At 33.0% G+C, this 117382-nt stretch overlaps 5 protein-coding genes and 2 long non-coding RNA genes across 10 annotated transcripts; 4 read left to right on the plus strand and 3 right to left on the minus strand.

Annotated features, from left to right (window-relative positions):
• The first annotated feature begins 9142 nt into the window (after positions 1 to 9142).
• On the plus strand, positions 9143 to 35296 carry LOC148275789 (neuropeptide Y receptor type 1). Its single transcript, XM_088235202.1, has 7 exons — positions 9143 to 9468; positions 11858 to 12170; positions 16303 to 16481; positions 27646 to 27789; positions 29009 to 29185; positions 31118 to 31279; positions 34517 to 35296. The coding sequence occupies exons 1-7, from the start codon at positions 9244 to 9246 to the stop codon at positions 34724 to 34726; spliced, it is 1410 nt and encodes a 469-aa protein (XP_088091328.1). The 5' UTR covers positions 9143 to 9243; the 3' UTR covers positions 34727 to 35296.
• A 145-nt stretch (positions 35297 to 35441) lies between these two features.
• Positions 35442 to 36774, plus strand: LOC148275790 (uncharacterized). The gene is made up of 2 exons (XR_015823936.1): positions 35442 to 36045; positions 36143 to 36774. It is a non-coding gene; the product is annotated as an uncharacterized LOC148275790 (long non-coding RNA).
• A 183-nt stretch (positions 36775 to 36957) lies between these two features.
• Positions 36958 to 41739, minus strand: LOC148275791 (SET domain-containing protein SmydA-8-like). The gene is made up of 3 exons (XM_088235187.1): positions 40419 to 41739; positions 38535 to 38719; positions 36958 to 37535 (listed from the first exon to the last, which is right to left on the minus strand). Exons 1-3 carry the CDS (start codon positions 41737 to 41739, stop codon positions 37401 to 37403), a joined length of 1641 nt encoding a protein of 546 aa, XP_088091313.1. The 3' UTR covers positions 36958 to 37400.
• A 468-nt stretch (positions 41740 to 42207) lies between these two features.
• LOC148275792 (SET domain-containing protein SmydA-8-like) lies at positions 42208 to 57926 on the plus strand. 3 transcript variants are annotated; one of them, XM_088235184.1, is made up of 6 exons: positions 42208 to 42472; positions 42578 to 42747; positions 47737 to 47921; positions 50442 to 50567; positions 55869 to 55991; positions 56074 to 57926. In XM_088235184.1, exons 2-6 carry the CDS (start codon positions 42580 to 42582, stop codon positions 57176 to 57178), a joined length of 1707 nt encoding a protein of 568 aa, XP_088091310.1. In that variant the 5' UTR covers positions 42208 to 42472; positions 42578 to 42579; the 3' UTR covers positions 57179 to 57926. The 3 variants fall into 3 exon arrangements, with proteins under 3 accessions (XP_088091310.1, XP_088091311.1, XP_088091312.1); XM_088235185.1 differs by lacking the exon at positions 42578 to 42747 and having other exon boundaries at positions 42349 to 42472; XM_088235186.1 differs by lacking the exons at positions 42208 to 42472; positions 42578 to 42747; positions 47737 to 47921; positions 50442 to 50567 and adding an exon at positions 53769 to 54717.
• Positions 56705 to 64757, minus strand: LOC148275793 (testisin-like). Its single transcript, XM_088235188.1, has 4 exons — positions 64598 to 64757; positions 63040 to 63323; positions 59689 to 59840; positions 56705 to 58254 (listed from the first exon to the last, which is right to left on the minus strand). Exons 1-4 carry the CDS (start codon positions 64687 to 64689, stop codon positions 58087 to 58089), a joined length of 696 nt encoding a protein of 231 aa, XP_088091314.1. The 5' UTR covers positions 64690 to 64757; the 3' UTR covers positions 56705 to 58086.
• Positions 64758 to 74549: 9792 nt separating this feature from the next.
• Positions 74550 to 100600, plus strand: LOC148275794 (uncharacterized). Of its 2 annotated transcripts, XR_015823937.1 has the most exons (4): positions 74550 to 74683; positions 75451 to 75502; positions 92430 to 92908; positions 97470 to 97514. It is a non-coding gene; the product is annotated as an uncharacterized LOC148275794 (long non-coding RNA). The 2 variants fall into 2 exon arrangements; XR_015823938.1 differs by lacking the exons at positions 74550 to 74683; positions 75451 to 75502; positions 92430 to 92908 and adding exons at positions 92914 to 92973; positions 100388 to 100600 and having other exon boundaries at positions 97470 to 97565.
• On the minus strand, positions 85377 to 101779 carry nord (neuron derived neurotrophic factor nord). The gene is made up of 7 exons (XM_088235189.1): positions 101348 to 101779; positions 97455 to 97549; positions 95521 to 95691; positions 92626 to 92853; positions 90140 to 90276; positions 88938 to 89078; positions 85377 to 87078 (listed from the first exon to the last, which is right to left on the minus strand). The coding sequence occupies exons 1-7, from the start codon at positions 101349 to 101351 to the stop codon at positions 86937 to 86939; spliced, it is 918 nt and encodes a 305-aa protein (XP_088091315.1). The 5' UTR covers positions 101352 to 101779; the 3' UTR covers positions 85377 to 86936.
• Positions 101780 to 117382: the final 15603 nt, after the last annotated feature.

Here is a 117382-nt window from a genome sequence, read left to right on the forward strand (position 1 = left end):
TAACTTCGGTTAAAATAGATTTAAGCATATTAGCTTTAATCTGCTCGCTTAAAATAAATAAAATAATAGTAATAATTATAGTGGATGAAATTATTCAGTAGAATCTTAGCTCTTTTATTTCACAAAACCAACGATGAAAGCAATCCCTTCACGCATTTGGAAACCGTTTTAAAGATGAAGGGTCATCTTATGGTTTCGCTTATACACAAAAAACAATCAGTTTTCATAAACCACGATTTCAATTGAATTTAAATACTGCTTTCACTTCCTCACGACCAAATTGCATTACACAGAAAGTAGCGCTAACAGTTTAATTCCTTGTCAAATCTAGTTACAAAAAAGCTTCAAATAAAAAAAATTAAAAAAATTTCATGAGCGTTTTTTAATAATATCAAATTTCATTAGTATTTTGCGCATTTGCACAGTACTGATTTATAATATACGAGAAACTGCATCCAAATTCAGTGCCTTAAGCTTTGTTGATTTGGAATTAGTAAAATTAAAACAATATACTTTTGTTTAATAAGCCAATAGGCCTTTGATTTTTTTCTATGTAACACATTCTGGAAAAAAATGACAGTTCAGACAACTGAATCAAAACCCTTTATTCTTCATACAGTTAATTTGTTTATTTCCTATACCCATTATCTCCAAATCGTCACTTACATGTTTCAACATAAAAGTTAAATTATATTTTTGTATCCTAGATTTTGAGATGTTTCATAAAAATCATGCTATGGCGCGTATTTTGAACAGAAATAATAAAAAAAAAACACGTTCTTTGAGATATGCAGTGTTGTAATGTAAGGGATATGCAATGATTTGAGATTTAGAATTTTCACATAAAAAAGGTTTTTTAAAGATTGCACTCGCAATGACAAAATTAGGACATAATATTTTTCATACAGATTTAGGGATAAAAAAAACCGTAAAGGAACTTTATTTTCTGTTAGTGGAGATAGCGGATATTGGAAAAAGACAACTTGGTTATTCAACAAAATTTTAAGTCCTAATGTCCTAATGTTTGTAGACAATTGGATTTAGTCGACTGGATTTTATCTTTTAGGAAGTTATCATGATTGATATATATTACAGCAAAGTTGGAGAACATTTTGATAAGAGAATATGGAGTTTAGGCATTCACAGGGCTTATGACCCGTCAAAAAAAACTTGCACACTGCGTAACAGTTTATCGAAGAATTGAAAAAATATGAAGAAAGAAGGATGTTAAAACATAGGCAGAGTGGTAAATGTTACCTAGTGTGTAAAGTGATGGCTTAAACCAGCTAATGACAGCTCATTAGCCATGTTGATTCCTAGACTTGCATGTCCTCTCAAAATGTTGTAATATAAGCCTTAGTTATTATCTAGGTAAGGTGTCTTTTCTATTTATTTTTTTCTAAAATCTTCAATTTAATTGTTTTGTTTATTCCACTTTTTGAAAGAAGACATTGTCTTATCTATACTTAAAAATATTTTGTTCATAGAACTATATAACACTTGTTTAGTTAAATCTGCCTTATATGACTTTATTTTGTTTATACATAATGTAATATAATATGCAGTATATAATATTATGTTAAAAGGATTATCAGAAAACCTTTTTTCATTGTTTAGGATTTTTTCCCGTTTTAATTAGATAAACTTTTAATAAATCTGTAAATAATTATCAATAAAAAAACATCCAAAGATTAAAAGACTTTTATTTTATCTTTGTTTATTATAACATAAAATATACTTTCATATTTTTTTCATCTGCATTTGGTAATGGTTTGAATTTTGTAACTTACAATCCCTTGTTCAGTCCAGGATGAAGTGATTTTAATATGTATCCTAACGGTTGTCTTGGTAGAACATATTCTTAATAGGTGATACTGGATTTTGTTAAACCAAAGATGCCAGTTGTCTCTTTAACAATACTCAAATTAATAATGGAACGCAAGGAATAAATAAAATAAGTTTTTTTTTGTAATGCAAAACATCTCTAAAATGTACAAAAAAATAAAATAAAAATTGCCTACAAAGTCTCTGGATTTAGCTTTATGTAAGAATAATGATGTAATAGAAATATACCACAGCAGTGCCATATGCACCATTAGGTGTAGAAAGTAAATAAGGGTGACGAATTCTTTAATCATTAATTAATTCACAGAAAATAAAAATCTGGAAAGACCTAGGCTTGAGTAACAGTATCAAGATAGAGTTCGTCAAGAGTTTGCTCCATTTTCTTAAACGGTGCAGAAACATGGACCGTCAAAGTAGCTGAAAGACGAAGAATTGACGCTTTTGAAATGTGGTGATGGAGACGCATACTCCGAATCTCGAGGACAGCTAGACGTACCATACGTCTATCCGTCTGAAGTTGAACCTTGGCGATTTAAATCTGGTTAATGTTTGCATAACACGCATTCTCTAATTTTTTGGACACGTCGCGCGCGGCAATGAGGATAGTCTGGAGTGACTGGTTGTGGTCGGTGGCGCAGAAAAAAAAGAGTAAGAAATGAATCCTCTACACCAGTGATTCTTAATCGGGGCGTCAGCGTCCCTTTGTGGGCGTTTTAAAGTTCTGGCGGGGCGTTTTTAAATTTTTAGCATTTATGGGGCGCTGCAGAAGATCGAGTGGGCAGTGTGTCAATATGGGAAATAAGTTCAATATCACGTTCTTCATATAAAATATAGGCCCATTCAAAAGAATTAAAAATATTACCCACGAGTGAAAGTTTTGTACCGTCCGAGACTGGTAATCCATTTTTATCAGACGTAGAAAGTGTCAGTTCAAATTTACAAGAGCAGTTTATTGACTTACAAAATGACTGCGAAGCCAAAATAGTATTCAATCAATGTGATTATAATGCTTTTTGGGTTTGTTTTCGCCATCAATACCCTCTTCTGTGGAAAGAAGTAAAATTACCCATCATGGCATTTCCATCTTCCTAAATAGGAATAAATAGTAGAGGAGAGTTTTAGTGCAGTAATGCACATATCGAAAAAATCACGAAATCGATTACAAATAAGTCAAAGAGGAGATTTGATTATGTTTGATCAAACTTGAACTTAATATTACGAAATTTGCGCAATTACACGAGGCTCAAGGATCTCATAAACTTTTTTTTTGTTTTTAATATCGAATTTTTACTTATTAAAAAAAATATTTTATGTATGTGATATTAATATGACATAAAAGGGAATACATACATAATGTTTATAAAAATAAAATTGTGTTTTCTTTGTACTACTCATCATTTTTTATTTGTAGCAGGAAATATATTGGATTCAATACATACATAGAGAAATGAGTAAATGTTTAATTTCGATTTGCGGCAAGAACTCAGTTGGAGCGCTGCATGCGACGCAGTCAAGGGAGAGGACCCCTTGGGGCCACGATTAAGTCACCTCAGTCGTGAGGACAGCGATAAAGAAGAAGAAATTCACAGTCATGAACGTCCATTTCTTGGCGACGAAAAACGGAAAAAGTTGTTTTGGTTTAATTATATTTGTACAGCAACAAAATAAACGAAATGTCTTTATAAATTAACGATTTTTAAACAAATGTTTTACGATCCTTGGACTGAAGTGTTAAACCGATCACCTTGCCCTTAAGCAATAAATGATCCCGGATCGCTGCAATAGGAGTACCAATGCAGTGCCCTATGTACCACTGGGTGCGAATAAGGAAATAGGGATGTTGTTGATGAAATAAATGTTTTATTTATTTATTTACGGAATATACAGGAACGAAATGAGTAACGAAAAAATACATTACATTTTTTATAAATAAGTATGATTAAAAGAAAACACATCTAAAAAAACCTCTAAAGCTAGAAAAAAAAGACATCTAGATGAGATCAGCAGTACGGTTCTAAACGCTTTCTAGGGGGCAGAGAAAGCATTCATAGTCGTACTGCTGCACTGGGCTGGTATTCTGAACGCTATCGCGTTAGTAGAGAATACGTTGCTAGCACGTCATTAACATACATTGCGTGCTGGCAACGCTTTCTCTACCTCCTCAAGAGCGTTCCAAATAGCACTACTAGTCTATTTTAGTGATTGTTTAAATCTAGAAAGACATGTACCAATAAATCCAGATTCCGTTTCGAGTTTACAATACTTCAGAACGGAAATAACTCGTATTTGAGTGATCTAATCAATCCAATAATGATTGTGAAATTAGATTTACAGAATAATATGTTATTTGGGTAAAAATTCATATCAGCCAAGGAATTAAATATGGGAAGTAAATTGTTTTTTGAAGCAAGGTGTTTTTTAAAGTTCTCATGTAGGTATTTTAATTAATTTAATTTATCAATCATTCTCACATTTCTAGATTTGATTCCTGTGGGCGATAAGATATTTTTTCAATCTTAACTGCTTTACTTCTTATAAGCTGTTTTATTTCATAAATTTATTTTCGAATGAGTTATTTACCTACATACTTATTTTTTTGAATGTAAGTATGTATATGTATGGATACCAGTATATTGTGTATTTCTCAATAAAAACCTGCATTTCTGTTCGTGGAATATGGAATATTATAATACTTACCTATGTATTATTTGCAAATGCGATAGTGTAGCGTACCGTGTAAAGTACCCACTTTGAGTTTGTTCAGATAGTAAACAAATATTATTTCGCTGTGAAAACTCCAGAATATGATGGAATTATTTTACTGTGATGAGTCAGTTTCAAAAAATATTTATTTGAAAGAAAAGGAATGATGAATGAAAAACAAATTAACATATTACAACAGAGATGAAGAACATTTAAGAGAAGGTAATATAGAAGCCTGGGCATCTACAGGGCTTATGACCTGTCAATGGCTGGTTTAAGTGGCCACTTTACACACTGTAAAACATTCACAATTCTGCCTATATTTGAACATCTATATTCCTTCAATTCTTTCATTACTTCACAAACATCAACAGATGAAAGAATTTAAGGAATATAGATGTTCAAATATAGGCAGAATTGCGAATGTTACACAGTGTGTAAAGTGGCCACTTAAACCAGCCATTGACAGGTCATAAGCCCTGTAGATGCCTAGGATTCTATATTGCCTTCTCTTAAATGTTCTTCATCTCTGTTGTAATATGTTAATGTAAACAGCTCCCCAGGGAGTCGAATCCAGCCCCTGTCTACAAAAAAATTGACAAACTCAAAATATGTTTTGAAAAATAAATGTTATCAATATTAGTTTATTATGTTTCGACGGAAAAAATTCACGCCTTCTTCAGAAATTATGTCTGTTACCGACTGCTATTAATTAGCGTTTTATTATATTCTGGTTGCCTAGCTTAGTTGAATTTTGTATAAGTCGACCGTAATTATATAATATTTTTCCCTTGAAAAAAAACTAAAGCTTCCGTTGTTATTTTTTTTCTTAAGACCCCGACAAATGAATACAGTAGAAATAGTTTACTCAAAAGTAACAAATTTCGAAAATAAATATCCATAATATGTATGAAATAAAAAAAATATATATAGTGGTGCGCAAAGGTTGTTAAATCATTATGAAATATTTTGAAACTGAAAAATAACGCCTTTACGGTAGATTTTTTGACCACAAAGTTCTGGTATTCAAAACAAGTTAATTATCCATTTTATAGAGTATATATTTTTATCTACTGATAGTCCGGAGAGCTTTGTAAACAAAGTCATATTAGCTTTTAAATGGGATACCATACGGACTGATAAAATTCAGTTACGTACTCGACAGACTAACCGGGCTTGATAATTACATAATATGCAACGAATAAAAATATCGGGTTGTGGTCCCGTGGCTAGTGTTGCGGACTCACGGATCAGACGTTCGAGTTTCGAATCCCAATCTACCCCAACTTAATAGTGAGTTATTTATAACTCGTTGAAAATGGTCACCAAAAATTGAAATATTTGGGTAAATTATAAGAAAGCTGATATTTCTTTTTATAAAAATAATAAAAATATATATAACTCGTTATAACGCCTTCTTTATTGGTACTAAAGTACTCCCGTTTCTCATATTATAAGGCGTGAATGATTAGATAAACTATGCGAATGCACTGCAAAACAGTTAATAAAATAAATATATATTAGGGTAGTTGCTGAAAGTTACCCTGTTTTACGGGGTTCAAATCTATAGAAAATGGGAATCGTGAAAATAATTAAAATTTAAATTGAAGTTGGTACTAATGTAGTATGTTGTATTTAATACGAATACCGTATTAAATACAAAATACTCGAATCGTGAAAATAATTAAAATGTAAATTGAAGTTGATACTAATGTAGTATGTTGTATTTAATACGAATACCTATTCAACGGTAAAAAAATAAATGTAATCTATTCGCGGACATTTCTTCGCAGAGACAATTCACCGCCGAGCGAGTTGTTCAACACAACACTTTTTCGCCGAACATTTATTCGCCGTGACATTTATATGTTAAACATTTAATCGCATATCAATCAACAGTTTATTTTTAACCAAAGACGAAATATTCAAGTTTAGCTTAAATATTTCGTACAAAACACATCTTTTTATTTCATTAACAAATTTACGGACCATGTCCAATTTAAACAATTCATATTAACCAAAAAAATCAACAACAATAATAGAGTAACAAATAATAGAAGCAATACAACAAAGAAAAGCAAAGACAAGTTGATACATTAGGCAGACATTATGGAATCCAGTTTATTTTTTATAGGTTACCGACGAAGATGCTTGTGTGCCACAAGGGGGGTATTTTCTCTTCTTTTATTTTCCCTTTTTATCAATCCAATAACAAAAAAACCTCCCCTGTTCGTACCATTTACATGCCGATAATTTAACATTGTATATTCATTTCGAACCCGTTGACATTGTTGTAACACATAAAGTAATGTCACTTGCACACTCTTCATGGATAAAAAAACATGGACTTCTCATAAATCCAACAAAAACCCAAATAGCACTTGTTGGTAGTAAACAAATGTATTCAAAAGTGAATTTTTCCACACTTCCTCTTTTCAAAATAGATGGTACAGATATTCCATTCATGACTTCAGTCAAAAACTTAGGTATTATCATTTACAAGCATTTAGGGTAGGGTTGCCATCCGTCCCGATATATCGGGACTGTCACCGTTATTGAGCCCTCTGTCCCGACGTCCCGATGAAACCTTATGTCCCGATTTAGACTTACACAGTACAACGCTGTTAATCAACACAAATCTTCTACGGCCGTTCTGACTATGAATGTGTAAATATAGTTGCAAATGCTTCCAGCAATTGATGTATCTCTTTAGACAAATAAATAAATAATTTCTTTAAATTCATTGAAACTCATCTTGCCTCGATACATTGGAAGTTAATGGGCTCCGTGAAAGCATTTTTTTTTCAATTTTTGAAATTCTAACAAAAAAACAGTCCTACTCATAAAACCACATTGAAAAAAGTAATATAATTGATGTTGGCCCAGTAAAAATGTCGTCTGCTGCCAGGGACTGTAGAATCAATATTGCAGTATTACGTCAATATCAATCTAGAAAAAATATATAAATATAAATACAAATTGAAGCACCACATAAAATCTAAGAAACACATATGTATATATCAATTTTTTTTGAAAAACCATTAAAAATGTATTTTTTTGTTGCTACATATCCCCATTCCAGAACGTTCCGACGAGACTCTAGCGAAATGTGGCAACCCTAATTTAGGGTGGCACGATGCTTAACGAAGTTAGTCGTAAACTTTATAGCAGTTTGCACTCACGTAAAAGATTACATAATTTCTTGCCAATTAATGTTAAGCAAACATTGGCCAAGAACTTACTTCTTCCACTACTTCACCATGCGGATGGCGGATGTATGTTATCCAGATGCTAACTCTGAATACTTGATAAATTGGAACGATTGCAGAATGTTTGTATACGTTATATCTTTGATCTTCATAAATTCGACCACTTAACCGAATATCGCACGCAATTACACTGGCTCAGTATCAGGCATAGAAGAAACATTCACATTCTATCACTTCTTCACAATATTTTAAATAATCCCACATCGCCTGTTTATCTGAGAGAGCTCTTCCAACCTCTTTCACAACACGGTCTATCTCTTCGTTCTAGTAACGTGAGAACCCTTTTAATACCATTTCATCGCTCTAATTTTCTTGCCTCATCTTTCACAGTAGTAGCGGCTCAATTGTAGAATAATCGACCCACTAATGTTAGAGATTCTTTTTTTACATTTAAGTTTAGATTGAAATGTCACTATCTAAATATTTAAGTTGTTCCTTTATCCTTCTTCTTCCCTTCCCACCCCCTCTCCACTCTTCATAGTATAGAGTTAATTTTTGTATAAATATTTATTTTTAATCTTTGTTTTTAATTTTGTAAAAAATTGTAAGATTCAATATGTCCATGTACTTGTAATTTACTCAAACTTAACGGTTTGGGTAGGCCTTAAGGCAATATGCCCGCCCTTGTATGTATATAAATTGTATATGTATATAAAGTGTTAAAAAAATGCTTTGAATTTTCACACAAATAAACACATTTTCGTACATAAATATCGATGTTAGTTTATACCGTCTCGATATGTACCGATGAAGATAGCGTTCATAATCGCGGCGCAGGAGGCTTATTCTGTCATAATTAGGCTTCGCAAGTTCATTCATTCGTCATATATCTCACTCTAACCTGGAGATATTTCTTGGATACCATAATATGCTTCACCCAGGGATCGAGTATGGGTGAAGTCATTGTAAATTACAAAATATCTCATTTGTAAAAATGCATTTCCTTATATGTCTACAAAAAAGGCTAATTCCATCGGATACATTAACTAAATAAGCTCAGGCATATACGCAAATATTTTGAATACAGTAATTTACAATATTACATGATGTATAAAATAATCTATCTACTTTTTGGCTTTCTTTTATCAGTTACCTACAGTTTTCAATCAAAACGAGGGACTCGTGATTTATGGTGGAAATAATGCTATTATCACGCTTAATAAATATCTCAACTCTTTACTACCGCGTATCAGAAGGTAATACACAATATTATAATACATGATACGAGTATTATTTATTATCTTACACAATCTATGTACCCAAGCTAAATCGGTTAGGCTTTGTAAACACGGTAACCTAATGTCAGTACCCGGAGTCCCGGAGAATATATTATTTAGTAGTATATCGAACCTACACCCCGCAGCATACGAATTACATTATCGATTTTTATTAAAAACTAATTTTAAAATCTGATTCTATTTCCGGTATGTGCGTGAGTTTATTTTCGCCAGTAAACCAAACAGAATGCGTGGCTTTCAACCATTCGAAACATCTCTATTTCAACTCTTTGAAGGAAGCCTTCAAAGCTTGGAGCAAGGTTGAAAGTAACTGCAGCAACGATTCTTCTATAACTTCCGTCATCATCAAGGAACTTGATGCTGGAAACACCCTTCACCAAATACAGTTGAATGTGAGCAGGAGCAGCAACGAAGTAAGCTCGAGTTCAAAAAAAGATTTTATCGCTAATACGAAAAAAATATAAAAAATATTCATTATTTTGAAAAAGCGATAAACTGAAAATAGGATTTATTATTTACTTCAATAGTTTCATAATTAATTTATGATCTTTACAAACGTTATTTTGAGTAAAAAGAAAATAATTATAATGTTACAATTTGAATATTATCTTCTTGTGAGTAATTAATTATCAAAATCCACCCAATACCACGAATGTTTAAATGATAAATACGTTTTTCGGTATTTGCAATATTTATATAGCATTGCTAAAATGCGGAATAATTGAATTTAAAACTTGTTTAGTTATTATAACATTAATTTTCTATACTAACCTATTTGTGCCACATTTTTGTATAGTTATCTATTTGTGCCTAAATCATCTTTGTCGACTGTAATACAGTCGTAATACCATGTGTATTGAGAGTTTCTGAGGATCATGTAGAATTAAGAAATCTCCATAGTTGAAACAAAAAAAGAAGTACTTATCTAACAAGTTTTGGCACGACAGCTCGGCATCTCTAGCCCACTTTTGGTAGAAAGGGCGGAACTTTTCCAAGGTACATATCTTCAAGTGCCTGCATTAAATCACGCGTTAAGGGCCTAAAATAGTCGCATGTGTCGTTGGAATAATAATTATATGTATTTTAGTTTACATGCATTTCAAATCATTTTTACATAATAAAAATTCTATTAACCGCACCCAAAGTTAAGGGCACCGCCCTGGTAAGTACATCAAGTGCTGCGCATATTAATGATTTGTTGGTAAGATGATCAATCTTACGCTCTAGTGATTGTGGAAGATTGCACTGTACAGTCACATTTAAAGTGGATATGCGGAGAAAAGCGGTTTAATGAACGGGTATTTGAATATAGTTTTTTTTCATTCATCTCGCAGATGCCTCCTCGAATACTGTGCGAAAAAGACAGCCACACGTCAAACTGAAAATGCCTAACTAATGTCGATTAAATTGAGGTCTCGTATTCCGTTTTCCGCACCCCAAAACTGAACAGGTTTAGATTTTTTTTTAAAAGTACCGAAAACATATTTTCTGTGTGTTTCGTTTTTATCAAAAATATTTGTCATATTTTTATACCATACGTCCGAAGACGGTAGATAAAACTGGTCGCTTTTAAGTGTTTTTCGATGGTCCTAACTCATATAAAAGAAAATGTATATATACAACGATAGGGGCACGCCAATGGTAGATTTTTAAATTTATTTTTAAAAATATACATTATTAAGTAATTCCTAGTAGGAGAAGACCCGTGCTAAGGCAGACTAACATATATGTTTATTTATATATCTCCATATACATATACATAAACGTGTGCACCCTTAAAACATTCATACACATACATACATGCATACACGCACATACACACATATACATGCATATATGCATACATATATGTATTTATTTATTTGACACTTTATATACATATACAATAAATATAAATATAAGGGCGGGCATATTGCCTTAAGGCAATTTCTTCCCACCTACCCAAACCGTTCAGTTTGAGAAAATTATAAATACATGGACATATTGAATCTTACAATTTTATACAAAAATTAAAAGCAAAGATTAACAAAAATAAATATATATATAAAAAAAATTAACACCATACTATGAAGAGAGGAGAGGGGATGGGAAGGGAAGAAGAAGGATAAAGGAAAAATTTAAATATTTAGATAGTGACATTTCAATCTTGACTTAAATGTAAATAAAGAAGGGGGGCGTCTCTAACATTATTATTGGGTAGATTATATACATATACACATACATATACAAATACCTACAAAAATATTCATACATATATACACATACATATACATACACACCCTTACATATATATATATACGTAAATTATATCCTTCTCGTCATTGTATTGTATAGTGTTTAAATTGTCGTAGATAATATTAATATTTATATAATTTACCTTGCAATGTATTTTAATAAGTTTTCAGTTTCTTTTCTTCGTAACTTAATAAGCCACTGGGTATATAGTGTGTAAAAAATCATCGCTCTAGTGCCATAATCCAGGGAGAAAATATGCGAATACGTTTATATGAAGAAAAATCAGATCGCGCATCATCTTAATGTGGTGGATTGGGTTCTCGATTACCGTTTTCAAGATGCATGGAAAGAATAACTATTCCCACATTTTTTCCGTCTACCTCGCGATAAGATTCATAATTGCACCCCTGGGCTGGTATTATGAACTCCACAGCGCGTGTAGAGGACGCTTTTTTAGCATGTATTTAGTATGCGCATACGCGCTAAAAAACCGTTTTCTACGCTTGCTATAGCTTAACACTATAGCGTTTAGAATACCAGCCTTGCTAGTTGAAGTTATTCCGACAGAACGGTTCGCTGGACCTGAGTCAGTACGACTTCCTGGCCGAAATCTGGCTCGTGCTGCCCGCGTGGGAGGTGGCGCTGAAGAGCACGTGCGTGGCGCCGGTGGTGGCCGCCGGTGCGCTGGCCAATCTCGCGCTGCTCGTGCTGCTGGCGCGCGCGAGCACGCGGCGCGCGCCCACCGGCGTGCTCGTGGCCAGCATGGCGCTGGCGGACCTGAGCACGCTGCTGCTCAGCCCGTGGATGCTGCTCGTGCATCACTTCTACCAGAACTACATGCTGGGGCCCGTGGGCTGCAAGATGGAGGGGTTCATCTCGGGTAAGGCGACGAGCAAAGATAGAAGGAGGGTAGTGCAGGACTAGATAAACTGGAACCTCATTTCACACGGTTTCGAAATAACACAATCCAAAAATATGTTTATTTATTTACATACATAAGTTTATTGTACATTATTTCAGACAATAAGTCCCAACTCCATGGGAATAAAAGTCCTGTGTTGAGATGGGACGAGCAATTATATGACACAGACACATGAGTATATCACCACTAATATAGGATTTTTTTTTTATACGCCTCCACTCGTTTGCGAGTGATTTTGGATATAGGATTAGAAACATAAAAAATAATTATAACAAATATCAAAAAAACATCTTATATGAGTATATGGCTCATTAATATGGTAAACAGTATACTCCAGCATTCTCATTAATTCATACTCGTAGTATGTATTTTTTTGCGTATTAGTAACATAATTTCTTTTTTTTCACTTTTTTTTTCTTCTCTTCCTCTTTTTTAAAACTGCTATTTTCTGTAATTTACCTTTCTTTTGTATAAGTAAATATTTATATTTGTTACAGATGTAATATTTATTTTTTTATATTTAAATACATTTAACCATTGTTTACTTTTCTCGATGTATTTGTTCTTTTTTAATATTATGCTATTTTTTGTTGTATTTTTTTCACTGGTTTTATTGTAATTATTTAAAAGGTTCATGGAACCGTAAATAAATAAATAAATAATAAAATACTAATCGTTATTGGGATGTCCTAAATTGCTCTTTTACTTGCTAGGCGGTATGATAGTGAATAATAATAATAAATTATTTATATAAATATATTACTTCAATAATGACTATTCATTCATAATATATTACTTCGAAATAATTAATATTTCTATCTTCTCAAGGTTTTTATCTGATTCGTCTTTATTCAATATTATTTTACACGAGCTGCGATATTCTCATATTATTTTAATTATAATTATGTTACTTTTATAACATAATTTTATGTTTATTTTTTTCACCCAGTAATTATTGTTATTTAAAATGTTTAGTGAGCTTCAATTTCTTCTTACAATCTTTTCATTATCTGTATTTTTGAGTACCATTATTTTTAACATGCTTCGTCCGAACCTCCAATATCTTTAATTATTACGTCTGTATATTTTGAATACTAATTCTGTGAGCTTAAATATTTCTATATTATTTCCGTGTTCCTCAAATCCTTGAATATTATTATTAATTATATAAATTGTAATTTGCTTATTTAATTCGATATCTCTGCTCGTTTAATTTGTAACCCAATTGTTTTAATTACATATTATTGAATTATTTTAGTCATCGCCTTATATTTTGTTTTATTTATTTTTGCACCACAACAGGCCAGGAGGCCCAATTATAGTGGTGAATTACACCACAAAACACCCAGGTTTGAGAAAAATCTCATTTTATTTTTGTGTTCTCACCGGGAATCGAACCCGGAACCTTCCGTGCGTGAGTCAAGCGTCTTGACCACTACCACGGAGGCCGCCAATGGTTGAATTTATGAGAATACATCTAATAGGATGGCAGGGCTTATTCTGAATTTTTATTTTTTAGTATTGATACCTGTACATCTCGCTGCTTAAAAACAAAAGTGCCACAAATCAAAAATTCCGAAATTTCGCTTTTTTGCAAAAATGAGATTTTAATCGGTCATATTTTTCTATATGAAAAAGACTCCCTTGGATTTTGCACTATAAATGACCTAAATCCCGCAACAGAACTTTTGATCTTAGTGTTCTGGTGGCTAACTTCAGAGCCAAACCGCCATCACCGCCGCTCTTTGGGTGATAGTTAACACAAAACTCCATAATTCGATAGATACAGCTTTTAAGAACGCATTTAATGATATTTAAAACACAAAAAAAAAACAATAGTCATTCATGTTAAAAACTTTGAACTGAAAAAAGACAAATTTTGATTTGTGGCCCTTTTGAATGCAGTGATCTGTTTGTATTCCTAATAAAATAAAATATAAAAAAAAAACGTTTGTTACGAGTATTCTTATATAATGTTCTATTTAAGGAAAAATTATAAGGTACAATTCAAACTTCATGGCCAAATTGACTGCCCAGGCCTACTCTCCTCGATTCATTTCTATATCCCACCTAGCCGGACCAGACACACGAAACTTTTTCATACATCGAAATACGAACGCAGCAACAAATTCTCCCATTAATCGTGCCCTTACCTTGTACAATCAAATTGATACTTTTGACATCGACATTTTACTAGACTCTGCAACATCGTTTAAAAATAAAATTCTGAAAAAAAAAAAAATTAAACTGTAATTATCCTCACTCACTCGCACACACACACACATATACACCCTTTCACCCACCCTCTTCCACTCACACACACACACACACACACCTTGTTTTGACATACCTAGTAAAAAAAAATAGTCTCTAATTGGAATACAACTAAAATGACATTTTATACCTAAGCATTATTCTCCCTACTTGTTGTTTTGATATATTTATTGTGGTGTATTCTATTGCCTTCATAAAATATATAAAATAAAATAAAAATAAATAAATAGTAAACAATTACATTAAGGAAAAATCCTCAATATATAAGAAAATCTATCTAGCGTTGTTCTTTTTTTTTGTACACTTTTTTACACGGAACTTTGTGGAACGTATTCCTCGTGTAAAAAGAGGTTCCAGTGTATTTTTTTTCTACACTACATGCGTAGAAGAATAGTCCAGAAACGGCATACGCGCATCAAATGGAAGGCGACTAAACTACTCGCCAATCCAGGTTAATTCTACAATTATACAGTCAATTTATTGAGATAATTTTTTCAGTTAATTTGTAAAAAAACTCAATTCACAATCAAAATAATTAGGATCTTGATTTTCATTTACAAATCTTATCATTCTGGGTAGAGGCGCATGGAAACTATAATTATTTGTCTTGTGATGACCGAGGAACAGAATTTCAATATTTCTGAGTCTATGTGAAGGAACATTAATAGATATTTGTTGGAGATCAGTCGGGACATCAAATAAACTATTAAGTATTTTAAACATGCACTTTAAAAAAAAAAATAGTTGATGTTGTGAGAGAGAGACTGGATATATTAAGGAAAAGTTCCATGTCGGTATAGTTATAGTTATCTCTTGTGATTTCTAGTTTGTACGCAATTTTTCTTATAAATTTATGCTGAACTGATTCGATGCGATTTAAATGAATAACATATGAAGCAGACCATATTACGGAGGCGTATTCGAAAATGGGACTAACCAATGAGCTGTAAAGTGTTTTTAGAGTAAATATGTTTTCAAAATCGGATGTAGCTCTGTTAACAAATCCAAAGAATTTTACAGATTTGTCAATGATATAGTCAATCATGAAAATTGAGTTTGTTGTCTAAAATCACCCCGAGATTTCTTATTGAAGTAACAAGGGAAAGTATTTGGTCATTAAGTTTATAATCAAAGGTAATTTTTTTTTGGATCTACGGTAAGAAATTATTTTGCATTTGGTGATGTTTAATTCAAGGTTATTTATTTTGCACCAGTCATGAAAAAAGTCACTAACATTTTTAATTACTTTAAGAATCTTATTATCGTCAGCAAAAGCCGAAATTTTGTGGTAGAGAACGCATTGACAACATCATTAAAAAATAAATTAAAAGAAAGGGGGTTAAATGAGCACCTTGCGGCACACCTGAAGTAACCATAAAACTATTTAACGTGTAATTATTAATCATGACACTTTGTTTTCTTTGGGAGATATAGGATTTTAGAAACGACAGGAACGGGTCTCTAATGCCAAGAGCATAAATTTTAGAGTATGGAATTTTATAATTATCTTACATTTGTGTTATGATTATATTTTTCGCGATCTGGCAACATTACGCGGCGACTTCACGCATGCGCGCTGCGAAAGGGGGGGTTTTTTGGACACGTCCGATGTATTCAAATATGATTCTACGCTTCTTCTGGACTATTCTTAATTCTATAACTACATTTTATGTTATAAGTGTTGTGTAACGGAAGCTCTTCAGGTCTAAGGAAAGGTAGTGACATTTCAGACGTTTCTTGAAAGCACAAATATGATTTTTTGAATATTATAAATGAACAAATAACCCAAAAGATATTATTTGTTTTTTTTTTGAAGGCTCATTACTGATCACAAGCGTGATGAACTTGTGCGTGATCTCGTATGACCGGCTGACAGCCATCGTCCTGCCCCAAGAGGCGCGCCTTTCCACGTCCATGGCCATCCGCCTCGCTGCCGCCTCGTGGATAATAGGAATCGTCTTCGCTACTCCACTTTGTGTTTGGAGACACTACAAGGTAACCGAAACGAATTCTTTATAATCCTTTCGGACAACTTTGCGATTAAAATTCGAAGGTGTTTTATTGAGGTTGAAATTTTATGATTTTGAAAATTAAATAATAATAATCAACATTATGCATATTTTCAGGTACTTTTTGTGAACCCAGTAAAATTCATTGTTTGTTATTTTAAGGAAATTGTCAATAACTGATTTTCAAAGTTTTTGAAAACCGACTTTATTAGCACTGTATAATATCCCCTCTTAAGCAAAGCGATACAAAATAGAAAATGAGTAAAATATGAAGTAATGTTTTACAAGAAATTTCAAACCATTACAAAAGCTAAAAGCAGTCAAAAAAATCCTTACTTAAACTAACGTTGACTGATTCTAAATTTTGTTGAAAATGTCAAAATATATTTTTTTAAATGTTTAGTCGTGTTGTTACCACCTTTATGTAGGCACCTAGTTGGTGGCCTAATTTTGTGATGTACAAAGTTATGTGGGTGCACAGAATGAGAGCAAGTAAAACAGGGTACTTACGTTTTACACAAAGATTTATTCACGAAACTAAACTACTGAAGCTAACACATTGAAAGAAGGATTCTAATAACTATATTAGGCAAAATAAAATGAAGTTGGTAAATCTAAATTGGCGGTAATTTTGTGCCTCGAAGACGCGTGCGGTGAGGTCGGAATCCGGTAGTTTTCTCGAAGCCGGTTTGGCCCGTTCGTACGCTCTACGTCGGCGTTCGGCAATGTTCGGCTCGTGCCGTCGTTGTCGACCCGCCACACAGCCCCCTTCCAAGTTTTGAAATCTGTTTTTCAAAACTGACGCTGTATCACCCTCCTGCCGCTACGCGTTGTGTATGCCGGTTGTTCTGTTGGTGTTTCCGTTTCTGCTGGACTGGCTCGTTCTTCCGCTGTCTGGAACGCCGGCTTGCACCTGTCCAGCGAAACCTTTTTATGTTCGCCATCCACGTCCAGTGTTACCGTCTTTTCCGCCCTGGTGATGACCTTGTAGGGCCCCTTGTAGTTCGGCATCAGGGGTTTGTACACTCTGTCGTCCCTCAGAAACAAGTGTGTGGCTCTCTTTAGTTCCGGGTGGATGAAAACGTTACCTTTATTGTGGTGCTCGACTGGCCTTGGTTTGACGTTTTGCATGAAATTTACCAGTTGCCTAGTGTAGGAGTCCGGGTCAATGTAGTCGTTCGTCTGCTCCAGGATGTCTGCTGGTAACTTTAGTTTGCACCCATACAGCCTCTCTGCTACTGAGTGCTCTGCATTCGTGCGCAGTGTGGCCCTCAGTCCGAGTAGTATGGTGCTGATCGATTTTGTCCACGGAACAGGGTGGTGAGCTTTAATGGCCGTCTTCAGCGTTCTATGAAATCGCTCGATCATGCCATTACTTTGTGGATGGTAAGGCGTCGTGTTGGAGTGTGCTATGCCTGATCTGGAACAAAACAAGTTAAAGTCCGTAGACATGAATTGCCTACCCTGATCAGTTATAATTTTCTCCGGTACGCCGTATCTCGCAATCCAGTTGTCCCAGATGGCTCTGATGATTGTGTGGGTCTGGATATCTGCGATAGGGATTACTTCCGCCCATCGAGTGTATCGGTCGATACATGTGAGGCAGTACCTCAGTCCCTCTGATGGTGGAAAAGGTCCGATGAGGTCGACATGGACCACGCAGAATTTCTGTCTCGGCATGTCGATCTTGATGATCGGTGTCCTCGTGTGTTTGTTGACTTTGCTCTTCTGACAGGGTATGCAGGCCTTCGTCCAAGCTGCGCAGTCTGCTTTCATATTTTTCCAGACGCCTCTTTGACTGATGGTCTTGGTCGTGGCGTCGGCTCCTGCATGGTTGAGGTTATGCACTTGGTTGAAGAAAGATCTCTGTAGCGTTTTTGGGATGTACGGTCGCATGTTGCCTTTGTTGAGATCGAAGACGATTTCTTGTCCCTGCATGTTGGTTTTGATCAGGTTCAGAGCAGTGTTCTTGTCGTCCAAGAGTGCGAGTAGTTCGTTGTCCTGCCTTTGTTCTTTATGGATCTTTTCGAACGATATGTTTGCCTCTTGTTCGATCATGTCGATTCTTGATAAGGTATCGGCGACGACGTTGTCTTCTCCTTTTATGTATTTGATGTCCGTGCTGAACTGTGAGATGTAGTCTAGATATCTGAGTTGTCTGGGGCTTTCTTTGTCGTGACTTTTCCTTCTAAACACGAATTGTAGTGGTTTATGGTCCGTGTATATACAGAATTCTCTGCCCTCCAGATAATGTTGAAAGTACCTTACAGTCTCAAAAATGGCTAGTAGTTCCCTGTCGTACGTACTATATGAACACTGAGCCTTGTTCAACTTTTTTGAGAAGAAACTTATCGGTTTGTAGTTGATGCCGTCTGTGGTTTGTTGTAGCACGCCTCCGATTGCGTAATCTGAGGCGTCTGTCCACACTGACATCTTGCTGCTTTCCTCTGGGTAGCTAAGCTTAGTGGCGTTGATCAGCGAGTTCTTGACCTCTTCGAAATCGTGTGTAGTGACTTCGTTCCACTCTACTTTTCTGTTGTCATTCTTTTTTGCTCCCTTGAGGTAATCGTGTAGTCGTATCAATTTGTGTGCTGCTCGTGGTATGAATCTTCGGTAGAAGTTTCCCATGGCCAAGAATCTTCTCAACTGCTTAATGGTTTCTGGCTTGTTGAGGTTCGTGATGGCTTCCACTTTTGTTGGCGAGGGTCCGATGCCTTCAGCCGAAATTTCATAACCAAGAAATAACAGTGTTTTCTTGGCAAACTCGCATTTAGATGGGTTTACCACCATTCCATGATCTTGAAGTCGCTGGAACAAAGCTTTTAAGTGTTCCACATGTGTTTCTTCGTCTGGTGAAGCGATCAATATATCGTCGATATATGCGTGTACTCCTTCTAGACCTCTTGTGACTTCGTTGATGTGACGTTGGAATGTTTGTGCAGCGCATGATAGTCCGAATGGCATTCTTACAAATTCAAATAACCCGAATGGTGTGGTTATAGCTGTCTTTTTAATGTCAGTTTCATTAATTGGAATTTGGTGATATGCTCGTTGTAAGTCAATTTTGGAAAAAATTTTACAGTTAAATAAGTCATTGCATATATCGTGGATATGTGGCAAGGAATAACGATCAGGTACCGTCTGTGCGTTTAAGCTACGGTAATCGCCACAAGGGCGATAAGTACCATCGCTCTTCTTCACCATATGCAATGGAGAGGCCCACTCACTCTTGGAGGGTCTACAAATACCTTGAGCCACCATGTGATCGAACTCTTGCTTCGCCTGCCTCAGTAGTTCTGGGGACAGCCGACGAGTCTTACACATAACGGGTTTGCCACGGGTATCTATATGGTGGATTGTGTTGTGTTTATCCAGCCCTGCGTATGGTTTATTGATATCTACTAGTTGTGGATACTTCAATATGAGTGAGTGGTAAATGTTGGTTTTGTCTGTTAATGATATGGAACATGTTATGTTGTTGTTTGTGGAGATGTCAAATGCTCTGACTATCTTGCCGTTTGTATTGTCTACTAACCGTTTGTTCCTAACATCTACTAACAGGTGGAAGTTGTGGAGAAAATCTGCTCCTATAATAGGGCGTGTCGTATCCGCTATTATAAACTTCCATGTAAACATTTGTTTACATCCCAGATTCAGTGTTACCGTGGTAACTCCGAAATTCTGGATCGTAGTCCCGTTCGCTGCATAGAGAATTAGCTTAGACTTTTCTCCATGGCGTTTGTGTAAAGATCTAGGAATTAATGATATTTCCGATCCGGAGTCAACGAGGTATGACACACCGGTATCACGATCTTTAACAAAGAGACGTGTTGTGTTGGTTGAATCAGCCGCCTCCGCTATGATTCGACCATCTAGTTTTTTGAAGCTAGATGCGGTTTAAATTCACATGGTGTGACGCATTTCTTAGCTTGATCGCCAAATTTTGTGTGGAAGTAACAAAGAATAGTTTTCTTGTTATTTCCGTTGGCCCTATAGCTTGTTTTGTTGAAATTGTTGTTGTATTTGTTGTTATTGAAATTGTTACTGCTGTTACTTGTTGTGTGTTTGAATCTATTGTTATTGTTGTTGTGACTATGCTGTTTGTTGATTGTGTGAAATAAACTCTCTACCTTATGGGTTAGAGCTTGTACGGACTGTTCTAAACTACAAATGTTATTTTTATTGTTGGTACCTACTACCGCTACATTATCCTGTGTGTACACCTGTATTAGGCGATCTGCTATCGTCGCTTGCCTATCCCAGTCATCTTCGCTTATGGCTAAATGCGCTTGGATCGTCTTGGGCAGTTGTTGTATCCACAAGTATTGCAACGTCGTTTCGTCTATTTGTAAACCTATTGCTAGCGTCCGCATCTCTCTAAGTAGGCTGGATGGGTTTCGATCCCCAAGCTGTAAGGAAGAAAACAGTTTTTCTCTCCTTCTGTCCTGTGGACAGCCCATGCGTTGGATTATAGCTTCCTTCAGCCTCGTATATTTTGCTCGGTTCGGTTCCATGAGTAAAATATCTGAAACTTGTTCTATGTGCGTTTGTTCAAGTTTTGACACTAAGTGACTATAACGTGCGTCTTCTGAAACTATGTTTGCCAACTCGAATTGTGCTTCTATCTGTTTAAACCAAAGTTCGATGTTGTTCACCCATAGCTGTGGTAGTTTAACGCTAATCCTATCCGTGTGGAACATGTTGTTTGCTGTGTTGATATTTGTCAAGTCAGTGTTGTCCTTGTTAGCCATTGTTTACAGTTTAAAAATATTCGTTTTTAAAAAAAAAATTCAGAAAAATGTATGTAATAATGATTACAGTATAAGTTAACATATTGAAATAAAAGTATTCAATAATGAGTGTAGTTGTATTAAAAAGTTAAGTTTAAATTATTAGATTTAAATTTAAATTTAAATTTAAATTTCAAACAAAAATATTTATTTTTTAAATGTCAGAGTCACTATTTGTTATGTATGTACTGTGCAAGTTATAGAAAAGAAAATTAAAAACAGAAAATTTAAATAATTATTTTACCATACGGCGGAACACATTTTCCAACTATTAGGTATTTGTATTCTCCAAGCCTGAGTGGTCCCCTCAATATTAATATTCCTTTTGATTGTCCGTTGTACAATATATCAAGTTTAAAAATGTTTATGGTAAAACTTCAAATCTGTAACACATAATAACATGCATAGCCTAGGTTAAAAATATAAACATATATAGTACAGTCACACGATATAATGTATATAGAAAAAAAGTATGGATACTAATGTCCACGTACTAAGTTAAACATTCGTCGGCTTAGCCGCCCGAATATCTGTTTGTTTGATAGTTTCAAGTTGTTTACAAAAATAAAATTTTACAAATTGCAAGTATTGTGCACGACTGCGCCAGCTGAAAAATATTTCCGATAGATTTCGCTGGTAAAAAAAAAAACTTACTCCCGCAGTGCGTTCACAAGGAGAAAACTTTCGGATGCCTACGTCACGCTTGTCTCGCCATATAATATTTGTCAAAAATAATTATGTTCCGGTACCCTGTAAGTACCTCTACTCAATCTGGCACCCTATGTAAATGTTCGTGTGAATTGTTTGTGTGTTCGACTCAAGAAAAATAAAAAAAAATAAAATTTATATGTGTTGTAGGAATGTATTACTCGGCGTGCGATTTTTGGTGAGCGAGTCGCTCGAACGTATTATATTATGTTTGTTTATAATAATTTTAGTTAAATTATGAATCACCTGTTTGAATTAATCCCGGCCGAGTAATATTGTTAAGAAATTAATCACAGTTTAATCAATTCACTAGTTACATTAATTACATTTACATTAGTTACATTTACATTGAAGATTGTTACCGACAGAAAAATTCACTCGATTCGCTCGGTCTTTGAAAAATCTAATTCTATTATATATTATAATTATTATAATATAATTCTATTATACTAAATTAATTAACCTTACAATAAGTTAACCTTGAAATAGATTAACCTTGATTAATTACAAATAAATTAAAAGTGCAATCAAATTAAAAATGAAATTTTAAATTTTTCATGTACCGACCGAAAAAAAGTAATTGTTGTACAATTTTGTCAAGCGAAGATATTTCTGTCTGAAATTTTGCGCAATTTTTATGGAATTTGAATGGGGTCACCGTGATTGATTGTTTAATGTTGTGTTTTCGTGTTCAAACGTCGGGGTATACCACTTTTAGTCGTGTTGTTACCACCTTTATGTAGGCACCTAGTTGGTGGCCTAATTTTGTGATGTACAAAGTTATGTGGGTGCACAGAATGAGAGCAAGTAAAACAGGGTACTTACGTTTTACACAAAGATTTATTCACGAAACTAAACTACTGAAGCTAACACATTGAAAGAAGGATTCTAATAACTATATTAGGCAAAATAAAATGAAGTTGGTAAATCTAAATTGGCGGTAATTTTGTGCCTCGAAGACGCGTGCGGTGAGGTCGGAATCCGGTAGTTTTCTCGAAGCCGGTTTGGCCCGTTCGTACGCTCTACGTCGGCGTTCGGCAATGTTCGGCTCGTGCCGTCGTTGTCGACCCGCCACAAATGTAATAATATGTAGGTTCTCGCTTTTTTTATTCCAAAATGATTGCTGATTGACAAAATGCGACATTTATATTTCAATGATGTTCTTCTAAAATAGAGGAACATCCAAACTGTATTCAGAAATGTAAAATTATAAACAAAAGTGAAGTGTTTTTATATTTCAATTTTAAGGTCCGTTTTTGACGAGAACTCATTATTAAAAAATGAGACCCAGGTTGTGGTAGAGCGTGGTTCAAAACACGGACCTTAGATCACTGGACCACAGCCCGGTTCAATTTATTAATAAACCTTTACTCAAAGCGGATATAACCAAACAGCTATTGTTGTATTTATTTTGTTACTAACATTTTCTTAGAGTATAGTTGTGCCAAGTTATGTTATAATTGAAATTAAAAAATCTGTTTTAGTATCTCGAGTGTCAAATAACATTTTCACTGTTAATTTATGAGACGGCTGTCATGCAAGACACAATGCAGAAGTTGGCAGCTGACGGAGTAGAATGTGTTAATGGCTACCGATAATCTTATTTTTAACTGATGCGGAAAATACTAGTTAGATTGAGATTCAAAGTTCGTCGCTATGTTTTTAACGCTTCTTTTTCTACATTCGCTACTCACCTCCTATCACGTCAATACCGCGTCTCGGTTTTTTTAATTTTTTAAAATTATTTTAAAAATACATTTGGACCCCTGTATTTAGTAGTAGCCTTACATGTCATGTACAAGGCTAAGGTACTCCTCGAAAAAAATCGTTTTTGTTTGTCTTGGAAATGGGATGTTTAATCACTGATATAGGTTTATTACCTTTATGAGTCCAATCACCATTGTTGCAAAGTCCAAGAACAATGGGGCGTTATAACTACTTTTAACGACAGTGTAAATATCTGTTAAGGATATTCCATCTTTCCTGCCCTCTGCTTCAAGATTATGGCTTTGTAACCTGAAAAATAGGCACTGAAATAACGTAAGTTCGATACTCTGTGAAGAAATATCATCTCATTGACAATAGCCATCATTCCTTAATTTAAACCTATATAGGTAACTTCTCATAGCTCCGTGTCCGGTAAAAATTTGGGTCGTTCGAAAGTACTTTGGTGATGACGGTGGAAGTATGCTGCATCAGCCAGCGTTGGGAAAAACATTTCAGTGATTTTACCAGTAAAAGAAGCGCGGTAATGATCCTCCCAACGCAGCTGCGTATTTTGTTTTATACAGCGTTTAGCAAAGCTAAAGGGAAATTTTGAGAAGAAAAGTGCCGTTCTTTTACAAGTAGCGGCTCTTGCTCGTTTATCTGCTCTCTCATTTCCTACGATACCAGCATGTCCTCTTATCCAGCATATTTGAATAATCATCCCTCTGATTTTTAGATACTTAATTTTACTCTTAATATCTACAATGAATGGATTTACCGACCGAGAATCAGTTTTGCAATAACCCACCTCTCTGGTGGGTTTTTTAATAACCATTCAAGAGCTTCTCGTATTGCGAGTAGTTCAGCTTGAAAAACTGAGCTGAAATTTAAATGTTCTGCCTGGTATTTTTTTATCACCCTCAAAAGGAACGAATGCCATTCCCACTTTGCCGTCGAGCAGGCTACCATCCGTAAAGATTCTTATTTCATTGGGAGCATAATAAGGTAAATCTTTGTCGAGTAAAATAACACTTTCGGGAATTCTTTCACAAGAGTGAGATAAATCGAAATAGTTTGCAGTTCCTTGATAATTACAATCATTTGGAATGGAATACAACTTACCAAATTTCTTGACATTATAAATGTCTTTTATATTTTTAATCTTAAGGTCTAACGGTGTAAACCCTACCTCCCTTGGTTCCACCGAATAATGACGAAAGATCGTCGTGAGACCATAATTGTGAAGAAGATGCAACTTTGGTTAGGGCTCTCCTGAGGCATTTGCAGCTCTCGCCTAAGCCAAGTCTACCACCGCACACTCAAAACGCTAGTCGTGGGAGGCTGCTGCGTCCGTTCCCGGACTTCAATGTTAGTTATGAAATTGAACTATCTTATGCCCAGTATAATTCACCTCAAGCTCATACTCTCAAAACTCTAAGTTTGGAGTTTTGAGTGTTAGTAAGGTGCCAGGATTCGCACCCATATAGGTGTACTGGAATTATACAAGAGTTCAATCATTGGCATTTCGTTTTGATCGAATATAGACTAAAGTTCCAGAGAATACGCATCTTGCTTAAAGTTGCTTCAGCAATTTCTAGGCGAGTTGTGAGTTCGTTGTGTATGTCAAAATCAGTCATGTGAATTCCCAAGTATTTAAAGTAGTCAACTTTCTTGATCCTCTGTCCATCATTATAGACAGGCTGACCAAGGCCAGGACAGGATTTATTGCGCATAACCATATTTTAAAGCAGCCAATAGATGACGAATACTTTTCGTGAGAGCTGGTGCCTCTTATGTTCATAGCTATAGTATAAATATGTACATATTAATACCTGTTTTTATTTTTATTTTATTCAGAAAACATACAGTCATACAAAATAAGTACTAAAAACAACAATTTTTAAACATAAAAAGGCCAATTAAGTTTTCATAAATTAAAAAGATATAAACATTAAATGTGACAAAAAATAAAAAATGAATAAGAATTTTAAGTGAGAAAAGAATAATTGTTGACATTTGCGTTTTCCATGGAGGTAATAAATTAAAATAAATAAAAATACCGAATGTACACTCCGAGCCATCCACGCACACACATGAACGCACATATAAAACATACACAAACATATACATTACATGCGGCACATATACAAAGCATAAACCACTCAAGATGCACATTCAGCAACTATCCCAAATAATCGACCCCATGAAGAAATTTTCTGTACAAATGCAACGTGCAGTTAAAAATACATCAATACTGAGTCCGTTATAATTTCTACAGGTACGTCTAATGAATGAATTCGAGGTATAATTGTTTTTACAAGTTGGTACATAAAAATGGGAATTTAATCTAGTATAGCGAAGAGGACAACGGAAACCAATATTTTGTTCTGTTCTTAAACTCTTGGATTATAATCTATAATATTAATACTCTAAAATTTATTGATTGCGTCTGCCCCTTATTGGATTTTGTGCCTTATTATCGTGGTATCAACAGGGTAATTTTCGTATGTTACAATTTAATATCCGGACGGAATAATAATCTATCAATATTTATAATAATATTAACTTTAATTTATTTTTCAAAATAAACTACGTAATTATAATTTTTTTTACTATTACTCGCTTACTAACCAATATTCTTACCTAGATATTAAATATAATATTTGTGTGATTTTTTAAGCATTATTGTGAGCGAGAGATTATTATTTATTACATTTAGATTACTCCAAACAACAATAAAAAAGAAAGGCCCAAAGGGACGATACTTCTAAGTAGCCGAGATCCTAATTAACCGAGGCGTGGAGAGCCAATAATTGAGGCCCGTAGGGCCTATAAAACGAGGTCATGAGGCCCGAAGGGACGAATTTTCTAGCACGTAACACAGATAGCCGACTGTTGCCTGCTAGTAAAAATATTTATTTATCAATTGTACTTAAATATTCTTTCTACTTTGGTAGTGTTATGATACCTAACATTTCCCGGGATAAATTATGCCCTGGACTAAAAAATACACATTTCATAAAATACACAGCAATGCAATCATATGAAATATTTGGCGACATCTCAATATTAATTGTGATTTTTGGTGCTTTATAAATCAGCCACTTTATGTATTGTTATAATGAAAACCAGAGCATTAAAATATGATTCTCCAAAATTTTAAAATTATATTTAATACGTGTTGAATATTTTTAATTATTATCGCTTCCTTACCAGACGAGTGAAGATTTTAACTTTCGTATTTAGGTAGAATTTACTGTTTTTACAAGTTTGGTTTCTATGTTTTGTTATTTTCTGTATGCAATGTATGTAAAAACTGTTGTTTTTTCCCAAATAAATCAAATAAAATAAAACTAAAAATGAGCGTATCGATTCATTAGTCAGTCACGTTTGAAAAAGTGAAAATTTAAGTGAGCAGTTACATTTTCCACGATATTTTGCATTAAACTACTCAGATAATTCCAAAATGCGTGCCGAAAAATTCTAGTGCTGAGAATCTCCTACTAAATTAATATTGATATTACTATTAACTAATCAGGCATTTGCTCAGTAGGCACTTGTTGATGAAGTATTAAATTCGTCAACAAAATCAAAAGTATTGCATTACACATGGTGATCATTAGAATATTTATTTATTCACTATTTTTAATTTTGTAATGTACTGAACTTAGTAGATATCAGGGGCAAATCGTCCAAATAAGCGATTATGCACAGCTTTCGATAATAATGTTTTATAGTACTATGTTTATGGGAAAATAAATGAAATAATTATTATTTGTTATAATTTAAAAAAAGACCAGTTATAATTATATTGCTTATGTAGTATCAACTTAAATGTAGGTACAAATAAATGAACATTTTTTGTAGATTACCTATAAAATAAATCACTGCTTGCCACTGGTATAACTGCACACGTATAATGTTGAATGTATTTGCTAACAACAGGAAAGGCAATGGAAGAATTTTCTGGAAACTTTTTGCTGGGAAAATATTGACATACTTCCCATGTACTGGCATGTTCTTCTTTTTATACTTGTCTGGCTTCCACTTACCATCATGGCGATCTGCTACTCCGCTATATTCTGGAAGGTAAGTTGATTTAATGTTTCAAAAACTGTAAAATTGTGTAAGTGCATTTAACAGATGCACCAACAATTTATTCCTAAACGAAGAAAATCTACCCTTGTCTATAGTCGATAGTTTAGAAGTATTCTTATTCTGTTTTATTTTAAATTGTCAAAGCCCGAGGGCCTTTAAATACATTTTACAGTGATCAAATAGAGGTACACAAATAATATAAATTAAAAGAAACATAGTTAGAAGATAGTAAGCACGAATTAAGTCATACCCAAAACCCGTACGACTTTTACTCAGAGACATCTCTCCTTTATCAAACCGAGTGTTTAATATTTTGGAAGAGCGTATTAATACGCTTATACTCGTATATATTTATTAAGCTTAAGCTCTCAAGGACAAAAAACTATTTTCAAGAGAGGAGTTAAGGACTGAATTTTTCTTAGTCAGAGGGATTTGACAGGGAAACTCCTTGATGATTTTCCAAATAAATGACCTCTCCCCTTTTTTTTTCTCTATTTTTTTATTAAATGTAAAACAAATGTTTGAGTATGCTGTTTACCTAATTGATGTGCCATATATTTATTTTTTTAAATAATTGTTATGTTTCTGATCCTACATAATGTTTGTGGCCATAACTCGTTTGTCTGTGTTAACTAATTACAGGTCCCCACTCAACGCAGGACTTTTGGTTCCATGGAATTAGGACTTATCTCTCAAAAAATGTGTAATAAACTGTTTATAAGTAAATAAATCAATAAATACAAACTAGTACGTAGGTACAAATAAATAAAAGAATGTAAATTTGAAAAGAAAGTTTAATAAGGTACCAATGAATAATACATGAAAAATATGTAATAATACAAATATAAAAAAAAATACCGTAGGTATATAAACTTAAAACGGTACCAAATATCCTTATAAATTACTTTGAAAAAGTGAAAAATAGAAAAATGGGAGAGAAAAATGTTAAGTAAATGCGAAAAATACAAGGTAACGTAAGCCGAGGACCAAAAATGACGTGGCACGATCAGATTTACCAAAATATTAAGTCTTATCAAAAGTAGACATAATCGGAGGGCATATACGTAAAGATGTACGAATGTGAATGATGTTAGGTATGTACGAGTATGTAAAGATAGACAGATGTTGTATCATATCTTCTCTTCCTATCCATACGGAGAAATTTCGCAAAAGTAGAAGTAACAGACGTCTTTTTTTTAAAAACTTTTAGTTGGAACGATACGAACAGCAGATTTTACGTCGAGAACATCCAGTGTCGGTCAGCTACAAGACAAGAGTTGCCAGAACTATCTTCATCATCCTCATTAGCTTCATTGTCTGTCGTCTCCCGTTTACTGTCATGGTTTTTATAAGGAACTACCACCTAAAGTCGTCTAATGTTGATTGGGTAAGTGCAGCTTTCTCGCCACATACCGCACACCGCATTTGAGGTCATAAGTCTCCTTTGAGGTGCCCACCTACGCGAAAAATTGCTCTTTACGAACAAGAAAAGCTGCTTAAATATGTTCTCAGTAATTTGATTGCCTTAGCATCTTTGTGTAGGTGCAGATAAAATTTTCCTCCACTTACCCGTATCCATTCTTAAGCCACTTTGAAAATCCGCTCTTTTAAAAGGCAAGGAAGGCAATACCCCTTGTATTTAAATGCCATTTATTACGCACGTGTAACGTGTCTTTTTAATTACACTATAACACATACTTTTTTGTATTGCTAATTATAAATATGAAAACAGTTCTATGTGTAAAATAGAACTAGAGTTCTGGGCGGGTGTTTTTGACTCGGTAATTGGGGCCCTGCGCGCAGGACTGGAAGTTTTATCTTCATGTATACTGCAATTGATCGCTTATTCCCAGAAAAAGATAAATATCACATACTACGAGTATCGATAAAAATATATTAAATGGATTTAGAATAATAAATTGTATTTCCAAAATCAATATGGATATTGTGGAGAAATGTTTTCATATATAAATTTAAAAAATATATTTTTTTTAAAATACGTCAGAAGAAAAACGCGAAATGTTTGGCCTTGATAGTTGTGACGTCAGGATTCGTGACAATGTTCTAAACAAATTTGAATGGTCAGGAACAAATAAGCACGAATCGTGACGTATTAGAGGCGTGGCAAATGGAATGACCGTTTTTGCGGGAATTCGAAATTACTGATTTAAAAATATTTTTTATGCTACTAGTAAATAACATTTTTTTTTTACTGGACAGTATTTCATAAAACCTTATTACTTAAAAATTATAAAAAAAATGATGTTTACCTATTGAAATTAGATGCGAATAAGAATACCTATGAATATATGATGATGAACTCCCACTTTTCTATCAAAATGCTTTGCACCGCTTTTCTATAAGAGGTTGATGGGTGGTGTTATGCAAAAATATGTCAAACCACCAAATCGAAAAAAAATTGCTAGTGTCAGAATCATGATCCAAAAGCGATATTCTTACACTGAAGAAATATTTGAGTGAATTTAAACTTGGAAATTCTCTGTAATACCTTGATGTGTTCACCAAAAACCATGCAAGTGGACTGCGGATTAAGATCAATATATTGTCATGATAACAATATTGCAAATATGTGTTATTTCCGCAGACAACGCTTTGCTTGCCAGAATTGCCGACAAATTGTGTTTCTTAAGAACGGTAGCTTACTGTTTATAATTTGGGGATTCATATTGGAAGTAAATCCCAAGGTATTTTTAACGTCTGGTTTAGAACATATAGCTTTTATTTCAATTTTATTTATTTTGACCTCAAAATTTTCTACTACAATAAAAAAAAATACTATTGATAATTTTATACTAAAAAAATTAAATGCATAGAGATTTTTTACATTTTTTTTTTCGGGAAGTAACATTATCTAAAACATGTTTGCGTTATTGTGATAACAAAGGTAAGGTGTTTTGTAAAAATGTAAAAATGTGTTAACCCATTTTTTCAAATAATATAAAATATAAAAATGTAATCAATCTATTTTGTTCTATTGAGTACTCTTTATATATTAAGCTTAACATCCAAGCTTAATAAATTAATCAGATTTGAATAAATATATATCCTAATGTTGAGCATTAATAATCTCAGTTTGAGGTTAACTTAACTCATTTTTTCATAACACCATCCAAATAATATATTATTGAGAATTATGGATAATTTTAGGTTAGCTATGATTTATTTTGATATAGTGTTACATTCGTAAGTAAATTAATGTCATATTGTAAATTTACAAATTGAATAATTAAAAATAGATCGAAAACTCAATCGAATTACATTCGAAAATACTTTACGGAAAAATACAATTTTTTTGCAGGTTGATTCTAGTTTCCAAACATTGTGGTTTATATCACATTTTTTGATATATCTGAACTGCGCCATTAACCCAATAATATATGGATTAACAAATGAAAACTATAGAAAGGCTTTGGGTTTGAATCCGTTGTACAAATGGCTGAGCAAAAGTAGCAAACACACGGTGAGTTAAGTTAAGAAACTCTTGACTTCTGAAAATATGTTTTTTACTTTAATATTCATGTCCCGAATTGCTAGATTTTCTTTGTAATCTAGCACAGGTTCAAAGGGTTCTAGACGTAGAATTAAAACATTTGATGACTGTTGAAAATGCATTTATGTACACTGTGTAAATATATGAGAACTATTTCGGAAGATGAGTTTTACTGATCTTTTCCAGATCATTTATTTAAACTGTTTAAATTTCAATAGAAAAAATACGCTTTTTAGTTTCGACTGCATTCAAAGTGGTAACAAAATAAAGTGATCTATTAATTATCATCTGATTGAATGGTGATTAATTATATTTCCGCACCTAATGGTGCATAGGGCACTGCATAGGTACACTAATCAAAGCATATCTTGATCATTTTTGTTACATGAAGGAAATATGATCAGATTATGCTTTGGGTACCAGTCCAGGAACCATTAAATTATCGGAATCTACTCTACCCCCTAGGGAGTGGTTAACTTGGGGATTTATATTTTTTTAATGCGACGAAACTTTGCTTCACATAATGGCCACACTGATGATTAAACGTCAAATGATGTATAAAACTGGTAAAAAAACGGACAAAAAAACTAATGCGGTTCGGTCAATTCAGCCTTATGAATTATTTTAGGTAATGCTTCGAGTCGCAATAATGTTTAAAATAAAAATCATAACGTTTAATTTCACGAGTTCATATTCATTTGACTTTTTATCATTAGTGTGGCCAGATATGAAGCAAAGTGTAAATGCATGCAAAAAAATTAAATACATATAAATCACTCTCAAGGGGGTATATAAGATTCAGAATACCACACCTGGTGTGAAAACACCCTTTTAAATAAATATTTTATGTCAACCATGTCGAGAATCGAACCCGAGACCTCTTGCGTGGTAGGCAGACGTGCTGACCATTACACCACGAGGCCGACATTATACATAATACTATATTATACATAAAGCAATTTCTCTCATTTTATTACGTATTACTTGCCAGTTAAGTGTCTTCAACATTTCATCGTAATCAGCACATGTGTTAATATACATTTTATTTTGTATTTACACTACCATCGTAATCATAATAATTGAACGTAGTTATGCAGAAAGCAGCCAGTCCACAATTTTGGAAAAAAATGATATTTATGTTATCGGGTGCAATAAGGTCAATTCTATGTTCTGCTAAAAATAGCCAGACCGTTTTCTGCATTAAACACTATCCAAAAATGGTATCGATCACAAAAATGCAATTTCTTAATTTGCAGAAAACACCCACAGCACTAGAAAATCTTACGGTCCTTTGAAAATAATTAAAACTGGTCAAATACATAATTAGATTCTTAATGTTTCTTTTTTGGGTAATACCATGTGTATTGGATTTGTTCCGACGTTTTAGCTACCATTGCAGAAGCTATCTTCAGGGTAAACTGAGTGTTTTGTAGAAAAAAATGTATGTAAACTTGGGCATCCTGACAAATCTGCAATAGCGGAACACTTTATGGACACCGGACATTTTTTCGCATTTAAACCGAAAATTTTGCATACACATAGTAATTACAGTGCACGAATAATAGAGTATAGCACGAGGCAATTGAAATACACAGACACCCAAATAACATAAACAAAGACGATGGGCTGAAATTAAACTCAACATGGTTCCCAGCACTACATACTACACAAATGAATAGAAATGTGCCTACTGCCAACTGCGACATGGTACAAATTACTAGTACTTAAACACACATTTTTTTCTACAAAACACTCAGTTTACCCTGATGGTAGCTCCTGCAATGGTAGCCGAAACGTCGGAACAAATCCAACACACGGTATCACCCAAAAAAGAAACATATTGATAACAGTGACCGTGAAAACCTTCGCACCTATTTAATTAGATTCTTGTTTGTAATATAAATAAAAAAAACTAATGCATTCATTGTTAAGCATTAATTTGTTAAAGTCGAAAACATTCCAACTGTTGTTTAGATTTGATTATTCGGTCTTTTTACAAAAGTGCTATTATCTTAGTTTCACTTTTCTATAGATGGCTGTTTTCTGTATAACAACATTCAATTATTCCTCTTTCACCATCTAGTGGTGCACACGTTACTACATTTGTACACTAATTTTAGGGTGCCAGTCCAGGGACTACCGTACATTCACGGAGACTGGACCGCTGGCGCTGTGCACGAGCAAACCACGAGCCCGCTGCGTGATATCACACGATTGGCCCATTTTACATCACGGCAAAAATCTACGCGGCATGATAAAATACAATACGGTGGATCGATATTCATTGTTTTGCAATTATTTATTTATTTAATGCCTGGCTAACGCAATAACCAGTACAGCATGAGACCGACTAATCTCCAGTCGATTTCCTTTTGCAGGATTTTTACCTGAATATACTCGCTAAATTTAAATGATGATTCTGAAAAAAATATCATTAAAATATTTTTTGTTAAGTTTAACTATATTATTTTAATCGGGCTGTGGTCCTACGGTTAGTGTTGCGGACTCACGGATCAGAGGTCCAAGGTTCGTACCGCACTCTACCCAACTTGATTTCCATTTTCTAATAGTGAGTTATTTACAACTCATTGAAATTAAATTGAAATATTTGGGTAAATTATAAGAACGCTAATAAAAAAATATGTATAAAAACCCATGCGTTTTCATTAATGTTTTTACTAAAATTATTAGCTATGGAGGTTTATAAATAAAAAATTCGAATATGATCAATTTTAAATAGGGACAAACGAATCTACTAAATGTCGATCCACTATAATTTTACCGTGCCGTTTAGATTTAGATGATATGTGTGAAATAGGCTATTCTCTGACGGATATCACGCGGCTGATTTGTTTATTTGGAAATTCTTGTAATAATGAACAGACTTTAGTGTTAAAACACCTCGGTTAAATTGATATTTCATGTCAACCATGTCGAGAATCGAATCTGAAACCTCGTGCATGGTAGGCAAACGTGCTTAATTTTAAATATCGCAATATAATAATATTGTGGGGACCAGAGGCAGAGAAGGGTCCATTGAGCACTGCGGTCATAGGCAACAACACATTCTCGTCTCTCAATCTCTGGTCCCCAAAATATGACTATATTTATATGAAATAACTGCATTTTAAAGGTATTCTGTTACAGTAAATTTTTAATTGGTCAGTGAGGTTTTTAACATTTTTTTGAAATTACGTTTTCTTGCAGAAGGAAGGACCAGCAAGAAAAAAATCGCAAATTGAAATAACAAAATCTGGAAAAAAGAAAGAAACTTGGTATCGCTTCTGGATCAGCGGGAAGATATCGATTTCCAATGATGACAAAGATTATATTAAATCTTCACGCGACCAGAGACACGGATCGCCTATTATTGGATCCAGTAAAATAACTCCCCTACCTCCAGATAACCATATGTAATCTGGTTGTAAATATATTACGTTTTAGTAAGTAGGCAGGCTTACTCTGTAGGACAAGATACTTATTTTTCTTTTTCTCCTTTCTTCTCTTTGTACAATGAGGAAGTTCAGTGGTTTTTTGTTCAATTTTTATATATCGTATTATTATGTGTGTATTTCTGAAATAACTCCGAGTGTGACGTCAGAGGTTCTCTTTCTTTTATTTTCATTCAGTTTTTCCCATTGGTCCATCCATGGCAAGCAAACCGGAAATCTTCCATAGCTCTCATATCATAGTTTGATTCATACGAACCAATGACGTCACTCAAAGTAGTCCGTTTTTATTTAAATGTTTTTTTTTTCGTAAATTTCCAGGAAACTTTTTTGTACAATTTAATGCTCCAATTTTTACCGCGCGCAAGAAAACATTTTTTGTATCTAATTTCCCGTAGGGCTGAAGTTTCTAATTGTATTGTGGGGATATTTTTTTCAAGTTTAATAAAATATTTTAAACGGTGTTTCTATATAGCATATTAATTGAATTAATAATGACAATATAATAAAAACTAAATAAACTAAAATCAACACGAAATGAATTTTATTTAAATAATCCATCGGTATGTTTTTCGTAACTTTTGCATTTTGTAGATATTATCAGTTTATAAATCCATAATCAATATAATAATTATAATTACAAAATTTTAAACAATTTAAAATAATTTATTTTTTTAAATAATTACAAAATTTTAAACGACATGCCAATGACATAGTTTTGCATTTTTACGCCAAAAGAATAACAAACTCATTAATTTGGCTGTTTAATTAGAATTCGTGTGAATTTTTGGTCAGTTTTGGTCTTGATTAACTTTACAAAATCAGCTTAAAAAAACACAATAATGAAAAGTTGATCATTAAAATCATTTAAATGTAATCGTTAGCAGTAATGAAATATGTAACGTTATTTTATCAACCTGCTTGCGACAGGTCCCTCATATTTCACACAAACGATAAATTATGAAATCAAATTTTAACTTCGCAGGAACATACTTTTTTCTAACTTGACAACATTTTTTCGCGTACCTGGAACACTGGTGGTAGTTTTTGAAATTATTCTGACATCAGTGTTCAAGTTTTATAGCGGATTGTGACAGCTCCTGATATATTTTCTAGAATAGCATGAAAAAAGTATGTTTGAAGTTTGATTATTTATTTATAAATGCATTATGTATGTACATAATAATTTGTTTGCGTACTTTATTCGTGCATTCACAACTGCAAACTGACATTGTGGTGTCCCCTAGAAGAGACATTGTGTATCACTTAAATAAAAATATTGATAAGGTATTATTATATTTTTACATTATAGTTATTTAGTCTGAAATCTATTCAAAAATACTTATTTTCAGTTTATCAGTTCTTGAAATTTTGAACCTTCTAGAAATGGATGCCAATGAAACAGACGATGTACTCGTGGCACTATTTCCACCAACTGATGACAATGTCACTGAAGAAGAGAGAGGAGATGAGGGAAATTATGACGTGAACCATTTACCAAACAGGTTGATGCGAGCTGAAGTCTAAGTTGGATTAGTTCAGCGTGTTTCTGATTTAGATTCTAAAATGACAGAATGTGATATTTCTGAACCCAATCCATCAAAAAACAAACAAATAATTACTAGGAAATAGTAAGTAGTAGAATAGTATTTACAGCCTGTTCAGGCAGAGGCGATGTCGACGAATATGTCAAAGTATCTAAGTAATAGTAATGGACCTAAATATTCACAGACAAAATATTTCTAACAGTTTTTCAGAAGTTATCCAATTCTTAATTGAAATGTCCAATAATTACACATTACAACGGAACGATTTTCTCAACTTAACTCCCAATGAAATGAAAACACATCTGGCTATTTTATTATTGACTAGTTATTTTCGGGTTAGATGCTGCGCGCCACTTTGCTTGGATATTAGCGAGGGTTATTGAATAATAACACTGCACTTACTGTGAATTCCGACGAAGCATTGTTATCTTACTGTGATAAATATGGGGTAGGTACAAAATTGAAGAAATCCTTCAAGCGGACCTGCATCTGATAGAAGTTCGCCTTGATGCAGATGTGGATGGATATATTAGAGAAAACAAAACAATACAAAATGTCACCATCGCATCGCACACGAATCCTGTGTAAAATTCGTTGACACGTACATTGCTAGTTCGAGTTTCATACTGAAAAATGGAAATAAAATATTGGATTGATTTAGAAATAAATTTATTGGTTTTATAATTTAGGTTGTATTTTATTTGTTTTATATATATATAATATACCTATGACGTAAAGTCCATGGAATTAAAGTGGCATTTTCTGTAAAATATTTTATTTTTAAACCAATAGTACTGATAGTACCCAATGTTTCCTGTAGGTGACACGGTGACACCATAATTTTCCGGAAACTGGTGTTCCGTTTTTTTTTAAATACACCTCTCTCCATACTCTTAAATGATATATCTCTCTCAATACTCTTAAATGAGCACAAACAAGTAGATAATTTTTAATAGAAAAACGCGTTAGCTTAGCTATGGGAATTGACGGGTTAACTAAAGTTACAATCATCGAATGTTTCAAAACTAAAAATACCATGAAACGGTTTATTATTTTAGAGGAATTCGTTGCGTATTTAGTTCTTACAAAAACATTTTATTGGCATTCTCCTTCGTTGAGTTCCACAACTAAACTCTCTAATCGCTTTTGTAAAGTTTCTTTCATGTCCGGTTCAGATTTCAGAATTTCTGTCGCATTTTGCAGCATCTGCATACATTCTCCCATCATTTCCTGTAACAAAAAAAACAGACGCTCTTAATATATTATTTTGTGACGTAGTTGATGTATCTGTATTTTTTATTTTACCAGAGTAAATAATAAACAGTTCTGACAACTGCTTCATACAATATAACAGTTAGCTAAAAGAGCATCCAGAAGGAATATTGCAGTAGCATAATATATTATGTCTGCAAAAAGCGTGGCTTTCCTTCAAATGTTTCTGTAGTTCCTCGACAATGGAGCAAATTCTGAGAAATTTCTTGTTAACCCAACAACCGATTATTTCGCCAGATTCTTACACAACCCAGAAGGGTCGAATGGATTATCACAATAAACCTGCTTGCCCTAATTTGAGGTGTGCAATTCGGGCTTTATAATATATTATCTACGTAATTTATAATTGAGAAAATACTAGAATTTAACTAATATATTATAAAACAACCTGTTGCAGTTTTAATGCTTTCAAATAACAAAATCCGCTTATCTTTGTCATTCTTGTATGGTGAAGTATCATAGACTACGAAGGACAGAGAAAGGCAGAAGATAGGTGCTTTCGGACTATGGTGCTGGAGACGTACGCTTCAAATCTCTTGTACCCCAAGGACAATTTTTTCCATCTTAAAAGTGCCGAACGTATGTAGGTAGATTACGTACTATCCTCCTCCGGTTTAAAGCGTGCCCTTCAGTTTTTTGGACGCATTGCCATGATAGACGAGAACAGCCTTGAAAAACTAATAGTAGTTGGAGGGGTCAAATGAAGTAGAAGGAGAGGAAGATTCCCTACTAGATGGACTGACCAAATCAAGGCTACCACAGGAACATCAGTGGTTGGAGTGATGCTGGCGGGGGTGTATCGGTAGAGATAGAGGACAACAACCCATAATGTGCTGAAGACAAAGAGGGAAGATGGTTACGACCCTCAGCAGTAAAAAAAACGATGCAGATGTTGATGATAAATAGTAAAAAAGATAAATAACGACAATCTAAATTAAGTAGATATATGATGCTGACCTGTGCTGCTTCTTTGGTGATTCTGTCTGACGCCAGATCTCTCTTGGTCTGGATAACTCTGGCTGCCTGCAGCTCCAGAAGAAGTTCACCCCTCACCCTCACAATACCCTCCAGCACAGCGTCAATCATTTCCAAAAGCTCCTCACACAGAGCGATCTTCCTGGCCAGGGCCGCGTTGTTCAGCTCTAAAAAGATTTAAAAAATAAAACATAATTTAATTTCTTTTTTTCTTTTCTAGATCGTCGAATGAACTTTTTTCATTATTTCCTTTCCGCTCCTAATGATACATAGGGTACTGCATTGGTACACCAACCATAGCTAATCATGATCATGAGCAAACATGTGTAAATTTATGCAGCTTACATTGTTAGTAGTGCACGAGTTTACAGGAATTAATTTAGAATTTTAAAGAAGACTACAAAATCGATTTCTTTACAAATTTATATACTACTAATTATATTGTTAAGATTTTTACAATAAGAGTTAATGTATCTTATATAAATTAAATATAGATGAAATAATTCACATATTTTATTGCACTATTCAAACTGCTTTTATAAGAAATATAACACGGCTTTCTGACATTTAGTAATGCATTGTGATCAAATTTCAATAGCTGCTCAGAAAAAAGTTTGTATCGGTTATAAAAATATCTACTTATATTTACTAACATTATTTAATGTAAACAATACATTTTTTTGCCTGTCAAAAATCATATACCGTATTAGTCCGAATATAACGCGATGTTTTTAACTCAAAATATTTTCCTTATAAACAAGTCATTCGCGTTTAACGGATTTTTTTCAATTACTACTGCACCAAATACATACGTAAATATACAAATGCCGCGTTATATTCGGGTTTATACGGTACTTGTGACCAAATTTGACAATTAAACTTTGTTTTAATTAAATGTAATAATTTCTCATGAAATATATTATGAATTATTTCTCTTTGTATTTGCTTAAATAATACTTTTAATGCAAAGAAAATAAAATTTTTCGACGATTTTTTTATGTCCGAGTTTCAAACAAGGAGAGAGATTAAATGAAGTCTAAAGTGCCAAATTTTCTAGCATAGATATTATTTCATATGGACAGTTAGTATGCCTACGAAGACATTATGTTGGATGCTGAAAGTGTTTATTAATACACGATTATTGGCAGTCCGTCTTCTATCGACACATTATCTAATTATTACGATGATCTTACCTATGACACAAATTGAGAAATGTTTTGTAATTACAATTTTTATTTAGGTCATAATGGACAAGTAGTGCAAAACGAACTACATCAAAATAATGTACAATAAATACGAACACTGATTTGATTGGCGCAATTGACTGTAATTTAAATGAATTTAATTGTATTTTTTTTTGTGAATCACACAATCCGATATTATTAATTATGAAACGATAACATAATTTGCTAATATAGCAATGAATCAGAACCTCTTACATGAAATGAGATTCCATCGGGTCATCGTCTTCCACGAAGACCGCCTAAAAGATGGATGTAAGTTTGTTACATCTAGAATAGCAATCGCTACCAGAACAGATCAACAGATCTAGATGAAGAGGAATAATAAAAAGAAGAAGATAAAATTGCACCTGCGAGGTGTGTCGGTGACACTGACGCTTGTATTATTAATTTATTATTTTGGAAACAGTTAATGGTTACCGATTTTGTTTTTAAATGTGATATACCTACAAATGTTCCCGTGAAATAAATTTGAAGCCATAATTTTGTGATTGTCGATGTTAAATTTTTTGAATTTATGCACACTGTATTTCAAATGTATTTTTGTAATTTTATAAAAAATATAAACGTACGTAAATTACTAAATAAATAAACAGTTTTGTCTGGAATATTTTTCAAAACATACCATTGTAAGTAAATCCAGGAAGGTGTCCATACATTTGAATGAGGGAGTATTTGATTTCAATCATGTGAAAGTTTTTAGGGTGAAGAACTTGTTTGTATTTTTCGAGAAATTCTTCAAATTTTTTTGGGTTCGATCGATCAAGTAAGCGGATTTCATTGCTGAGGGCATCATTTCCCCAAGTCATCTGTTTGGCGGCGACCCGATGGTCGCATCGCTGACACTTCCACTCCGCGGCGTTGTTCAGCGGATCTGTGGACAACATCTTCGGGAGACCCCCCAGGTCCGGGCTGTCCTTCAGCGGATTGCATTTAGTGCAGTTAATGGAGCCCAAGTACGTACCGAGCTCCGTAGGATCTTTACACCGGTCACAGGCGCAATAGAAGCACTTGGCAGACTGTAGGTGGATCCGCCTGTTCAGGGTTCCCCAGAGCGGCTGGGTATAGCAGGTGGTTATAATACTTCCCTTTGGAATAGGAACCGTAGCAATAACGGCCATGCAATATGTGTCATCCACATATACGTGTTTCGTGTTGGCGTTGCAGTCATGCGCCAACATAGAAGCCGTGAAGTATACCGCCCTCGCTTTTATTTGAAATTCTTTTTTTCTTATATCGAACGCATTGGTATCTAATATTCCGGCTATTCCTAGGATGGTTTCTTCGTCAACATTTGAAATTCCTAGTACTTGTTGAATAAATGTCACTATATTAGCTTTGAGGATTCTATACAATGGCGTATTAATTCTTTCCTCTAAATGACTCTGAAGGCTCATTATCGCTTCGTGCTGTTTGGGATTTTTTTTCTTCATAAGTAGACATCGCAAGGGAGTTATAACGCAATAAGCAGATTCCTTTTTTTCCTGTCCCGTGTACGCAATGACAGATTTATATTTCCTAGCTCTCATCAGCTCGCATTCATCCTTATGACAATCGGCAACCTCGCATTTAGCGTCGCACATCGGCCAATTACAGGAAACGCATTTGTAGTAATCCAGTTTGCCATCGGGCTGTTTGGAAGGCTGAACCCTCTTGTAGCAGGCCAGGCAGGTTGGAAAACTTACGATCTTGGGGCCAATTATGGCGGGATTTTCCTTTAGTATAGTCTCGCCAGGTTTGATGTCCCGAGTGGCTACTATATGGCGGCCGAGTTCGGGATTACACTCCAAGCGAAAGGTGCTGCAGCGGAACCGGTGACCGTTCCTCCAGGCTTGTTTCTGGTGCGCACGCCCGCAGTAGTGCTCCGCCCTGCAGCCCCCACATTTTTGTCCTGCCGGCTCCTCACACACTGCGCAACGGGGGCACTCTTCCCCGCAACCATTCATTGTTAAAAACTATGCACAATTTACTGTTATTAAATTAGTTTTGATTTATAAAAAAAATAAAAAAAATAAACAATTGAAATGTTTAACGAAAATTACGATTTCTCTTAAAAAAAATTTTTTGTTGTATTTACTCAGTGCGCAAATTTGATAATTGATTTAAGTTTTACGAAACGTCTAAGTATCGAGCCAATTATTAGCCGCCAACGTATGGGAATACTGACCGTTAGAAACTAACTGAATAAGCTACTAATTGTTAAACTGTAGCGAGGCGTCACCGCAGAAATATCATTAGCTACGTATTGTCTCGGGGGATAGTTTATTAATGAGTGGCGGAGTGAGAAACTCGAATTCTCGTATCGGGGGTTCGGGAGACAGAGAGAGATGATCTGTCTCGATAATTATTCTTAGTCGACTCCGTCGGTGGGTATTATAAGTGACGAGAGAGTAAGAGAGCCGAGTCGGTTATTTCTATCGGGTTTATATTTGAATATGGCACACGACGAGACCGCTATAACGCTATCGCGCGTTCCCGAAAATCGGAGGAAATTACGAAAATTTCGTGACGTCCAAGGTAAGAAGGGGTCAGTTTTCTGTCAGCGGCATTCGAACCGCGCGTCCGTCAGCGCCCGAAGGTTCACGGGTTACACAGTGCTCCACATATTGAACGAGTCCCTTTTCGCTAAGTACCGAGACTAGTTTTCTTCGTCTTACTGCAGCGGGTTTCCCATAAAAGGTAAATAAATCGTGCAATTTCTGCGATATATTAAATGAATAGTTCATCGACAGTTACAAAGTTAAGATGTTGCGTGTGTTGACCGCGTGGTATGCTGACCGCCAGGTATGGCGGGAGACGCGGGCCAGGAGCAGGCGGGGACCGGCGGAGAGTGCGCGGTATGCAAGTCGGCTGCAGAGTTCCGCTGTTCCGGATGCAAGGAAGCAGCGTACTGTGGCAAGGAGCACCAAAAGATGGACTGGAAAAGCCACAAGAACACTTGCAAGCCATTCGAGGTAAAATACGACGCCTTTACTATGTTATTAATTGAGCGCTGAGCTAATAAATATATGGTAAAACTAAACTTCTTATGGCTGAAAACATTCCATATTACACGTGTCAAATAGCATTAGTCATTTCATTGTTGAAACCTGAAAGCGCTAATCTAAGTTTGGCCGAGATCCAAAATCTTACGATTGAACCGAGCGCAGATTTATTTTGAAGTAATAGATTAAATCAGCTGTTAGAGATGTAATTTATTACGCATCGTTGCATTATATTAGTTAGATGCATTAGTTTCGGTGCACTGCGGCGGTTGAATAATAATGTCAGCTAGTGAGCCAGTGTCTCTATTTATAAAACCATCATTTACATATTATATTATAGAATAGTAGATACGATCACATTTATTTTCATTGCTCCGTATTTTCCGGTCAAGGTGTATTTACGAGTTATTTGGTTGTAGAACTGTAGAAGCGCGATTGATTCTTTTCCGCTCACATAGCGATCTTCCTGGCCAGAGCCGCTTTGTTCAACTTTAAATGGATTGAAATTAAAATTTTATTCCATTTTTTTTCTCGATCGTCGAATGATCTTTTTTCATTTTTTCGACAGACGAGATTTGTTTACTTAAACTAATATTCGTATTCGTATTCGTTAACATTGTTACTTTTTCAATGATTTATTAAGGACTTTTTTAACATTGATTAAGGATTACGAGAGATTTGTTTATTTACTAGCTTTTACCCGCGGCTTCGCTCACGCGGTATTCGTTATCAATTACTTTTGTCGTTTAGCAATAAGCATTTTCCCGATGGAGTGAAAATAGCTTGTATCGATTGCCGATCCTCCAACTATCGCTATGAAAAAATACGAAGATCCGTTATCTATGGCGACGTAGCATCGTTGTTCTGTTCACAAATCCAAAATTCTACTACAAAACAAAAAGTGAATTAAACTAACCATAACTAACATAAAGCAAGTCAATTATAGGACCTTATCACCTATCATATCAACAATGAGCAAAATTGTTTATGTGGCTCATTGTTCATATATATCTATTTGTCTATATTTTTTCATTGTATTTAAAAAAAAAGGGATGAAAAATAAGTATCCCTTTTTACTTGTCACCGCTCCGACAATCCTCATACAAAAAATATGTCAATCGGTAGCACCGTTGGGACGTGAAGGAAGCACAAACAAACAGACAAACGCACTTTCGCATTTATAATATTAGTATGAATACCAAATCCAACCAATTGCAAGCACTAATAAAATACGCATAAAAAAAAAACACATGTGTTGAATGAATAATGTAAGTGACGGAGGTGGAGAAAATTTTCGAAGAAGGAACATCAAAGTCTACGCAAATGCTTGTAAATACAAGGCTGTGGCTGTTTATGTGGTCAATTTACACACTGTCTAACATTCACCATTTTGCCTTTGTTTGAACACCTGTATTTCTTTAATTCTATTGTTGATTGTGAAGAGTTAACCTGACGAGAGAGGAGGTACTAAAGAAATGATCCCGTGAACTACAGTCCTGATGAGATAAAGTTCTTCAATAACCGCAGCTATCACAGTTTGAGTAGGTATGAGTGGTGGCAAAAGTTGGTTTGCAACCAGCAGTCTTTTGGTAAGTTTGCTGCTCTTGGGTGCGCCGCTCGTCACCGGCCTTGAGGCGTTTTGGTGCTGCGGAGAGTAGATATTAACATTTTTTTTATTTATTGGGGATATCAACAGTAATACATTTAACAAAAATTTAACAAATAAAATATACAGAGAATAAAACCAATGACAGATATCCACAGAAATACATTAAATACACGTACAATACATACTAGTGTGTTTGTCTGAGCGTAAGTGAGTGAGAGGGTGAGTGAGTGGGTGTTATATTGGAATGAGGGTGGACATGTGTGTAAATATTGCACAAGTGTCAAGTGTCGGAAATATAAATAAATACAAAATATTAAGAATTAGAGATAAAATATAATAAAATAAAATAAAATAAGATAAAATAAGACTATATTATTGAAACTAAGTATAATACAAAAAAGTATGTTTTAAGACGCGCATTTTAAATGTTATTTTTTTACAGTCAAATGGATCAATAAAGGGAAAGTTCAAATTATATTCACTAGCAAAACGTATAAGTGGAGATTTTGTCTGTCTGTCATTTATTTTGTTTATTCAGAAAATCAACAGCAATGCAAAAAATATACACAACATTACAAAAAAACGGAAAATAAAGGCAAATTAGTTTTTCACATAAATACAATTACAAAAATCCAGTTCAGTTAAATATTAATACATATGCGCGAGTTTTTGTGTGTGAGGATGCGTGGGTAAGTGAATGGAGTGTGGTTTAGGTAGGTATGTGAACATGTGAGTGAGTGTATATGGGTGTGAGGGTGGGTTTATGAACAGGGTGAGTGTGTGTTTGATAGGAGTGAATAGAAACACCTTAAATTTATATTGTGAAAATATTTTTTTTTTTAAATAAACATTTTTTTTTTCAAATAATAGTTTTTAAATTTTTATGTTAAAAGTGAGTTTACTGCAGTTAAATATATCTATGCCATTGAAAAATACATTATAATTACGCGCCAAGCAAATCAGTGGAGAGTTCTGTGCATAGTTGGTGCGAACTGTAGGTACATGGAAAAGAGATAAATTCGTGTGACTGGTAGGGTAGCCGGGGTAGACGGCTTAAATAAAAAACCTGGATTATTTAAATTCTACAACGATTTCCATTTTTGTTTCATGGATAGTTGGGGTTCAAGTTCCCCGTTTCCATTAAGGAAGTTCAATGCTACGGGAAATTGGATATAAAAAATGTTTTTTTACTCAAGGTAAAAATTGAGGCATTTAATTGTTCGCGAAGTTTTTTTAAATGAATGAAAAAATTAATAAAAATTAATTACTTTGAACTACTTCACAATTTCTTACGAATCAACCAATGATAGAGTGTTGTGATTGATTTTCGGATTCCGGCAAGTCAACTTACTAATCAGCAGAACTCGCCAACTAGAACTTGTGACGTCACGGGCGGAGTAATTTCAAAATAACAAAACTTAAAAAAATTATACCGCTGATGATACGATACGTAAAAATTAAAAAATATATTTTTTGGTTTAGTTTGAGAATCTATGAACAAATTATAAACATTTGAAAAGCACTGAACTTCCTCATTGTAATATTATTTAATAATATATTGGAACTTAATTACAGCACGGTTTGCAGTTCCAGATCGCTTGGATGCTTTGAAATCTACTCCCTATTAACATCATTCAAACGTTGACATTTTAGTGTTTCTTTAAATATTATTTTACAGAGCGCATAGATGGTTGCAGGTCTAGACCGTAGTAGGAGAATTTAAGGATTATATGGTTTGACAGTTGATAACATTTACACATGCAAGGTAAATAAACAAACGTCTTGCGGCTACAAATTCCATGGACGAATGGAATTCTAGCAACCTAAAAATGATTTCAATTAATAATTTACATTAAGTAGAGCAGTAAGTTTGCTAAGTGTCCATTAAAAAAAGGTAAACAATACATAAAGCACTGTTTTAAAACATATTACAGTAAACGAAATAAGGAAACCGACCGTTAATGTTCGAAGATAGCTATAGTATAGGCAGGTAAGTAGTCCCGCGGTCGGTATCCTATAACTCCCTATTAGAAAATAGAAAATAAGTTCTGATAGAGTGAGGTGAGATCACGAGACCAAGATCCGGTTTGTAATTCAAAATTCATTAATTACGACAGAAATTTCTAAATTTTAAATTTCTAAAGAGGCTAATAGATTCTTTGAGAAGGTTTCTCTATCCGAATTCAGTTCTGTACCCTATACACCCTCACTGCATTGGAAGTACGTGTGTACGTGGGATGTCACCGAACTCCTCCTAGACGGCTTAACCGATTTACGTGCGGTTTTCAGATAAATATAGATCTTTGCGCTGTGCGTGTTCTTAGATATTAAAATCTCCAATCTAATGCATAAAAAAGAAGTTAGGAGCATAAATGTTTTATTCATCGATCTACCAGGGTTGCATTCGAGGAGAATGCATTTACAAAAAATTGAAAGATGTTGTTTTTTTGTGTATAAAAAAAGTATGTTTTTAAATGTTTATAAACAACATTTGCTTCTTATGGATTCCAATCCGATTATTTTCTCAAATTTCTTATAATTTCTTCCCATTTATTTATTTTTACTGGATGTTTGGTAATACTAAAATAATATTAAATTCAATACATTAAAAAAATCGTATTCCTACATAAGTACACCACTCTGTTGGTGAGAAGACCGGAGTTTGAAGTTTGCAAAAAGAATGCCATATTTAAAAAAAAATCATATTCAACCATAAACAAGTACCTACTTAAATTCAATATTAATAATTTTTAGTTTTGGAATTTAATCACAAACAAGTTCCAAGGGACCTACTTATCAATTAAAAGTTTTTTTTCCAAGCTAATAGCAGGCAAGCTAACGTTCGGGCAGGACAACGTCTGTCGGGTCCGCTAGTTTATTATAAAAAAATAAATATTTGCATTCTTCTGATTTACCCATATATTTTATTATTGGGCCATTTTCTTTAAATCGTAAAAAAACCTCAGAAAATAGAAAATAAGATGTGGTACGGCGGGATTTGAACCCTCTGATATCCTGATACGTAGTCTACTCACGGGACCATAGCCCACTTCTTATATATTTACTTAATACGTTTTAGATGCCAGTCCAGGAACAATGAAATACTGCAGCGTAGAATTATCTTTAAAAAAAACACCCTGCCAGAAATGCAACATAGAACCACAAGCATGGTAGGCAAACGTGCCAACAACTACAATACGAGGCGGACTCCACTCGATTTAGGATTTTTACCTGAGAGTAGTCATCGAATCGAAAACCCTCGTCTGGGGTTCTGGTTCTACTTAAAACACATATTATACACAAAACTTTTACAGAAATTTGGAAAAAGTCACGATTGATTTGTATTCCAGGTTCAGACGTCCGAAGTCTTGGGGCGCCATCTTGTAGCCTCGCGGGACCTGAGCCCCGGGGAGCTGATCCTGTCAGAGAGCCCCCTGGTGTGGGGGCCCAAGGCGACAGCGGAGCCCGAGCACCTGGCCTCCTGCGTTGGTTGCTACCGCCCCGTGTCGCTGGATGTCGGAGAAAGATGTGCCAGGTTATTTATTCATTTATATAAATCCGGGGGACTTCGCGTGACGGTGCGTTCGCCTACCATGCTTGAGGTCCCGGGTTCGATCAATGCAAGATTTGGATGAAATTTATTTAGATATTCAAATCTTCAAGTACAAATAAAAAGTGCTTCTTTTGGTGGACTTATTGCTTTTAGCAATATCTCCCAGCCAAACAAAAAAAAATGGTTCTGGTTTTATATTTTATTTCGTTGTCCTTAGACTAGTACCTGAGATGTTACCTTACGTTCCGTTCTGTGTAACATAAATGATTCCGTGTAACAAAGATGATTCCGTGTAACAAAAATGATTCCGTGTAACAAAGATGATTCCGTGTAACAAAACTGATTTCGATTCGCTACAATTAGAGTATTAACGGATTAACCTATAGCTCTATACGGTTCCCCGTTGGAAAATTTTGTGTCACTTTATATTTTAAAGGATAAACCAAATAATCCAATAAAAGCCTACAGCCATACATTTTCAATCTTCAAAAAATATTTTATAAATATTTGCACGTGTCAAGATCTAGTAGTCAGGGCGTTTTCATACCATGCAAAAAATCTCGTGTTCAATTCCGAACATGATTGACATATTGATATTTAAATAGGTGTGCACTATTTGCACACTGCAATATTTCATATTCACTAGACGGTCACCTGAAGCGTCAGATATTATATGGGATCATCTTATATTCATGTAAAAAAATTAATTAAATACGCTGATATTGATATATTCCAATGCAGTGTCCTATGCAACGTTGGGGTTTTTTAAAACCTTCTGTAAAGTTAAAATATTATAACATTTACATATAATTAGTATCTATCCGTTGTTTTCTCATTAAAATTTTTAATTATTTTTTTTATTTGCACATCGACACTGGAAAGTGAACAGTTACCACGTGACATGTAACAACTTTACAGAAGAGCCAATTAAAATAAACACATTTTTATGATTAATAAAAAAATCTAATATGATGTAAATAAAAAAACGAAATACTAGATTCTTTTAAATTAAATAGTAGCTTAAAATATTTCAATTTTTCATATAATTTCATGTATTAAAAAAAATATATATATGTTATTTGTATATACATGTATATTTAGATCTTTCCGACTGTTAATTTATATCTGTGATTCATTGTTTTTATAAATGCAGATAATATTTTATAAGTTAGTATAAATATAATCTCTACCAACAAGCTACAAAAAGTGGCTTAGTGGGATTTTAGTTTTAGTAAAAATATAATAATTAAAATTTCGAAAACTGTAAAAATGTATAATTATATTATTTAAATAAAAAAAAACTTCAATTGGGTCTTCTGTAAAGTTGCCATATGATGCTTGGTAACTTTTACCTTTCCAGCGTCTATATATTAATAATTTTTGGTAATGAATGACGTGTTAAAATAATGTTTGATACCACCTTCTTAACCTCCAATATGTTTCATTCCGCATTTATAATTTATATTTATAATTTTTCTTCGTTTTTACTTTTTGAAAGTTATGTACTTATGTATGTATATATATAAATGTCATATTATTGTATTTAATCCTGTAAAATGCCCAGTGTCGTATGTAAAAATAAATGTTTGTTTAATGTTGATTATGGCCCAACGTATTACATATTATACCGCTCATCCGATACAATCTCTGAGTAATAATTAGCAAGAGAAGCCCTTTAGGTCTATTGCATAGAACAGAAGCATTCCAAATTTTTGGTTTGGGTTTTAGTTTAACAACAAACGTGTAACGGTCGGTTTCAGTTTTTTTTTTTTTAGAAAAATAAATATTTGCGTTCTTATGATTTACCCAAATATTTAATTTTGAGGGCCATTTTCAACGAGTTTTAAATAACTCACTATTAGAAAATGGAATCAAGTTGGAGTAGAGTGGGATTCGAACCACAGACCTTTGGTCCGTGAGTCCGAGACACTGGCCACAGAACCACAACCCGATTTAAACCCGGTTTGCTCTTGCAATTCTCGAACTGAGTACATACGGTCCGTTGTATTGCTGTAAACTGTAGCTATTTTCGTGGTTGATAATCATAGAATATTTTTTATCTGTATGGGTGACTCTATAATTTTTACCCTAAAGATAAAGTAGTTACAACTCAAAAAAGCAGAATTTCCAGTAGTCTAAAAATTAAAATAACATGTTCTCTTAAAACCACGATTTCTTTATTTAGTTTTTTTTCACGCTTCAAAGCAATGCCGATGTGTCATAAATATATTAAAATTTGTCTTAAAATATGCTATTAGATTTTTCAATCAAATCTCGATTGGCATAAAGAAAATAGTTAAAATATAACACTGTTTAAGAATGAATGGCCGCATTCAAATAAGCATTCATAAAGCCATTAAGTGGTTAAATGGTAAAACTAGAATTATGCCTATTTTTTAGCTTATAATTTATGACGGTTTTTCTTTCCATTATTTATTAAGAAACTCAAATTTTTTTCAGTCATGAATCGTTGCCTTTTAATTATTATTTTTACAATTTCAGTTGCGGTTGGCCAATATGTTCCGGACACTGTCCGGGGTTAAAGGACATGAGACACCACGGTCTGGAGTGTCCCGTACTCACTCTTCGTCCCGGATGTGCTGTGTCTAACTTAGGAGACTATTACAGGTGAATATTTTCAAATGCAACAAATATAAATTTCTCGATTATGACGGGAAGATAAAGACGTCATACCTTCACCTTGACGGTATAGTTGAAGATAAATTGAACGTAGTTATGCAGAAACCAGCCAGCCATAGAAAAGTGAAACTGAGATTTGTGAAAAGAGTGAATTATCAAATCTACACAACAGCCGGAATGTTTTTGACTTTAACAAATGATAAACAATGAATACACTAGGTTTTTTTTTACATTACAAACAAGAATTTAATTATGTACTTGACCAGTTTTAATGATTTTTAAAGTACCGCAAAATTTTTCTAGTGCTGTGGGTGTTTTCTGAAAATTGAGAAATGCCAATTTTGTGATTGACGCCATTTTCAGAAGGTGATTAATACAGTTTTTTGTATGAAGCGGTCTTGCTGTTTTTAGCAGAACATAGAATTGACCTTACTGCACCCGATAACGTCAATATCTCATTTTTTTCAAAACTGTGGACTCGCTGCTTTCTGCGTAACTATGTTCAATTCTCTCCCGCAAATACGATGATAAACTACTGATCCGCCACCTTCAAGTTTTGAGGAGGTACATCGATATGAATCTAGGGGAAGCGTACGTCACGGTACACATCTAAGCACTAAAATGACAGCTTCAGTATGACGCCATAGTTGAGGATAAAATTCTCCCGACCAATTACTAAGATACGCTACCGATCCAAGTTTTGATGTAAGTAAATCGATTTGAATCGACGGGTCTAGAACCCCTAGTACAGAGAAACACTCTTCTACTAAAATGCAATGTTCTGTAAAAATTTTAAGTCCATCCATCGATTACTTTCCGAGTCCAGAAACATATGAAACCTAAATTTTTATATAGTATTTAGATTGCCCAAAAAATGTGCAAGACTCATTTATCCATCGCAGTTGCTCCAAATTGAACTTACTCTGTTCCCATATAAATATTTTTAATATGGAATTTTATGACTCTTTAAAAAAACTTTTACTTTTTTTCATCAAAACAGGTCAGTAAATTACAGTGGTGAATTATGGCACAGAACGCCCAGGCTTGAGAAAAATCACATTATTATTTTTTGTGTTCTTTTATTGTTTTGTGTCCTAACCATTACGCCACGGAGGCCGGCCGCCATATATAATTTTAATACGTGCATGCTATTAATTTATCACAAGTGAATTCGGAATCGGTCAATTAAGTTTAAAGTCCGTTATCTTCTTCTCCACTTTATTTCCTCATCCTTTATTTCACGTTCATCATCTTCTTGAAGTGATCTCCTCTTCACTTTTTGTATAATATTTTATGTTTTCTCCGTAGTGTGTACCATGTTTTTCCATTATATTTGTGAATATAACTTGATGAATTTACTATTTTTATACTTCTTTATTTTAATACAATTTTATTTTAAATATGTGTAATCGAAAAGTTACTAATGTTTATTATAATATTTATCACTTGAATGTTTGTATGTTTTTTTCATGTAGGGATGTTATTTAAATCTAATAGTATGTGAATTTAAAAAAATGTAACTCCTCCAGGCCGTTATAAAGAACAAATCTGTAGTAGATATTATGAACTCGTACATGCATGTCTGCATTTTGAACTCTTGAAAAATTGAGATCTTACAAATAATTTTTTTCCCGCTGGGAAAAAATAAAAACACAATGTATTGGGTGTTAACATTAGTTGTGTCCTTTTTTCCAAATGAAAATAACAAAAAAAGATTACAACAAATTAGTCAGTAATTCGTATCGTAAATTTATAATATAAGAAATCAAACACTGATTTGAGTCTACCAAACAATTTATTTTATTTTGACAAATATAAAAACAAAAATTTCGGGACAATTGTTTCGCCTTGTAAGGGCATTTTTCAACGAATGTGAAGATTGGATGGATTGAATGTCCTTATATAGTTATATAATTCAAGGTATTTAAGTAAAAAATAAAAATAATATTTTGAACTATAGCATGTACATTAATCATAATTGTGGGAAAAACCAATAGTTAAGGGTAAGGCTAAGTGTTTAATAGGTAATGGGGATTTTAGGTATTTATATTTGAATTTTGGAAAAAATTATAACACGTAAGTATTTATTGACATACATGTATGTATCGTAAGATGAATAATGAAGTTTTATAGTTTTATATCTTTAGATAATAGTTGTGGAAAATATTATAATAGTTTGGTAGTCTGGTAGTTTATTGTATAATTTCAGTCCCCGGTTCATTAGTCTTAATTGTCCTTGTCTTGTTTTAGAAAGTTGTAGATGGTATTTGTCTGATATTCTCGTACTATGTCCAGTTGACAACATTTTTTTACAAGTTAAAGTTCTTCGTCTACAATTACATTAGTGACTAATTTATGGATACATTTTAATGATTCTAGTTGAAATAGTTCAGTTATATTCAATTGCTTAGTTTGTTTAAAAAGTTCTCTGGTTGCAGTTAGATAAGGAAGGTCATATACTAACTTCAATATTTTATTTTGTTGTCTTTGTTGTCTGTTTATGTCATTTTGATATCCTGCTCCCCATAATAGTTGCGTATAACATATTTTAGTTTTTACATGGGCTTCATACATTAGAATTTTTTCCGTTTTTGGAACAAAGTTTTTGATTTAAAAAAAAAGACTTGATAATGTCGCCACTTTGCTAATTAAATTATTGATATGAATTGTCCATGTTAATGGTCTATTGTTAGTCCCAAGTATTTAACATGTTCAATTTCAGTAAGTCGTTCATTATTTATGTAAGCATCTACTTTACGAAATTTTTTTCTAGATTCAAAATGGATAATATTGCATTTTTTTTCATTAAGTGTAAGTAAGTTTGCGTTTTTTCATTTAGTCAACATACACCGCAAGACAAAAAAAATTACGAGTTTACCTGCTACCGCGCCCCTTGACTTTACTGAACCCTTTTTTTAAGAAATCCTTTATCGATACCTCTTTCTTTTGTTTAATAAATTAAGGACACTATGTGTCACCTTTCTACAATATTTACATTTTAAAATGTCTCAACAGTCTTGTTTTACCCGCGTTTGAGTGAACATAACACAACAATCATGGAAAGTGCAAAGCAAATGTCGATTGCGATAAAATCCAAAATAATCACATTGTCGCAAGAAAACATATCTAATTGTGAAATATCTCGTCGAGTTGGGTATTCAGAAGGTGCAGTGAGGTTTTTATTAAAAAAAATCCAAGAAACTGGATCCATAGAACGGAAAAAAGGAAGCGGACGGGGGCGCGTGACATCTGCCCGAGATGATCGCTTAATAAAAAAAATTGTTATGCGCGATCGATTTTTAACGGCACCTGAAATACACGCAGAGGTGCAGTCTACCAGCACATCAACATTTTCAGTAAAAACAGTGTCCAGGCGGCTGTTGGAGCATGGTTTCCAAGCACGGAGTCCCGCAAAGAAACCATTACTCACGGACAAAATGAAGAAGGCTAGACTGGATTGGGCGAAAGAGCACCAGAATTGGACCTTAGAGGATTGGCAAAATGTTGTTTTCTCTGATGAATCAAAATTCAACCTTTTTGGTCCAGACGGCAGAAAGATAGTTCGACGAAAACGTGGGGAAAGATATCATCCGTCGTGCGTCACTCGAACCGTTAAACATTCACCCTACGTGATGATTTGGGGGTGCATGACAGCATACGGTTTAGGACCTCTAAATTTTGTACAGGGTACGATGAATGCCATTCAGTACAAAAAAGTGTTAAAAAAACATATTATTCCAACAATCGAGGACATTACGCAGTATACCGCGGACCCAATTTTTCAGGACGATTCTGCGCCGTGCCATAGAGCCCGCACTGTGAGTACAAATATATATATTTTTAAATGCATTTTGTGACCACATGATAAATAATTTATTGTTTTTTTTATAGATCAATGAATTCAAGGAGAAAATTGGCTTAAAATCGTTGACGTGGCCCGGGAATAGCCCTGATTTGAACCCGATAGAAAATTTATGGGCGTTTATGAAAAAAAAAGTCGGGAAAAAAAAATCAAAAAACATTGAGGAATTAAAAAAAAACTTAATTCAAGTTTGGGAAGAAGAAATAACATCAGAAATTTTAGATTCGCTTTACGCTTCTCTAAATAATAGAATTTTACATGTTATAAAAAATAAAGGTGAATTCACTAAGTACTAAATATTTTTAAATGTTATAAATATGTTTAAATGTAAAATACTTTAATTTAAAATAAAGCGATAAGAACCTACTTCTTAAATATGAATTAAAAAATAACATGTCTTTTATTATTCCATCACAAACACTCGACCATAAATGAACCGTTATGGGTCTCTAAGGTTCGGGTAATCTGATACCTGATATATAATGGCAATTTCTAAGTACAATTCATGAGTAAGATTTTTTATTTTAACCTTGAAATAACGAGTAGTCATCACATATGTCAAACAATATAAAAAAAACTAATTAAATATCAAGAATAATTCATTATATGTCAATTTTAGTTTTTTTTGAGAACTCGTAAATTTATTTGTCTTGCGGTGTAGTTAGGTCTTTGTTTATGTCATTGTTTGTTAATACGTCTATTTGATTTTTATTCCCTCGATTGAACGCGAACAGAGGAGGTGTCAAAAATGCTCTCATTCGTCTACGTGATATTTCATTTAAAAGGCATAATAAAATATAATAATTCATGTACATTGATATAAAATAATGTGTACACTAGATGCGGCACTAAGCACCCGTCTCGTGTTCCATTCAACTGAGGCTTCGGAACTTATCTTTTATTTGGTGGGAATAGTGTTTAATGCGCAGCGCAGCGGTCAGTAAATGTAAAGCAGTGTAAAAGAGCGCGACAGTTATACCCGTATGCAGAGACAAAACTTAAGGAAGGAAAGTACATCCTAATCTCAAATGCGGAGAATTACCAGAAGGTGAAGACAATAGAATGTACTTTCCTCACCTTAAGTTTTGTCTCTACATACGGGTATTAGTCTTTTTTTACTCTGCTACACTTTGAAAGCACGGCAATGTTGATGCGGCATTATCTCTTTTTAATTATACGTCAACGTGTTTATTTTTAATTTAATTAAATTTTTTATTTTTTATTAAAGATAAATAGTAAGAATATTTATTATCTCATTTCTGTGGAAGTAAATATAATATTTTGAAATAAATATTTCGCCAGGTTGTATATTAAAATAGGTGAATTGCTATTGATATCATTAATTTGTTTTTATGTTGCAATTTGGACTGTTGGTTTAAAAAAGTATGATATTCCAGTGTGATAATTAAATTTAAATTTTTTTTCAGACATGATGCCTTAATGACTTTGCGGTGTCTTTTGTCACAGCAGAAATTTGCAAAGAAGTACAAGAAAATAATGGAGCTTCAATCTCATATTGAAGACAGGACTCCAGAAACAGAAGCATACCAGTTAGTTTGCATGTGACTTAAAATGTTTTATTTGAATGTTTTTATTCGTATATGATTTATTTATAACAGTAAATTGTTTCAGGGAGGCAAATGAATACATTATTAAGTATCTTCAGGACAATTTCTTACACGCCCTAAGAGATGTGGAAATTCAATTGAACACTAAAATAGCCCCGGATATTTCGGACAAATTGCTTCACACAATTTGTGGTATTATCGATGTGAATGCTCTCGATTTGAGACTGAATGAAGGAACAGAAATAATGGCCCTGTTTGCCCAAACGTGTCTCATGGAGCACAGTTGTTTCCCAAATACAAAACACTCGTTTGATATCAAAAGTACGGACGAAAATTCGCAATTTAAAATAACGGTACGAGCTGTTATGCCCGTGAAGAAGGGAGAACACATAACGACAATGTACAGTCACGCATTGTGGGGAACTCAGGCGAGGAGAGAACACTTGAAGGAAACAAAGTATTTCGATTGTGTATGCGTGAGGTGTAAGGACCCAACGGAACTAGGAACGTATTTGAGCGCCATGAGGTGTATTGGAACAGAAACAGATCAATGTGGTGGAATACAGCTTCCAGTAGATCCCTGTGACAATACAACAGATTGGTGTTGCAACAAATGTGACGTAAGAGTAAAAAATGAAGAAATTGTTTATCTGGTATCCAAAATGGGAGAAGAAGTAGAAAATGTTCAAGCTAATGGACCGACAGTACGACAATTAGAAGAACTTATCACAAAATTGTCTACCTTTTTACATCAGAATCACTATCACCTTTACTCAGTCAAGCACTCTCTAGTCCAGTTGTATGGGTATCAGCAGGGCTACTTACACCATCAAATGTCGGATGAAATTTTGAACAAGAAAGCCAATATGTGCCGCGAGCTCATAGATGTAACGTCAAAAATAGATCCGGGAAATTCCAGACTGAATCTTTATTCGGGAGTACTATATCTGGAATTATTTCAGGCTAAATTTCAACTCATTAAAAATAAGCTCAAGAAGAACGATGCGTCGAAAAATGATTTAGATAGTTCGAAAGAAGAACTTAAAGGCTATTTGGAAGTTGTTGTAAAGGTATTAGCAGATGAAAGTGAAGGAAGCGCTGGACAAAAGCTTTTAGGAGTGATGAAGGAGTCTGAAAAAAATTTGACTCGTTGGATAAATGAATATTGAAAAATAATCAGTTCACACGGTTTGTAAAATTTTTATCGCTTTACAGTACAATATTGATCAAATAAAAAACACATAAACCGCTTTCTAAAAATATGTTATGTTTGCAGTATTTATTTGATTAGTAAATTTGGTAACAATACTATCGGAAATCTTGGGACTAAATATGAACTTGTTAAATTTAACTGGTAGATTTTATACCTTATTTTTGCTACTAATTTACAGAAAAATATATTTAAAACACATAACTATGAATTGCAAACCTAGATGTACCTGAATAAATAAAGTTCAAACTAGCATATTATGTAGATCAAAATATCGTTAGTCAAATAGAACCCAATCATTGATTTCATTTTTAAAACGTACATACATACAACAAAACCTACTTGCATGACGTATTATTCTATGAACTTGTTGGTTTGTATTCAAAAATGAATACCCAGAACGTTACATAAAATATCGATCAATTAATATAACAATTTACTAATAAACATTATATTGTGATTTTCGTCTTAAAAAAATACTAATTTCAAATTATTTATCACAAAGTGTAGATATTGCATAAGTATACTACATTTTTAAAAAATACATGCAAATTTATATTATATGCACTATATACAATATATTTATGATGTTATTTTATAAGTTAAAGATTTGAATTGAATTTAAAAACAGTAATATAACTTTAATTTTTTTTCGTGAAATATGTAATTTTCGTAATATATTGTAAATAAAACACTTGTTATTTTCATTGTTTTTATTTTTTTAAACATAATTAATCAAAAAATGAATTTCAATTAAAAAGTATCTGTTTTTAACTTAGCCTAATATCACAGAGACGTTTCTTAAAATTATTTTTAATTGACAAGAATGCGTATACATGACTAGAGAAGTGTAGTTTTTAATATCCTCTATTTATTCTGAACCGTTTCTTGGATCCAGTCCATATACTCTGATACCCTCGTATATAGTCCAGGCAAACGTGGCCGTCCACAGCCAATTCCGGTAGAAACTACTCCAATGACTATCGAAGATGGCTGTCTTCCTTGTGACCACATCAAGGGACCGCCACTGTCAGCCTGAAAAAAGGTTTATTACAATAAATAATAAATAAAAATTCCTCCACTAACTACTGGCTACCAGTGATTTTACATACATACTAGTACATAAATTTAAAGTTAAAATATAATGCACAAAAACATACTATTTTTTTTCTTTTCCTACAAGTTTATTATTTTGATTTATTTTTGTTTTTTTATGTTAATATTTTAGGAGGTTTTTTAAAATTTTATTCATACATATTATTATGTTAGTTATTGTTAGTTTCATGAAAATGAAATAAGTATTTTTTTTTGTTTCATAATGGACCTTACTCATAAACTCGGCGTGAAGTTACGCCTTAGTATAGTGTTATAATTCGGATGGGAATACCATTCTTATTCTACCTCTTTAATAAGGATGGTATTTCCATCCAAGTTATAGCACAATACTTAGGTGTAACTTTATGCCAAGTGTATGAGTAAGACTAATGGTATAATTAACTCTGCTTTTTAGGACTTTTACCGAAATAAAAATATTATTGTATTATTGTTTCAACGCGGTTTGTACACCAATATGTTCAAAAAAATCTTATAACAGCGTTTTAAAGGTTTACCTAGGAATCCCAAGGAATCGTACCCGGTATCGCAAGCACGGTATATGAGTGCGCTAACCACTAGACTTCAAAGAGGACTTTTCTCCCCTCAATTTACTTTTTCAGGATTTTTCCTGAGATTTGTATACATATATATGAAATTGAGACTTTAATTCATTAAGTTTCATAGACTTATAACCAGTTTCATCACTCTTGCGACATCGTCAGACTGGTGAAGTAGATGTAAATAGCCATTCATTAAAATTTTCATTTCATAAATGACTATTAAATGAAATAAACTTTTACAAGAAATTTAACTTACTAAAATTTGTTAAATTATTTGGAATAAAATGAGTTAAATAAATGTTTCTGATTACCTAACCATTAGATACGCTCGAATTGCAGTACCAAAGCAGTGCCCTATGCATCAATAGGTACGTAGAATTATTACGATAGTTTGATGTTATTGAAAAAGATTATTTAAAAAAAACTGGGAGTGCGGCTAGGAATAGCAGGCGTCGCATTCAGCAGTATAAAGAATGTCTGGAGATCAGATATTTATACAGTGAAGACCCCAATAAATATAACGCTTGCATAACACTTATTCTCCTCTACGGATGCGAATCGTGGCACCTCACTAGGGCCCAAAACCCCAAAATTCTGAGTTTTGAGAAAAGACGTCTCAGAAGAAACTAGATGTGCGGTGGTTTGACTTTGTAAGGAATGAAGTAATAAGGGAACGAACGCAGCAAACTTTAGTGGCAACTATCATCATGTCTGGAGGATCTTCGTGGACACCATATACTTCTACTAGGGAGTGGGCATGGTATGATGATGATGTTATTGACTTTTTTGTATAGGGATTCCTTATGATACTCACCCAGCAGGAATCTTTCCCTCCTTGTTCATCCCCCGCGCACATCTGTCCTGGCTGTATTTTAGTTTTCTTCCCTTGGGAAGTGTACCACTCCTGGCAGATCTGGTTCTGAAGAACGCTCACATCCACTTTCTGCAGCACTTGAGCACGCCCACCTGGAATTGAGTACCAGCTCTTATTTATTACATGCCATGTTTAATAAATAACTGTCAAGTAAACACCGTTTAAACAAAGCTATTTCACGTTAACAAATCAGAGATGAAAAACATTTCAGAGAAGGAAATATGGAAGTCTATACAATTACTGGGTTCTTATTTTTTAGTTTTTTTTTTATATAATATAAAAAATATTTTATTTACAAACGTAATTTAATAGTCCTTCTCACTAGGGAAACCTGTTTTGAGGACTGTACTGTAATTTCAACACATGGTAGAATTGAAGAAATGTGGATGCTCGAACATACGCAGAATGGTGAATGTTACACAGTGAATAATGTGGCTACTTAAACCAGCCAATGACAAATTACAAGCCCTGTAAATGCTTAGATTTCCATATTTCCTTCTCGGTTGTATTTTTTATTATTAATAACTCCTTTTATAACATTGATAGCCTTTCTCTACAAACATTTAGACAAACTCAAGATGGTGTAACTATTTTACGATTTTTTTCCCTTACATTCGAACTCTTATATTCGAACCACTGTCACGAAAATTGATGTTTTGTGAATTTTTAGAAGCGGCTAAAAAGTTTATCTTTAATATCGATTTATATAACTTGATATTTTTATCCGAAATTTAGAATCAGTGTTCTATAAAAGCAGATTTTGGTATTAAACGTGATTTCGTTTATTTTATTCTGTGCGTCACATATATTTTTTTGAAACAGAACCCAGATTTAAAATAGAGATGTAGATATTGTAAAAAAGGGTTTAATGATTTAAAATGTAAAAGAAAACACAAATTATTTTCGTTTAATTAATACGGTTAGTCTTATTTTTTTTAGTATTGTACAAGTTATAAATTAGCGGCCTCCGTGGTGTAGTGGTCAAGATGCTTGACTCACACTCGGAAGGTTCTGGGTTCGATTCCCGGTGAGAACACAAAAAATAAATGTGATTTTTCTCAAGCCTGGGTGTTTTGTGATGTAATTCACCACTGTAATTGGGCCTCCTGGTCTGTTGTGGTGCAAAAAAAAGTAAAGGTCTGAAAAATGTTCAAAATTTGATTAAACTGTTCGTATCATTGTACGTATTATTAACGGTTTGGATCTCTGTGACGTTTTCGACATATGAAAAAAATACAATTAAAAGTTTAAATGCATCCGACTTGATTCATATAATATGCGGGTTCCAGGTTGGACTCCTGTAGATATCACAATGCTAATATCGAGTCTGGTTGTTCCGTGTTAAATGATTTACCGTTGTATGTAATCGGCTTCTCGGTCTGCAAAGGTGCAAAAAATCAATACAAACTGTTTGTCGGCCTCGTGGTGTAATGGTCAGACTGTTTGCCTACCATGCAACAGGTCTTGGGTTCGATTCCCGACATGGTTGAAGTAAAATATTTATTTAAACGGGTGTAAAAACAAGGAAAAACATTAGAATATTTCATAGTGCCTCGACTGGTATCTGAAGCGTAAGATTGATCATTTTGCCTTTAATGTAACAAAAATTATCAAGATACGCTGCGATTGGTGTACCAATGCAGTACCCTATGCACTATTAGGTTTGGAAAGGGAATGATGATGATGATGTACGAAATATTATCCATGTCCAGGATTAAGTAGGTGGTTTCATATGTGAAATAAAACAGTGTCTCACGAGTGTTTTAGACTCGATGGCTACCCTCAGATAAAAATCCTGGAAACGAAATCCAGGTCGAGATAAATCCTAGTCGTAGTGGTACTGTAAAACTCCAATTAACCCAACTTTGACTATCCGAATCGCTGATTATACTAATAGCTTTTAGAATTTCAGAAAAATAGTTGGAAACGTACTGCGTTCACAAAATAATGATTCTGTCTACGCGCACTATTGTCCTTCTCTCTGCGAATAGGGAAATATCACTTAATTTTTTATTTTCAAAGTAATAAGGGTCTATGAAATACTGTCCAGTAAAAAAAAATTGCTACTTGTTAGTAACATAAAAAAATATTTTTAAATTTTAAATTCCCGTTAAAATGGTCATTGCATTGGCCACGCCCCTAATACGTCACGATTCATGTTATTTTTTTAAACCTTCCAATTTTTATAGAACATCGTCACGAATCTTGACGTCACAACTATCAACGCCAAACATGATGCGTTTTTCTGGTGACATATTTTTTTACATATTCTTTTTTACAGTTATATATTAAAATATTTTTTTTAAACATTTTTTTAAAATCCATTTCATATATTTTTATCATTATTCGTAATACGAGTACGTGATATTTAGCTATTGTCCTCCCTTCCTCCACTGTTTGTTTTGATTTTTTTTATTTTTTTTTTTTTTTACACGCCTCCACTCGTTGTTTGTTTTGATTAGATAAGTTATACTTTAAAAATAGTTTTTTCTGTCATTTTCAACATACATACAGTAATTAATTAAAATAGACCCTATTTCTGGAAAAATCCAACTATTAGAATTTTTCGCTATCCGAATGCAGTCCGGTCCCAATTGATTCAAATAGTTGGAGTTCTTCTGTACTATGGTCCCGAATGAAAAAAATGTTTAAAATGTGATTAGTATTTTCGTATTTTCGTATTCTAGTATTTACTCTATGCGTTATTCGTTCGGGATGTTTCGGAATCTTCCGGAATTGGCTTTGTAAATAGCAGACGTGTTGAATGGAGATACCTGCCGCCTTACGTGAGTAATAATGGAAACATACCAACTTCTTTTATAAGACGTTTTTATGTTGTAACCGAGATACTACAATGAAAACTAAAAAGTTGATGAGTGACGTTAGTAGGTGCTTCTCCGGGGAGATTTTTTAGCCTTCCGAAATTAAATAGTGCTAATTAAAAACGAGCGCCCGAGTGATTCCGAAACACCATTTTATTAATCGAAGCACTTCACTATCTCGCACAATTCCCAGCCATGGGGTTACTGGGTCTACTTTGGTGAACCAGTGCTATGCAAATTATCACTATTACAACACTTTACAACTTATTAGAAACATGCCACTCTCATCGAGTGATACCGAAGCATCTGAATGGATAACGCGTCGGGAATTTTCAAATATGCGAGCCAGATTCGTAATACCTCGGTAGATTTAAATAGTGTCTCGATTCGTACCGATGAAAATATCGTTTGTAATCGCTCCCCATGAGCGGATAAGGGTTTAAGCAAAGGCGATGTACAAGATACCCACCCTTGGCGCTGTTTTCGTTCAGCCAGCCCCAGCCTGCCACAGTGGCTATGGAGCCCGCGTAGTCTCGCCCTGTCGTGGGCGCCGGCAGGCAGGCGGGCGCCACGGCCGCCGACCAGGTCGCGTCACGCGCCAGGCGGAGCAGCGCCAGGTCGTCCGCCGGCCGGCCGCAGCGGTAGCGCGGGTGCGGAGCCACGAGCTCTACGCCCAGCTGCTGCCCGCTTCGCACGTCGTGTGAGCCCAGAGACGCGCGGATGGAGGCCGCTCCCAGCACCTCTTGCGTACCACTGAAATGAGATATTTTGGATTTTCACATAATCCAATTCTGTTTCAATACCTAACCTAATTGATTATATTTATTACATAGAATAATCCATATCTGTTTTAAGATACGGGAATAAAACACTTAAATCTTCTTCTTCTTCCTTTGCCGCTTCTACTTGAGGTTGGCGACCGTCACTCTGATCTCGCCACGATACTGTGCCAGTCTAATTAGTGCAGCCGCATCTGGCACACCGGACCATTGTCTAAGATTTCTAAGTCTCATGCTCTTTTTCGTCCCATACGCCGCTTGCCCTCTATTTTTCCTTCCGCAATAAGTCGGAGTAGAGCAATGGGTATACATCTCATCGCAAAATATGTGACCAAAGTATGAGACTATTCTTCTTTTGACACCCACTTAAATAGGTGTGTAAATTTTCACTGTTACTGTTATCAATCTTTTTTATCTTCTTTTTAAGTGATATCTCGTAGATTGGATTCGTTCAGACGTTTCGGCTACCGCTCCAGGGTAAACTATGTGTTGTGTAGAAACAATAATGTGTTTATGTGCTCGTAATTTTTACTGCGTCACCGTGTTCACAGTACCTAGGTATAGTCAGTGTCATTTTTGTCGCATGCAGTGCCGGGATTACACAAAAAAAACGATACATACTGACAAAAAAACTTACTTCGTGAGATAGCAGGAAAATTGGTGCCAAAAATTCTTTTTGAGAATATTCCGTTATACCGCTTAATCTAATAGATAATCAAAAAAACTGACAAGTCATTTCCCGAAACGGTAATTTTATATTTTAATTCAAATTTTGGCCATTTGAAAAAACGATTTTATCAAAAAATATCATATTTTGACCTAGAGAACGTGATGCGAAAATTTCCGTTGTGTGAGATGTAAGGTATATATAAATAAACTTAAATGCTGGTCCATCATTTCTCACTGAGTGGAATGCTTTCACCCCTGATTTGCATAAAGGTTTTCTGGGGGTATCGACATTCTCCAAACATAGTTTGAGTGTATAGATTCTAGATAAATATTTTTGACAGAATTCTCTATGATTTTTAGTTACAATGCCAAATGGTTTTGGTCGTTTTGGTCTGCTCTTCCCATTTGATCATGTGCTAAGCTGAGTTCAGCAGTAGACTACATGGTTTTAAAAAAATAAAAATCTAATATTACCGAAATGCATAATTTTTATATTTTTTTATCATTCTTCGAGCCAAATATAACCCAGCGACTTATTCATAAATTTTACGTATTTCATTTTCTGTCTCGTATACTGACCTGCAGACACAGTGGCCAGCTGTCAAAAGCCAGCGGTGGTTTATGATGGTAGCTCCGCAGTAGTGACCCCCTCGCCTGGTGAGGGAGCCCATCCATGGGAATTCTTGAGGTTGGGCAGCGGTCCCACCCACTATGCGGGCGGAGCGCCCCTCTGTCGCTCCACAAGGCACGTCTGCTACTGAATACAGTTAACAGAATACTATGAGGTTTTTATTAATACTGTTAGTCAAATATTCAATATAAAGTTCTGTCTTAAAAACGGATCTTTGTTTTCTTGTAAATTTGAAAGTCGCTAAAAATATTTTAAATAACACGTTCACTTTCTTATGTTACTTAAGTTGTATTTTTATGCGTTAAAATTTTAGCAGACAATATTGAAAATCAATCTCAATAATTTAAATTCTCAGTTAAAACCGTTATGTTTTATTTATTAGGTATAAATTTATTTGATTAACTCTCGCGTTCTTTTCTTTAATTTATTTCTTGTATAAAAACATAAAATATACAGTTTATTATGATAAGGAAGGCAATTTTCTTTTTAAAAAATGTATTCCTGATATTATAGTTATATGCCTTATGGTTACGTTAAAAATTATCAAGAAATATTTTATCAACTTAAGCATTATGTGTCAAATTTGTCAGTAACTGAGCTCGGGTCCTTAAACATTGAATTAGAGATTACCGCATCACGACACAGGTTATTTACTATTCACATTTCAATTCATTTTAACGGAAAAAGTAAGTTTTTCTATTTTTTCACACCTGACAGTAAAATTATAAATTGCATTTCGGCAATTACAATTTTGTTAATTATACGTAACGTAAGAACGTTGAAATGAACTTTTCACGGCTTAATGTAACTCATTTTGTAAACACAATGTAAATTAGTTAATATATAATTTATATTTAACGAACAAACTTCACAAAGATTTAAATTATTATCTCTATATGAATTAGATTAAAGGATACACTTTTAAAATGATAGAATATGATTATACGCACTTATAATTCGACCTTTGAGCACACAATGGCCTCGAAACCAGTCGGTAATTGAATAAATAATAGGCGATTAAAAACAAATAGTTTATTCTGTAATTTAACTTGAATAACTTTTTAATCTTTGAACTTTCCAGTAATATTAACAAATGTTGTAAAATCAATCTTTTTTAAACACGTCAACCGTATAGAAAAAAAGGACGAATAGCACTCACAAATAAATATTCTTCATTAAAATATATTTTAAGTGATGACAAAACTTAAATTTTCAATAATAAAAATTAAAAGAGAACAATTCTTACAGTTGACAAAAGATTGCACTTCGAAAGCTCCGAACACAAAAACAATCATAATAAACATAAACATTATAAATGCGTTTGCAACACTTTTCACTTAATCACAACTTTTTTACTATAGAATTGGTTACGGTGTTAAAAATAATAAAGCAAAAAAAAACGCTTTATTGGTCCTCTACCAAACTGTAACTATGTTGCAGTTGACAGATATGGACCAATAAGCCAAATGTGAGCGATTATTGAAGTGATTTAGTTTATATATTGGTTAGCTATGCAAGTCCTTTGAAGATTACCCTCTCTTCACACTCATCCAATGTGCGGCGCCCACAGAGGCCATCGGGCCGCTGCCGGCTAGCTCAGCTGATAGCGAATTCAATGTCATCGGTTATTGTGACCCAACATTGCACGCGCTAGCACATTACGGAAGAGGTACTCGTCATAATTCCTGCATGACAATATACTACGCTAAATATACCGGTGCCGCGTCGGCGTCGGCGTCGGCGTCGGCGTCGGCGGCGGTGTAATAGTGTATGTTGCAGTGATAAAGTATTTTATTATTATTATTATTTGTAATACTATTAGGCAAGCATCCTTTGCTGATGCGCCTAAATCTCGTGTACTGCTTTTTGTCCAAGTACTTCTTCCTTCAAAAAAGCATCCAAACGGTTTTTGAACTGGTTGACCGAAATGAAAACGGAGAGTTCTCTGTTTATGATAATCTCCATCTAACATGGCTCAGCCTGTTCCAAGATGGAGGTTTTTTTTTATCTTTAAAGCATAAGTAGTCCTATACTAATAAAGCTATAACATAAAAAAGAAAAACTACAACTACTTAATTATAAATGCCTAGTTAATCAAATGTAAGAAATTAAAAACCGTTATTATACAAATACAAAGTATATATATTGTGCGGTAAGTTTGTAAGTTTCTTGAAAATTTTTTTTAAAAATGAAAACAAACTACTTTGAACGACGTCACTGGTTCTTCGGAAGCAACCAATGATGACAGATTTCCAGTTTACCTTAAGTCAACTGATCAATCAGTAGAACCCACCGAAAAGAAGGGGAAGATAACTTGAGACGTCACACGCGGAGTGATTTCAAAAACACAAAACTTCAAAACATTATAACGGTGATAATACTATACATTTTTTTAAAACACTAAATTTCTTCACAAAAGTGACAAAGAAGTTGTCTACCTACAGGAGAAAACAATCTGTTCTTTTATTTCCCTATCCTTTATAAATGATGCACATTGCAATGTCTTAGTAGTCAACTTGGAGCATATCATGATCATTTGATATATAAAGGCTAAATGATCAGTCTTGCGCTGCAGATCCATTTCAAGGACTGGCAAGCACTATGAAATAAATTCACTCATTTAAATATATTTTTCAAGTCAACCTTGCCGGGAAGCGAGCCCGGTAGTTCAGTAGCTGTAGGCATAAGCTCTAATTAACCACGTGGTGGACTAACACCCCACTCGATAAAAAATTTCAGAAAATTTACCTGAGAATGGCCATCGAGTCATAACCACTCAACCAGGATTTTGGTTCTAATTCAAATCAAATCTTAAATTGTACTGAACAAACTTAGATTCTCCTAAATGAACTAATTAGACTGGTGTCTTTTCAAAACGAATTTTTTCACCAAACTTCTTCTTAATAACACTTATTTTTTGGATACTATAAATTTTTTTTTCAGTACTCGTATAGGATGCCAAATATAATATTTATATAAGAAATATGGGCATTGATAAATAAATAAAATTAGTTCATCACAGTTTTAAATGCACATCGGAAGTATGCAGTGCATTTTTTTTATCAGATAATTTATTATTTGACAAGTGAAATGGGTGTGCCACCTGTGATGCGTCGGAGTTAATGTTTTCATATACGAGTACTACCTCATCGGATCCGTTGCCCCTGGGTTGACGCAGACGGAAGGTAAAAGCGTTCACTCTACTGAATTATGTCTGAAGTGTGAAGGCCTTCATACATTAGTACAAAGTTTACTGACTCTTCTTTACGAAATGTCGCAAGATCGGGTTTGCTAATAAGTTTACTCAAGGCAGACACAATAAATACTATGTTTTTCGGTATGAAAGTTTACCAAATTTATATAAACCAGAAATAACTCTGATCAACGAACGAAAGATCTAACGTTATTTAAAACTAGTTTCAAAACTTTGATAAGTATTTCGTAAATTAATTATTTTCCAAATTTATTGCCACAGAGCGGGAATACATTTTTGATAATGGATTATGGAAGTAATAATATTATAATATTATTTTCAGCTCAGTTTATTTATAAATATGGCAATAGTAAACTTATAATTAGAAATCAAACACTGATTTGAGTCTACTGAACACTTTATTTTATTTTTACAAATATAAACATATAAAAATAAAAACTTCGTGACAATTGTTTCGCCTTATTAGGGCATTTTCAAACGAATGTCTTTGTCTGTTTGGAAATGCCCTAATAAGGCGAAACAATTGTCACGAAGTTTTTATTTTTATATGTTTATATTTGTAAAAATAAAATAAAGTGTTCAGTAGACTCAAATCAGTGTTTGATTTCTAATTATAAGTTTAAATATGGAGTTCTACAAAATAAACACCAAACCAATCAATGGCAATAGTACATTGCGGGTTGTGTACTGAATTTCGAATAATGCAGATTGTAACAAAATACATTCCAATACGGTGGTTCTCAACCTTTTCGAAGTCACGGTGCGCTTCTGATCTCAAGAAAAATATTCGGTTGACCAAAAAATGCGGACGTAATATTTTTAAAAAATTAAACAGATTGCTTCACAGGCAAGAAAAAATATATTTAAAAAAAGCCTGTACAGAAAAACTGTAGCTTAAATTACCCTAAACAAAATAGATTTTATTTGTGAAAATCTATAAATGTGATACCTGAGCTTGCCGGATTTTGCAGATTTCCGAAATATTTGGTATACATAGCTGCCCTCAATTCTTCATCTAAATTCGTAAGTCTTTCCCGTTTTTTGTTTTTATTGTATATTGTAACTCATTTTTTATAAATTGTACTTTCACGTATAAAGCTTTGTAACATTAATGAAAGCTACAAAAGTTTTGACTTAAAACGCAGAATTTAAGTTCGAGCGAGTCAGACTTGAATTTTCAACTTAAAATTAAAAATCTAAAAAAGCAATTCCTGCTTCAAAAACTGCGTTAGACTCTAAACTTTCTTAAAAATACAAAAAAGTAGTACATAATTGGCTATTATTCGATGAAATCAGCCTTCGAAGATTCTCAGGTGGAAAATTCCTAAGTATAATTATGACAGAAAGTGTGTAAACCTCAGAGTAATAATACATGAACCTATAGAGAAGCCCTATCATTATGTTTCATAGAACGCAAGGGACGTTGGTTTGTTGCTTAGCAACAAATTGGTGGCAATTTAGTTTTGTTTGACAACATAAACATAGCGGTTCGATCTGATGTTTTTGTAGCTGTGCTTGGCTTTGTTTGTAAATAACTTTGATATTTAAGTTACAATAAATAAAAATCGACAATGGTGAATTGGAATATGTTTGGTTGCAGCAGTAGGAGCGTCAAAGGTGTTAAAGGAGTCAGTTTTCACAGGTAATTGATTCCGAATATTTTCCCATGATTGACATTGATTTTTGGCATTTATTGCCCCGACACGTGTATTATGTTGCTTACTTTCCTTCATATCAACATATTTACTTCAGATACTATTTTTTCTCAATTGAGGAGATAAATTTGCTAATTAAAGTATGTTTACTGTTGATAATGACAGTTGGTTATGAGCAATACGTCAGGGCCGCACTAGGCATCTATATAAAGTTTGAATATTTATCGAGCAGAGGTCGATAAAATTTTACTCGAAAATAGCAATGTTAACCTTGAAATCACACCTAAAATGACGTGTCCAAATTTCAGGCCACTACGACTCACCGTTTCGAAGATGTGACGGACAAACAAACAAACTTAACACGGGACTTTGGTTCCATGGAGTTGGGATTTATGTCTCAATAAATGTAACACAAGTATATTGTGAATAAAATTAATAAATAAATAAAAAAATAAACACACACATGTATTTTCAGTTTTATAAAATAAATATAGGCGAATTATAAAAAAATTAATTGGAATAACCCTGAAATAATAATTACACAGGTACATAAATACTTTTAAATAAAAGTATTTACAATGCAAATCAATATCCGTTTGGCAATTCTCGACCTGAGTACGGCCCATTGTTTTGCTGCGAACTGTTGCTAACTTAATACCCAATAGTCATATAATGGTTTTCCTACGTTTGAGCTCCTCTATAGCTTTTCGCATTTTTACTCTGAGGTGTAAACTAACTGAAAATAACTGTTAGAGATAAAATGATGACCCGAGTAGCAGTAAACACATGGTGAGAATGACCGAGGAATTTTTCCCAAAACAAAATCATCATACAGTTATTGAAAAGAGCACGGGAATCTTAAGTGTGCACAATTTTTTTTTCAATTTTAATTAACTCTATAAGTACCTACCTTTTATAAAAAAATATATAAACATTGTAATGTAACCCGCAGGCAAGCCTCGGCTTTAAGGGAAGAACAATACAATTACGTATGCTAATTTATTGTTAAAATAAATAAATAATAATAATTAAAAAAAAATATTAACATCTTGAGTACTTTTTGTGGCATCGACCACTATTACCAAAGGATTCAATTAGACAGTAATTAATAATAGTTACTTAATTATACTAATAGATTAAATGTCCGATAATGTCTCTTTCATGCGGGTCCCTTTTTACTACAACAATACTCAACTAGTTCAAGATTAGTAGATCAATGTTAGCTCAGTTACCTTTGCACGCGTTAGACATTCACAAGCATTTACTATGAATGTCAATGAGATAATAATTATGTACTACTAAATACTTGGTGATTATAAATGTAGTTAAGTCTGGCCCTTTTCAAGGATGCATAAATGAAATTCTCCAATAATGATTATTACTGTATGTATTGAATTGGTCATAACTTTGAGCTACTGTATTTTTTTGTTAATAAAAGCTGGTCTACGGCTAAGACACCCAGGTGATGCACAAGTGTTCGAAGTTCGATTCCCAGCGAGATATCAAGTAAAATTAAAAACAGCGGTGCTGTACAGTTGAATAGGAACAAATATACAACCATCAATCATAACTATTTAAAACGTGGTGGCTGGCTTTGTTTCTTCATGGCATCGGTCGGCAGGACACGGAGGAACTATTGAAGGACGATAAATTGTGGCAAAAAATACCCATGTCTAAGCGCTTGTAATATTATATGTTGCGAAAAAAACAATAAGTTTGAAGTTATAAAAATAAAAAATGTGTTTTTTTGTTAACGGGATATAAAAAATAAAAAAAACGCATATAAAAATACTTGTCGGTTTTTTGCGGTGTACTTACCTCAAGATAGACTGGCAATGATACGATAAAATAAAAACAATTTAACAAATTAAAAGAATACAATAAAATAAAAAGGCGGCCTCCGTGGTGTAGTGGTTAAGACGCTTGGCTAACACGGATGGTTCCGGGTTCGATTCCCGGTAAGAACAAAAAAATCAAATGTGATTTTTCTCAAGCCTGGGTATTTTGTGATGTAATTCACCACTGTAATTTGGCCTCCTGGCCTGTTGTGGTGAAAAAGAAAAAAAAAACATTAAAATACAAAAAAAAAAACATTAAAATATGTAGATATAATGTATGTATGTATTCTGGTCAGTATTTTTTTTGTGAACTGTCTTTGTTAACGAATAATTAAATAAAAAATTGATTTCTCTTAAGAGGATATGTGGAGCGAGACAATTTTGATGAATAGGTATTTGAACATTGTTTTTCTGGCACTCTCTCGTAAATGCCTTCCCGATACTGTGCAAAAAGACGACTGCATGCTGGACTAATAAGTATGCCTAACTAAAATGGACAAACTCGATGTTTCGGTGTCTCGTTTTCCGCACCTCAAAACTGAACTGATTTCGCTATGTTTTTGTATCAGAATATAATTTTCTAGTCGCGCCGCAAAACGCTCGCCACTGTGGCCACGCACTTACGCAAAACAGCTAAATGACCCAGTAAATTATTTTGTCTTTAATCAAAGCCATTCCTTTAATTTTAACCGATGAATTCAGCTCTACTTATTAACACCAATAGAGCTGAATAATAATTACTAAACACTTTATGTACATACATGTATAGGGGCGGGCAATTTCTTCCTACGTACCCAAACTGTCCAGTTTGAGAAAAAAAAAGGATATGGAAATATTCTAGGTATATTTATAAATTTATTGGTAAGTTTACGTAGTGTCTGAATAATCGGGTGAATATAATGATTATTATCCTCTCTTCAAGCATTTTTGTCCTTTTTTGTCCTTATCCCGCCCAATTTACAGTAACTTAATGTTCTTAAAATTAATATTTTAAAAATCTTTGATTATTGAGTACTTGAAAATAACATTTTTATATGTATAAATTGTTTGTATTTATTTGATATGTAATATATATATTCTTTACTAACTTTGTATACTATGTGGAAATCTGTTATTGGTTCTGAGTTTATACACTATATCTGTTTGTTTACTAAAAATATGTATATAGAACTGTTGATTTCCCTAATAAAATAAAAATAAAATAAATAAATAAATTAGGTAGATTTGTAATAAACGATTTATTGACGAGTAACCGTATTTTTATTTTCTTATCAATTATCATAATACGGCGATTTTAAATATAAATTTAAAAATAACCCATAACTTTTGTATTTTACTCGTATAGCCTATTAAATTATTTTATTTATGTAGGTACATTCACTGCTCAGCAGTATATGGGTTACCATTACACTTCGATTAATTACTCCAATTAAAATCAATAACTTGATCAAGTTATTTAATTTCAACTCATTTAAATAGTATTTTTATAATTATCAAGTAATATGGTAAAAGGCCTTTCACTTTACAAGTTCATAACGACCCAAATTTCGATCGATCGGTATAATAAATGTGACATGTTTGTAACATGAGTGCAATATTTGGTGCATTATCAAGGTCAACGATGCATTTATGTCAAGCGATAAGAATATGCAATTAATGTAACAGACAGTTTCCATATCTGGTAGATAATTATTCTAATTTTTGGTCGCCTATCACACGCATTAAAAGTGGAACGAGAGGTTTTGTAGGATTCAACATTTTTTTGAAAGAGTTAATGAAATTGACATCCGCAGATAATTATTGACATGGGATAATTTTTTCGATTAAACAGATTTTAATGCCTCAAATAAGCTTTGAGAAGTATCAAATGGGAATCTGAAATGTGTGTAAATCGAAGAAGTAGATCGATTTTGTCGATCGATCGGGGTCCGGAATTTCGGGAAAAAAAGATCAATTCGTAAACTTTTAATTTATTGGTCAACTGTTATATATCTTTTAATACCATATTACATCTTTACTAGTTCCAATACCTGTTATTAGTTTAATGAATATTAAAATGTCTGAATACTTCATACGAATTATTTAAGCTCTGTACAGACACACGCGGGATTTAAAATCTTTGATCCTTTAAATACCGAAATCGCAAGTCAGCTGCGAGATTGGAAGCCTTAATTCTAAAATTTCGACTTATATTGAAATCTTGGTTTTTACAGATTTTATAACCTGTCATTGGCTGGCCTGAAACTTTTGTGGTTTTGGCTTTATTCTTAACGAACCTTAAAAATACTGTATTATGTTCTTATTTTAATGTGTCTTGTGGTCTTATGGTCTATAAACGGAATTAACACCAGAATCCTGGACTAGTGTTTTTGACTCGATGCCTGCTCGCAGGTAAAATTCCCAAAAAGCGAAATGAAGTGGAGAAACGCCGAGCGCGCAATGTAGTGGTTGGCGCGTTCGCCGACCGCGTCGAAATGAAATAATTGTTTTTAATGGTGTTAAACGTAAAACTGATAACTTTGCTTTCGTGTAACATGAGATCGAGATAATATTTAATATTGCTCCAATTGATTTAATATTATAGTGTCCTATGCATCATTGGGTGCGGGCAAGGATTTGATGATGATGACGAAATTTCCTACTCTTGAACTGCCTAGGTCGTCCGAAAAATGTCAATATCCGAGTCAATATTTCTGAGTATGCATTATTGAATGTAATTTATTCAAGGAAATTGACGTAAAACCTCAATCAAACGATACTTCAATGCCGTTATGTAAATCATATAGATTTTTGAGGAATCACTTCCTAGGAATAGTGTATACTTATATGTAATAGTAGTCTGGATTTCATTGTTAAAAGTTGAATCTACATTATGTACGTAGGTATACGCAACAAATGCACTCACCTCGTCCGCCCGCACGATTTGTGTTTGTAAGGCAATGCCACTAGGTTAAGTATTCATTTTCGTATTATTGTGAATATGATATTATGCATTGGTAAAGCACTGCAAATATTTATTGAACAAATAGTAATAAAACTTGGTTTTGAATTGGCTCTCAATGTCACGGATACCTACTTATCGTCGATTTTTTTTTTTATATTACTTTCATCAACCCACCAATGGCGTGACTTCCACATGGAATTTGAAAAAACATTGCCATTCCATCCGCCATCTTGTGACAATAATCACGCAGTCGATAGTTATTTCTACTCTCAATGAATGTATACACAGTACGTAAACGTTCAAATTTAGTTGCTATAAATTCATCCGTGTGTGATGAGGTGATCAAAGTTGCGATTTCAGTGTGAAATATAAAAACAGTAGAGGTTAGTGTTTAATAAACTTAATTACTTTTTATGGTTTCATAAACCATTTTTTTAAAAGGTCGTTTATTTCATAAAGTTCATGAAATTTACCAATTATAGACGTAAACATATATATTTTTGAAAAAACGTGTTTTTGTGCAAAAAAATCATTCCATATAACCGATATGCAATCGGTTTTTTTTTGTAAGTAAAAAAAACCGATATGCAATCGGTTTTTTTTTTGTAAGTAGTTTTGTGGCTAAAACATTAACTATTCTCTTAAATTTCAGAACGAAATTCGAAAAGAAATTATGATTGGGTATTTAGCATATTTTGATAACAATTTAATTTTGCTATTTTTCCCTGTTTTTTTAAATTAAGTAAACAATTTTGTTTCTCGATTATTTTTTTTAGTATTGTTTATTCTCCTTAAAACATTATTATTTTAATTGAAAACACATAATAAATAATATGGAGACATCTAAACAAATTAAATTGAAATAATTTTGTTATTTTTTTGTACCTGTTATGCAAAAAAGGTATTTTTTTTAAATCTATTGAATAATAATGTTCCGTAAAGTAAGTGCTTCAATTAACATAATAAAGCCCTGGTTGAAAGTTATGAACATAGTATTGTATGTTTAATAAAAAAATGATGAAGAATATTTGTGTATAACCGCTTACCTATAATAAGTAACATTTAATTAATGACATTTTGTAAAATGTTGGACCACAAAGTTAATGCTTTAAATATTAATAATAAACTGAAATATTTTCTCTTTTCGTAGAGCACTGCATTGGTACCACATGCAGCTTATTTTGGCCACCTGTTACATTAAGGTAAGATGATCAGTCTTACGCTTTGGGTGCCAGTCAGAGACAGTGAAATATTGCAGTGGACCACCATTAAAATTGGTATTTCAATAAATGTTTGTAGCCACTTACCGGCTTTTCTGTCTACCGGATTATCATAATATAGATTATTATAATATGTATCTGTGTCTTCGCCAGGACACTACTTACACTAACACGCAAATCCCACAAAAGTAGTTTTATAAAAATATAAAACTTGAATTTTTATTTTTCTCTGTTTCTGTTAAAATATGTAGATGTTTAGTGTCGTCTAATATATTATGTGTGCATGCATTTTTATGAAGCCAATAGCTTATCCTAACATTTACAGAATACTAATGAGAGTATAGTATGAATTGCCGTGTAGTAACCCTCTCGTTCCTGCGGTATAATCGGCGTTGCAAATTACACTTAATTAATTGATATCTCGGCAACTACTATACATATTACCATGATTTGTAATCTTCAAGTTAATCTCAACACACAAGAAAAAAAAATAGATCACATAATTAGTATTAGATAATATTTTATTAAATATTTTGTTAATCAGGATCTTCGAAAATGTCAAAATATCGAGTACCCTGTTAGATCGAATGATCTAACCTAGTTAGATCATCACTAAGCAAGACACACCTTTAATCATAATAAGATGAAACGAGATAGTGATTATCAGGCGATCATTTCCTAACCTCAGGTTACCACAAAACAGGGGCGAATCGTCCATGTATGCGATTATGCGCAGCTTACTACTATATACGTAGTTCAATAGTCAGCCGTAGTTTACTACTCCACCAAATCAATGATATATTTGCTCTTATGACGTCTTGAGAAGTACTAAAATGCTAGTACAAATATTTTTAGCGACGCTCTACTGTTTTTTAGTGCTAAAATTTGAGCTACAGCCAAAAGAAGTCCACAGTGAGTCTTTAAACTTTTATAAATTTTACCTAAAATATTTATCTAAATTAAAACCGGGTGAGAGCTGTTACTTGTTTATGATTGGCCCATCTCACATTGATTATTAGAGAGGTCACTTTTCTCCAATTGGCTGAAAAAAGTGTAGTCAGTTTTCTCTCATTGGAGCAAATTCTGCTGACAGTTTGAAGGAGCTTAACAAGTGGTTAAATTAAAAATATATATATATTATCGTTGTAAAAATCTGAGAATATATTTAACTCTCAAATGGTTTTCAAATATATCCCAAATTTTATAACCAAAGCTGAGGATGATGTAGCGGCTATAAACAAAATTATCCACGACCTCGCAAACAAAGTTCAACAAGGACCAAATTTCTAAACTGACACCCGTTACAATCACTTTGCTAGGTGAACTGTGCAAAATGACGTGTTTTGTAGCTGCCAAAACAGCAAGCTTGGAAGTTGAATTGAATGCTTACAAAAACATTACAGCCTAGGAATTTTAGGTTTTAAACATCAAATATTTATTTTTTATTATTAATTTATAATATTTACTCCCTGGCCCCCGCGATCGCCAGACCTTACTCCTATCGACTTTTACGTTTGGGGAAGTGCCAAGGATTTGGTTTACATCACTGAAGTTTACAGTCGTGAAGAATTGATAAGGCGTATTGATGCTGCGTCCGAGAAGATGACACAGGAGATGCTACCGTGAACAACAACAGTCGATTTAAGGAACCGATGCAGAGCTTGAAAAAACAAAGTTTATTTACTATGTAACTGATGTTTTTTAATAAAAAATACCAGATTTGAATTGATCGTTTAATTATTTTTATCTTTGCATTGATAAATTTCGCAAAACATTTATCTTTCCACATAAGTAGAATTTCGTCGAAATGGTCCGGCTAGGTAAATAACAACGAGTAACTCTGGTTTCGAAAAAGATATCAAAGCAAACTACATTCCGTTAAATAGCTCAAACTCAAGAAATGTTTTTAAAAAATCAAAAATCTTCCATTACTTTTAGTTTTTTTTTTAATGCAACGCGAAGTTGAGTTTTATTTTCTTTTAAACTATTTTGTTATGTTTTAGGGTCCATAACGTTGTTTCTAGTTATAACTTATAGTTATTACATAAAAAAAAAAATTTTTCTTCTTTTTCAAATATTATTTTTTAAATGACCTGCCAACCATTAAAATTCTTATAATAACAAAAAAAAACAGATCTGCTCATTAAAAAAAAAGTTAAAATAGCTAAAGGTAATAGAGTTACGAAATTCCAAAATTAAATAAAAAAAACATATATAATTGGGGCCTAGGTCAAATCTTAGGGGGTTAATAAGGTAGCAGATGACCCCACCTACTCACCATTTTCGTATGTTCAACGTTCTGCTGAACACCTGTATATAAATATAGTAAAAGGGACAGCAGTACGTTATAGTTCAATTAAATCTCGTTTGACTCTTTGTTACTAGATTATAAGTTTGTTGTATACTTAATTAATCGTAAGATATTCTACACCATCATAATATATAGATCTTGACTTGGATTTTCTATTCACTTTATTTTGAGTTTTCTTTCATTTTTGTTTAAATATGTAAACATAATAATAATAATAGATTCTAATAAATTTTATGTTATCAAATAAATTATTCATGACATACTGGTTTTGTTGCATTTTGTGTTGAAATAATACGTTTTCGTACTTTAAATATTTATAAAATCTACTGGTTTTGTTGCACTTCATGTTGAGATAATAGATTTTTGTACATTGTCATATTGTCCCTACCGAGTATCATCTTAGTAGAGAACGCATTAGCTTTCCAATTTTCTTATTTCTTTACCATATCTTTTGTCTTAATCAGAGTTTATATTTTAAGACTATTATAATCAACAAATGTTGAATTGGAAAATTCGTTTTATTCGAGGATTCGTGTGATGCATAGGGCAGGTGGGATGGAGAAGATTTGCTTTGGTAGAAGGTTTCAATGGTCTCATGCTTTGCTCGGCTCATCTGATCGGTGGATGGAAAAGTTCAGGGGGGTACTTCGCCTCCCGGAATTTCTCCATTACAACATAAAAATTCAAGTCTAATAAATTAGAGTTTATTTCAATTCAATTCAATTTTCTCAATTCAATTTATTTATTTTAAATATAACATATACATTACAAAAATATATTCAATACGTACATATTATAAAAAAGAAAAAAAAATACACGAAAGAGACTCATGTCTAAGTAGTCGAAGAATCCTGCTCCGGAAAACCCCTTCGGATACATGGAACAGATCAATATCCAGAGCGATGTTGTTCAGCATAGCGGTAGCCCTTCCAACAGGCATAACCATAGGCAGGTTGGTCCCGAATATTGGAATATGAAACAATCTATGCTGACGCTGTCTTAGGTAATTATCAGGAACATACAAACCAATGCTCATCATAATTTCAGAATTATCGATCATACCGCGCAACAATCGATAAAAATGTGTGGTCAAATACACATTCCTTCTAGTCTCTAAACTGTTGTAGCCAAGCATACCCTGGAGAAACTCGGTCGGGTAGAGCCAAGGATAATACCCGCACTCTCTCATGTAGAGATATCTCAGAAACTTCTTTTGGATTTTCTCTATCATAAGAGAGTACTTCAGTTCATGTGGCCCCCAAATCATCGAGCCACTCTCGAGTCTACTTCGCACCAAGGAGTTGTAAAGAGTTCTCAGTACGCGGGTATTTTCGAAAACCCTGGCAGTACGCAGAACAAATCCTAACATCTTCAATGCATCACCACTGATTGTCTCTATGTGTTCATGAAATGTCAGAGTGCTTACAAATCTATTACTATCAACCTATTAGGAACAAATTCATGCTGTTTGGGGCAAAGTTGAGGTTTGCAATGATTAAATGTTAATTTGTATATCAGGGATTGATATATTTTCAAGTTTTACTTTTGTACAACTGAAATGTAAGTCGGTCTACATAACCTAATATTTTAATATTTTTATTGGAGTAAATAAATGAATAGAATATTGATCACCATAAAAATACGCACAAAATAATAAAAAAATATGTTGGCAGAAATTTTATGAATTTACAAACGGGTTTTCAAGAATCAATGAATAAATTCTAATTATAAAAAATACCTTTGTAGTAATAACAGTTTAACGATAATTTTTACGTTATTTCGTTTTGAAATTTTATGTCCATTTGTTAAGGTGAATTGGTTCTAGGTTGCAGTTTGCAGTTGCCTCGATCCTGGAGAGTTCCAAGTAAAGTGAGTTGTCAGTCGCCACTGTCACTAGTCAGTAAAGTACTGTCATCAGATGGAATCAACGACCCATCACTGACCTTATATTGCAATAGTTCTAACTAACCAATAATTTTGACAGAAATAATTCAGCAACACAAACACAAACAGAAACGTAATAATACATAAACACATATTTTGTATTAAAAGTATTAAACACCCAGGCACAAACAAAAAAAAAACATATCTAAGATACATGATATTAGTAATGTACGTAAAACATTAACTTTCTTCTTCTCTTAATACTCGTGTCCTAGAAGTTGTTTATTAGTAATTGTTACATTTTTTACAATATGCAACATACACATGGTAAATTTAATGTAGTTGTGCTTCTATTTAAATTTAAAGATATCTAAAAAAATGACAATATTTATTTATATTTGCGTTCTAATGATTTACCGTAAGTATTAAATTAAATTAACTTTTTAAAACTTAACTTTAACTACTTTGAAACAATTATGCATAAAAAGAAGAATCACGTTGTGTTAGACGGGATTAGAACTTCCGACTTATACGATACTACCCAGTTACCACAACCCGGGTCAATTATAAACTATTTTTTTATTCTTTATAACAAAAAATAATATATTTACCAGCAAAATTTTATATTTTAAAAAAAAATGTATTTATTTCAATTCTTGCATAATTTCTGTTATTTTGTTTTAAACCTTTATTTTATTTTATTTTAATCACATAATAATATATCTAAAATTACTTACTAATGATGGAAATATTAAACAAGAAGATTCTTTCTTACCTGTACATAAGAGAGTGTGGACACTATATATTACAGTATCCATCATTGTTCCTTTTAGATAATCATACCAAGCGTGGTATCGCAAGTTTGCGGACAGAAAGAGCATTGCATTGCTTATACTGGCCTTTAAACTTTTGAGCGGGATAATTTATGCTCCCAACACTCTGGAGGGCATAAAATTATATGTTCCGAGCAACTGTTTAAGAGTTAGGCAAAACAGATCATTTCTTTTTCCTGAATGCAGGACAAATTTACCGTTGATTATGCCTGCACAGGGGATGATTGGTCTGTTGAACAGCCTACCAAGAGAAGTGAATTATGCAACTGTTTTATGCTGGGATTACCAGTTTTTACCTCTTCCTCTCTAACTTTGTATCATAATTTATATTAGTGATTTCTTTATAAATACATATGTTTGTAGATATTTAATTTCTTTACATTGTTACTGTTTAATTTCATTTAAGTGTCACGGGTTGTCTTTGTCAGCTATAGTTTCTATGGAATAATTATTGTACCATTTTAATATAATATGAACTTTTAAACAACATGTTTTTAAAAATAATAATCATTGAGTAAAGTGTAAAGTGTAATGGGTAGTTGTGGTGTATTGTGCATTTGATTAAATAAATAAATTAAAAAAATATTCGTATATTAGATTGTGGTCTCGGACTCTCGGATCAGAGATCCGAAGGTCGTACTCCACTTTGCCATAACTTGATTCCCATTTTTTAATATTAAGTTATTTACAAATTGTTAAAAATAATCTCTAAAATTGAAACATTTGGGTAAATCATAAAAACGTAAATATTTCTTTGAAAAAAACATGCGTTATTAATGCAATTAATAAATGTATAGACTATATTACCGAATAAAAAAAAACATCAGCATTTGAAAATTGCTGTTTCAGTTTTTTTTTTAAATTAACTCGTTCAGCTTACTTTCCACTTGCCATATCATTCTTATATTTTTTTTGTCAAAATATTGTGGTTTAATTGTATTGACTAATTTTTATTTGTGGCAAATCGCGTTAGTTTGATTTTTACAAATACGTTCGTACAAATTTTGAACAGCTTTATTTTTTCATCCATAAATGTGAATAGAACCATATCAAAGGAAGGTAACGTGATGCAGACAACACAACCTCTAGTCGAGTATTGACTGATGTTGATTAGCATACTACCAATGCCGTACTGTGCCATGTGCCAAACTTAACGTATGGGGGAGTGAACATTAGAGTTTTGTGTGCACATTTCGCGATATCTTTCACGGCCAGGCATTGAACCTGGGCTTTTTATTACTATTAGTTTTCATTTTCAATTGCGGAAATAAAATTGTACGTTAGTATCGATAACTAAATATTATTAGTAATTTTTTTCGAGGTCATTTTTCGTGTAAACGAACTAATTGCCTTGAATATTTCAGCAAACATTACTATGTTACTATCTGATAAAATAAGAACAAAAGACGGTGTAATTATTGTAATTATATTTTTTACAACTTATTTTGCACCGTCATAAGATAAAAGGCAGCTTTTTGACAAAAATCACAAAATGAGTTAAATATGAAAACATTAGTTTTACCAGAAATTTCAAACCTCGATATATAGCAATAAGCAGTAAAAAAATATTTTTTTTTATTCATAGCATTAACTTTGTGGTCAAACATTTTAATTTATGTTAGCAAATAATAGCATTTAACCACTTATAAAAAATTAAATTTTGCCAAAAAATATTTAACCTCCCTTTTATACTAAAAATAATATTGGAAAATTACCAAGTAATTGTAAAGATAAAAATTATACATTGAACAACTCAGGGAGAACGTCACTTTCCTTTAATATTTGTAATAAAGAACACATGAGATTTAAATTTATTTCAACAGAGAGGGAAAACACTTTTGAGAAGGAAATATGGAAGGAAAAAAGTGTCATGTCTGGAAATTGGGAAATTGTTTTCAGGCGTTGCCTAGTAGGTGATTTGGTTCAGCAGGATGAATCTCACCAACGTGATAAAGGTTTCATCTCTTCTACTTCACAAAAGTTAACAGATGAAAGAATTGAGGAAATGTGGATGATCAAACATGGGCAAAATGGTGAATATTACACTGTGTGTAAAGTGGCTACTTTTACCAGCCAATGACAGGTCATAAGCCCTGTCATAAGCCTAGACTTTCATATTCCTTCCTCAAAAATGTTTTCCCTCTCTGTTGAAATAAATTTTAATGTGAATAACTCCCTAGGGAGGAAATCCAGCCAGTCTGCAAGCATTTGGACATACTCAAACATTGTTTAACACATGAGATTAGAGTTTGGCAATCATCTTATAAATACAAACCGCGATTTTAATAAAGATCCAGGAGTTAATTTACATTCAAATAATAATTTAGTGCATGTTCAGACACGGTGATGTTTGCATCTCCTTTAACTCTGCATGTAATTTATATATTTTTTCGTAAATACTATGTATACTACGGTGACGGGAAAGGTGAAAATGTATTTTAATGTTAGCATGCTGGTGTAGTGAGTGTCCTGTTGGAGAGACAAGTACATCTCGAAACCGGTAGACATAAAAGTCGGCAAGCAGTCAAATAATAAATACAAATTTACTGACATCAAGTAAAACAATATTTCAGTACATTAAACGATATAATAGTTTTTGAGCAATAACACAGATTTATTAGCAGAAGCTCAGTATATCTATACTCATATCTATCTGACATATAAATCTGTATGTGTCATAGATATGACACATACAGATTTTATGCTTTAGAAACAATTAAGACACTGTGTTTTTTCGTATGATCAATTGAAAAAAAGTAATCAGCATAAAGTTGATAAATACTAAAAAGTGTCATGTCTGAATATACGACTTTTGCAAATAACTGCCTTCACATTTTAATTTTTGTATTCTCACCGGGAATCGGACTCGGAACCTTCCGCGCGTGACTCAAAATGTTTTAGCCATTACACCACGGAGACCTCCAGTACTTTTTTTGTGTTTTGCTTCGTGGTGCTGTAGTTGACGCGCCGGTAAACCATGAATAAGTCCTCGGGTTCGCTTTCCGACGAGTTCATAAAACATGTGTAAAAATAAAAATGGTTCAATAATGACTGCTATAGTCAGCAATAGCATATTACTAAACTATTTTTCATAGATAAATTTTCATGGAGAAATTTTCATGGAGATGGTAAAAACTAGGTGAGAGGGAATATGAAAATCTAGGCTAAGCTGGGAATAAAAAATGAACATGGCTAATGATTGTTATTGCCAGGGTTAAGAAAAACACAAATCAGATTCCAATATACTCGTATTTCTTTATTAAAGATAAGGTTAAAACCGTAAAAATATACATCTTTACATACATTTACAGTTAATAAAATAACAAAGTTTACTTCTGAGTTTGTAAAAATAAAATCTTATTTATTCAATTTTATGAATCCATGTATCAGTAAAAATGATTATATGTTATTATGAAAATATGTGAGAAAAAGTCATATAATATAAATAAAAATATATTGCATTACTTTAAATATAAAATATCTTATATATTGCAACGGCAAGCTCGTGGAGGATCGATAAATATTTTTTGATTTAAAAATAGGACGCGTTTGTCCGAAAAATGCATTGTCAAAACTGAGATCTTCCATTCACAAAACTAATTGACAGCGGCTAGGCTACAACGCTAAAGCATGATAGGAATCCCTAGGCTCGAAGTTTACATTTTAAATGAAAACATCCTCTTTATGGTTTGTGTCTCTACTTGATTCTAGAATCCATTCAAATATTTTAAATCAACTATAATTTATTACAAACATTCTACATTATTCATTTAATGTATTTAAAATGGTAAATAAACTATTGTTGGTTACAAATATTCTAAATTATAAATTTAGTCCATTTAAATTAGTAAATGAACTAATACTGGTTTAAATATTAAAATTTACTAATTGGACCAAAATCTGGTGTCAATAAAAAACATGGCTACGCGTAGAAAACATAGTCCGGAAAAATGATATTTTGGCCCGCTACTTCGATGCTCTTGAGTCTTCCATTTGAAGTCACGGGTCATCGGGTTGGATTTGACATCATGTCCAGTAATTGATGTTCCAGTTCAAAGCCATAACCTCAACGTCAGAAAGTTCTCAAAAGACAGCACATGACAGTTTCTTGATAAGTTTATTTGTCTGTAGATACAATTCATTCATTGCCTTTTTCTATAATGTGCAATAATCAATTTAGGATTTTAATTGAACTCTTGATTCCTGAACTATTCGAGCTGAATCGATCTGACTACAAAAATGTGGTGCTATCCGTTTGACATTTTTACATCGGAATTTGGTTAAAATATAGTTATATATGAGTAACAATATAAGTAAAAGAAACAAAAGGGGCTCTGTAAATTTCAACTAAAGGTTGACGCGATGTCTAGAGACACTAAATCTGCATAAATAAAAGTAATTTGAAGCACTTACACTCAAGGTACCCCCTTTTTAAAAATCGCTTTATACGAACGCAGTTGCTCGGTTCCCAATTCATTCACGAAAAGAAAGCTTAGAAAGGAACCGCATCCGTACATGCGTTCGCCATATAAAAAATCAGAAAAATTGGTTGTAATAAAATTCTATTATCTGTGACGGTTAGCAAACGTAACCGTTATCACGTAAAACGAATATAGCAATTTTATTTAACAACAAAAAAAAGACTTAAATAATATCGCCTTGTTTAAGGATTTGAACCAAGGAAATTCTATCGGTCAGGTGCTCTATTTGATTGGATAAAGTTTTGATAATTAGTTTGGCATGTTGAATCAAAAAAATCTTTACAAGAGAGGCATTTTTATGTGGATAGCGTATCACCATTTTGATCATATTTATAGTTTAAAAAAAAAAAACTGTGTTTGAATTGACAAAAATGGATTTAGCACTTTAGAAGTGAAAATTGGAGTGATAAAATTGTAATGATTATTTTAGGTAAAAATAAACTTTATGTATGTTTAAAATACCTTCATTGAAATTTGACATAAGAATTTATTTGAATTTACCAATATTAAAAGTCATTTAATTTTTATGGTCGATATTTTCAAATATTTGAAGTACTATTTTTAAGTGCAAAATAATTCAAATGATTATTTGATTAATACGGAAAATAATTCAAAATTTTATATGTTTGAAGTTAACGGTGTATTAAAAATCACACTGAATTTGTATAAATATGTTTAATTTAACTAATATGCCTACTCTTATCTTTTTCTACTCAGCATTATAAAAAAATAATCATTATAAAGAACAAATTCATTAAGTTTCTATAAATATACACAACAATAGGAATATGTTTTTAAAAGTAAAATGAAACAATAATGTATTTGATGCTGCTATCTTAAATAATATCTTATATTTACAAATGCATAGTTTGTTTATTACTAAGCATTATTCAACAAATTATATTTAAAAAAAAAAACAATTTGTATAATAAATACTCTTATTTAGGTATCTTTCACCGGAAACATTTAGAAAATAAATACATAAATGCGTCGACATTTCTGGACTATCTGTAAAATTTAAAATGATCGAATTTATTTTCACCGTAATGAAAATGCTATTATAGAAAACGTATTTTATAACTTACTTAAAATATTTGGCTAGAAACATACAATCGAATGATTATGACTGTACAGTACGATTTTCTTATTTGTTTTTAAATTATGAAATACTACACGGGACTGCACTTAAACTCAACACGGTACGGTGATGTAACACGACACAGAACAAATAAATTATTATTATTGAGTGGATAAACAGAAGATAATATTCATATACTGTAAATACTTCTAAATGTACCTTTATTTAAAAATAAGCTAACATTTTTTTATTTTTGATTGGACAAACACAAGCTGCTTAACATCTAATAAAAATAACAAAAAAGGTTAACTTTCTTTGAAAGTTTATTAACTTTCATTTTCCCGTATATCTTGATTATTGTTTTTTTTTTTTTATTTAAAAAAAGTAAAAATGTCGGTTTCGTGGTTTAGTGGTCAGCGCGTGTGCCTACTATGCAAGAGGTCTCAGATTCGATTCCCGACATGGTTAATATGAAACGTTTATTTAAAAATGTGTTTTTACAGTACAATATTTCACAGTTCCTGGACTGGCACCTGAAGTGTAAGACTGATCATTTTTCCTTCATAAAACAAAAAATGATCAAGATACGCTGCGATTGGGAATGATGATGAAAAAAAAAACTCAACAGGTAGTTTAGTTTTACAACCATGGATTGTAGAAAAATATATTACGTGTGTAATTAATGAGAGGCATGTTTTACGTACTTTTTTTTACCTACTGCATAATATATTTTAGTCTCTTGTTATTTCTTTATCGTGGCTTTTTACCTTTAAAGACGCGCATGCCAGATGCCAGTGAAAATAATGGGTTGATATAATTTATGCCGAATTTATTTACAATTACTGCTTTTCGTGTGTACCGTGAGTAGATCATACGAGAGAGTTTTTCCTCCACTTTTCTTGACTGTAACTTGCACCACATACCTCTTTCCGGGTTTCAAACCGGAAATCCGCTGCATCATTAGTTGTTTCCTGAAACAAAAAAGTTTTCAGAAAAATTAGCTGCGCCATGAAAAATATTGAAATCTAAAATGGTTCGCGCCTCGGAGCAAAGCTTCTGAAAGTATTATAAAGGTGTGAGTTTTGTTACTAACTCTACCAGCCTGTAATGAAATCCTTTTTACCACGAAATATAACGTGTTAGTTGGGAAAATTATTCACAGATGGTATTAGTATCGTGATAGCAAACTAAAAAATCCTCATAATATAGAAAGTACCTTGTAATAATGTTTTGAATTATGCTGATTTATTAGGATATCAAGGATATATAAGAAAATAATATTCTCAGTACCAATATGGGACACGAAGTAGATGTTTATGGCATAAGGTTTTTTTTCGCACCTCTATAACAATAGAGACACAAAATTTTTATTTGGAATGACCAACTAAAAGGACGATGAAAAATTAAAATCTATTGATTGTGTATGAAAAAAATATTGATTTCTAAAAATAGCATATTTATTTTTAACTAAGAATCTTCGAAATAGACCATCAATAAGAATTTTGAAATATTTTTGAAAAATAAAAGAAATGTCAATACTTTAAATGTTATTTTTGTTTAGTTTGTATAAAGGTACAATATGATTATTTTTATACCAAATCCGTATCTGCTTACCCAAGTTAAAATTGATATGATATTTTAAGATGGCTGCAAAAATGTATTTTTAAAATATATTTAAAAACAAAATTATTTGCGTTCTTGTGATTGGGGCGGATTCAAAACAATTCGACGGTCCTAAATATAATCAACTGATAGCTTTTAAAAAATAATTTTGGTTTCATATGTTGGGAAAATTTATATAGCGCCATTTTTGTGAAAATCACCTCAAGGGAGCTTTGTTGGCCAAAGAGATTTTTAAAAGTACCTCTATAATACCCACTAAGTTTTTTTAAAATTAAAAACCTAATTGTGGCTCACTTGAAGTTTTTATGTATGTGTCGCAGCCGGATTGTCATAATATTGCATTTCAGCTAAACAAGCATTCGCCACATGAAAGTATTCATTCATATTAATATTTTTGTTCATTTATTTATACAAACACATATATATTACTAAAAAAATAATGACGTATCCCAAACTCTATGAGGCTATGGGCCCTGTTTTGAGTTGGGATACAACATAATGGAAAGTGGAAGCACGTACATAATGAAATAATAGCAAAAATAAAAATGAAATATTATTACATATACATACATATTTATATTTCAATTAACATCTGGACAACACGCTTAATAGTTTATAAATATATGCAATATCTCGCAGCAGTCTCTCGCATTACTATTTTTCTATATTATTTGTCATGTAAAAAATTGCCTCATTTTTTTAGTTTAAATAAAAAAGTGGTGATAACAAAAAAAATCTTCTTCTATAGGAACTTGTTATTTGTCCAAGTGCGAATAAAAGGAGAAATTAAGGTTAAATATATATTCAAAAAAAGAAAAAACTTATTCATACGAATACATACATGTTACAAAAAAATATAATAATAAAGTACCCCAAACTCTATGAGGCCAAAGGTTCTGTTCATGAGTCGGATGCAACATAATGGAAAATGGACATAATTAAATAATAGCAAAAATAAAAAGGTATAATATCATTAGGTTATTGAATAAATCTAACCTAACCTCTCTCTAAAATATCTAAAATTTTCGCCAATTTATACACAGCGGCTAAACGTGGCTAGATGAATTGTAAAATGACAAGTGTTAAATATATGTGAGTAGCCTTTTGGAATAGTTTTGTAGTTATAGTGGATACGTTTTTCTGGTAAAATGGCAATTCGGACGTTTTATTATATTTTTATGCAATTTATTATGTCGTACAATAATACCTGTCGTTAGGGGTGACCCGGTCCTTGCAGTGGATGAGGTGGTAGTCGGTGCTCTTCCTCAGGCGCGTCTCCAGGGCGCATTGGTCGGGGGCGCGCGTCTCCGCCTCCCTCCGCCGCGTCTCGCGAGCTACCACGCAATACCTGTACGCGAACATTTTGTGTATTGAAATGAGACCTACAAGAAAGTTTTACATTCCCTCTGAGAGATTCTCTATCTCTGTTAGAGATATTTGTCAATTTTAAATCGGATATTTACGTTTATTATTATTATTTTTAAAAAAATACAATATTTGAGTTCTCATGGTTTACCCAAATATTTCATTTTGAGGGCCTTTTTAACGAGTTGTAAATAACTCACTATTAGAAAATGGAAATCGAGTTGGGGTAGAGTGGGATTCGAACCACGGATCTTTGGTCCGTGAGTCACTAGCCACAGGACCACAACCCGATTAAATCAATTTTTTAATTCACAAAACAACAGAAAAACCATCACCCAGAGAATAGAATGCCATATCACTATTTCTAATACAGCCCACGGTTCTTCTACAATCATACATCTTCTAATACATGCGCGCCGATTATACCGACTTTTGACATGTCCATCTTCAAATATTTGTTGGATTTGGTCATGTAATGTCTTTCTCGGACTTTCTCGATTTCTGCATCCATCAAAATTCGCATAGTAAATATTTTTAGCCATACTTATGACGTCTATTCGCCCGACATATTTCCTTTCTCGGTTTTGACATGTTTGCATGTATCTCGATATTTAAGCGTTGCGGTCCAATCTTCTACAACCACGGTTCATCATCATTCCCTTTTCGCACCTAATAGTGCATAGGGCACCGCATTGGTACACCATTCGCAGTGGATCTTGATCATTTTTGATTCATGAAGGTAAGATGATCAGTCTTACGCTTCAGGTACCAGTCCAGGGACCATGGAATATTCTAGTTTAAAAACAAATTTCAAAATTAATATTTCATGTCAATAATGTCGGGAATCGAACCCGAGACCTCTTTCATGGAAGCTTATCGCACTGACCACTACACCACGAGGCCGACCACGATTCACAGCGGTAAAATATTTAAAACACACTTATTGCGATCAAACATGTGAAAACTCTCCATTGACTGTTATTTTGCATCATAAAATAATCAAGTCTTTGCCCGGAGTATAAAAATACATAAATGACATAAAACCTTATTGCAGTTGGATCAGGTGAAGGGAGCCAACCAACTGTAACGGAGTCACACGTCCTCAAGGAATCGAACTCTCTGACTTCTGTTTGGTTCGGTAGTTCTGGCAGAGGTAATTTTTTCTTCGTAGTCGCCAGTACCTTGAACGCCAAGAATTATCCATTCAAATCACGAAAACTAATAATTATACATTATTTATGTTCAAAGCATTAACTTTGTGGTCAAATATTTCAATTATTGTTAGTAATTATTTGTATTTAACCACTTACAGACTTTTAATGTCTACCAGTTTGGAGACGTACCCGCTTCTTGATCAGGACATTGACTACACCAACATGCAAATACTAAAATACACTTTTATCTTTACCATCACCGTTGTAAACAAAGTTTTTACGAAAAAATTACATAAATACAGCCCGCCTTTTGATTTAAAAACTAACCAATCGTGTAACGTTTAACCTCTTAGCTCCGCTCTTTTCTTATCTTTATCCCAATAAACATATCGCTGAATATTATAAACTTAATTTTAGTGCATATTCGGACATGGTGGTGTTTGCATCCCCTTCAACTCTGCATGTAATTTAATTTTTTCGTAAATACTTTGTATGCCACGGTGATGGTAAAGGTGAAAATGTATTTTAGTATTTGCATGTTGGTGTAGTGGGTGTCCTGACGAAGAGACGGGTACGTCTCCAAACCAGTAGACATTAAAAGTCGGCAAGTGGTTTAATACAAATATTTACTAACATTAATTATACATTAAGTAACTAATATGATCAATCTTTACGTCCGCGAGGTTTTTCAAAGAAATTTCATGCAAAACACTGTTTTTCAAACAAAGAGTCTTGTGATTGGATTTGCTCTCAGTGAAAATAAAAAATTCAGATAGTGACATATCAAATGTAATTTAAATGGATCGATGCAATCAAGCGGCACCACTGTGAACGAAGAGTTAAAAAAGAGAGGTGAATGGGTATCAGTGGCAAGTCGTGATTTTTTTATAAGTAATCTACGAAAAATGATCATTAATTTGTACCTAAATATAAGTACATACTATGTAAGTAATGTAAGTAAATGACTATTTTTTCTTTCCGTGAATTTTCACGGTCAACTAAAACAGTAATTATTATTAACTACGCGATACACGACGCTTTTTTCTACACTATTTTTATACAATACCTGTAGAAAAAAATCTTGAAAAATATCACATGACATTCAGAAGATATTTCAATTATGATTTAAATGTCATCCTGAGCGCTGGCCGATTTCTTTTGATCAATAATAATGCCAAAAACGGCCACTGCAAACGCCACATGTCCAATGTGATACATAATTATGTCAACGGTATCCTATTATAGGAAAATAGTCCTTCGGAAATAATGTTCGAAATACTAGTTTCCAAATAGAGAAACTTCAAATGATATTTGTAATCTGAAAGCTTGTTTTAGTTCTAGAAAACCGTGACTAGGTTAAAGACGTAAAATATATTGTATTTTTTTGTATGGGGGAATAAGCTGAGGTAATCGGCTAGTTTCATCGTTCTCTGGGAACGGGCTAGATGCTAAGCGCACTTTACAGATATATTTTTGTAACAATTATTTTATTTATTTTCCCATAAACATGGTTATTATAAAACATTATTGTCGAAAGTCAAATATAATGGTAAGCTGTGCATAATCGCTTATAAAGACGATTCGCCCCCGATGGGTATAGACCCCTATCTTGGCAAAACGAAATGTTTTTTTGACGTACTTGATGGTCGAAAAGGCTACAGAATCCCAAACAAAATTATATAAAATGTTTTGTTTTAATCAACGTTTATTATGAACAGTGATAATGTTGTAGAACAGTAAGAATGAAAAATATGGTAAAGCAGTTTTATCTGTATGATGTTTTACTCGTGTCTTTAGCTTATGAGAACAAATTAAATTATAATATGTTTCCCATAGGATATATTGCCAAGAAAAAGTTTCTCTTTTCACTAAACCGCTCTAATTTTTCTAAAACAAGTTTTTTTTGAAATTCAGAAAATCGTCTCTGAATTGGAATATTTGGGTTTTTATTTTAATTTTATTTTATTTAAATATATATGCAAAGTCCATTTTAAACATATATCAAAACGAAACGATCGCATTATACAGAAACATGAAAATAAATAGCGAAGACAAATATATACAACGGGTAAACATTATGGGATCATGGTTGATTATAGATGTAAGGAATGAATTAAATGTTTTTTTATTTTATTTTATTAATTTGTAAAGTTATTTAATTTACAACCAAAATATTTCAGATCCAGATTTTCGTCAACAAGTCTAGCTGACTGGAAACCACAAATAGTTCTATGATGACAGAAACAGAATTGTATTATTTCTGAGTTTACGTGATGGAACATTAAAAGGTGTTCGTTAGAGAATAGTCGGGACGTTTAAGAACACTAATACATCTGTTTTATTGAAAAGACAAAATCTAGTAAATTGGTTCCTTACCTGCACGGCGTCCGTTCGACGCAGCTCTTCCCTATTGGCCGCCAGCACGGTAATGACGTAGCGCTGGCCGCGCCGCACGGCGGGCACGTGCAGGCGGCCGTACGAGTACACGCGCCGCCGCCGCAGCACGCGCCGCGCGCCGCCCGCCGCCGCCGCTACCTCCACGTCCACCGCGCCGCCGCACGGCATGACGGACACCACCAGCGTGTCGGACGCCTGTTTGCCAGCCTACGAGTGGAAAAATAACGACTAACGAAAGATTCTAATTCCATATCTGTGAAGTGTAAGTTACTCCGTCACCTACTAGACCAGTGATAGCCAGACACTGACCCACGGATTGATTTTTAGGTAATAACTTACTTTTTTTCCAAGTGATGTCACTGACTTAGTGACCCACGAGGCAGTACTAAGAAACTGTATTTTTTTTATTTTATTGAATGTAATGGGGCATTATGTTTTTTTTTTATTTGTTCCTTCAAATGGTGTGTAAGGAAAGCTTATCATAATGACATACTCGTTTAGAACGCTGACTGACGATGCTACCTCACAAATCTAGTGACATCTAGTCACAGAACATTCCATACACATAACTTTATATACTATTTTCCACAAATCACACTCCAAACTCATAAAACAATAACAACACTAACCCAAATAAAATCATATGTACGTGATGGGCGTTTCGGCTATTTAAAAGGAGTAGCGGTAACAGTTTCCATTTCACAATTCAAACCGTTTCGTGAAAAAGTTTTAAAATAACAGTTTAAAGAGCAGCGCAGTAAAAAAAACTGGTAAAGCAACGTTGAAACCTTTTCTTAAAAAAAAACTGTTGCCTGTAACGAATACGGGCTAAAAACCCGTGGCCAAACCCAAATGGCTAGTTTTTCTTTACAGTAACATTTGTTTCCGAAGAATAACACTTTTAAAATAACTGTTTCATTTTTGTACCACCTAATCTGTACCAATTCCATTTCATCTTGTTGTCCTGTTTAGAACATCGTATTATATATTGTGTCGTATACGTAATGAGGAAGTTTAGCGGTTTATATATTTTTTTATTTGTTAATAAACTCATCATCGCTACGATTTTTTAAGTTTTGAAATTATTTCATTACTCCGCGCATGACGTCAGTAGTTCTCTTCGGTGAGTAGTCCTGATTGGTGGATTGACTAGCCGGAAATCTATCAATGCGGTTGATTATTTTTTTTAATAGTTTTTTCTACATTTTGTAGAAACTAAGTTATCTAAACTAGTGATCAGAGAAAAGAGATTTTTGCACGTTTCATAGATAAATTAAAGGCATTTGACAGGGTGAAACATTATGATTTAATGAAAATGTTGAGAGAGTGTAATAAAGACACCAAAGATCAAATGTTTATCCGAAACTGATACTGGTACCAAACAGCTGAAATCAGACGCGGAAACGAAATATCAGATGCAATAACCATTCAGCGGGGAGTGCGACAAGGTTGTATCCTGTCCCCCTTGCTTATCAACTTGTATTCTGACTATGCTTTTAAGAAAGCGCTGATCAAAAATGAAAGAGGCCTGAAGATCAATTGAGTTGTTATCAACAATATCAGGTACGCCGACGACACTGTTTTTCTGGCGGATACCATTACCGATCTTCAGGAGCTGTAAAATAGTGTGGATGTATTTGGCGAACAACTGGCTTTAACAATTAATGTTGGTAAAACAAAGTGGATAACATTTGGCCGACTTGATTACTCCGTATTTTCTCTCAAATTAAAGGGTGGTGACATTGAAAAGTTGGACAAGTTTAAGTACCTCGACAGCATTCTAACAGAGACCCTCGACCCAGATAACGAAATTAAATGCAGGATTGAGGTAGCAAGAGCTGCTTTTGACAAAATGAAATCCCTCTTCTGCAATGATAATCTAAGCTTTAATATAAGGCAACGATTAGAAAAGTGTTATGTGTGGTCTATACTGTTGTGAGGCTGTGTGACTTCGACTCTGAAGGTGAACTCTATGAACAAGCTGGAGAATTTTGGGATGTAGTTGCATCGCAAAATGCTTAAGATATCTTGGACAGACCTGCTAATGAACTCAGAAGTCTTACATCGAGGTAGAAAGAACAGAAAACTCTTAACCGCCATAAAAGTTGGTAAAATTTCGTATCTGGGGCATATCATGCGTGGAAAAGGGTACCATTAGCTTCATTTAATTTTGAAGGGCAAGATTGAGGGTCACCGAGGGGCTGGAAGAAGATAGATGTCCCGCACTAATATACGAGACTGGACTGGCTTTAGGACCGAGAAGTAGATTTTCCGGGCAGCACAGGACTGAGAGATTTTCGCCAGAGTGATTGCCAACGTTGGGGATACCTGACAGGGCACTAAGAGAAGAAGAAGAAGAAGAATTTTCGCCACGTGTAAGAAAATATTTTTGATATACAATTCCTCGTAGCACTGAAATTCATTGGTGCTGTGCTAATATAAAATATATACGAATATAGCACTTTTAGCACAACATGAATATAAATAAATGAACATTTGCTTTGAAATCCTCTCCGAAGATTCCGAATTCCCATTACTTTTAGAATTACGTTAAATAAAAAATCACATGAAAAAAAACAAGGACAAATTGTGCAGTTTTAAAAAGAAAACAACGGAAATCCGTAAATTAAACCTAATTGAAGTTATTCAGTATCTTGTAAACCACAAACTGCATTAACGCAATGTTTTTTTTAGAGCAAAATCATATAAATAGCAGAAGGGTAGAGAATCTGCAGTGTCCGAAAACAAATAAGAAAAGCGTTGGATTTCTAATTATTTTTTGCTGACCATCGTTAAACATAATAAACATATTTCACATTCCATAATTTAAAGTTCAAAGGAAATCAAAATTAAAATGTACGTTTGGTTTGTTACCTTGAATCTGAAGACAGCTTTCCCGTCGAGCTTTTTCAGGTTAACGCTTTCAGGCTTTCCATCTTTCAGTTTCGACTGTTTTATCCTCTGGTCATACTGAAGCACAGCGGAGCCGTAAGGGAACGTCAGGTTTGTTTGTTTATTCACAGCGAAAAGATTGAAATAGTACACCTAAAAAGAAAAAAACGAAAATCATAGAGCAAAAATTAAAAGCAAAAAATTTAAGACGTTAAATAAAAACCGTTATGACAGATTTTCTTTTGTCATTCCAAGAATATTTAATTGAATTTAAAATGTCAAGAAAAATATTGATTTTCTTTTACAGGTATTTTATTAAGGATTACATAAAAAAGTTGCCCAAAAATATAATAAAACTCATTAACCTATCGTAACTGTTCTAAATTGAACTTACTTTATCCCCATTTAGATATTTTTAATACTAAATTTTGTGACTTAATTTTTTTTATTTTAAACACTATAAAATGAAATATTTGTCAGTGGATAACTAGTTTATGTACCATTCAATATGTTTATGTAATTATCGGAATTAAATTTCGAATTGGTCAACTATGTATATATTATAAAAATCCCTCTTTTCCACTCCTCCGCTTTTATTCTTCATCCCCAAACTTTTAACAGTGCCCCTTTTTTCTTATTTGAATTTTTTTTCTTTATTGTGTAACATGTTCAATGTATGTGATTATATTTGTGAAAAACTTTAGCTGGATGTACGTACTATTTTTTATATTTTATTATTTTTTATATGTTCGTATGATAAGTTTTGTAAAAGGAAATTTTGCCTTTTAAGTTAATAAAATAAATATATAAATAATATCTATTGTTTTTTGTAATAAAGATAAAATAAGATTTTTTTATTTTAAGTTAAGGTGTGTGTGCTAATATATTTCATACTTTTTTCATTGTCATAGTAAAAATAAAATTATGTTTTTATTACGTAAGTGGTTAGTAGACAGAACGTTCCTATATTGATTTATTATTTATTTAAAACATTTGTTTTATCTCTCTTTGAATACATTTTTGTTATTTTCTTAGGTTAACATTTTCTTTTATTTCTTTCTTATTTTATTTACATTTTGAGATCTTAATTTTAATGGGTACTTTTAATTATTCTTATTATTTTTATTTTTTCTGTAGATATGAATTGAAATTTTCGATTTATTTTGTTTTATTTTATATCTTTTTTGGATTACATTTATGAACACACACTATTTATTCATGTGTTTAATTTTTTTCTTATATTTAAAATATATTCAAGTAAATTGCCATTCTTTGATTTTAATTGTACCATTTTACTCTATTTTCTTACTTAAAAAAATATTTATTTCTTTAAAGTATTTTTTATGTTTATTATTTTATACGTATACAGTATTTTATCTTTACTCTTTTTATTTGATTATTAATTGAAATTAATATCTGAGCACCCGATGACAAACTATTATTGACTAGTTTTTTTGGGACAAAATATAATTTAATACTTTGTTTTCTTTAAAATGTATTGATATTGTAACAATGTGTATATTTTATTGAATAAAGACTCTATGAATGTATTTTGATGTAAATAGAGCAAGAAAAAACGATTGTCAAGAAATCGGAATTTAAAAACAATATTTCAGTAACTCTTGAATCTACAACAAAAAGCTGCGAAATATATTCTAATGATTCTCCCAAAGATTTCGAATTTTGAGAAGGTCGTATTAATGTAAAATGGGAAACAAATCATGGTAGGATGCGGTTCAAATCTTAGACCTCCTGATCAGGAGTCTACGCCACTAACACGGAACCACAACCCGTCTCTGTTTACTAGAATCATCTTTTTGTAACATTATGAATGTGTATTTTTTAAGAAGCAGCTATGTAAGTGCCGGGTTCGCGGCGCGGCTCAGTGTAGATGGATGTCGCCCGCAAAAACTCACCTTTCCATGTTCCAGATTATCCACGGTATGGTGTGTTCTGGCTCCCACGCACGATATCAAGATGTCCCCCGCGCTTCCTGGTTCCCCGCCGCTTCCTGCATGCACAAACGGGTCAGTATTGTCGCTCTAGATTGCTAGGGATATGATCCGATGTATCGAGAAAGTACGGTGATTGTGGGAAAGGTAAGTTCAAATCAGTAAAAACGTTAGACGTAATTCTTCAGTCTTATGATCAGCGTCAGGGCCTTGAACATTTTGGTGTCGATAGGTTGGAAGTGGGGAGACAGATTGTAAACTTGATGTGTCTTTAAAATTAAGAAATATTGCGTGTAGCTGAATAGAAATTCAAAATTTGTACAAAAGAGAGGCTTTTAAAAATTAAAAGGAGCCAGCAGAGAGCAAACAATAAGAGCTTGTGTGTGATAAATTATTTTTTGTCAATGTTTCGTATTTAAAAAAAATGCTTTGCCAAATTTCACTATATCTCATTATTTTTTAAGGTTACACCTTTTCGGAGTTATTTTTTATATTCACATTGCCAGTTTTAATTTTATAGTTCTATAAATTTTGACAAATTGTCATATTTTGAAATTGTCAAATTGTCATATTTCACAGGCGAATGTGTGGTAAAACTATGTACGATAGATGCACAAATGTTGAGATCCGTACATTATGTAAAGCTTAGACACGCACTATCGACAAAATCAAGAAAGGAGCTCTGCGCTGGTTTGGACATGTAGAACGAATGGACAGCGAAATAACGGCTAAGAATATTTACAATGCGAATGTTGATGGATACAGAAATAGAGGAAGACCGAGAAAGACATGGCATGACCAAATCCAACAAACACTTGAACATGGACATGTCAAAAGTCGGAATAATCGACGCGCGTGCACGAGAAGATGTATGAATGTAGGAAGCGAGATCTGTATGCGAAGATAAAGTGTTGTGGCGTTCTATCCTCTCTTCCTACCCTTACGGGGAAACAGCGTGATGGTTTGTTGTTGAAATATTAGTTTTTTTTATATCAGATATGTATATTCTTTGGTTTTTAAATCTCTACTGTATTTAGATTATAATAAGACTAATTTTTAAAACTTTAGTATAATGCTGGATCATACTAAAAAAAAAAAAATTCGGTATATCTCAAAACAGGTACCTAGTGAGGATTGAGAGTCTAATATGTTTTCGTATAAATCAATTTTCCTAATTTTATTGTACTACATTGATACCTTTCCCATTATTTTGCTAACAAATGTATACTTGTATTATTTACTGTAATAAACGCCGATTTTTGACACAGAACTGTATAATATAAATAATTGTTTTATTGATTCAATATTTTGTTTAGAGACTGCACCTTTGAATGTTCCCAGTCAGCGGTTAAAATCGTACAACACATTTTATCTTCCAATCTTCGATTGTAATATGTTATACTTAAACGTATCATCTCAGGTACAATAAAATCGGGAAAACGTTTTATTTCAAATTTTAGATTATATAATTATCTAGAAAGTAATATTGATATTGATACCTTTTAAAAAATAAAAATAAAAGGACTATTACTGATTTCATAAAATCGAATAGCCCCTTAGGTAATATTGTAATGACCTGTAAACATAATTATTATTATAACTTGATAATATTTATGTATTTTAATGAAGGTTGTTCATTCAATTTTTTGTGAAATATAATAAATTTTATTAAAATAATTAAACGTATTTCAAAACGTTAAAAGTTTATCATTTTTAAATATGCCAATCTATGTCGATGTCATAAAATGTATTATTACAAAAATGGTATTCCTTCGTCTCTGTTAAAATTCCTGTAAAAAACAAAACAAAATAACAACACCTCTAACGATAAATTTACTAATGAGATGCGAAATAACGAAATGAAAACAAATAAAAACAATCAAGGCAACACAATTTTATTGCTTTATTTTGGATAACTTCGACCTTAGAATATTTATTATTTATGTCATATTTTATTTTATAATAAAAAGGATGCTATAAATGAAGTCCGAAAATCTTTATTATTCAGGATTCTGATTATTAAAACAGATAACTCCTACGATCTGGGCTGTATTGCAATAGAAAGTTAAGTCATCTTTTATATTGCTTATAGACCAAAATCGTATATTCCGTATGAAAATGTGAATATTTGAAGTTTCTTAGTCGAGATTTTGTAAATAAATACAATTCGAAAAAAAAAACATAAAAATATACAGTTTTGTACAGAAAATTCGATTTTAGTTGATAACTCTGTTATCTTGTCATTTTAATCGGGGCCTTGGTAAACGTATGAAATAAATATACGTATATCTGTAGGATTTTGGTTGTTGAGGGTTGGTAAAGCTCCTACCCCGGATAGAGATTAACAGAAGACACGAGATTGCTGTGTAATGCGTATTTATTACATGGCGAATAAGATATGGCACTTGGTTGTGTAGTGCGAGCGTAGCGGCGATGATGGGTTGAAGAGACTGCACTTGAACTACATGCTGGAACTGGGTAACTGACTAAACTTTACTGGACTGAACTGGGCGTTGACTGCGCGCTGTAGTTTCTTTATATTTTCTTATATATTCTTCACATCTCCATGGTAAGGACAATGTTGATGCTCTGCAGGACGTTGATCTCAAGTTTCGCAGAATAAAATGAATTGAATTCAATAGAAAACGCTGACTTGCTTCTTTGAGTCATGACTCTATATTTCAGGTGAAATTATTAAGATCAATCATGGGCACACATAACCCCACATATCTTAACTTTTCTTTTATTTCCAGGCGGATGAAAAATATATTTCTGTGTGTAAAATAGAACCAGAACCCTGGACGATTGTTTTCGACCAAATGGCTGGTTTCAGGTAAAAATAAGGAATTGGAGTGGAAATGAGTCCCATCTTATTGTTTGTTTGCCTCATGTTTCAGGTCCCGGGTTTGGTTCTTCTAAAGGCGTCGTGAAATACTGATAAAAAAAGGTGGTTTTACACTGCAATATTTCATGCTCCCGGACTAGAACCAAAGCGTAAGGCTGATCATCTTGCCTTTATGCAACAGATTATTGAATTACGCTGCATTTGATCTGCCAATGCAGTGCCCTATGTACCATCTGGTGTGGATGGGAGTATGATTTGATATCTAAACAATGACGATAAACTTAACCGAAGAAACTTCTTAAAAGAAAAAGCTTGAAAAAGGCTAGATTGTGCTATTTTCATCAGTAAAATATACAATATTTAAGTAAAAACAAAATTTATTGCTTATATATGGAAGTCTAAGCATTTACAGGGCTTATGACCTGTCATTGGCTGGTTTAAGCGGCCATAAATTTAGATCTTAATAACTCCCTAGGGAGAAAATCCAGCATGTCTACAAGCATTTGAACATATTTAAAATACTGTTGATTTAATTAACTAGAGTAAAAATAAGTATAAACATTGAAAAGTGGTTTCAGGCGTTGTCTTGTAAATGAATTAATTCAGCCAGATGAATCTCACCCATATCAATAAAGGTTTCTGATCTTTTACTTTACAAAAGTAATGGAATATTTGAGGACATGTAGATGTTACACAGTGTGTAAAGTGGCCACTTAAACCAGCCAATGATAGGTTAAAACCCTTGTCATGCCGTGACTTCCATTTTCCCTTCCCAAAACTATTTTCCATATCGATTTACCATACATTACCAAACATTTATATCCTTATTTATTTAAATGTACAATACAGCACTAGTGCTAATTACAACGTACAGAAATTAATAATTAGTTAATTACAAAAACATGTAGAACGTGTTACATGTTTACATGTTTATAACTCCCTAGGGAGGAAATCCAGCCTGTCTAGAATTATTTGGACAGAGCCAAAAATCTGTTGATCAAGTAAGACTTGCCCATTCTGCTGACGTTTCTTCCGTGACCCGCCCTGGAGCCCCCCGCCGGCGGCGCCCCCCGCCCGCGGTCGCCACGGGCCCCACACAGGGAGGTGTAGTTATGGCGGGTGCTGACTACGAGGCAGTACTCTGTCACGTGAGGATCTATGGGACTGTCCAAAGCTTTTGTTTATTATTTATTTTACGCTATTGACAAAATAACATATAAGATATTCTATTCTAGGATTTTTTTGAGACAAATATGAATTTAATATTTTTGTTGAATGGTTGTATATCGATCGTATGGAGGCTTTAATGACAGAATGCATTAAATAACTAAAACGAGTTTCGAGTTATTAGCATTTAGATTTTTTATTCTTTCAACGCGTTATTTCTCCCACAATTTTGTTTTTTTTTTTTTCAAAGCTTTGCGAGAGAAATCTTTATTTTAGGCATAGCATACGATTTGAAATCAACATTTTGCATCTTTATTACAAAAACATTCGAAATACATAAAGACTGTTGACTTAATGTATTCTGTCAGTATACCCTCGATATGTAATATAACATTTATAAATGTAATGTGTCTGTGTTGTATATTTTTTCTGCGCTCAAGTGGATGAAAAATACATTTCTAAGTGTGAAATAGAACCAGAACCCTGGACGATTGTTTTCAACTTGATGGCTGCTCTCAGGTAAAAATCCTAAATAAGGAAATCGAGTGGAATTAAGTCCGCCACGTTGTGAAGTGGTCGGTGCATTCGCCCACCATGTTTGAGGTCCCGGGATCGATTCCTGTGAAGGATGATATGAAATTTTATTCAAAAGGTGGTTCTAAACTGCAATATTTCATGTTTGAACTGGAACCTGAAGCGTTAGTCTGAACCTTCATGATTTAGGATAAAATGAAATAACAAAAACACGTTATTGAAAAAGAGTATCAATTAACTTTAAATAAACTAGACACTTCAAAACACGATATGATATTTATGCATTATTTTTTTTTTATCAATGACATACCTAATGTGATGTTTATGTACATAATATACGTACCTACAGTCCATTCACATACTCATATATTAAGAATATCAAGAATGTGCAGATTATTGAAAACGTGCAGATTGACATTTTTGGTACTGGATTGTTTAGGTTTAAAAAATATATGTAAGATGCGTGTTTATATTAAAACGTTTATTTTTACAATAATAAAATTAAGAAAATTGACCATTATAAGGACTGTATTGGCGTATGGATGCGAGGCACTGACCCTGACAGTAGAAGCGCTGAGATACTGGATATATTTGAAAGATGAGTCCTTCGCCGAGTCTGTGGTCCCGTGAACGATGGAAAAGAGTGGCACATTAGGCAAAATGCCGAATTGCACAGCACACATGAAGCACATAAAACTGCTCAGGTCGAGATGGGCTGCACACGTCCAAAGAATGCCTGATGCGCGAGTACTTCAGAGAGTCATGACTGGACATCCAGGGGGTAAAAGAAGGATTGGAAAACCTAGACTAAGATGGGAGGATGAAGTAAAAAAATGCAACATAGCTTTTATAAGTTGCAAATTGAAAAATTGCGGCTGCTGAGGACAGGCGGAGTTGGAGGCAAAAGTTAAAGGAGGCCAAGGCTCGAATTGGGATGTAGCGCCATCGAAGAAGTTTTATTTCAATGCATATTTTACTTACGTTTTGGTTACGTTACGGTAACGTTTCGGTTACGTTTCGGTTACGTTTCGGTTACGTTTCGGTTACGTTTCGGTCATGACGAAACCCGGCCACTGCTAAAAATTTATAAATAAAAGTAGAATACATCTATGTATATACGTATTTTTATTATTATAATTAAAATGCAGTTCCACCAAGAAATGTCAGTAGAAAAACTTAGCATAGTTTATTGGTATTTTATTCATTGTTTTCATTAGTTTTATATTAATGAATGAAGTTTTTAAAATAATTAAATTTTCATAATTTTTACATAATGTTAATTTTATTTAAATGTGTATTTTATTCATGTTTTTATGTTTAATAGTATAAGACGAACTTTATACGAATGAATGGATTTTTACTGGCTAGTTAAAGTGGCCACATTACACACTGTGTAACATTTACTATTTGCCTATGATGTTTAAACATACAAATTTATTAATTTATTTTAACCGTTGACTATCGTGAAGTTGAAAAAATTATTGTTGCGAGTAAAATTCGCATAAAAAAATATTTCACCTCCATAATAGGCATCGCGTGCAAAAATAAAGACAAAGAAGATGAAAAATTGATATATAATGTATTTTAACATCCACGTTTCTTCCATTGAAGAAATATGGATATTCAAACACAGGCAGAATGGTAAATATTACACAGTGTTTAAAGTAGCTACTTACTCAAATCAGCTAATGACTAGTCATAAGCCCTGTAAATGCCTAGACTTCCTTTTTGGAACCCAAAAAAACTCTCTCCGTTGGAATAAATTCAAATCATGATAACTTCCCGGGGAATAAAATCCAGCCATGCCTACAAAAAATTGGACATATTTAAAATATTGTCGATAGCCAAATTTTCTTTGGATTAAAAAAAATATTAACTGTTATCTCTATTTCTTTGTTTTCATTTTAATTTACCGATGCAGACTTATTCAATTAAAAGGATTGGTTAGGTTTTTGCGCAGCACATGTGTGGATTATGGCGAGGAATGAATTCTCGTAATATTTATCACCAATAGAATACTCCGTGACATTCCTGCGGAAATACCTACTTTTTATGGGATACCAATATGGACAAATATAAATGGTGAAGCTGCGGTCACGTTATATTTTATTTTTATTTTGTACGCGTGAAGAATATTTTATTTTATCTCCCTCAGTTCACTATGCACATCCAATTAGACACATTCTTTTGGACAATACTAATAGGCATAAAGATAAATTAAAATAAACGTTACAATTTTATACAATAAATCATGTTTTAAACGTTTCCGCCTATATTGAGTCGGTAGTTTGATAAAAAGTAAGAAAGTCATGCGATTTTGCTATTTTATATCGCCGTTTTTTTAATCGCACTCTTAAAAAAGTAAAATAAATAAAAAAAAGATGAAAACAATGATTTTCTTAGATACTTCTACTAAAATATAAAATTTAAAGTTTTATACACTATAATTACTTTTCGACCGGCAGATTACGCATCTTGACATTTAGACTATAATTAGGTTCACTGGTTCACTATTTTTTCAGTAAAATGTATTCTTATGATTTAAAGATATCATCACATTTTTAAAAAAGTGATTGAAGCAAAATCTAAAATAGTATTTGAAAAAAAATACAAACATTTTGATAAGACAAACGTAGTGAAATAAAAAAAAACCTATGTTAAAATACCGTCAATAATCATTTTAAATAATTTAATAGTTTAAATGTTTTGGTTCGAACCTTTTTTATGGAATCATGTTATATTTTTATTTTTTTGGGATATGTTTTGGTTGTCAATATTTTATTTCTACAGTACATTTTTAGCAAATTTTTAATGTATTAACATTAACGATATTAATCGGCCATTTATTTACTTACTTATCGGGTCCGAACTTCAGCCTTACCACTCTAATGTGCAGCGAGAGATATCGCCTTGTCAGTGGTAATCCTTAATTCATCATTTTATAAATTTACTGCATTTGTGGACACCGCAGCAGGTGAGGATTATCCTGCACCTCTCCACAATCACAGTTCATGTCATCTATTTCCTAAAAACCCCAACTCTGTTGATTGTATTTGCCCTGAGACACCCTCACTTTTAGTCTGTTGAGAACTTTCCACGTAGGGAAGTCCAAACTGCAGAGTGCAGCCATGGAGTCGAAAACACTCGTTCAGGGTTCTGATTCTATTTCACATTCACATAACTGTATTCTTCTTCCTTCCAGATACGAATGAAAATGGTCGATTATGATATAATAATATCATTTTATTTATATTAACGGCCGTAGCTAATAATTTGTACAAAATTTATATTATAGTTTAAAGACATAGTATAAGATATGGTTAAATATAATGAAGGTAAAGCACATAAAGATTTTAAGATTATAATTACGTTTAAAATATACCTATTATGTCTTTGTAAATTTTATTTTTATCAAGCCACGCTTCGTAATTTTTAGATACAAGAACACGAAAGTTTGTCCACGGCATCCAGTTTCGAGATTCAACATTATCGTAAGCCGTAAAGGATTTTGCTTTAATCGTTTGCACTAACTGATTCTTCGATAGAACAAAATGACTTCGGTAGAAAACAATCAGGTATTATTCCGCGATGGCCGTCTTGTTTTAATAATTCCTCTTGAAATAACTAATCTCTATCTGCCGAATGTGAAAAAATAGCCATATTATGTTTACTTGCGTTTATACAGTGAAAATAAAAATCGATTATAGTAGATGTGTTTTATTTCTTAATGTTTATGTTTATCATCCGAACTCAAATCGGATCGAGGACAAACGAAGAAATGCTTCGGTAGCCAGGGTAGGAGTTACGTTCGAGTTGTGTTAGCGAAACCGTTACCACAGAACTATAGAACAGACCAGCTTTTTGTTTCACCACCAATAAGTCATCCAGTAGCTCAATCACAAATAACTATCGACGTGCTTAAATACATGCTAAGCTTTTGAGCGATCACAATGAACAATAATGAACAATGAACTTGCTTAAGTTATCGCAGTCATAAGTCAACGCGTGTGTTATCTCTAAGTCAACGCTCGTGTCGGTTTATTTTTTGTTTTCCTCGTAAATAAATACAGTTCACTAGCGAAAAGTCGACATTTAGTATAAAAAAATAACACAATATATTGCATTTGCAAAATAGTAAGGAGTATATAATACAAAAAAGTGAAAATTACAATTACTATGGTGACTGTTTTTTTTGACATTTGGATTGCCAACCGCCGGCTAAATGCAATACATAGAGCATCACAAATGATTAATAAATAAATAAAAATAGTAGTTTTGGAATATTTTCCAAATTTACACAGGTGAAATTCAAATATTGCGCAGCAGGATTATACGTCGCGAAACGTTAATATTTTGTGATTTAATATTAGGTGTTCACGGATGTTCCATTGTGATCGCGAATACGATAAACAACCATGATGAGAAATTGTTATCACGTCGCTTATTAGCACGTCGATAGTTATTTGTGATTGAGCCACAGGGTTTGTATTCAAATGAGAAGTAAAAATTTATCATCAATTTTATCTACAAAGTAAAATGAATTTTTTTGTGTGAAAAATATAATATGTTTACATTTTTTTTCTAAATATGTTTAATTATTATATGTCACCGGCGAAGATGCTTTGAATTTTCTTACAAATGTACAGATTTTCGTACATAAATATCGATGTAAGATTATACCGTCTCGATATGTACCGATGAAGATAGTGTTTATAATCGTGGCGCATGCGCAGGTGTAAAAGAAATGTTGCCCCTTAGCAACACTGTTGTATACTTGTACCTTCTTCTGAGAAATAAACCGATTAGAAACGGACAGGAATCGATGATTGATATTAACCCCTGAATCACGTCCAGGAAGTAATTTCGTGTATTTTTTTCATGCTGGTATTTTATTGGAGCCTATTTATATTTAGTTATTTATTTATTCATATTTTTCGCTTACAAACCATAATTAATAATAAGAATAGTGTGACCTCACTGGGGTTTCCCGTGCCGAGGACACTTAACAATTTAGTTTTAAAAAGTTACATTTGAGAATAAACAAAGAAGACCAACTTAAAAAACAAATATTCAGACAGTTTTAAAAACAAGGTATTTATGTACATCTATTTATTTATATTACAAAACACACAATGAAAATAACAAAAACCTAACATAAGCCATACAGTTGTGGAGCAGTTGATTCAGTATCGGTATTTGTGAATGTACATTAAAAAAATAAAATAACTAATCTAGTAACATGATTTTATTTGTTTTCATATTTTTCTCTTACAAACGATAGTAAATAATCAAAATAATGTGACCTCACTGGGGTGATATACTGTGGCGTGCCGAGGATACTTAACAATATGAAAAATGCCATATCATGAGATTTTTCAGGATAAAAAATCCTATTTTATTTGACTACTCAATCGGTAACACTGCATTGGATTCAGTTACTGAGATGCGGGATTTGGGTGTGATTTTTGATCAGAAATTGTCTTTTATCAGTCACATTAATGATATTAGTAGTAGATCTTTGAAGACGCTTGGGTTTATTTTGCGCATCACTAAGGACTTTAAAACTATAAACACTTTAAAAATTTTAAACACCTCCTTGGTGAGAAGCATCTTGGAGAATAATTCTACAATATGGAGCCCTTATTATGCCTCTCACCAAATTACCATAGAAAGTGTTCAGAATAAGTTTTTGAGATATGTTAATTTTAAATTAGGAATACGTAATGAATTTTGTAACTATGATTATTTATTAAATATATTAAATTTGATTAAATTAAGGGACAGGAGAACTATAAATGATTTATAAGTTCTATTTAAAATCGTTAATTCAGTATTGGACAGCCCTGAAATTTTGGCCCTCATTGGTTTTAAAGTACCAGTTAGAGTGACTAGGCTAGTTCAACTTTATCACTGCAACAATCATATCTCAATATATTCTAGCAATCAGTACTAAATCGTCTACATGCGCATTTTTATTGCAAACCAGGCGAGAGAAGTGTGCTTGTCAATTTAATTGATGGATGCATCAAGAAAATAGGAAACTGGATGGCTGAAAATAGACTAACATTAAACCCATCAAAAACTGAACAACTGTGGGTGGCTTCAGCCAAACGACAGAATTTGATCCCAGGATACGGCTCTACCCAATGTAGGGAGTGCCGTTTTACCCACCGTTAAACTACTGGGAGTTTTACTCATCTATCTCTTGACGCTCAAATTAGTAGAACGATAAGTTCATGCTTCTACCAGCTGAGACAAATTAAATGCATACGCAAAAATTTGCCGGTTGATGCCGCCCGTCAATTAATAAATGCGTTTGTAGTGTCTAGAGTCGATTATTGTAATGGTATCTATGCAGGTCTACCAATGAACAAAATGACTCGCCTACAATCTGTATTGAATGCCGCAGCGAGACTTATTTTCGGAATCTCTAAGTTCAGTCATATCACTCCACTACTTCGGGAACTACACTGGCTACGTTTTCCACAGAGGGTCGAATACAAACTCTGTTGGCTTATGTATAAGTCACTGCACAACTCGGCTCCGGAATATCTAAGGGAACTATGCATTCCAGATGAACTAGCTGACAGGCGTCTCACGCTTAGATCAGCTACGTCTACGGCGAGAGGAAAAGTTATTATACCTCTACGCAAACAGCGCACTAAATTTGGTGAGCGCGCATTTGCGGTCGCAGGCCCTATGGCATGGAATGCTCTCCCAGCAGAGGTGCGAGGCTGTGAAAGTGAAGTGATGTTTCGGAAAAAACTTAAAACCCACTTGTTCTCTAAATCATTTGAATAAATCCGTAGCACGTGACAACAAAATAAATTATTTTAATCAAATTACAAATTTAAAGCTTCAATTAAATTAACTTAACAGTAGAATCACCATGTAAAGCGCCCTTGAGGTATTTTATTACGAAAATGGCGCTATATAAGTTATCCACAATAAATAAATAAATAAATGCGCTGGGTAATAAACATTCGGATTTAGGTGACATATTTTTATTGAAATTTCCAGCTTATAAACAATTACTTGTAAAACATTTTAGTGTGGATTCAATATTTTAATTATGTTCTTTCTAAGTAAGCATTGAAAAAGTTGTTGTTGTATATACTCCACTGTAAACACTTATGTAAGTAGGTAATGTAAAAGGTACTTGTACCGTTAATTCTTGAAAAAATAAAATATACTTTTTTGAAATGTTTTTACATTTGAGAATAAACAAAGAAGATTAACTTAATAAACAGATATAATTAACAAAATATTCAGACAGTTTTAAAAACTAGATACGTAGATCTACATTATTTACATTACAAAACGCACAATGAAAATAACAAAACCTAACATAAGCTATACGCTTGTGGAGCAGTTGATTCAATATTGGTTTGGGTGAATGAGACAATCCATTTTACTTCTACCTAGCTCCACTATCCATTTTTTATTTAAAAATAGCTTCCCCCTTTCCTGCAGCCTAAACTTATTTCGCTTAGGTTTTAGCATTTGTAATTCGATACCTAGAATACTGTTATATTTTAGACGCTTGAAACACATTTTTAGTTAAATTGTTTTCAATAAATATTTGATGTAAATCTGATGTGAAATAGAACTTGAAACCTTATGTACGGTAACTCTATTTATTTACTGTACTTACTACCTACGAATCTGGTGATACAAATTTAAAATACTTAGATTTTGAAATTTATCACGTGAACCTTAAGGATAATGATTATTCGTGGTTTCAAACACGTTTATAACTTTCTTTATGGATTTTTTTAAAGCTGGTTCACTGTCTATTGTACAGATGTAATACAAAGGTTATTTTTGTAAAATACTTAAATATTTCTTATCAATTTACTTTAAAGCCGATGAGTTGGACGTTTCACGAGAGACCATCGCATCGATATGAAAGTTCCTTTGTCCTTTAGTCGTGTTAAGGATGTGTAAGTGGATAAGAGTAATATATGCGACTTCCTGTACCACCACCTATATGTATCCCATGTATATGCTATATGCTTTATGCTGTATGCTATACATGAGCGTACTAATGCAGTTCAGCTGGACATAAAGCTTAACGCAAATAATGCAAATTCACGAGTTGTCGAGATTCAAGGACCAGTCTTAAAATGAAATATTGCCTTAAGAATTATCGTAACTCTAGTTATTTCGAGTCAATAATAATTGAAAATGTCATTGGCTCGACAAAGTGCATGCAGAGAAATATCAAATAACGATATTAACCTTCATGTTTTTTACGTGTAATGAAATACGAGCTGTCACGTTCGTGAACTTGTGGAACACATAAACTATACAATGAGATTATTGTTCGAGCAACCTTCTAACTATATATATTATATTATTATGGATTATTTTTCTGTGTGACGAACGTTTTACTCGTAAAACTGTATTTTCTTCACAAAAGATATTAATATTTGGGTCAGCTTATCCATCGCTCAAACTGTAATCCCTAAAGTTAAATTATTTATTCTGGGAAGATGGACAATATTTATTATAATGTCGGTTTTTAGCCTTGATTCCGGATCTAAAACCAGAAATACGATTAGGCACTAGATATTATTGATATTAAACGATAGGTCATATCCTTAAATGGCTTATTTTTATTTATTATTTGACTTTTTGTACATAATGTTATTTGTACATTGGCGGACTTATTGCCAAATGGCGAGTTCTTCCAACCAATAAAATAATAGTTTTATTTTTAAAATTCAAGTTACAAAACATATTCAATAGAAAATGAAGATTGAAAAGATAAGGATATATATAAATAGAAATAAACGTATTCGTTTATAAATTACCTTCAATCAATACTATCACTCAATGGGAAAAAGGAGAAAAGAAGAAAAGAGGAAAAGAAGAGAGATTAAGGAAGAGAAAGGAGATGTTTCTTCACACGTGATTTCAACAGAGATACTGTAGTAATATCTTTGATGGTGGATGGGAGATGATTCCAAAGTCGAGCGGCATGGACACTCAATGAGTTAGAAAAAGAGGAATTGTGGATAGGTAATAAGAGAGTGCTTTGAGAATTAAAGAAAGAGGTAAACCATGAACTGATAAGCGTTGAATTTTTTTTTAAAAAGTACATTGAACAGAAGTGAAAAGGAGTGATAGTCTCTTCGCTGTCTAATTTTGAGCCGTTTCAGTTGCCTACAATAATCAGAAATGTGGTCATATTTCCTAAGACCAAAATTGTACCTTATGCGTGTATTCTGAAGTCGTTCAAGTTTACCGAGTTGCTCACAGCTTAAATCAGTCATGGAAACATCAGCGTAATCTAAAATGGGTAGTAGTAACGCTTGTACCAGACTGCATTTAGTATTAGTGGGTAAGAATTTTTGCGATCTTCTAAGTGAGATAGATATTTTTAGGTATTGTGCGTCATTAAAAGCTCTAATTACTGCAATTTTGCCAAATAAAAATTATAACATTAAAGGTCAATTATGTCTATTTATTTATTATCATTTTTTAATTTTTATTGGTTGCAAAAATCAAGGAAGTCGAAAAATTGTAAAGACAAAGTAAATTATAACAAGTAAAATTCATTTCAACCAAATAAATTGAATAAATAAAAAACTTAAAAATTCACCGTGCCTATTTATTTTTATAAGATTAAATTGAACGTCAAAAAAAGGACTGTTTTGCAGACACCATCTACATTACATCAACATTTCGCTTCGATAGCATTAACGGTACATATTTACTGTCAGTAAATTACTATAACAATCCATATTAATACTGAACATAGAAATTAAATAAGTGTACCAAGTCGTAAATGTTATTAACTTTACCCATTAAGTGTAAAAAAGTTAGGAGTATGTCAAAATATAAAAAAAAATCCCACGCATAATAATTAGGAATGAAGTATTCTTGTGTTCATTTTCACAGAAAGCTTTTTATTATGCCCGTAGGCGTAAAAATAATGTGGTCGATTTTCAGCAATAAATCACGAAAATCCATTAAAGTCTCCGTGCATCATACATAGCGTGTGACCATATACATATGTATATCTTGTATGTTGTCAGGTAAGGAGATACTGTTTCTCAAACCAAGGGCTCAAGTTAATATTTAGTACGTAAATAGCTTAAACTGAACTTAGTTGAGTACAATGATAAATGCTATAAATCATATTTTTAGTAAACTAATCGCTAAAATGTTGTAATCATACGAAACGGTGTACAATGGATGGCTGGATGGCTGTATGTCCTCAATAAAATTTCAAAATCAGAAATATTATGAAGAAGGCCGCCGATAAATATTCGATGATCAGATAAAGCAATACATAGTTGTGTGAAAGGCCTGCATAACTTATTTACTAACGCCCAAAGGGGTTTTACATACACAAAGGTTATAATAGCAACTAAATAACTTTTTGAACAAACTAAACAATTAAATGTAACTGAACTCTTTAACCTAGAATCTTTAAAATTTATTCATAAATTAGCCACTCATGTAATTGTAGACGAAGAATTAAAACTTGAAAAAAACTGTAGTAAACATGAACGCAATACGAGAATGTCAGAAAAATATAAGCTTATATCTTTGCATTTTTTGTTTATATGCTTACGGTTTTTTTTTTGCATACCTTTGTTATTATTGTTTTTTAAAAAAAAATTAAAAACCTTTTATTATATCCCTTTTAACTAATTTCACATATTTTTTCTGTATATTCTGTGTTTATTATTTAGTATGTTAGCATGTATTTCATTTTTATTTTTTGTGAATGCCTTTTGGGCGTTAATGAACAAAATAAATAAATAAATACACAATCTTTTAAAACGAGAAAAGGACAATTGAGACAAATAAATCATGGACTGAAATTATACAATAAACTACCAGACAAAACTAAACAAAAGACTCGGACAACCTTTACAAAAGATGTTAAAAATATTATTATTAACAGTAGAATGTGAATTTTGAAATAAAAATATTTTGTTAAATGTATGTAACCCGTAAAGGTTTATCAATGAAATTTAAATTTAAAAAAAAACAATTTCGAAATTTAAAAATACAATTTAAAATTTAAAAAACTTATTACCGGAAACTGAATTATTATTTCATAATTTTGAATACAATTTCTTCTTAAAATTTGTATCAAATATATCTATTTTTTGGTCATCTGTGTGTTTGTTTCTGAGAGAGTGAGTTCTCAGAAACAGAGAATGAATATGCGAATTTGAATTAGATATATTAATGTATCTAAAATAAATATAATGCCTCATTGGCCTATTAGGCACGTTAAAAAATACATTTGACCAAATCAGGAATATTAAAAATATTTTTTACAACTTTATACAAAAAAAAACAGATAAGAAAATATTCTTCTATCACAAATTTTAAGTAAATTCAATGTATGTAAGAAAAGATTAAAGTCTATATTTTCTAGCGGTAAATGCAGTTTAAATTTATGAACCGTAGACATATATGTATAAAATGAAAAATTAGGATTGTACGAGTATACGGGAGTAGTATTGTGCGATGAATGCCGAAAAGTTGGGGTAGTAAAAAAAATATTTAAAAAAAAAACAAATTAATTAAATGCAGAATTGTATTTTTTTGCTTTAAAGAAAGCAATCTAGTACTACGAGGCGGGCGGACTTATCTCCTCTAGATTTTCTTTTTCAGGATTTTCACTTGGGGTAATCGAGTCAAAAACCCTTGTAAGGATCACAAGTCACAACTGAACTGTATTCTACATCCCCCGGACGATAAAAGATATTCACGACAAACATAAAATAGTAACAGTATAGAGATATTGAGAATTTATTTCAAATATAAGTCTATAAAAATAATGATAACATTTTTTTTATTTATTTATTTAACTTTTTGTACATAATGATTATTTGTACATTGGCGGGCTTATTGCCAAATGGCAATTTCTTCCAACCAACCAATCAAACCAACCAAACATTGTATATTGCCCTAGTGCGAAGTCAACTCGAGTATAACTCAGTTATGTGGTCACCGTATTACAGGGTTCATGTTAAGGACATCGAAAGAGTTCAGCATAAATTTTTGCGTTTTATCAATTTTAAATTAAGTATACTGATTGAATACAGAAAACTATAATTAATTACTTAACTAATTTAAACATGCAAACATTAGAAAACAGACGAAAATTAAATGACTTGCTTTTTTTGTTTAAATTTATTATTTTATTTATTTGTTGTTACATCAATGTTCGATTGTTGTGAACTTATCAATTTGATTGATGTGCGAGTGCCTGGTCGAGTTACCCGATGTAATACTCTGTTCTACTGCGGTCCATCATCGACCAATTACAGCGCGAATTCACCAGTAATGCGGATGCATGTACTTGCAAACCAATATGCTAACAGCATCGATGTCTAACGTGAGTCTTGTAAATTTTAAATATCAATGTATATGTTCCATATAAAATAGATCTTAATATTCTGTTTATATTGTATTTTATAACATTATGTACCTAGCTACTTTAAACCGTTAACTGCATTTTTTAGCTTATTTTTTAATTTTTTTATTATTATTATTGTTTTTTTTTCTAAAACTAACTAAACTTCTAAACACAATTCTATATTTTATTTCTTTAAATTGTATTTTTAAAAATTTATGTTGTTTATACACTCATATTTTTATTTTTATACCAACTATACTTCATAACATCGTTCCTATCTTTCATTTCTTTATATTGTATTTTTTTTAAATGAATGTTGTTTATATATTCATCTACTTTTTTTAAACCAACTTCACTTATAAACTCTGTTCTATCTTTTATTGCTTTATATTGTATTTTTTAAATTTTATGTTGTTTATAAACTCATGTTTTATTTAACTCTCATGTATGTAAAAGCCTTAAGGGCGGGAAAAATTAATAAAATAAAAATAAACACTCTACATATACATGCACTATACATATTAGGCATTTGCCCATATAGGAACCAATTGCAACATTAGGCATACTAATATTTCTGGCTTGCTGACCCTTCATATACTGAGCCTACTCCTAGTACAAGCAGAATTAGCCAGAGTGTTTTTTGTGCTATTTTTGTAACAATATATGTATAAACTTAAAAATAAATGAACAATCAATACATTTTTCATGCATGGGCAAAAGGGCGGGCATATTGCCTCGAAGCAATTTCTTCCTACCTACCCCAACCCTTCCCAAATCCAGGATGATATTGAGTAAATCACCAGAAGAGAGTTTGAGAAGCCCTGATGCAGGAGAGATTGTGTACGGGCAGAGTGCGCACGGTTGGACCACGAGCATCACGAGCTACCAGCAACAGTAGCGGACATTTGCGATTGTGGACAGATCTCAGGACAGCTGAACAGTGAACAGCGAACAGCGAACAGCGAACAGCGAACAGCGAACAGCGAACAGCGAACAGCGAACAGCGAACAGCGAACATTGTTATAGTCCTGACCTACTCAAGTGGCGATGAGTTGCGCAGGATCAGTACCAATAATTAAAAATTTGACAGCCGCTAAAACCGGTTCCGAAACGAACTCGATTGTCGACACATTAAAGAATTTATTCCTCTATGTTTTGCAGGTAGGCATTCGAGAAGCAGTCAGATTAACTTTAAATTCTGTTAAGAATTTTTAAATCTACTTCTTTTAGCGCAATTCGTCACGACTTTTATGTCTTCGTTTTATTTTGTTTCATTTAAATGCTTTTCGAGGCTAAAACGTGTTTATTTTTATGAGCTATTAACATTTCTTAATGAACTTAACTGGAAAACAACCAGCGGAATAAAATAATGAATTGCCAGTAATGCGCAACATTGCATCCTTAACGGAACTTCATAGACCGAAAAAGACGTGGCAAGAAGTCAAACAAATTCTTGAGACTGGAAACTTCAACATTCCGGATGATAAGGTGGATCATAAATGTTCCTATATGAAGCGAAGTGTATGTTTAAATATAGAGTTAAATGTCGATCTATCTTCTTCGCTTATTCCTACCTATATAATATAATTCCTTAGCTTACAAATTTACTTGTGATTTGGACATTTTTAATACAACAATTATTCATTTTAAAACGTTTTTAAATGCACTGTTTAAACTAATAATTAAAGTCGTAATAAAGCTTTCTTTTTCATGCAATTTTTTCGCTGTTTTTGATTTGTATTATTATTATCTTATCTCTTTCTGAAATTAATTTATCAAATATTTTTGTGTGCCATATATTATATTATTATCTTTCATATACTTACTGGAAACTAATTTTTATTCTTTGTTTTTTAACATTAATTTGTTAATAACACTTTTTTTATGCGTATATATACTGGTATATTTCGTTTTAATTCTTTACAATTTTTTTTTATTCTCATATTTTTCTTATTTCCATATTTTTTATCTTTTTTACAATGCAAAGTTTCACTTTTTATTTTTCATTGCAGTATGCTTTTTATTGTTTCTACATGTATATAAAATATATATATATTTTTTTTTAATGTGTTGTTTATTTTGAAAATTATTACTTACTATGTTTGTACTTACCAGTATAACTTTTGTAAATGCCCCTTAGGCGTATTGTAAAATTAAATAAATAAATAAAAATAAAATAAATAATTGTTTAGTTTGACTGTTTACAATTTGCATTTACAACAAAGACAGTGAAGGAATTCGAGAGATTGGGCTACGCCGACGTGTTTGATCTGATCTGTCCATGTTTCGTCTTCCGCCCTCATCAATTTTGTAATAATATATGATTCAAACTTATTGACCCTTTCGATTGGAATAAACATTTAAAATGCGAATTTTAAAAACCCGTTATTCTAGTGCTTAGTAGTTTCTCAACTTCGTATTAATGTAATGAAATTTTATACCATTTTAATAATTATGTTTTAATATGACTAACAATCGAACGAAGAAGGCTTCTATGTAGATTGAAAAATATAAGAATATACAATAATGAGCTAAAATGGTTTGATTATTAAAATTATAGAACACAAAAAACTAAATTTGGATATGTACTATCTTTTGAAAAAAAAACTACTAATCTAGAAGTTCCACAGGGGTCAATTTTGGGGCATTGGCCCGTATTGTATTGACGTTTATCATTTATCTAAATGATACTGCTAAATGCTTAAAATATTCTACCATCAAACTTTTTGCAGAGGACACTCTGCTCTATGGAGCTGGAAGTTTTTTTGATGATACTGCCAAAAAAATGTATATAGATTTAAATCAAATGAATTATTGGTTGGGTATAAATAAATTGAAATCAAATGTTACAAAAAGTAAATAAATGATAATGAGCGATAAAAAAAATACAGAATGCAATAAACTAAATGTTCACGGGGAAAATACAGATGAAGTAAAAGAAATAAAATATTTAGA

The sequence above is a fragment of the Micrasema longulum genome, unplaced genomic scaffold (assembly GCF_059751315.1).
Source record: "Micrasema longulum isolate JH-2025_06_02 unplaced genomic scaffold, ASM5975131v1 h1tg001343l, whole genome shotgun sequence".
Classification (NCBI taxonomy): domain Eukaryota; kingdom Metazoa; phylum Arthropoda; class Insecta; order Trichoptera; family Brachycentridae; genus Micrasema; species Micrasema longulum.

Bases quoted from the DNA above. Each gene is read 5' to 3' on its own strand.
- LOC148275789 (XM_088235202.1), top strand. From the start codon at position 9,244: ATGTGCGTGAGTTTATTTTCGCCAGTAAACCAAACAGAATGCGTGGCT. The intron at 12,171-16,302 runs GTAAGGCGACGA...TTTTTTTTGAAG, and splicing joins GATGGAGGGGTTCATCTCGG to GCTCATTACTGATCACAAGC. The intron at 16,482-27,645 runs GTAACCGAAACG...TGCTAACAACAG, and splicing joins GTGTTTGGAGACACTACAAG to GAAAGGCAATGGAAGAATTT.
- LOC148275793 (XM_088235188.1), bottom strand. From the start codon at position 64,689: ATGGGCTCCCTCACCAGGCGAGGGGGTCACTACTGCGGAGCTACCATC. The intron at 63,324-64,597 runs GTCAGTATACGA...ATCTCATTTCAG, and splicing joins GCTGGCCACTGTGTCTGCAG to TGGTACGCAAGAGGTGCTGG. The intron at 58,255-59,688 runs GTGAGTATCATA...ACCTTTTTTCAG, and splicing joins GAGGGAAAGATTCCTGCTGG to GCTGACAGTGGCGGTCCCTT.
- LOC148275791 (XM_088235187.1), bottom strand. From the start codon at position 41,739: ATGAATGGTTGCGGGGAAGAGTGCCCCCGTTGCGCAGTGTGTGAGGAG. The intron at 38,720-40,418 runs GTATGTTTTGAA...AAATCTTTTTAG, and splicing joins TCCTGGATTTACTTACAATG to AGCTGAACAACGCGGCCCTG. The intron at 37,536-38,534 runs GTCAGCATCATA...TTTTTGTTACAG, and splicing joins TCACCAAAGAAGCAGCACAG to GAAATGATGGGAGAATGTAT.
- nord (XM_088235189.1), bottom strand. The intron at 92,854-95,520 runs GTAACAAACCAA...TTCCACTCGTAG, and splicing joins AAGCTGTCTTCAGATTCAAG to GCTGGCAAACAGGCGTCCGA. The intron at 90,277-92,625 runs GTAAGGAACCAA...TTGGCGTTCAAG, and splicing joins GTCGAACGGACGCCGTGCAG to GTACTGGCGACTACGAAGAA.
- LOC148275792 (XM_088235184.1), top strand. From the start codon at position 42,580: ATGGCGGGAGACGCGGGCCAGGAGCAGGCGGGGACCGGCGGAGAGTGC. The intron at 47,922-50,441 runs GTTATTTATTCA...TTACAATTTCAG, and splicing joins GTCGGAGAAAGATGTGCCAG to TTGCGGTTGGCCAATATGTT. The intron at 50,568-55,868 runs GTGAATATTTTC...ATTTTTTTTCAG, and splicing joins AACTTAGGAGACTATTACAG to ACATGATGCCTTAATGACTT.